At 44.8% G+C, this 121,896-nt stretch overlaps 1 protein-coding gene across 3 annotated transcripts; it reads left to right on the forward strand.

Annotated features, from left to right (window-relative positions):
* Positions 1-23,396: 23,396 nt before the first annotated feature.
* On the forward strand, positions 23,397-115,881 carry MYOCD (myocardin). 3 transcript variants are annotated; one of them, XM_084863911.1, is made up of 14 exons: positions 23,397-23,785; positions 57,738-57,803; positions 67,748-67,803; positions 69,110-69,185; positions 71,399-71,560; positions 85,750-85,925; positions 87,677-87,802; positions 92,531-92,775; positions 94,532-94,685; positions 101,482-102,417; positions 105,277-105,420; positions 106,419-106,547; positions 108,934-108,991; positions 111,934-115,881. In XM_084863911.1, exons 1-14 carry the CDS (start codon positions 23,731-23,733, stop codon positions 112,503-112,505), a joined length of 2,955 nt encoding a protein of 984 aa, XP_084720037.1. In that variant the 5' UTR covers positions 23,397-23,730; the 3' UTR covers positions 112,506-115,881. The 3 variants fall into 3 exon arrangements, with proteins under 3 accessions (XP_084720037.1, XP_084720038.1, XP_084720039.1); XM_084863912.1 differs by lacking the exon at positions 23,397-23,785 and adding an exon at positions 24,326-24,454; XM_084863913.1 differs by lacking the exons at positions 23,397-23,785; positions 57,738-57,803 and adding an exon at positions 62,777-62,818.
* The last annotated feature ends 6,015 nt before the right edge of the window (positions 115,882-121,896 follow it).

Here is a 121,896-nt window from a genome sequence, read left to right on the forward strand (position 1 = left end):
CTCCTGAATGCAGCTAGTTCCCTTAAAAAAGAGACCCCGGAGAGCTCCCTCAGCCCACCCCGTTATGAGGACAAATCTAGGAGATGGGAACTATGAGCCAGGAAGAGGGCCTTCACCAAATACCAACTCTGCTATGCTTTGACACGAGGCTTCCCAGCCCCCAGAACTGTAAGAAACAAAGTCGTGTTGCTTATAAGCTGCCCAGTGTATAATATTCTATCAGAGCAGACCACTGGTTGAAGCCTCCATGGGCTGCCTGTCACAAGTCCATTCAAAGTTCAGCCACCTTATCCTTGCTCTAAACTCCCCACCTCTCTTCTCACACTCATGAGCTCTCGATAAAGCATTTCTGAATGTCCAGCTCAGCCACTCACCTAAGTCTTCTAACCTATGTGTCCCTATCTCCTGTCCCCTGGGACTGACACTCCTGCAGAGGCCAGTTACAATAGTCCAGCGAGTTCTCCAGTCCACTGACCACACCCACTGTTGACTCATTTCTGTTTCTGATCAGTTCATCACTATGGTTTTATTCTGACAGAGCCCCAGGCAGGACACAGCAAGGTGAACATGCCTAAACTTTTATCTCAGGGCCTGAGGTTCAACAGAAACCTACTCTGAGCACACATGGAGAACACTGAGTTAGTTATCAGTGGGGTCTCCGTGGTGCAGTTGTAGGTGGATGCTGAATGGGTTCAGACACTTCTGATCTCATTGCTAGAGAGAACTTTACTTTCAGCTAAGCTGCTAAACTGTGGAGCAGATATTCTAGCCCAGTGGTCGGCAAACCTCGGCTCATGAGTGTGGCCCCTTGAGTGTGGCTCAGCATTAGAACCACTTCTTCAAAATAGACTCGCCCGGGCCAAAAACCAACTTCTGCTCATGGGCCACAAAGTTTCAATCGCACTGTACGTGGTATTTTGTGGAAGAGCCACACTCAAGGGGCCAAAGAGCAGCATGTGGCTCGCAAACCATGATTTGCTAACCACTGTTCTAGCCCAATAGTGGCAACCTGTGCAGAAAACAGCAACACAAAATATTTCCCTGAATAGATGTATGGACCTTTCCAACCTTAACATCTAACTTGAAAAAAATAAAACTATATGGCAAATTTTATTTTGTAGACAATCCAACTTTAAGTAAATGCCTTGCCCTCAGAGTTCTAGTCCAGAGGACCTGGTCCTCAGTGACTTCTGGCTCTCTGTGAGGAGTAAATGAGCTCCTCCAGGTAAAACTCAGAGCAGTGCCTAGCAAACAATAGGTTTGCAGGAGGTGCTATCATCCCTCCCTCCCTTTCACCTTCCTCTTTCCTGGGCCATAACCAGACTGGCATATGCACCAGGGTCTGTCACCGTGAGACCAGAAGCCCTGAGAAAAGGGATGAGACCCTGTTTCACTCCTTTTGCCAAATCAGCCTGGGCGCATCCTTCTACTGAGGAACCAGAGGAATCAACACTCCTTATCGGAAGCTGCTGATACCCTGCCCCACTGCTTCCTGGGAAAAGCTGGACCGTGTGAGGTCTCCCTCCTGGCTGTTTGTAAACATTTGTGATTAGAGACAATCAGGAGCTGCTGGGCCTGCCATCCTTCTCCCTTCAGCCGGGTAGGAAGTCCCCATGGGCCTTTATCACCAGGAGACATCATGTCAGCAGCAGCCCAGGAGCTCCCAGGCTCACTCAGCCCCCACCTTCTCCCCCATTTTATCTGTGCTCCCCGAAGGACCACCGCAGACGCAGACGGTTAGCTTCTTGCTGATAGAGGAAGCTGGCAGCTCATTTTCTCAATGACCAGAACAAGATTCTGAAATAGCAAGGGCGGAGATAGGCATCACGAAGTGTCAAGGAAACCTAAATGGAGGATACAAGAAGCTTCCGACATTCCGGGAGCAAAGAGAATAAACATACACTTGAGAGACAAGCAAAATCCAGAAGCGAGGACTTTTGGCGGGATGAGCCCAGCTCCCCACATGTCGCCTGTCAAAATCCATCGGGGCTCAGGTGACATCTCCGGTGGGAGGCATTCCTGGCTCCTGCACCAGCCTCAGTTTGTCTTCTGCTCTGCAGCCACCCGCCCACAGCTGCTTCCCTCCCTGGAGTTAGAGGGTCCCGGCCCAAGTGCAGGAGGTTTAATGTAAATGTGGGTGTTTCACCAGTTTCACAGCCATCTCCTTCAATACAGAGTAAGGCCCTTTCCGGGCAAAGACAGATCTGGGAAGGTGAGGGACAGAGCAGTTATGAAGTGACCACCACAGAACAAGGTTTTATTCCGTTGAAGCCCCACAGCACCTTGAAATTAAGTGTTACTTATCCCAATGGTCAGCAAACTCATTAGTCAACAGAGCCAAATATCAACAGTACAACAGCTGAAGTTTCTTTGGAGAGCCACATTTTTTAAACTTAAACTTCTTCTAACGCCACTTCTTCAAAATAGACTCGCCCAGGCCTTGAGTTTGGTATTGTGTGGAAGAGCCACACTCAAGGGCCAAAGAGCTGCATATGGCTCGCAAGCCGCAGTTGGCTGACCACTGAGTCTAATCCCATTGTACAGGTGAGCAAACTGAGGCTCAGAGAGGTTAAATAACCTACCCAATGCTACAGAGCTGGGAAGTAGCAGAGCCAGATTTCAGATCTAGATCTTCATGCACCCCACCCCCTCAGTCTGCCAGTTTCCATGGGCAGAATCATGGGAGGGAGGGTGAGGCACTTTCTGGGCAGCACCGGGGTTCGCCTGCAAGTAATTCCTGTTTATCTCAGTGAGGCAGGCTAGTCATGTGCAGATAATCCAAAAATAGTTTCTAATTTTTCTTGGGATAAATATAAATTTTTGGCAACAGACACCCCTTTCAAAGTGTTTTGATTACAATGACACGAAAAGGCATTTTTATTCTCTGAGGATTTGCCAACTAATGAGCAGAAGGTGACGAAGCAGTGTGCCAGCCTGGCCACCTCCTGCCCCGCAGCGGGTCTGTGCACAGCCACAGAGCTGCCAGCGAGACGACCCTGGAGGGAGAGGGACACCTGGGCTCTGCTGAGTCTCACCGCATTTGAACAGGAAACCTCTCAGCCCTCCTCAGTTCTCAGATACAGTTTTAGAAAACTATGATCTGCTTGTGAGTGTCTTCGCCAAGGTCACGAGGCAAGTTAACAGAGAATGGGCATTTGGAATCCTGAGCCCTTAACTTCAGCTCCTTTCAATAGTAACTCTCCTCCCTGATTCTGATGTTGGACTGTTCTATAATAGGTAAAAAAAAAAAAAAAAAAAAGATCTTTGCATAGAATTCAAAGTACAGACCGAAAAGATGAGGGAGAGAAAATGGTGGGTGAGCAATGATCTGTTCTGGGCCCAGAAACGGATTCCATGAATGCCCTAACTCTGCAAACCAACTAGGAGCTTGCAAACAATAGTGAGGCAATCTGAGCAGAATAGACAGACGTGAAGCTTGGAGTCAGGCAGGCCAGAGTGGCTTGGGCACTTGCCCGCTCTTGGCTTTTTCTTAACTGAAGAATTAAGTTACAGTGGGAACTCACAGAAGCATCTGAAACATAGAAAAGAGTCAGTTAATGCAAATGAGTGGTCTTGTTGAGGCTGAAGGGACCCTCCTGGTCTAGTCCTTCCATTGAGTCATCTCTTGTTAAATATATGGACTTAGTGGTTCTCATGTTGGTCTCTTTTCTTTCTTCCAGATGTCTGCAGTCTATGGGAGAGAAATCAATAAATTGCTAGGCAAAAAAAACAAACAAGACCCGTCTTCCCTGCCTCTACGACTCAAACCTATGTTCTCTGTCCCACTGTTAGTTGAAGATGGCAGGAGCTATGGCCCAGCTGGGCAGGGCCATGGGAGGGGGAGAAACAGGAAGTGAAGCAACCGTAGAATATCCTCTTCAGAGTGCTCAGGCTCTGTTAGACCAACGTGACCAAAACTGTCCCGTGCAAACAGGAGTGCCATTGTGGCTGGTAGAGCCAAACCAATGGGTACCCATGTTTCTGTCTTTATGATGGCACCTGAGAAGGCCTGAGAGATAGTTTACCATTAATATGGTCCTTAACTCTCCCTGACTTGTTCTTAGTTGAAAATCAGGAATAACTCAGGAATGATGCCTCAGGAATGGTCAGACAGAATTTAGTAATCCCATTTCACAGGTAAGAACATTGCCTTATCAGGAAACTTAAACGCCTCCTTCAAGCATACACAGTATGTAACCGTAGAGCTGCTATTAGAACCTGTTGCAGTGTGCGGAATTGTTTCTATGCCTTGAAACTGCTTGAGGACAGAGGCTCTATCTCCTTCATCTTTGTGTCTTCGGTGCCTAGCAAACACGAGGGCTTCTTCGGTAAGCATTTGTTGAAGGAATCAATGTCCCATTGCTGTGTATGTATGAGAAGAAGTCTCGGTACTATCATAATGCCTTCTCTTCTCAAACAGGGAACCATGTGACTTTCATGATGGGAAATTGAAACAAGAATTAGTTTGTTTAGAATATTTATTTATGTAGCCATATTAAAGAATCTTTTAGTACAAATGTTTCTGCAAAAATCACAATTCACCAGTTATCTAAAACTCTCCTGCTGCCCTGGTGGGGTAGCTCAATTGGTTGGAGCATCATCCAGTATACCAAGGCTTTGGGTTTGATCCCTGGTCACTGCACATTCAGGAATCAACCAATGAGCCAATGAATGCATAAATAAATGGATCTCTCTCTCTCTTTCCCTCTCTCTCTCTCTCTCTATCTCTCTCTCTCTCTCTCCCTCCTTCCCTCTCTTTCTCAAATCAATCAATAATTTTTTTAAAAAAAGTAAATGCTTTCCCACTTTCTATAAAATCAATAGGACTGAATTATCATTCTTTATAATAGATCGAAGTAGCATCACCCAGTGATCTTTTGGGCTCAGATGACATAAACTTGATGCAATTAGATGGGAATAGGATACGAAGCTGAGACAACCGAGAATGTCTTTAGAATTAAAGATGCCAATTTCAGAATTTCTGTGAGATGCTCTAAGCCCACCATTGCACCTTCCTCTTAAATAATCTATTTTGAAAGAAGTTCCTTTCAGCCAAATAAAACTTCCTTTGTTTTTTAGATTAAAATGAGAGGCCCGATGCACAAATTTGTGCAAGGGTAGGCCTTTGCAGCATTGGCTGTCTTGATCCCTCCCTGGCAGCCACAGGCAGCTGCATGGATCCCAGGGCTGTAGCCCTAGCTTCCACCCGGAAGGATGTCTGGAAGGATGTCTGGTCTAATTAGCATATTATGCTTTCATTATTATAGATAACTGTACCTGTCCCTCATCTTTGACCCCATCACCCTTAATCTTTCACTTGCATTGTCATTTATGTGTCATGTTTTGCACTGCTGCATCCACTCCCTTGCCTGGCTTTCTCTATACACAAAAACTCCTGGGCCGAGTGTAGGAAGTTAAAGGGGAGGGAGAGGCCAGCAGTTTTTCACTATAACAGAGGACCCACCTGACTATTCCTTGGAACTGGAATCTTTAACCCCACCAAGGAAACATGTACACTGGCAGAGAGGAAGCAGCTTCATTCCGGAATTCCATTCTATTGGCTAGGAATCAGAAAGGCCCTGGTTCCACTCTAGTGGGACAAAGGGAAAGGTGGACTATGAGATGGTTGGGATCAGCAGAGAGAGTAGATTATCCTATCAGGGCTGCCACAACAAAATACCACAGACTGGGCTTGAACAACCAAGATTTATTTCTCAGCATCTGGAGGCTGGGAGACCAAGACCCAAATGTCAACAGGGCTGTTTTTTTCTTAAAGACTCTCACTTTGACTTGTGGGTAGCTGTCTAATCTCTGTGTCTCCACTTGGTCTTTCCTCTGTGCATCCCTAATGTCTCCTGTGTGCTCTAATCTCCTCCCCTTGTCAGGACTTCAGTCAGATTGAATTAGGGCCCACTGTAACAGCTTCATTTTTATTTCATCACCTCTTAAAAGGCCGTATCTCCAAAGACAATCACATTCTGAAGTGCTGAGAATGAGGGCTTCAACATATAAATTTTGGGAGGATTCAATTCCGCCTATAACAGGAGGAATGTGTAAAAGCACCCAAATCTACTTTTATCTTCATCACAAATTTTCTTAAGAAAGATTTAGACATTCGGGCCAAGAAAATGAAAAACTAAGTATGTTTACTAAGAGCACTTAGATGAGAAGCTCAGGAGGAATGTTCCAGAAGGTCTAATATTTTTGTAGAACAAGAGTTCCAGAAGAAAGATGAAAGTACTCAAAGATTCAGTGATAAAGCACTGAATTAAAGTAAAATCATTTCTGAACTAAAGAATGTCATGAGTCTTTTCACCATGTGTCACATCTATTAATTGAACTTAGAAACATGTCAAGCTATATTTTGTTTACATTTTTAAAATTCAAGGTTTAGGAAGGAAATCCTTTAAGTACTTAAAGTTTTTTGTTTTGTTTTTTAAGTTATCCACTAAATAAAAAAGTCAATTCTATATCAAACTTCTCCTTTACAACACTAAAAAACAGAAGTCACATCTACATATTTCGGATGAGAAAATATTGTGACAAACAGAAATGCTCTATTACATGCAGACTTTAAAACTACTCTAGCCTACACATTCCTGCAAAATAGATAAGAGGAAAAAAAAATTACAAAAATGAGAATATAAAATGGAAACACAAAATGCAAGCAAATAAAATTAAAAGAGAGAATGCAAAATTGAAGTAGGCAAAGTACAAATGAATGGTGGTGAGTAACAAGAACAGTAATATGTTGACTAGAGTTATGTTTCATGTTTTTGGTTTAAATGGTTTTGAAACTGAATGCAAATGTAAGAATTATTTTTGTCACAAATGCTGTATAATGAAAAAAATAAATTATTTAAATCTAACTATTAAATCTTCTAGATTTAATATTCTTGATCATTTCAACAAAAAATTAGAAAGGGGAGTACAAAGATTAAGTTACACTCTAGTTTGAAAGAATTAAAGAAGGGTCCACAGAAGTATCAATTAAGTTCTGGAAAATGTCTAGGTGATGGGAAGAAGAATATTTTTCCTAATAAAAGGAACATGTAAATGAAAGATCATTACATTAGTAGAAAAATATATGTTCAACTTGTTTTAAAAGAGATAAGGTAACAGGAAAAAACTAAGAATAATATGTAGAGTTTGAATATCACTAAAGGCAAGAAAAATAGAAAGATAAAATTAAGAACTATGTAGCATAGAAAAGCAGAAAACAAGATGAGAGAAGTAATATTAACCAAATAATTTACCACAATAAATGTTAATGGGTTAAATCTCTCCCATTCAAAGACTCTGGAATTGAATCATTTTGAAAATCCAAATTGTATCTTTTTATTAGATAAACTAGAAGCTCAATGCACAAAATGTGTGCAAGGAGCTCAGTCCCCAACACCATGGTACAGCCTCTGCCTCAGTCCCCACCGCCATGGCTTCATCCAGGTCATCCAGTCTAATTAGCATATTATGCTTTTATTAATATAGATAACTAAAACAAAATGACATAAAAATTAACATAAGTTGATGTACAAAGATATAACTTGCAGAAGCAAACAGAAAATACAGGGATATAAATACTAGCATTAAACAAAAAAAGATTGAGGCAAAAGTGTCTAATGACACTTCATTACTGTTACTATTACTGTTTTCTCAGCTAAAAATATAGAAAATAAGAGATAATGAGAAAATAATGGAAAAATAATAAGAAAAAGTTCTGTTTGACTATGAAGTAAGATGATTCTTAAAAGTACCAGCACAATGTTGCCTGATGCATAGAAAGAGTTAAATAAATAATATTTATATAAAATTTAAGAGACATCTTTGACCAGTTCATCTTCTCTCATATCCTGCCTTTCCTTTCCATTCTACAATCCCAGTATGGTCTCTCATTGCGTTTCTGCTAGATTCCAAAGACGATCCCCTAACTGTTCTCCCTGTCTTCAGTTTTACACACTTCAATCCACCGTGCCCAGATTAATCCTCTCAGAACAGTATTTTTAGTATGTTACCCTTTGGCTCAAAATGTATATACAAGATGAAATCCAAATGTCCCCGCTTGTTATTCAAAGCCCCTTACAATATGCCATGGTTCTACTTTTACTTACAGGCTTATGTTGTGCTACTCTCAACTGGAACTTTCCCTCTAGGAAATACCTACCTTTTCAATAGCATTGAAGTGTGTTATAACCACTCTGTCTCTCTCTTTGTTATCCCTTGAAGCCTCCTTCCACCTATTCCCATGTTGACTGTTGACCTTCTGCTCCATCCCTCAGTCCCCAAAATTACTTCCTTTCTCCTCTTTACAAAGTAGGCTAGCTTGTTCCACACACAAAAACTTCCTCTTCTGATGTCCAAGGAATTAGGTGCTATATTCTAAGACTTAAACAAATCCTCCCTTTGTCATTATTTATCATATTCCACCAAATTTGAGTGTTGATGGTAAGATAAAGCATTATTTTATGCACCACTAAGAAAGAAAAATAACTGCCAATTACAGTGTAAGTGATATTCTATTGATTTTTAAGGAGTGTAAGGAGTGTTGCTTTTTGGGTGATAGTAAAAGATGGAAAAATGCCCATTTTAGGATCAATAAAATAGGTGTTTCATACATTCATTCATTCATTCACTCAACAAATGTTTCTTTATCACCAACCATATGCTCAGCACTGTACAGATAGTATCACCAAACAATACCAGTACTGACAGGGCAATTACATTCAAGTTTAAATTCTGTTGCACACATACCTTTTGCAGCCCAGGCCCCTGCCATTCCCCTGCTCCACTTAAAGGATGGTAAGGTCTTTAAGAGTATAAATTAATGTCTCATACTTTACTTCTCATAGGAGGTTGCATTTTTCCTATTTTGCACAGAGTAGGTACTCTAAATATTCAATGACTGAGGGGATAAGGGAAAGAAAGGTGTACATAGTGTGATAAAGTCAGTTCTAAATTCAGACACAAGAGAATATATAGTCTGTTGAAACTGCTTAGATGTCAGCTTCTCAATGTGAATGCCTTTGTGCTACTTCATAAAACATAGGAAATGTTCAAAAAGTGTGGAAGGAGGCCCTCCTGTTGTGTAGATGTGACAGAGAGCTGTCTCAAGTATTCTTTCATTGAAACAAATGAACAGAGGCTCATGATGAATGTATTATTCACACTGCTTTACATAATCACTTCCTTCCCAATTATGTAAAATAGTAAAATTGCACATCTTTGTCTTTTGTTGATTTAAGATTTCTGGTTTTTACGGTTTCTGAGACACCCTAGAATCTACGATGTCTACAAACTTGCCTTTTTCCTGAGAATTCCACCGCTTGGGGATGTTGCCGAGCCAGGAGGGAACAGGTCTGCCACACTGTATTCTGCATCTCAGTCAGCTCTGCCCTTCTCTTCAACATCACTCAGGAAGCTGGGGACTCCAGATTGCACCATTTATCCCTTGAGAATACCCAGGGTCCATTGTGGTCTTGATTAGTGGGGTTCATCACCCTCAGAAGTTCATCCTCTTTGACTCTTTGGAGAACTGAGAGAAGAGGAATACTTAGGTGTGAGCAGTGCTCATTCATTCAATTAACAAGCTTGTAAAGAGATTTACAATGTGCCAGGCTCAGTGCGAGATGTTGCAGCAAATACAAAGTGAGGTACACTCTGAAGTGAATGCAATGCTTCTTTCAATTAAAACAGTCTTTTATAGGACTTTTATACCTTTAATTGCTCTATCTCGTTTCTATTTTGATCTTCACAACCATCCAGTAAAATAATGAAGAATCATATTGGTCCCATTTTATAGGTGGTGAAAGTAAGCCCTAGAAAGACTCAGGACTGTCCATATTCACATGGCTAGTCTCCCAAATTTATATTGTTCCTGATTATAAATCCAATGTTTTTGCAGATTATACATGTAGAGAGTCAGGAATATTAATAAGCTGGGTGGAATTTCAAGTAATTCCACATAAGTCCTGGATGGAATTCCAAAAACTTTACTTGGCTCCCCCTACTCCAAACACAAAAATTAATGAAGCATGCCAAAGTCCAGCCATTATGGCTCAGTGGTTGAGCATTGACCTGTGAACCAGGAGGTCACAGTTTGATATCCGGTCAGGGCACGTGCCTAGGTTGCAGCTCGATCCCAAGTGTGGGGTGTGCAGGAGGCAGCCAGTCAATTATTCTCTCTCATCATTGATGTCTCAATCTCTCTCTCCCTCTCCTTTCCTCTTTAAAATCAATAAAAATATTTTTAATTTATAAAAATAAGCATGCCAAAGACTATTGACTGTATTGAATAGCTAAAGGTCCAAATATAAAAAATATGCAAAAGTGTCTGTGCAGATGGAATTAGCAATGGAAAGTGACAGGGGAATTTTAAATGTCCCTGCATGCTCCACTTAACCCTTTGCTCTTGTCTGTGGTTTGGTCCTGACCAGAGAGCTCCAGATGGAATGAATGAATAGTGTCTGGGGCCAGCCTCAGGGTTGGTTATGACTGCGAGTCGGCATCTCGCCAGCCTGGGCCTTCCCTCTGCCCTCCCCAATGACCCTGGCCCACTTCAGCTGCTGGAATTATTTAAATATTGTACATTACTAGTTAATAGACACAACATATTAAGAGTTTCACAATCAAATATTTATGCTGCTAAAAAAAAACATTTTACATGATCTTTAAACAGCCATGTCATCTATTTATTTTCATCTTCTGATCTTTCTGTTTTGTATCAGAATTGGAGAATTTAGCCTATTTACCCAGGAGTAAATATTATGATGAAAACATTGGGCAGCTCAGAAGTAGACTTAGTAAAGTACAGAAGGGTATTTTTTTTCTCTGTGTCAGTTGCACAACAGCCTTGCATGATAATAAATTAATAAATGTATTTAGGATGTTTGAAGCATGGAAATTAATATTTCATGTCTAGACACTCCCTCTACCTGTCCTTGCTCCCCTTGAAAGACCAGCCTAACCATTCTTTTTGGCCATTAATTCCTTTTCTTAAATGGAAGGAAGCTCTTCTGGGGCAGAGAGTGGGCATTTACAGATGGCTTCCATCCAGGAAATATATTTAATGCTGAACCTTGGGCTCAAGTAAGAATTGACATTTGATGGTATGGATTCTACTGTTTGGCACTCAAGGACCAGCACGATGCCCTCAGCTTGGCCTCCTCTGTTTCCACCAGATCCTCTGAACTTCTGCATGCTTTTCCCTAACTCTGTCCTTCCTGTGTTGCTTCTGTATTAGGCCTCCAAAGCTGGCCTCCATGTTTCAAGCACAACTTATCTCTGCCCTGTGAAAAGTTCAGCCAGTATCTCCTCTTATCACAGAGTCAGAGAGAAAGACCTTCCTGGAGTATCAGGTGCTTTTTCCATGTCATTTCCAAAGAACACTTTAAAGACACAGAGAAGATGCCAGAACATTAAAGAGCAGAAAGCATCACCGTGGAGATAAGCCTGACCGCAGTCTCTGACTGCGGTGCTCAAGATCTAATGCCTGTGCTAGCTTTTACATCGGCTCTTTTGTGCTCTCTATTGCTTGAATTTCATTCCTTCACCCATAGCTAATTTCCCAGACTCTGACCAAACTCCCAATCAGGACCTTACTTCTGACTCACTCACTGTGGAGGCTGAGTAACCTGCAGATCCCTAACTTCACTTTCCAGGAGCCTCTGAGGCCTGTGTTGGAATCTATGCCACCTTTTCCATAGCCTTAGGCACTCTTTGAACCTCCTTGAAGTTCAGCTCCTCCTCTAAAATAAGAGGGAGATATATAGATTACAGAATTCTTTGAGGAATATATAAGCATGTAAAGTTACTCATACTAACCATAATGTTTGGTCTAGAGTGTGTACTCATAAATTAACTGTAGTAAACTACTAATTATGTTACTTCATTATTATTTTTACAATTTGTAGTAAAATTTGTCTTTCCTTTCCCAATTGCTCTCCAATGCTAGCATGGTTTTTTCCAAGTCACTCTCTGAGTCTAAACATTATGCCTTAGTCAGTGGTTCATAGCTATAAGAAGGCATGGGAGAAAAAGAAAGAGAAAATCAAGAGAGATTGGGAGAAATGCAGGTTAGGAAATCCATGCTTTTGAAAAAAATTACTCATTATATTAAAAATACATACCCAATAAATAGACAGTAAGGGAGAGTGGCCCCTTTTTATAAAACAGACATGAGACAAATGAGACAGAAACTTGAAAGCTAAAAAAGACAGCCCTGGGCCACACAACTCTTGATTCAAGTGCCTGTGTGAGGACAAGTTCCTTTTCCACAGATCTCAGCTTCCTGGTCTGTAAAATGAGATGATCCAATGGACTCATTGGTCAAATACTTAGCAACCACTTATTGAACACCTACTATGATAAGGCACAGTTCTAGGCTCTGGGGTAAAGAGGAAGATAGGAGAGGCAAGATCCCACATCCCATTCCAGTCATGGAGGTAAAGAAGAAGAAGAAGAAGAAGAAGAAGAAGAAGAAGAAGAAGAAGAAGAAGGAGGAGGAGGAGGAGGAGGAGGAGGAGGAGGAGGAGGAGGAGGAGGAGGAGGAGGAGATAACTAAATGAGATAAATTATGTTAATGATAAGGGACTTTAAGAAAACAAAACATAAAAATTGATCAAAAGCATTGGGAGGAGTGGGCTACCTAAGCTAAGAACGTCAGAGAAGGTTTTCCTGTGAAGCTCATACTTACGTGAATGGAGACCAGGTGTGCAAAGATCTGAGAGAAGGATGTTCCAGACACAGACAGACAGCGAGCGAGCTGAACATGGGAGATCCGTGTGACTAGAGGACAGTAAGCAAGGAGAGCCTGGGGTAAGCAGGAACCAGGCTCGGGGAACTCTAAGCCCAGCAAGGAGCAGATGGCACATGAAAATTAGGCAAATTGAAATTTTACTAAGAGTAATATTCACAAAGATATGTGAGGTAGGAAAACCACAAAGCAGAGTATAGTAGCCCCAGGATCAGAAACAACAGGTCATCCTGATTGCTTCTAGTGCTGAAGGGGGAGAAGGGAGTGGTCACCAGGACCCACAGGGACAAGGGATGCAGGGAACCTGGGAAACCCATGCCCTGGCCTCACTCTCTCACTTCCCTCTCCTCCATGTCAGAGCTCCCCATTGACTGAACACACCCAAAAGATAGAAGACAAAGAAACCTATTGATGCTGACCTGTTGGTCATCCTCCCCATCACTTCCTACAGCACCACCCCCAAGTGAAGGGCAGGTCAAAAGAAGGAGGAGGAGAAGAAGGAAGCTGTCAGAAGATATCCAGAGGAGCCATGATAAAATGTTTGGCTTAATTCTGAGGGCATTGGGAAGGCACTTGAGAGTTCTGAGCAAGGGAGTACTTTAGACTAATTTATGTTAAAAGGGTTAACCTGGCTTCTGTGTAGAGACATGACTTCAGAAGGACAAGAGTGAAAGTTAGGAGACTATTTAGGAGGTTATTACACCAACTAAGTAAGAAATGCATGCTGCTGTGGTCTAGCATGGTGACTGAAGATACGAAGTGTATATATATATATATATATATATATATATATATATATATATATATGAATTTAAGATATTCATTGGGGAAATATTTAAGTTATATCATTGTCACGAGCCAAAAACTTCCTTCCAGAAATCTAATGTCAATGCTGCCTGCTCTGAGACCTCTGCACCAGAGCCAACTAACCTCGCTTTCACGTTGCGGAGCGCGTGGAGGTAAACTCGCCATCTCTGTGCTGCCTTATTTATAAGCAGGAAAGAGAAAACAAAGAGTTTTTCAAGCCTATCATGTAGAAAAATGATTTGCCCTGTCAACCCGATAAATAACAAATAGTAAAGTCTTCTAGTTTTATTGTTGGCATTATCATAAAGAACATGCCGTGCTTGTTATCTGGTTCAAGGGGTTTCATTCTTTGTGATGTTGAAGTGAGTTACAATCTTTAATAAACAAATAACGTCAGTAATTTTAAAATTCCACAGTCATGAATGTTTGTGGATTGTTGTTGTTTTTCTCCCTCTCTCCCTTTGGTGATGCTTTTGTCAGGCATCAGAAATGTTTTGGTTGTGTTCCCAGATGTGGTATCATTTCCAACTAACAAGTGGAAGGCTATTTCTAAAAATCTACCAATGTCTCTTCAAGGATCAGGCTCCGCCATTGATGAGTGCCTTAAAGGCTGTTACCAACCCTTAGCCATTACTTCAATTCTGGGAAGTTCCAACGCCCCATAAATAAACCTGGGTAGACTATTAAATTTACATTCTTTTCAAAGGTAGGTCTACATGGAAGGTGGTCACAGACCAAACAAAATTATGGAAGAGTTGATTGATCATTCTGCACACACAAAAAATGACAATAAATATTGTTGAGAGAATTGATTTTTTTAAATGTACATACAAGGATAACAACTCCTAGTTATCTTTAAAAAATAAAGAACAAATATGTGAGCACTTCACACACACCAGAGGTCAAGTGACAGCCCTGCCAATTGTCAGATGGATGATCTTGATCAGTTGTTTCACCTCTATAAACAGGGCTGCTTAGACCAAGGGGGTTTGGGAAAATACTTTGCGCAGGACTCCTGTCTATTATAGATACATAATTTGAGTAACTCCAAACCAGCATGTCAGCACTGTGGCAACCCAATAACTCACCGTCAGAGGAAGTAATCAGCTCAGCAGGCTGCCTCCTGGGCCAGCACTACCCATGAGGCTCCAGGACAGCCAACCCATTCAGCTCCACTTCCGGAGCTCCTTTGGGCATCTAGTCGACCCCACCACAGGCTAAAGGGTTAGAGAACAACTGAAAGAGGAGAGATAGAGGTCAGGAAGTGAGTGCCTCCTGATCTGACTTGGGCTCAGAGCACCCAGCGTAGGTGGCACAGCTGATACCACAGGAAGACTTAGGAAATTTCAGGGGAGGCACTCCAAAACACAGAAGTCCCCGCGATGTGGCATCTGGGCAGAACCCTTAGTCTGAGGACAGCCCTTTCCCTGAAGCTCCTTTCCCTATCTGTAAGAGGAGACTACACTTGCCCCTCCTTCCTAAGGCCGTTGTGAGTATTAAACATGAAAATAAAACCACTCAAATCTTTAGCCTAGAGTAAGCATTAACTTAACACCAGCTGATCTTGTTGCATGTACAAATACATACACATTAGTATTTATGTTTTGATGACAGATGTGTGTATCAGCATTTAACACTTGGCCCTATAATGCCTTCAAAATGGCCAATCATCAAATTCAGCATGGCAAAAACAAAAGAGGACACCAAATCTTGGCCATTATTAGTTCTAACTTCACAAAGTTCTGCCCAAGTGGATATTAATTTACAGGGGTTTTTTGTGTGTTTTTTTCTCTCTCTCAAATAGGGCAAAAACAAAGCGTTCACAGTCTAAATGCCTCAAAACCAAATATCACTGTTTCTGCCTGCGGCATCCCTGCGATGGTTCCCCCACCTGCAGCACCACATCCGGCCTCAGGGCACCCGTTTCCCCGAGGACAGCCAGGTTTGGTGCAACTGGAGGCTGTTGAAAGGATGCTGACTCTTTCCAAACCGCTTTGGAATGGCCCTGGCTGTTTCCGCCACAGAAAATAACCATTTCCCAAAGAAGGTGCTATGCAGCATTTGTAGAGCACTTTGAAATATACAAGGTGCTTCTCTGCATTTCAGCTTTGCCTGGTGGAGGGATCATCATTATTGCCATCACCGCCACCATGATCATCATCATCATGGATCTCCTCTGATGGGAACTTCCTAGTTATCAGGCTCTGTCCTCACTGCTTTTCCTGTGCTTATTTACTAACCAAATCCTCCACAGAACTTTTTGAACAGACATCCTCACCTTACAGTAGAGGAGACAGAGGCACAAGAACAGAGAGGGTAAGTAACTTGCCCAGGGTCACACAGGTCATTAGGTGGGGCCAAGGCGTTACACACAGGCATCCAGCTCCAGCACCTCATCCTCTGCCCCACACAGCCAGCCATCCCACAGAGCAGGGTGGGAGGAGGGAGAATCACACCACCAACAGCTCCAGGTTTCCGCCACCTTCTCTCCAGACCCAGCCCATCTGCCGACATGTACATTTTATTGGGTCTTCCAGGATTTCCCTTTGGTCATTTTTAATAGATTTCCTCTCAAACACAGGAGAAGTTACCCCAGCTTCATGTCTTGGAAGCTTTAGACACACAGTTACCATTCTTTGGCTTTGAATAATAATGTAACAAAATCCTGGGTCTGTGGTTTTATTTATTTTTTTATGGCATGGGTCAGTACCAAGGTCAGTTTGTAATAAAGAATTTTCCAGAAGAAAAACAGAAATTGGCAAGGTACCGTAAGAAAATACTGCATGTGCCAAGAAGCAGCGTAGAGATGTTTAAATTCTCCCCTGACATGAATACTGACCACCCAGAGGAGTAAAAAAAAACAAAACACCTGTGTGTCCCAGAGGGGGATGCATGCACAGGCCTCGGGGTCACCTGTCAGTGGAGATGCGGCAAGAAGTCTCAGGAAGGAGAGTCGCATGGAAGCCTGGAGACCCGAGCCCCGGCCGCACCTCTCCCCGGGGACAAGTTCCAGTGAACCAGTGATCCTCGCTCCGACGTCATTTCTTGGGCTGTCGAAAAGCGTCTCAAATACCTCGCAGGGTTGCTATGGGGATTGCGAGGAAAATAGGCACAACAGGATTTAACCAGCTATAAGGACACGTGCGTTGGAGAAAAGACGCGTGATAATAGTGTGACTGTCAAACAAGAAAATCTTGGGAGGGAGGGATGAGTAGGGGAGCACAAAGCGGTTGAGGGCAGTGACAGTGTTCTATATGATTCCATGATGATAAACCCATGTCATTGGACATTTATCCAAACCCGTAGACCGTCCAACGCCAAGAACGAGCCCTGGCGTAACCCCTGATGGAGGGATAATGAAGTATCAGCGCAGGCTCATCAGGTGTAATAAACACATCTCTCTGTGGGAGGTTGACCGGGGGCAGCTGCGCATGTGTGGGGGAAGGATTATAAGGGAACTCTCTGTGCCTTCCTCTGAGTCTAATACAGTACTGGTCTAAAACAAATCTTAATAAAACAAATCTTACGAGAAGGGGCATACCAAAGGTTGCAACCCCTGCCTCAATGTCCCACAGGTTTAAGTCTGAGACGTGCTGGGTCAGTTTCCATAAAGCTGGTATGTCTGTGCAAATCCTATTCAGACAAAGGAATTTCGCTGCAGACCCCATAAGTGGGTCCAACCAGCTCCTGGCCATTTGCTAAACTGAATCACCTTTTGCCAAACACTGGGTTCCAGAGGCAGGGAGAGTATTGTCTGTGAATGAGCTGCCTCCTGCTGTGAGTTTTTCTTCACTGTTATCCTGGCTAGTTTTAATAGCACTTGGAATCCTCCCTTGGAATAGCACTTGGACATTCTCACTCGAAATGTACTAATGTTAATAGCAGGTATCATTTGAGCTAAGCTCGCTAATCCTGAGTGCCTCATGCTCTCCTCAGAGAGCGAGAAACACTTCCCAGATCCTGTGCTCTCCCACTAACAGCTCCTCTCTGACTCAGCCCTGGGGGGCTGGGGCGGGGGCAGGAGGGAAGGTGAAGAGGGGTTCGGGAAGCTCTTGAGCAATGGGGGCCCACTAAGTACTCCGGTTGGCCCTCCCCGCGTCCACCCCCGTTGTGCTGGGGTAGCGCCTCGCCATTCTTTAGCCATAATAGGCGTCCCGGGTTAATGAGACAAGGCACGCATGATTTGTAAGGTCACCTGGAACAGGTCAGTGGTTTATGGGACTCCACTCTGTTTTCTGGGGAGCGGGGCGAGGGCAGGCGTGCTGAGTGGAGGGAGGGGCTGGGATACAGAATGTTACCAGTTAACACACACACACAGATACACACGCTTTAGAGAGAAAGCAAACTCCCACGTCCGCTCACACTTTGTGAACCTGAAGGGGTTTTGTCATCCTCTCTGGAGAGTGTCTAATGCTGTGGCAGGCCCTGAATGGGTGACTCTGGACGCACCGGTCCCTACGCCCAGGCACCATCCCACAGCCCTGCTGCGATTCGTCTTCAGGGGCACCTGTAAGATGCCTTGGGAGATGTAGCCAAAGTCCTCCAGAAATTTGTAATCTATTTGCAGAAGAAAAGATCACAAATAGCCCTGGCTGGGGTGGCTCAGTTGGTTGCGGGTGGTTGGTTGCCTGCGGTTCGGTTCCCTGTGCGGGAAGGTTGCCCGCCCGTTTAATTCCAATCCGGTTGCAGGCCCCATCCCCCACGGGGGCGTGCGGGAGGCAGCCAATTGATGTCACGCTCTCAAGTGGATGTTTCTCTCTTTCTCTCCTCTCCCTTCCATTCTCTCTAAAATTCAATAAAATAAAATTTAAAGATCAAAAACAGGAACACCATTTGATATGTAATAATTTGCACACAAGTATGTCAAAGGGCAGCTTGTTTTATGATGAGTAATACAAAAAAAGTGAGCACAATAGCATTAAGAGGAAAAACAGATGAGTTATTGCCGTAGATGCAAACACAGCTTGTAAATCAGTGAAAGGGTTTTCAGGTTAAAAGGTACTTTGGGCCAAAACCGGTTTGGCTCAGTAGATAGAGCGTCCGCCTGTGGACTGAAAGGTCCCAGGTTTGATACCAGTCGAGGGCATGTACCTTGGTTGCGGACACATCCCAAGTAGGGGGTGTGCAAGAGGCAGCTGATTGATGATTCTCTCTCATTGATGTTTCTAACTCTCTATCCCTCTCCCTTCCTCTCTGTAAAAAATCAATAAAATATATATTTTTTGAAAAGGTCATTTGGAATGCCCCCGACAAAGGTAGTAACGGGAGCACCTGCGAGATAGGAGAGTAGGAAAGCAAGGGGCCTGCGATGACCTCTGCCTGGGGCTGCCTGGGGCGGTTTCCTGAATCAGGTGAATCGGAGTTGGGTTTTGACGTGTCAGTAGGAAGTCTCTAGACAGAGAACGGCAGGAATGAAGCTAGCATGGCTGGGATGATTGATTCAAACGCTGTCAGAATGCATATTCTTTGCTTCTCATCCCCGCTCCTCCCCACTGTAAGGGTGGCAAGGACACAGAGGGAATCTGAGGAGGTAATTAATACATGGACACATGACTTTTTAACAGCAACCCTGCCCTCTGGCAAGTGTGGCCCAACCAGATGGCTTTAAACCATATGAGCCATTGCACTCCCTTCTCCTGAGCAAGAGCAAGCATGGAGAAGGGCAGAGGGAGTAGGCGAAGGGGGGTTGACGGGGGTGGGGGGAGCATGAGGGGCATGTACTAACAAGGGGAGAACCGAAGGGCCTGCGGTTGTGGCCTGTCCCTCTGCTCACCACCCCTGCTCTCTGACCTAGTAGCTGACCTCATGCGGACCCATAGGGAAGTCCATAAGGGGTCAGAGTTCAAGCTGACCACTGAGCTGTGCTACAGACTCCTTTACAGACATCGCGCCCCGGCAGTGGGAGGCCGAGGATCACAGCTGGGGAAGGCAGCATCCTAAAGTGACCCACGGAGCTGCACCTTGTGTAGTCCTGCAGCTGGGAAAGGCTGGCGAGTATGACAAACACTGCAGCGACCAGGCTGCACAATATGGCTGAGGAGGTTCTGCAGGATACTTAGAGATTCTCATTAGTATAAGTTGGAGTCATTCGAAAGGGAGCTAATCCTGGGTGGCTATCACTAGTGGGATGAGTCCTTTAAGAGAGACTCTGGGGGCCCCTGGGAACTCACCGTATGCACATGTGCAGGCAAGGACACAGGAGTGTGACTGGTAAAGGCCCCTTTGCCTCTCCCCTTCCTCCCCCCCCCCCCCATTGCACGAGGGCAGTGACTCAGAAGCATGATGGAAACTGCAGTCATACCCTTATGTACCTGCTTATGCTAATGCAGCATGAGCGTCTCACCCTGGCACCTTTGTTTGAGCAGGTCCATAAGGTGCCACTGACCAGCCAGTGCAGGGCTGCTTTGTTAGTAATAAAGCATGCTGCCACCCATGTGGTCTTCCTATTCCTTGCCTCCAGAGGGGTCCAGTCCCTGGCTGAGCAACCTGCCCCAACAGAGACTTTCCAGGGAGAGATGCACCTGCCAGCCTTGGAGAAGAGTGCCACGAGGCTTCTGCAGTTGCAAGCAGCTGGATTCTGCCAACCAGTGAGCTTGGAAGAGGACACTAGCCCCTGATGGGGCCACTGCCCGCACCACCACTGGCCTGCAGCCTGTGAGATCCTGCGCAGAAGCCTGAGAGGTCAGGCCCGGAACCCTGACCCGGGGAAACGGCCAGAGGAAAAACGTGTGTGCTACTTTGAGCTAGCGGTCTCTAAGGCAGCCAGAGGTAACTGATGGCAAAGGAAAGGAAAGAGACGGTGTCCGCATAGTATGGAGCCAGCAGGAATAGCTGGAAGTGCAAAGAAGGCATAGAGAGGAGTTTAAACACTCCACAAAGAGTTGCTCTGGGCACTCCGCATGCATTGTTTCATTGAAACTTCCCCACGCTTCTGGACGCAGTTCTAAGCCCACTCTCCCTGAAGGTGCGGAATGTCTACAGGACTTGAATAACCCACCCAGGTCACAGGGCAGCTCAGATCCAAATGGCGCTCTTCCTGATGGTGGGAGCTCCCGTGCCTCCTCTGCATCACACCCCGGCTCGCTGGAGGCCTCAGAGAGGAGGGCAGAGGGCAGCGAGGCAGGGAGGAGCAGCTGAGGTGACCGCCCAGGTGACCAACGTGCAGGCCAGAGCCTGGCGCACGCCACTGTATCTGCCCTGCTCCTATAGCACCGCAGGCAAGCTGCCCCTGGGAGCGTCCTTGTCAAGTTCCACGAATGTTTTTCCCACAAAAGCATACTTTCAGAGAGAGAGAGAGAGAGAGAGAGAGAGAGAGAGAGAGAGAGAGAGAGGGAGAGAGAAAAGGATGAGCTCCTGTAGGAGCATATTTATATCCACAGATATTCCCCGCCATCGTGGCATGAGTTCTAGAGGGCCGCCCCACAGCATGATGGGAAAACCAGGGAGGGCTATGGATACGGGCATTCCCAAACATATTCAGGAAAGAAACTATGCCCTCCCCCCTGCCCACCGACACCCGACACCCCTACACACACACACACACACACACACACACACACACGCACACACGCACACACGCACGCGCACACACACACAAGCCTGCAGAGGAAAAACAATTCAGTCCTGTCCGACTCATCCAGGTCATGCAGACCCTTACGTGCAATGCTGGCTTCAGCTGTTTTTATCACAACTTTCACTAAAAAAAAAAGAAACAGGTCTCTGCCAAGTTGCCTTCTTCTCGGCCCCACGATCCTCGGGGTAAAAATCTGCTTGTTTTTCTTTTGTTTTTAAAGTTGCTCAAAATAGTTTTTTTTTTTTTCTTTTCTCAGATAATTTAGCAATGTTCCTTATCCCAGCATCTCTCCCTCCCAGAGTACCCGTCCCCAACCCCGCCAAGGGCATCTCGGAGCTGGCAGGGTTCCTTCAGGCTCCTGTGCCTCCCTTCCCTTCACCAAACCTCCCTCCATTTAACCTGTTTTCACTGGAGACTGGGAGCCTGGGGCTCCACTGAGGACAGAATGCTGATGGCAAGAGGGGCCATGCTGTGGGCAGGCAGAACAAAAACCCCACGTCCCATGTTCACACCCTAACCCCGGGGATCGGTGAGGATGCTCAGATGCATGGCAAAGGGGAGTAAGGTAACAAATGGACGGGATCAAGGTTGACAATCAGCTGACCTTGCACTAGGGTCACACGCAGGGGCCTTCAGTATGTAGCGGGAGAAAGGAGAGAGGTCGAAGCCGGAATGCAGGGTAAGAACTTGACCCACCGCCGGGCTTTGCAGGTGGAGGAAGGGGCCCTGGCTGGTGTGGCTCAGCTGGCTGAGCACTGTCCAGAAGACACAGACGGACACCAGAAGCTGGAAGGCGAGACCATGATTTCCTCCTCCCGAGAAAACCAGCCCTGCGGACACCTGGGTTTCTGCCCGCTGAGACTCAGGTCTGACTTCTGACCCCCAAACTGCACAATAACAGACCCGCGCTGTTTGGAGCCACTGGGCCTGTCAGGGCGGGACTGGGAGCAGTACACTCTGCGTGGGGACGTTGCCTCTGCACAGGCTGCAGGGCCAGGCGAGGGGAAGGGACCTGGGTGGGCTTGTCTGCCTCCCTGGCTTCCTGACTCCTCAGGGCCAGTGTCTCTCCCAGAGGCCTTGTTTATACAAAAGGCGGGCCAGAGCCAGAGTGCACCCGAGAGAGAGCCAGGGAATCCGGGCAGAGGCCCAAACTCGGGGCAGTAAACGTTGTACCAGGAGTTGGCGTGGCCTCGGAGCCTCATCTGTCACCAACTGGCCTGTTGGGGTTCTGGGATCTCCTGAGACACAGGCAGGTACGAGGGTGACAGATGATGGAGGAGGCCCCCTCGTGCACTAAGGTTGCAAATAAATTCAACCCAACTTTATGTGTGTAGACAGTCTGCGGGGTGGGTGTGTTTCTAGTGTGTTTTGTTTGTTTTTTGACTTTTTTTTTTTTTTTTTTTTTTTGAGCAGGGCCTTTGCTTCATTTGTTGATGAGCCTGTTACACCTGGCGGTCTTGGTGTGGAAGGGATTGTGCCCTGAGGAGGGACTCCCTCCGAGGAGAGCCCTTGAGCTTGCCCATGCTCCCAGCCCCAGCTCTGAGGCCCCCTGCTCCAGGTACCTTCCTTCCTGGGACCTCACCCTCCGGAGAGCACAAAAGGGCGTTGCACCCCTGCGCCTCCCCGATGGAGAGCACCGTGTCCCGCGGAGTGAGCAGCCCATGGAGTCCTGTTTGTCCAGAAAGCGCAGATCTCCGAAAAACGAGAGGCTTTTCCTCTTCTCCGTGGACGTGCGTCCAAGTCTGACCCTCGAGCTGCGAGATGTGTCAAGTCTGTGCCTGTAACCCTCCAAGGCGGGGAGGAAGTGGGAGCTTCAGTCTGGTGAGAGCCCTATGTGTCTGCTAGGGGCCCCGCTTATCTGGGAAGCGCCCGGCGCAGCCAGTCCCATAGGCGCGCGTCCCTCCCGGGTGGCTGCCGCCGCTCCCGCCTCCCAGGCGCAGCCCCAGAGCCCGGCGGCGGCGGGAAAGCCCGAGGTTCCCCCCCACCCCGGCCCAGGCCCCCAGGCCCTCAGGCCCTCAGGCCCTCTCCGTGGCCGTGGGTGAGCCCGGGCGCCCCGCTGCCCTCCTTTTTGTGCCCCTTAACTCTGCGCCCCGCCAGGAGGGCTCGGCCGCGCCTCCCTCCGTGCGCCCAGCCCGCTGCAAAGAGTTAAGAGCGGCCCGGGACGCCTCCAGCGGCTCCTGGTCCCCGGTCCCCGCTCGCCGCTCCTGATTGGCCGAGCTCCTGTCAGTAGTAAAAAAGTATCAGATAGCAAACTTGGGACCTTCATAAAGGCGTGGCGTGGTACTCCTCGATGATGATTGCCGGCGGCCTATGACATCAGCCAGGAACGCCTGGGATGCCGCTGCTCCCGGCCCGACGCCGCCGCGGGAGGAGGAGGGTCCCGCCGCCGCCGCCTAGGAGTTAGCCGCCCGCGCAGCGAGGGGGAGCCCCGCCAGGGTTCCGGGGACACTGGTTTCGGTCCCTGGCGGCCTCTGTCCTCCTACCCAGGGGAGCTCCCGGAGGAGAGCTGGATGAATTCTGGGTTGTCAGCTGCGCGCAGCGGGGCTCCCGGGAGCCGGTTCCTGGTGGCACACAGGGGGCGCCTGGCTCGCTGAGACTCAACATGACCCTCCTGGGGGCTGAGCACTCTTTGCTGATTAGGAGCAAGTTCAGATCAGGTAGGGCTGAGGCATCTGACGTGCCTTCCTCAACTTTCCTCTCCTGTGCTTCTCAGCGCTCCACGGCTTTCCAATAAATGTGTCAGAGCCCCTGCGTGCGCCTCTGGCTGCTGCAACCTTGTCCCCAGAAAGCACATTGGGAAGTGACAATGTGATTCGACCTTGGGGGCCTTTAGTGTCTTCCGTTTGAAGTGCTTGGAGTTGCTGAGTGTGGTTTTTTTGTTCGTGAAAAGGACAGTCTTTTCCTTGTATTTATTTATTTATTTTTCTCTGTATCTGTGAATAGAAAATTTGGAAGTCTATCCAAAAAGAAACAAGTTTGAAAAGGAACAAATGAGGGGATCTCGAGTTTGTGGCTGCATAACATTAGTGATAATCGCTGAGAAGATGAACCTGAGGCTGTGTGTTCGATGCCTGGGGTCACTTAAAACGTAGCTAATCCAAACAAATGTATTTCCCAAAAAAGTCACTTGGGGGAAGTAAAAATAGCCAATTTGGAGCACAACAAGTATTTAAAATGACATCACTGTGGAGGGGGGGAAAAAGCCCAGTGCCACAAATATTTTTTCCCAAACCATCCGATATTTATAAATGGAGAGGGTTTTTTTCTCCCCCAAATATCTGTGCTAGTGGCGCAAAGAGGAACTTCTCCCTGGACGCAGAGTCAAGGTGAGTGGGGACGGTGGGAACTCCGCGCTGCTCACAAGGGTTGGTACGGGCACAGGGAAGGTCTGAGTGTGGAATTAACCACAGACACCTGCCTTCTTAAATTCTTTCTCTATAACTCGTGTCGAATATTGGTTTTTTAAAAAAAGCAGTAACAAGCCACTCAACCAATGGCAGGACTTTTGCTTAGAAGATGAATTGTTGTATGAGAGCGCCCATGTGGACAAGCCGCAGAGCAGGTGTTGGGAGGATGCCGGCCTGGTTCGAGGTTTTCCTTCGCCTCTAAGGAGGGCCACTCGGTGTGTCACCTGGGATGGATGTGTCAGCAACGAGAAGCGTGGTTGCTGGGACAGCAGGGTTACCTGTGGCTTCCTCGGAGATGCCTGGCTTTCAGACGTCTGTGCGGTTGGCTGGAGATTTTCTTAGTCTCTGTGCTGTTGAAACGAGATGAAAACTCAGGAGCTCGGCCAACCAAAATGCTCAGTGCCAGGCTTCAGGATATAAACTCATCTGCCAGCCATCCGGTTCAGCAGTAGTTACATCCTTCCTTTCCTTACTTCCCGTGGTGAGGTGAGGTGGTTGATGTGTTAATCCGCTAGAGACACTGGCACTGCTTTGTAATTTGGTCAAAACTGCAAGGCAACACTGCCACCTTTCTGAAGAAAAGAGGATGCAGATTTGTTTTTGCAAAAAGCTACATTCCTTTCCAATGCACCCTTGCCGGTTCCTGTGGGGGGCAGGGGAGGGGTCTGTCCCTCCAAGGGTTTGGTGAGGTTCTGGAGAGGATTGCAAAAGCAGGTTCCTCAGACTCACCCTTCCTTCCTAAAGTGCAGAGGAGGGGGAAGACGGTGTTTGCAGGGCTCCGAATGCCTGCCTCGGTGGAGGCCTGGTGTCTCCCAGGTACCTACCCCCTGGAGCTCCTGAGAACTCCAAGTGCGGACTCGTTTTTTCTTAAAGCTCGCACAGGCTTTTGTGTCCCAGGAAGGGTAGCTTTGGGAAACATGGTATCAAAGCAGACGCGGGCATGCTTAATCCTCCACCTGTGACACACAGGGACGCTGGGGTCTGTATACGGACGGAGTGGGTTCAATATCTGAGATGCAAGGGGTTGATAATCTACAAGACGGAGGAGAAAAACAGGCAGAACGTAAAACTAAGTAAATGTCACGTTGAGGACGGTGACTGTGGATTATGAGGATAGCTGCACCCCCAGAAGCCTGGCCGGCGGCGTGCTTACAAAGGGCCGGCCTCTGCCTCAGAGAACTTGGTTTACTTTGCGGCTAACAACGGATTAGGGAGGCCTCTTTGCTGTTTTGATTTCTCTCCTTCTCCCTCTCTCCCTCTTCTTTTTTTCTCCTTTTCGTTCATGAGCTGCTCAAGATGTAAACTCATAAAATTCTGACTGCTAATGTTTGCTTTGATAGTGGACCCTGCTGTTACGTATTTTGTTAAAAATAGCTCAAAAAATAAATGAAACTGGTTTGCTCTCTGATCGTGGAAGACTCCCGTATTCTGGGACTTGTGTTAAGTGAGAAGATAGCGGCTTTGACTCTGAGGTTGACACGTATGACAACAGCATCCAGCCGGCTTCCTGAGGTGGTATTTGATATTGAGTGACCTTGCTATTCAGCACAGAATCCTGCCAAGGGGAGTAGGCAGTTGTGAGAGTCTCCACGTATGAACATGCCTAATGATACAAACTCATCTTATCTGAGAGGCGCACGGTTTCACGGTCAAGTGTGTGGGCCCGGAACAAACTTGCTGGGACTTGAGCGGGCGCCTTTACTGACCAGCAACCTGGCCTTGAACCTTAGGTAAACTACAGGACTCCTTCTGCCTCCGTTTGCCTCATTTGAATAATGAGAACGATTATAGGGTTGCTGTGATGATTAAATGTGAATCTACAGGTAAACCACTAAGGAAAATGCCTGGCGCTTAGTAAGCCTTCAAAAAATATTGTTCTATTGTCGATGTTGTTTCGGCTGCCGGGTTCTATATGGGTCACTCTCTCTCTCTCTGAATCTTGGCAATTTAGTCTGTAAATGTCAAGGTTGGACCAGATGATTTCTCAGGTAACATTTCGTGGTTCTCTGAGAACACATAAAGATCGGGAACAGGCAAAATTGCGATTGGGCTGTGTGGCATTGGGCATACGGTATATGTAAGCAGGCCTGCAATAAATAGTGTGAGTTTCAGACTAACTGTATTTTTACTGTTTGTAGTATCACTCTTCTTTTGTCAATCAAGATACTGTAATCAGTATCTCTGTCAACAATTTTCCTCAATGCCACAATCTTCGTGTCAACAAAAGACAAGGACTTACGTGTATGTGTGTACACACACACACACACACACACACCTTATGCACAAAGATCAAAAGGAGAGGGAGAGGGCCAGTAATGGATTTTGCTTCTAAAGAGCTTTTGTTTTGCGTTCGTTTCTTTCCCTTTCCCTCCTTCTCCCATTCAAACAGCTCACACAAAGGCAGACTCTGGCATCAGCCATGAGCGTGCCTCTGTCCCCCACAAACTTGGGGCTGTCAAATTTAGCAAATAAAAATACAGAGGCCACTGGGATATGGAGGGCAAGCTTTTATCTGAAGTCCAAATTGAACAGGGCACTCTGTATGTTCTCTGGGAGCCCCACCTGCAATCTGAGCCGTGTTTCACCAGCACGCTCTGCTGCCCCGTCCAACATCTTATCAGGCTCTTGAGATTCTGGGGCCAATAGACCCTCCAAATTGCAAACGTGCATTTTCGGCTCGGGAGCAGAGACTGAAACTCTAAATGAGGAGCAGGTGCCATGAGCTTGAGCTCTGGGTCCTGGGATGCAGCAGCACATGGATCAAGGAGGAATGTGAGAACTTCCCTTCGGCTTTCTGGGAGGAGGAGGAGGAAGAAGAGGAGAAGGAGGAGGAGGAGGAGGAGGAGGAGGAGGAGGAGGAGGAGGAAGAGGAGGAGGAGGAAGTGGAGGAGGAGCCAGCAGACAGGCTGCTCAGGTGCAGGGCTCCGGGACTTGGGGCTGTAGCCGAAAGAAGCCAAGGAGCATGCAGAGCAGGTGCTGAGGAAGCAGAGCGGCCTCAGCTCGGGGCTGTGCGGGGCAGCGCACCAGCTCCACACGCTTCACCGGCCTGAGCGGCCTGCAGAGCCCCCGGCTGCTGTTTGTGTTTCCAGAGACAGCCAGGGACATCTCAGGCCCCCACAGGTCATCCTCTCTGTTTTCTCTGTCCTCCTTCCTCCAGATCACCTGGAAGGGCTGCTTAGTTCTACTTCAAGCTAGATCCTGAACATCTCTGAGACGGAATATTTTCTCTTAAACCGAGGACACTGCCCTAAGAGGCTGGCCCAGAGGTTGTGGACACTATTGAAGAAATTCCCACCACGATCTCAAAGAAGTTCAGCCTCTGGCCCTGCCTGCGTCATTAATTCATCTTAGGACCTAGGACAAATATTTTAACCTAGTGCTGTATTATGGAAAAGACATTCTTCTAGGTTAACTTAATTGTCCTAGGCTCTGAACTACCTGTATAAAGATATAGGTATAGCTATGGGATATATACTTTTTTCTTCACCTCATTTAACTGACCTCCTTAGGCCTCATTTTTGTCATCTACAAAATAGAGGATCTGGGCTGTCTGTCCCTGAAGTTGCTTCCTCTAATGTTTGGCATTTATCCAAGTGAATGGCCCTAAGGATTAGTGTCAAGTTTTGGAGAGTGTAAGCTTTACAAACGTATTCCTGTGAGGTTTCTGCTCTTGTATTCTCGGGGAAATTGGCATAGATTTCTTAGATGGATGAATGAATAATTTACACCTACCATTTTCATAAATAACCTGGTGGTATTCAAGGAAATCATTTCAATTGTCTCACAGGTTCAGTCTTCTTTTCAGCATTTCATTGACAGCTTCTGGGGGTGAAGCCCACGAAAAAACAGATAGCTTAGCGAGTCCCAATTCCATTTTGCTAGTGACATGAGCAGTAAAATATTTCTATAGTTTGGAAAAACTTGTTCCATCAAATTGTCACCATGGGCCTCTGAACAACGTGTTCTTAGCTCAACTCCCCCTTTGCTCACAACCACTAATTCCCTTTTCAGCAACTGCATTAGTTTCCTATTTGTTCCGAGGTCACTTACTGCACCTCAGTGGTGTGGGACAGCACAGACAGGTTATGTCAGTTATGGAGGTCGAGTCTGAAAGGGGCCTCGCTGGTCCAGGTGTGGGCAGGGCTGCGTTCCTTCCGAGACCCTAAGGGAGAGTCTGCTTCCTGGTCTCTCTAGACTGCGGAGGCAGCCCTGTCCTTTGGCTTGGGGCCCCTTCCTCATCTTCTAGATGTCTCTCTGACTGGACTCTTGTGCTCTGTCTTCCACATGGAAGGATTCCCCTGGGCTCATCCAGGGCCATCTCCTGTTTTAAGGTCAGCTGATTAGCACCCCGAAACCCATCTAAGCACTAATCCCCTATGCCACAGGTCTTCATCAGCACTGGCTGCTCTAACAAAATCCCATGGCTGGGGGCAAAACAACAGAGGTGTGTTACCTTGCAGTTCCGGAGGCTGGAAGTCCAGGATGCCAGCAGGCTCACTTCTGGTGAAAGTTCTCTGCCTCGGCCTCCTTCTTGCTATGGCCTCACAGGGCATAGAGAGAGCCAGAGGGGGGAAACTCTCTTCTCATAAGGAGATTAATCCCATCATCAGGGCCACCCTCACACCTCATATAAATCAATCACCTCCCAGAGGCCCATCTCCAACTAGAGTGGGGTTAGGGCTTCAGCATGAATGGTTAGGGGGTAGGACCACAGAAGGTGACATATTCATGGGCCCCGGGATTAAGACATGGGTAACTTTGCAGTGTATGTGGGGAGAGGGGAGGAGAGAAAGAGGGCATTATTCTACTGATGACAGCAACTTCCAATAACTTCCAACCTGGCATTCCCAACTCCCATGCCTCCACAGGGCTCTGCCCTGCGGTCTTTGTTCTGCAGAGCTTTGCTCACACTGTGATTGTCTAGCCACAGTCCCAAGGCTCCCTCCGGGGCCACCGTAGACAAATGCCACCATGTCAACAGCTGTTTAGCAGAAAAGGTTTGAAAAGAGAGAGGCAGAATATCCAAAATATTAAGTGTGTTTTTTAACTTCAGAATTCCTTCAAAGCTTTAATAGTTCTAATACCTACTATGAGCTTCTCAAAGGCAGTGACTTCCAAGTGTGCTATATTTTACTCCCATGGCAGCTCCTCGGGCAGGTCCGGCTAGACAGCCTCATTGTGGGAAATTCTGCTCCAAGCAGAGACGCTCTCCTTCCCACCAGTGATTTATTCAAAGAGGTTGATCTCTAGGTGAATGCTGCCGGCAAGCTCTGCCCCTCACCCAGGTGAGAACTCGATAGTTTTCCTCCTGGCTGCTTATTTCTAACTGGCTCACCCCTCACTCCTCCACCGTATTTATTGGTGTCAGGACCAATACCCCCACCACGGATGGATATTCATCATAGGAGCCTACACCCTGTCCCCAAGGAGCTCACAGACAACCTGAAAATGCTGTAGAGGGTGATATAGTCATTCATTCATTCATTCATTCATTCATTCATTCATTCAAACACATTTCTCTCCTGGTTCCCTTGTAGTGGAGACTGTGCTGGAAGCTGGGGGTACAACTGGGGAGCAGAAAGGACACATTCCTTGTCCTCACCTGGAATTTTAGATGCTTCCTGCAAATCGCCTTCAAGGTCCACACTGGAACACAGCTAGCCTGGCCTTAAAAGATCACTGCATCTTAAGCCTGAGATTTAAGATCTTTTTTAAAAGCCAAAGGAGCCTTCAGGGTGTGACTCAGGCCACCTACTTGAGGACACTATTGTTGCCTCAGGTCCGACTGGGTTGGATTTGCCAAATGCTGTACCGGGTGGTCTTCCCTGGCCACCTTCATTACTCTGCCGGAGCCCCAACCTCCCCCCGTACTTCCCCTGTCTTGTTTTTACCCACAGCACTTGTCATTATTGGGCATACTAGACATTTCACTTGGTTATCTGTTTGTTATTTGTCCCTGAGGGTTAGATTTTGCTTTGTTCGTTGGTTTTTACTGCTTTATTTCCCAGCACCCAGAACAGTGATTGGCAGAGAGAAGGCACCATTGATTATGTGTTGAATTGATGCATTTTATTCTGTGCCCATAGAATATTCATAAACAATAAAAATAAACAACATAACGTTTTTATACCTGTTTAGGCATTAAAGCTATAACAACAAAAAAAGAGATGCATGAATATAAATGCAAATTTCAGGAGAGTAGTTGCCTGTAGAGGGGGAGGGGCAGGTGAGAGATGGCTGTGCCCGAGACGAGAAGAGGGTTTGTGGTGGCCCTCTGGCCAGGCAGTGGTTCCCTGCGTGCTTAGTCTTAGGCACATCAATTACACATTGTTCATTTGTGGGCTAGTGACAAGGTGGACCAGGAATTCTGATTAACCGAATTTCGTGTACTGGGGTACGTTACAAAAGTAAGTGTCTTAAGACCAAAAAGTGTGGCGCTCATCCTCTATCTGCTGCAGTGCATGGCGGACAGTCAGCAAGGTTTTGTCGAGTTGGATGAAAGCAAATGGAATGGATTCCGGCCTGAAGGGGCTACTCTGGGGAAGGACAGAAGTGCAGGGCAGAGGCAGAAGGGCTGAGCCCAGGGCTAGAGTTTTACACACGTCAGGAAGCCAAACTGGAGCAGGAGCTGCGGGAGCCTGAAGTGCACATTCTTCCCACCCTCTGGGCCAGAGTTTCCGGTCAGTCCCCCAGCAGCCCTTTTCCTTGCATCTCTGTCCAGCTCAGAGGGGTGGAGCTCGCAAGTGTATTTGACAAGCTCCTGCCTCCTCAGTTCATGCCAACCTTGAGACTCAGCATGCCCACTCTGACTCCACAACCTTGGGAAGGTCACCTCAGCTCCCTGGGCCTGTGTTGCCATAATGACAGCGTAGTACGTGCCGCTGACGGAAAGACGTTGGTGGAATTACTGAGGGTTTCTTCTACAGAAGGGAGTCCCCGTTCCCCTTGGGAAAGATTATTTGACCGGGTGGCATGTGTGAATTGTGCAAGAGAGAAACACAGAGGAGTTAAAAGGTTTGGATGGACATGAATAGAATTTTAAAAACAACAAAAACCATTAACCGAGTAATAGTTTCGCAGCCTTACATTTTCAACTTCATTAAGCTGGTGGTGATTGCTTATTTTCCTAAGTCAGTAATTTGCACTCATTTCTATTTTGAGATCATCCAGAGTAGCTGGTAAGTCCAGTTAAGGAACCAGACTTCCATCATTATTCTTAGATAAAGTACCAGGGCATCCAAATTCTCTTAAAATAAAATGTATTGTTTATTCTTTGAAATTGAGAATAAATAAGGGTCATTCCTGACTTTTATTGTCTCTGGGCCCAGCAAGGTGCCCTCCAAACCACTGGGAAAACAAACTTCTTTTCTCCTGTTGGTTGAGGGAGTGTGAGTTCTCCCACTCCTTATAGACACCATTGGAGTGGTTCTCTCACCATCTCCGTCACTCCAGTTGATGTTGGCTGCAGCCAGGCTCCTTAGATCATTAGAAAAACAATAGTGAATGAAGCCACTGTAAAATGTATTTATTGGGTTCCCTCATGTATGGCGCTTAGCCATCACTCGGTATGTGTGGCCATGTGAGTGAATACACAGCCTCTCAGATACTTAGTATGTCTTGCTTAGCACCTCTTGTCTGAAACCCCAATTTGAACTACTGTTAGTCAGCTCCCCTCCTTGGCATTTAATTCCCCTCCGCCTCTTAAGTGGTACAAAAATATCATCAGGTTTTTTTCTCTGACAATGTACTCAAGTAGCCCCAGGGTAAAATGACTAGAAAATACCCCCTAAGACTTTCCTATTTCTAGAAACACTCTCCCTTCAGGGGGTCATTCAACTTGGTTCTCCTCTCCACTGGTCCAGCTAGTTTCTCAGCCTGAAGTCAAGTTCCTCCTGGAGTTTTTGGTACTCAAGCTCCAGGCAGGGCAGTATAAAGCTCCAAAACAGGCTAAATCCAGAAAATACTACTCAACATCACTTGAAGGATAATCTCCCCAATGCTTTAAATATCTCTGCTATTTTGTAGAGAAATTTGTCCCCAGATGCATAAATATTTTTACAAAGTTATCTCCGAATGTATGCATAAATTTACAATCAGCCTTTTTTTCAGTCAGTATAAAATCGTAAGTAGTTTTTCAAGCTGCCACATAGCAGCATAATTCTTGTTTCAAAAACTGTATTAAAGTTCACCAAGTGTGTGTATAATAAATTCTAAACCTGTGTTCAGCACACTTGTATTAGAAAATTTAACCCATTATAATTTTTATGTTATAAATAACACTAACATGAAAATGTATATGCACATGACTTTTTTCTTCCCCTTGATTGTTTTTATCAGATGCTCATTGTTTGGAGTAAACATCCAAGTGTGGGGATAGTGAATGTGAGCTTTTCTGATCCATTATGATAGTGTTTCTGGAATACCTACAATGGACCAAGCTTAACCATAATTCTGTTTCCATAGGCAGTGAACACTTGTCCCAATAATAGAACTAGCTCAGAGTTATCTCAGCTGCTTATCCAGTGGTAACCAATGTTCATGAGCTTTTAACATGTTTTCAGTTGAGAATAAAAAGGAAGAGGAGCCACAGTTACCTGATAACTTTGAGAACTTCTGTACCATCTATTTGGGGACCACCTGTTACCAAATAAAACTGATGACTCATCAGAAATGACTCATCAGAGGAGAAGTGAAGGGGACCAGGAGTTATTGAGAATCTATTATCTGTGGCACTTTTATTATCTCATTTAATCCTTTCAAAGGTGCTATGAGAGAGAGATGATTATACCTATTTTATAGATGAAGAAACTGATGCTCAAAGACGTAAGATGTTAAACAACTTGGTCTGAGTCACATAACCAATAAATGGCAGAGACCAGATCGATCCTATTTGTCCCACTGTGTCATGACAACCATCTCTATTACAACCCAAGGATCACTGCTCCCACCCCTCCCTCATTCCTCACCCCTGGCTCACTGGATGTAATATATCTCATTCTGGACTACAACTCCAGATATGCCATTATCTCAATTACCATTATTGGGTGTGATTTTCTAAATAGCTATTAATGAAGACACTTGTTTATAGTACAAATTAGCTTATAAATTATACAAGTTATTCTCCCCTCCCCCCAAATCCTAGGACTTATAATAAAACTTGACTATTTCAATCTCAGTTTATTTGAGAAAAGAAATCAAGATATTTTTGAAAACTAAAAACAGTAAGAATAGACTTGCACTAAGACCCTAAACATAGCTATTCCAGAAATACAGGGTGGGCAAAAGTAGGCTTACAGTTGTGAGTACATGAAACATAGATTATCCTTGTATTATTATTTATTATTATTTATTAGTTACTGTATTATTTCCATTCAAACAGAGAGTTTTCCCCACCCTGTTTCTATTAACAGAGAGTAGAACAGTGGTTGCCCAACCCTGGAGGGTTGGGGAAATAGAGAGAGGTTGATAAAGGGTACAAGCTTTCAATTATAGAATGAATAAGATCTGAGGATCTAATATTTAACATGGATACTATAATTGATAACACCTTTTTGCATAATTAAAATTTGCTAAGATACTGGAACTTGAGTTGTCATCCTCACCCCAAAAAAGTGAACATGTGAGGTGTCGGGTGTGTTAGTTAACTTGATGATGGGTAATCCTTTCACACTGTCTGCCAAATCATCATGCTTACTCTTTTAATATACTGCAACTTTACTTGTTAATCAGACTTCAATAAAGCTGAAAAATAAAATAAGTATCTAGTAATTAGTATTAGGAGTAAGGCAGACAAATATTATAAGTGGGTCAGAATTGTGTATGCATTCATATTTATAGATTCATGTGTGTATATATTAATCTAATCTCCAATTAATTATTAACCTTTAATAATAAATATTATTATTATTACCTATTCAAATAAGCAATAAAATATGTGATGAAAGTTTGTTGAGAAAATTTACTATGCATTTGGAAATAATTGAACTTAGTGATTTTATAATATATCTTAAAATTAATTCCATATGGATTAAAGGGCTAAGGAAATTTATAAAATGTGAGAAGAAATAAGAGGATAATTGTATAACCTTGGAGTAGGACAAACCTTCCCAAGCATGTCACCAAGGTCAGAGTAGAAATAAAAATTGGTATATTTGATCACTTAAAAAATTTTAAATGTTATATGGGAAAAAATCATCAAAAAAATTAAAAGACAAACAGTAGATTGAAAGAAAATACTAATGAGAATGCCAAAGTTATTTAAAGGAATTCTATAAATAATATTAAAAGTACACAACCTAAGAGAAATATAATTCAAGGGGGAAAATAATAAGTCCATGAAATATAGTCAACTCATTAACATTCAAGAAAATGCAAATTAAAAGAGCAAGGTACCATTTAAAAAAACAAAACAAAAACAAATCATGTTATCAAATTTTAACATAATAATAATGTCAAATATTGGCCAAGTGTTTATAAATATTCTGTTGGACAGCATATGGGCAAAAGCTTTAAGGATACAATTTGATAGTCTCTATGGTATTTTAAATGAGCCTCATCAGCAGCCAAGAAATTCAAAGCATCTAATCTAAATAAGCACTTGTCTGTCCAAGGATTTTCATTGCATCATAGTTTATAATGCAAAAACTAAAAGGTGGAAACAGCACAAATATTTATTAATAAGGCATGACTATTTAGATTATAGTACACTCATACTATGCAATAAAATTCAAAGCAAAACAGAAATAACAAAATATTATATGAACCCGCATGGAAAGATCTCCAAGACATACAATTAATGTTTTAAAAAAGCATATTTTGAAACAATCAGGCAAGTATTTATATTTATGTCTTAAAAAATTAGACATAAGTCCATAGGAAAAAACCTTTAAGAATATAAGTCAAATGTTACCAATCATGTTCAGGTAGGAGGAGGACAAGACTTTATCTTTTCTTTAGTATTTTAATCCTCACTCCAGGACATGCTTTTATTGATTTTAGAGAAAAAGGGCAAGAAAGGGCTTTTATTTATTTTAGAGAGAAAGGGAGGAGGAGAGAGTGAGAGCAAGAGAGAGAGAAAGAGAGAGAGAGAGAGAGAGAGAGAGAGAGAGAGAGAGAGAGAGAGAGAGAGAGAGGGACATTGATGTGAGAGTGAAACATTGATCAGTTGCCTCCAGCAAAAGCCTAGATCAGGAATCAAACCCCTGAACTTTTCATCCATTAATTGATATCTAATCACACCAGCCAGGGATATTTGAATCTTTTAAAATAAGAATATTAGTAGAAAACTTCTGTTAGTCTCATCAAGTAGACAAAACTTCAAATGAGGCCCTGGCCAGTATGGCACAGTTGATTGAGTTTAGTCCCATGCACCCAGAGGTCACTAGTTCAATTCCTAATCAGGGAATATGCCCAGGTTTCAGACTTGATCCCCATTAAGGGGCCTGCAAAAGACCACAGATCAACGTTTTTCTCTCCTTGATATTTTTTTCTCTCTCCTTCTCCATTCCTCTCTCTCAAATCAATTTAAAAATATTTTGAAAAATTCAAATGAAGATTTAGATGATATAAATACTAAAATTAATTTGATCAATATTTTAAACCTTTTACATGATGTAGAATTTTGGAAGACAATTTTAAATTTACCACCCTTTCCCAACACACACAGAGAGAGAGAGAGAGAGAGAGAGAGAGAGAGAGAAAGAGAGAGAGAGAGGGAACTGTCAATAAATTTTAAATATCAGGTTTATATCTTGACCAGAAGCAGTAAAAAAAATTAACATTATTTTTAAGATACTATTCCTATATTTCATTCTGTAATTATTTTTTCTCAACAGTATACTTTGTTTTTTGTTTATTTGTTTATTTTGACATTTTATCCAGTGAAGATCTTTCTTTTTACTTTTAAAGGTATTTTAAACTCAACAAGTTAGGCATCAAAACACACCACAAACATAATAAAAGTGTTAAAATATAGAAAGAAAGAAAAAGCCTGGAAAGACCCATTCTCAAAGTGATTATCTCTCAGTAGTGAGATTATGAGTAATTTTTAATTTTTCTTATATTCTTTCTCATCATACTTTATTCTCTTTAAAATATATTTTTATTGGTTTCAGAGAGTAAGGGAGAGAGAGATAGAAACATTATTAATGAGAGAGAATCATTGATTAGCTGCCTCCTGCATGCCCCCTATGGAGATCAAGTCCACAACCTGGGCCTGTGGCCTTGACTGGAATGGAAACTGGGGCCATTCAGTATGCAGGCCAACGCTCTATCCACTGAGCCAAACCATCTGGGGCTCATTACTTTATTCCTTATTTTGATTATTTATTTAGTGTCTCCTATTATCAAAGGAATAACTTTGATAATAAACAAGTTAACAGTGAGCCTCATTTGCTTATTTTTAAAAAAAAAATCAGAATAGAGGATAAAAGACCCCTTAAATGAGGAACAACTAGCCCTGAAGTTGGCTGGCCACCTGGGAGGCTTAAGTGGCTGTTCCGACCAATCTGAGAGCATGCGTATATTCCAACCACAGCATAGAAAACTTGCTCAAAAGCTGAGGTTGAAGCCACAGCCCCTAACACTAATTTATGTTGGAAACTTTACATGTATATATTGTGTTATAAGCTACAGTCCGGCTGACCTGGGTTCAAATCTTGACTCCACCCTTTCTGGTTGTATGAATTTGATCATATCCTTCAAGCTCTCCAACTCCACTTCTCCATTTGCAAATCTAGGAACTACAGTACCTCCCTGTGAAAAAGGGAAAAAACATATAAAAATGCTTGACATAGTACAGGGATATTCTTATGTACTCCGTAAATGGCAGCAATTTTAGTCACAGATGAATACAATGATATATTAACTATTATATTAATATTTATGTCAATATACTATGGAATGCTAATTATAATATTCTATCTAATAAAAGGGTAATATGCAAATTAACTGTATTCCATCACAAATATGGCGGCCCCCATAGTGGCCAGGGCAGGATGCTGGTGGTGTTGCTCCAGCCATGTGAGAAATAAAATGTTCCACGCCCCAGTCATGTGGAGAAAGGGGCCTCTGGACAGAGGCTGGAGTATGAGATGCTGAAATTGCAGTACAAGCTGAGGGACCACGCCCCACCCCTCCACTCCATCCCCCATGCACAATTTTCATGCACCATGCCTCTAGTTTTAAAATAATTTAAATGTTATCATAAAATATCATATTGCTTTTAAATTAACAACAACTAGCCTCTTGTGATTATCCCTTAAGATTTGCTGCTCTGCCGAAACGAGTTTGGCTCAATGGTAGAGCGTCGGTCTGCGGACTGAAAGATCCCGGGTTCGATTCCGGTCAAGGGCATGTACCTTGGTTGCAGGCACATCCCCAGTAGGGGGTGTGCGAGAGGCAGCAGATCGATGTTCATCTCTCATCGATGTCTCTAACTCTCTATCCCTCTCTCTTCCTCTCTGTAAAAAATCAATAAAATATATTTAAAAAAAAAAAAAAAAAGATTCGCTGCTCTTTTCTTTTTTATCCCAGGCTGAGTTTGAGTGATGAATTTAATGATTATCATTATTGAATTTACACTGTATTCACTAAGTGATTTATATACATATTATCACTTATTTTTCTCCCTTTCAAAAAAACTTTTGAGGAAAAAAATTTTACTATCTTCATCCTGGAGAGAGGGGCTGTGGCACAGCTTAGGTTTTTATGGGTTTCTAAGTGAGCCCCAGGCCTTGGCAGGGACCCTGAAGAGGTTGCCGGTGGCTATAATAATCACCACAGGCTCATGGCTATTCCTGTAGCTCTACTGAAATCCCTGAATCCCATATAACCTAATAATAGAGTAATATGCAAATTAACCATCACTCCGCTACACAAGTCATGCCCACCAGCCAATCAGAGCAAGTATGCAAATCAAACCAACAAAGATGGCAGTTAATTTGCATATGTGGAGGGAGGGTGGAGTAAAGACTGAAGACAGCATAGAAGCAAAGGGAGGGAAAGTAGATAGCAAGGCAGCTGCAGCTGCTGGAGTGAAAGCACTGGCAACGTGTGCGGGACTGGGTGGCGCGAAGTGCACAGGGGCGGTCTGTACCACGGGGGGATGGCTGCGGCGGGAGGCAGCGGCGGGCACAGCGGGTCAGGCACGCACAGCGCAGCAGCGTGCATGGCCACGGAGAGGGTGGCAGTGGTGGCCACAGGTGTGTCAGGGCAAATACCCTGGCCTGCCTGCAGAAGCAGGAGAGGTAAGGGAGGTGCGTGAGGTGGGGGTGGTGGGAGGGAAGCCTGCCAGAAGTCTTGCAGGAATATTCCTGCAACTGGTGCCTTATACCTGAAAAATACTGTTCTGACCAAAAGTAAAGCCAATGGAGAAAGCTCTCTCCAGAGGAAACTGAGTTTGGGGATCAGAATGCTAGTGGAGCAGTCTGCTGAATTGTCTCACCTTTTTGTCCTTTATTTTTCTTTGAATAATTTTTAAATTTTCAATTACAGTTGACCTACAATGTTATATTAGTATCAGGTTCCCAACCCAGTGATTAGACATTTATATAACTTGTGAAGTGATCACCCTGATACATCTATTACCCATCTAATACCATATATTATTATTATAATTTATTGACTATATTCCCTATGCTTTTCTTTATATCTCCACGAATATTCTATAACTACCAATTTGTACTTCTTAATCCTTTCACTCATCCCCCAACCCTCCTCCCACCTGGCAACCATCATGACGTTTCTGAATCTGTGAGACTGTGTCTGTTCTGCCTGTTCATTTATTTTGCCTTTTAGATTCCACATATGAGTGAAGTCACATGGCATTTGTCTGTCTCTGTCTGACCCACTCACTCAGCACAGTACCGCTGGGTCCACCCATGTTGCTGCAGATGGCAAGATTTCACTCCTCTTTATGGCTGAGTAATATTCCATTGTGTATGTGCAGCACTTTTCTGTATATTCACCTATTGATGTACACCTAGGTTACTTCTATGTCTTGTTATTGTAAATAATGCTGCAGTAGACATAGGGATGTATATGTCTTTTCAATTTAGTGTTTTGGATTTCTTTGGATAAATACCCAGAAGAATGACTGGGTCCTTCTTTGTCTTTCATTATAGCTTTGTTTTAAAGTCTATTTTACCTGGTATAAATATTGCTACCCCAGCTTATTTTGTTTGTTTGTTTCTATTTTCATAAAGTACCTTTCTCCATACCTTTACTTTCAGTCTGTGTGTATCTTTCAATCTGAAGTGAGTCTCTTGTAGACAGTTTATGTAAGGGTCTTTTGATTGAAGCATTTAATTCATTTGCATGTAAAGGAATTTCTGGTTGATATGTATTTATTGCCATTTTATTATTCATATTTTTATCTTCTTCTTAAAGAAGATACTTTAACATTTCTTGCAACACTGGCTTGCTGGTGATGAATTACCTTAGGTTATTTTTATCTGGGGATCTCTGTTTTTGTCCTTTAATTCTAAATGATAGTTTTGCTGGGTAGAACATTTTGGTAGATCCTTGCTTTTCAAAATGTTGAATATTTCATGTCAATCCCTGCTAACCTGCAAAGTTTCTGTTGAGAAATCAGCTGACATTCTTATGGGAGCTCCCTGGTAGATGCACATCATCTTCCCCTGCTGCTTTTAAGACTCTCTCTTTGTCTTTAACCTTTGGCATTTTAATTATAATGTGTCTTGGTGTGGGCCTCTTCGGGTTCATCTTGTTTGGGACTTTGCATTTCCTGGACTTGAATCTCTATTTTCTTTCACAGGTTAGGGAAGTTTTTTGTTACTACTTTTTTACATAGATTTTCAATTTCTTGCCTTTTGGCATCCTCATAATGAGAATGTTGTATATTTAAAGTTTTCCCAGAGTCTCCTTAAACTATCCTCATTGTTCTTTTTAGATACTTTTTCTTTTTGCTGTTCTATTGGATGTTTTCTGTGTTCTTATCTCTGATATGATCCTCTGTTTCATTTACTCCACTATTGATTCCTTATAACTTAGTCTTCATTTCAGTTATTGTATTCTTCATTTCTGACTGATTCTTTTTCTATGTTTTCTAGTTCCATTTTTATGTTTCCTATTTCTTTATTGAAATTCTCAGTAAGTTTATCTACTATTCCCCTAAGTTCATTGAGCATCCTTATAACCAATGTTTTGAACTTTGCATCTGGTAAATTGCTTATCTCTATTTTGTTTAGTTCTTTTTCTAGAGTTTTGTTTTGTTCTTTAATTGGGGGCATGTTTCTTTGTCTCTTCATCTTGGCTGCTTCCCTGTGTTTGTTTCTCGGTATAGGTAGCACTGCTATATCTCTCAGGCTTAGTAGAGTGGCCAGATATTGTAGGAATCATGTAATCCTCTTTGGCACAGCCTCCCTGGTCTCCCAATCTGAGTTCTCCAGGTATGCCCCTCCCCACCTGTGGGCTGTGTGTATCCTCTTGTTGTTGTTGAGCCTTGATTGCTGTTGGTACTTCAATGAAAAGAATTTATCCCCAGGTCTATTGGCTGAAAGGACTGATTAAGATAATCATGGAGGATCGGCTGTGTATGGATCAACCCTACAGACCAGAACTGGCTTCAGTGGGACTCTGGTGCCTGCTTGAGTGTGTCAGTTGTGAAGGTGATTGAGTGGGTACTTCAGTGTGGTCTAAAGCTGTCCACTGCGTGAGGTGGTTCTGGGGCCTTCTTAGAGGTACAGGCCAAGGTCAGCCACTGCCTATACCTGGGGCTACCTGGCATGAACTATTATACAAAGCAATCTGCAGATGGTTGATACTTGTACTGGGCTTGGAGATGCCCAGACGAAGCCAAGGCTGCCACTTGTACCAGGCCTGGGGCAACTTAGCAAGAGATATGGGACATGCTGAGGCCACGTGCTGCTTGTTTGAGAGATTTTTAGGAAAGCCTGCAGCATTAGCCAAGACAGGCATTTGTATGAAAAGCAACTAGAAGTGGTTTTGATAGACCAGCAAGTTGGGTGGAGTCAGATCTCAGGGAATCACCAATATGAGGTGAACAGTGAAAGCCAGGTTGATGGAGACTCAGATTTGGCCCCCGCCTGCCAGCTCTGTGTGGGAAGGTTCTGCCAACACTTCTGTCTGTAAGAAAGCTATCCCCCCAGCTCTCACCCTGAAAATTCTATTCCTCCCAATATGTTCCTGATGCCTCTGAAACATTTTATTTTTATGGTACATTAAATTTTTCCCACCAAAATAAATACTGTATGTACATTAACTGTTTTCCCAAAATTTAAAATACAGTGAAAGTGTATTAATGAAAGGTATATATAGTATTTTCATATATATATATATATATATATATATATATATATATATATGAAGAATACAGTAACTGAAATGAAGACTAAGTTATAAGGAATCATATATATATGAAATATATTAACACACACATATATATATTATATATCAATATATTTATATATACAAGAGTAGTATATATCAAGTAGAGGCCTGGTGCACAAAATCCATGCATGGGTGAGGTCCCTAGGCCTGGCCAGCAATCAAGAGTTTCCTTCCTGCTGCCAGCTGGGGCCTTCCTGCTGGCTGCTAGCTGCTAGCTGCCAGTTGGGTCCTGCCAGACAGAGGGAGGGACCATAGGAGGTTGGCCTGCTACAGGAGTTTGGCTGTGGGAGCACACTGACCACCAGGGAGCAGCTTCTGCATTGAGCATCTGCCCCCTGGTGGTCAGTGCACATCATAGAGACCAGTCATTCTGGTCATTCCGAGCGTTTTAGTGTTCTGGATGCTTTGGCTTTTATATATATATATATATATATATATATATATATATATGGCAATACAATAGTAGAATATGTGTGAGTGTATAGTGTATCACACAAACACATATATATGTCTATTGTATCTCTCTCTCTCTCTCTCTCTCTCTCTCTCTCTCTCTATATATATATATATATATATATATATATATATATATAAAACAAAGGCTAATATACAAATAGACTAAACAGCAGAACAACTGGATCAACTGAACAACCAGTCACTATGACATGCACTGACCACCAAGGGGACGTGTATGGAACATGGCAGGCGTTGGCCCCCGCAAGATGGTGGTGCAGGTGAGCGGGAGTGCCAGACCAAGGTGGGGCACCAGTTGCTGCCATCTGGGTGAGCCTCTGAAAATTCTTTGCTCCTCCCACCACGGTCCCACTCAGTGCTTGCAGCTGCTGCTGGCACCAGCTACACTCACATCTGCTGCTGGTGCTAGGTGCCAGTCTTGGTTGCTTGGCACCATCCGTGGGTGCAAGCAGCAGCTGCCAGCCCTAATTGCCCTTGAGGGTTTCTCCACTTCCCCCTGCTCCTGAGGGGCAATTAGAACAGCAGCCATTGCTTGCACCCACTGCTGGCACTGGCCCCAATTACTTGGTGGCAGCAGGAGCGGGGCTGCTGGCAGATAGGGGAGCAGGGGCAGCAGTGGGAGGGATTGGGTGGGGGCGCAGAGGATGGGCTGAGACCCACCCCTGTGCCTATGCAGCCTTGCAGCCTACAGTTCCTTTCAAGGTGTATGAATTCGTGCACTGGCCCCTAGTATATCATAAGAAGGATCAAAGAAGTATGTTCTTTGTAGTCTTATATATACTACAAAAAATTGAAGGAAAAACTTAAAATGTTTGAGAAAAGGAGAATGATTACATTGAAAATGGAATATAACATCATGCATGTTAAGTAGTACTTTTAAAGGACATCTTTTGAGGTGTAAATATGTATACAATGCACACAAAAAAAGTCTTCAAAATTACATATATGATACAATCCAAATTCATGAGAAATTGAAGAGTACATCTTTTTATATACATGTAGGTCTTTGTGAATTGGAAGAAAGATGGGAAAGTATTCTCAGGGGTTGGTCATCCCTACAGACTTGAATTACCATTAATATCACTTTCTATCCTGACACTTTGTCCATTTTGCAAATTTTGTATAATGAACATGCATTTGCTTGATAATCAGAAGAGGCAGTATGCACTTTAAACTCTAGCGTGGTATACCACAGGCTCAACTTAGAATCTCAAAAGAACTTCATCTACATTTAAGGACTGCAACAATGTGGAAAGTAGAATGTCCTCTGAACATGGGAATAATTCCTTTCCCTTGCCCTCTAGAATATACCCTTTGTTCCAAGTTCTGCTTCCCCTTTATTTCTGATTCTCGTCCAGTTATTCACTGAGTTGCTACATTAACCTCGTTAATGTTAGTAGAGCAATCTATCACTGCTAAAGGAGTCTTAGTTTGATCTCTGCAATTACCCACTTGGGTATAATGGTGCCTTAAAATGACACCTTTTTTACATGGATTAAAAAAAAAAAAAAAAAAAAAAAAAAAACTGAGCTTCAGAAAGGGCTGAAATTAACCAGGTACACACACACACACACACACACACACACACACAGGCAGAGCAGGACTAGAATCTGGATCTCCTGGCCCTCCATCCGCTGACCTCTCCCAGTGAACAGCTGGACATGAGGAGGCATAAATCAGTCCGTTCCTCAAGGACCGCCCCCCGCCACAGCTTTCAAGGAAAGCGGGTCAGATGGCAGGTTCCTTCCCCGAAGGCTCCTCCCGCCATCGCGGGGCGCGCTGTCTGCTTAATTCACTCGTGGCTCCCCGCCACGGAACAATAAACAAGCGGGGGAGCCTCGCAGAGGAATCTTGATGCCCAAATGGAGCGATTTGTCTTCTGAGATTAGTGTTTGAAACTGTTTATGTCAGTTGCCGAGTTTCTGTTCTGTACTCCAGGGACCTGTTGGAGATGGAAGAAAAAGTCTCCACAGCTCAACAGTTACCCTCCTGGGGCGGTTCTGATGACAGCGTGGCCGGTGGCCTCTTGTCCCCCTGTCCCACCACCACACAAACACACACACACACACACACACACACACACACACACACAGGCGGCCTGGGGAGGGACACCATCGCCCCCAGTACCCTGAGAATTATGTGTGGTTGGGCGCACTTTAAGCTCATAAAATTAATTGAACCCTCACAACAGTCCTGAAGGAAGGTCCTGTAGCCCCTCCCGTCCTAGATGGAGAAACCAAGCATCCAGAGGTGAAGAGAACTTCACGATTAATAAACAGTGCCAAAACCGGTTTGGCTCAGTGGATAGAGTGTGGGCCTATGGACTGAAAGGTCCCAGGTTCGATTCTGGTCAAGGGCATGTACCTTGGTTGTGGGCACATCCCCAGTAGGGAGTGTGCAGGAGGCAGCTGGTCGATGTCTCTCTTTCTCATTGATGTTTCTAGCTCTCTTATCTCTCTCTCTTCCTCTCTGTAAAAAATCAATATATTTTTAACAAAACAGCAAAGTTGGGACTTGAACTCATGAACCTCTGGCTTCAGAGCCCATGTTTTCAATCATCACCCTGAACTGCTTCCCGTGGCACCTAGTTTGGCAGGAGCTGGCTGGAGCCCTCTGACTCACCCCCTGGGCTGTCCTCTCGGGGAGCACGGGCTGTGATTCTGCTCCGTGGTGACCTGGTGAGCCCTGAGGATTTCCCACTTGAGGTCCGCGTGCCTCTTCCTAGTGTCTTGAGATCCTGTAAGAGCAAAGCCTCCAGCTCACAAACCTGGCAGCGTTGTGAGTGAGAGAGAATTCCTTTTGAGGCATGAATTAGTCTTCTTCAGATGTTTTGACAAACGGAGAGTGTGGTGCTTAGGGAAAGAATAGCTTCACAGTGTTTGTGTGAACAGACACTTTTTTAAAACAACGTTGGGCCATGTGTGAAGCTCGGTCATCGAAGGAACTGCCCTGAGGTCATTCTAAGCTAGGGCCTTTGGAATGGAATATTCTGGGTTTCACCCTCCAAATGCTCAGTGCTAGAAGCTGGCTGGAATGAATGCTTCTCAATCTTCTTCAAGGAAGCAGAGTCGGAGCATCTCTTAGGATTAAGAAAAAACAGAGTGGCCCTGACTGGTTTGGCTCAGTGGATAGAGCGTCAGCCTATGGACTGAAGGGTCTCAGATTCGATTTCAGTCAGGGGCATGTACCTTGATTGCAGGCACATTTCCAGTATGTGTAGGAGGCAGATGATTGATGTTTCTCTTATTCATCTTCAGGTTTTTATGTATGTTCTTTCTTTGGTCAAGAATGCCCTTTACCAGCCATATGATTCTCACTTGAAAACTTAAAGATACAGTTCTTCTACTTGATTAAAGGTCCAGTTCTTAATTTAATTTAAAGTCCAGTTCTCCTTCTATGTACTGCATTCCTTAATCACAGATTGCTAACATTTTATCTCACTCAAATGTGTATGTTTTCTCTCCCCCACTAGATTAGTCATACCCTAAATTACTCAGTATCAGCCTCACTATCTAGAGTTGCCTCAGCAAGCAGCAAGGAACAGCTAGATGCTTTTTGAGAGGCTGACCTGGTAAATACATGCATGATCCTGACTGGCCTGGTGACCGTAAACATTCTAAAGATTTCTGAGTCATTCACTAAAGTAGCAGCTTGTCTGGTTCACATTTTCTTCTAGAGGGTCACTTTTGGACCCTACCTTTCACAACGGACTTTTAGAACCTTTGTTGGGCTCCTGCTTTGCAATCTTGTAGACCCTTTCCTGTAGCATTTTGAACACAATAATAAGAAGCATTACAAGAAAGATTGCAATCTCATGGGGAAAACTCTAGAGATGAAGAAACATCTCGGAGGCCTGAGTTTGAGATGTACAAAGAAAGACCTTGGTTAAAAAATGAAGCCAAGTGTCATGGAATGTTAGCACTCCAAGGAGCTCCAAGATGATCAGCTCATCTTTCTTGATTTATGAAGGAGGACACTGAAGTCTGAAAGGGTGAAATGCCTGGACCAAGATCACATAGCTCTCTAGTGAGAAGAGCAAGACCAGGTCTCTCAACCTTGTATAGGCGCATAAGTGTTTTGACTATGTGCAAAGCAGAAATTGAACACAGATGCAGGTTATTTTTAAATATGATTCACTTTGACTTTCAATGAAATTCTGGACTCTCGCATCTTATCATCCATCATTTTAAATTATTAAAAGTTTGCATTTAGACATAGAGCTTAGTGCATAGGCAGAGCATGGAAAAAGTATAAAGCAATGAGAGCACAAGCAGTATTATGGGCCCGATGGAATGACCGGTCTTGTAGTTACCAAGGGCACTGGTTGCTAGGCAGAATACAGAAGATTCCAATAGCAACCGAGAGGCCACTGAAAGAAAGTGCTGCAGGAGCAGTGAAAGCCCACCACCCTCTGCTGCTCTTAAAGGACTGGGTCCTCTGCTGGAATTGGAAACTTTGCTGCACTCTTACAGCTTCACTGTTTCACAAGGGATGCTCAAAGGATCAGGATGAGCTTGGAAAATGGGGCCACATTAGTGCAATGGCACTGTAATCCACCCCAGCCCTTGCTCCTGGATAAAATCACCCCATCTGTTCCTACGCAGTATCTTTAGGAAGTTTGAGATTTTTTCACATTTAAAGCATAAGAATAATATACTTAAGTTGGAAGGGATTTAGGGTCCACCCAACCTAATGATTTTCAAACACCGCTTTGACATTTTATAAGAAGTTCTGCTTTTATCACTCACCCCTTTACTATTGCTTACTCCTTCCATGTAATATTTCAGTTAAAAAAATGTTTCCAGTACCGTTTTTAAAAGTTTGAAAGCACCTAATTCTAACTTAGTCCTCCCCTCGTGGGTAAGGAGGATGGAGGCCAGAGAGGTGAATCCTTGTATTATTACTTTGCGATGTTGTTACAACATGACATTTAGGTTCACTTAGTAGAATCGAGGTGGCTTATTTGCACCTCCCACATCATCAAGGCAGAGCTGTTTCTGGAGGGACTAAAATTCATGGAACCTGAGAAAAAGAGGAGGATGACTCTAGGGGTGGTGAATATATGGTTGGTTACTCTGAGGACACATCATTTATTTTCTTTATCAATGACTACTTTTATATAATTTCATATTCACTTATTCCCCCTAAACATGATTTGCTATATACATATTGAACATAAATTATGACCTGATCAATGTTTCTCTGTCTCTGTGTCTGTTTTTATTCATTAGTTTATGTTGTTCATTAAATTCCACATATGAGTGAGATCATGTGATAGTTATCTTTCTCTGACTGGCTTACTCACTTAGCATAATGCTCTCTAGTTCCATTCATGTTGTTGCAAATGGCAATAGTTCTTTCTTTTTTTTACAGCTTCTTGGTATTCCATTGTGTAGATGTACCACAGCTTTTTTTAATCCATTCATCAGCTGATGGGCACTTAGGCTGTTTTCAAATCTTAGCTATTGAAAATTGTGCTGTTATGAACATAAGGGTGCTGTATTCTTTCTGATGGGTGTTTTGTGAATTCTTGGGATATATTCCTAGAAGTGGAATTACTGGGTCAAATGGCAGTTCCATTTTTAATTTTTTGAGGAAACTATTTTCCACAGTGGTTGCACCAGTCTGCTTTCCCACCAGCAGTGTATGGTTCCCCTTTCTCCACATCTTTGCCAACATTTGTCATTTGTTGATTTGTTGATGGTAGCCATTCTAACAAGTGTGAGATGGTACCTCATTGTCATTTTGATTTATATCTCTCAGATGATTAGTCACTTTGAGCATTTTTTCATGTGTCTCTTGGCCTTTTGTTTATCCATTTTTGGAGATGTGTCTATTTAGGTCCTTTGCCCATTTTTTAATTGGGTTGTTTGTCTCCCTTTTGTTAAGTTGTTTGAGTTCCCTATAAATTCTGGAGGTTAACCTCTTATCAGATGTATCATTGGCAAATATATTCTCTCATGCAGTGGGCTCTCTTGTTATTTTTTTGATGGTTTCTTTTGCTGTGCAAAAGCTTTTTATTTGGTCTTAAGAAGGCAGTGTACTAGTATTTTGGCAACACGGGAGAAGTAATGGGTAAAGATGATGTTCTTAGCAATTATAATTTATTTGGATGAATCCATAGAAGCTTAACACACATATTCCAGTAACTTCTTTGAGATTCTTTCCATGAGAAAACTTTATGGGCCTATGTAGTAGTCTAGATTGAAAAATATAATCAAGAACTAACAATTACCAGAGTCGGGGACCACAAAGATATCTAGTGTTATTGTCTGGGGCAATAGTATCGCTGGGCACATTGAAAAGTCGCCAACAGCAAAGGGAGGGAGGGCAATTACTCTCCACCTTGAGCAGCACTAGGAGGGATTGCTGGGTTTCAGTTGGACCTGCCAGCTTTACCAGCACAGTGCAAACTGAGGTGTGGATGGTCGATAACCAGGCTCATAGAGCAGGACAGAGAGCACAGCTGAGTAGTCCTGCCACCTCTACCCCCTATGCCAAAGCTGCCACTTCCACATTATCTAAACAGCTGACCAAATAGCCAGATTCATTTTGAAATTCTGCGAGCAAGTCTTTCGTGTATAAGTAGGTTTCTTTTATTTTCTCCTCCTTTCTTCCTTCCTTCCTTCCTTCCTTCCTTCCTTCCTTCCTTCCTTCCTTCCTTCCTTCCTTCCTTCCTTCCTCCCTTCCCTCCTTCTTTCCTCCCTCCCTCCCTCCTTCCTTTCTTCCTCTCTCTCTCTCTCTCTCTCTCTCTCTCTCTCTCTCTCTCTCTCTCTCTCTTTCTTTCTTTCTTTCTTTCCTCCTTTCCTCCTTTCCCTCTTTCTTTTTTAGTATTAGAACCACCCCCATGTTGGGCCCAGGAAGACAGCTTATGATGTGGGCCAAAGTGTCACCTTATTAATTCAGAGTTTTGCCAGAACCCTTGACCTATTTCTTGCTTTCCTTCTGGGGCAGGATCTGGAATAATGCATCTTTTCTTTCCTATTAAATACATGAGTTAATAGCCATCTCTGAAGTAGATATTCACACACATACACACTAAGAAAATTAGACTGTTTTTCCTAGTTTAGTTTCCTTCATTCCTCTTTCTACCTCTCTGCGATCCTCTCTCTCGCTCTCTCTCTCTCTCTCTCTCTCTCTCTCTCTCTCTCTCTCTCTCTCTTTCTTTCTCTCTCTCTCTCTATGTGTGTGTGTGTGTTTGAATTCTCACCCAAGGATATGTTTATTGATTTTAGAGAGAGAGGAAGGGAGAGAGAGAAAAACATCAATATGAAAGGAAGAGATCAGTTGCCTCTTGTATGCACTCTGACCAGGGATCGAACCCAAAATCTAGGTTTGTACCCTGACTAGAAATCAAGCCTACTGCCTTCAGTGTATGGGATGATATGGTAACCAACTGAGCCACACTGACCAGGGGAAAGTGTTATCTTAGTTGGACATGTTGCCTCTATTAGATAAAAGCTACTTTTTTGTTCCTTTGAAATTTTGGAATTATTTAGAAATTATCCTGAAGTCTTGGTTTGAGGAGTGTAAACTAAGATTGTGTAACTGAGGGGTTCAGAGAATTTCAAACTAGACTCTCATGTCTTACAAAGTATATATTTAAGTCTAATATCAGCCACTAGATAAAATAAATATTAAGGTCAGAATATAAAGAAAAATTAAAAACAGATTCAAGGTATTTTGAGGACATATTTATGTCATATAATATCTAAAATCTATTTGTTATAGAAATTGTTAGAATAATTAGTTAAGAATTTTAAAAAGCAATGAAAGTATTTTCTAATACTATATGTAAAATTAATTTCAGATGCACTGCAAAGTCAAATGGAGAAACTAAAAACATAAAAGTATAATCAGTACATTTAAATGAATATATAATTTGGGTATGGATAAGATTCTCCCAACTATACACCAAAGATAGAAATAAAAGAATTTTTTAAAGGATTGCACACAATTATGTTAAATGCCAAAAATTCTCACAAACACTGAATGGCAAACTGAATGAGGGGGAATTACAACATAGATGATTGTGTTAAATGTGATTCAATAAAAATAGCTCTCCCAAATCTATACTAAAAAATTCAATGGAAAATTTTTCAAAGCAATGTTCTCAGTTCACAAAAAAAGACAGTGATAATCAATAAATCCATGAAAACATCTTTGATTAATACAGTGAGATATTATTATTACTTATTAAATTAGCAAAGCTTTTTTATTATTTAACAGCATCATCTGGTAACAGGGTAAAGCAAAATGGTATACAGTGGGAATACAAAATGATGCAAGAAATGAAATGTACAGTAAAAGAGGGTTAGTGAGAAAAATGTTGGAACATGATAAAATACTTGGTAGTCATTAAAAATGAGAGTCTGCAAACACACACCCACACAATAAGTAATGATTTATTGCCAATAAAAAAAACAAGGTACAAAGCAGTAGTAAAATGTAGTCTCAGTTCTGCACATTATATTTTTGCCTGTTTCTATTTCTGAAACCTACATTTTCCTCACAATTTCCTGGATGTTTATTAAAATATGTGTTAAATATGCCCTAGATGGGGAGGACTATAGTCCCCAGGAAAGAAACCATATAGTGGTGGTTTTGGGGGGCCCTGATGACTCTCAGGTGAACTGGGAAAACGGATCCAATCAAATCTACTCTCTCCCTTGGGTTTATATTAAAGCTGAGGTCGAGAGATTCTGGACCTGTCTGAAGTAACAGCTATGTCGTAGCAGAGTGGGATCTGGAACTACATGTGCTGTGTTCCCCGTGAGCCATCCCTTTTTTAGAGAACAGAGCTTATTCAGACCAGTAACCTTAAGTTAAATTCCCATCAACCTATCGCTTCGGTTAGACAGGTAACCGAACTTCTCCTCAATGCCAGTGTTTCACATTCAGTAATGATCTTTCTCTGCTGATGGCAAATGGAAAGTTTTCCATTTCCACAGTTCCCTAGCAATGTGACATTTTCAAACAGTAGCACAAACTCTTTAAATAGAAAAGATCCATTTCCACTCGATCGTGACTCAGTAACAGCCACAGGATTCTTCTCAAACTTTCCTAAAAATGTCATCTTTGGGCTGGACTCAAGAGGAACATTTCAGCCAAGGAGACACATTTTCCACTCTGTCAGGAATGAGTGAGCATGGTTTTGGAACATAAAATGTTTTGCAATCCTCAGAAAAGCAATACTTCTCACCAAAACCATGGCAACAGCTCCGTGATGCCGTCAGAGCCTGGGAGCATTCAGGAGTCTCCTCCAGCCCGGATACTCGACTGGGCCTGTAACCTATGTCAGTTACTAACAGCCACCCTCTGCCAGAAAGAGAATGGTACCCTACATGGCTGTTGCTATGGAGACACTGAGGGCAGTGATGCTGAGCAGTGTCCCTTACACTGAGTTACCTATGAGGGAGGTAGCCTGAAATGTTCATCATACTCTGGTGGCTCCTGATTTTTCATGAAAGGGACCCGCACACACTTAAATGTGTTCCTGTCAAACACAAGGTATGACATGACAAAAGTTTCTCTTTCATCATCCACATCCCTTGTGGAATTTGCACCTGGAGGCAAAACTTCAGAGTCCAGGGTCAGGGGGTTGAAATTTGCTTCTAACTCCGTGGCCTTGTGAGCTATTTACATCCTCTGGCCTGATGAGCTGTAATGTGAATAGTAGTTCACACTCTTGGTGGGACCTGTGAGAAGTTTCAGTGAGGTGATTTGCATGAAAACCTCCAACCCAGAGACTGGCACTTTCTTTTTTTTAAAATATTTTTTTATTGATTTTTTACAGAGAGGAAGAGAGAGGGATAGAGAGTTAGAAACATCAATGAGAGAGAATCATTGATCAGCTGCCTCCTGCACACCCCCTACTGGGGATGTGCCCACAACCAAGGTACATGCCCTTATACGGAATCGAACCTGGGACCTTTCAGTCCACAGGCTGAGGCTCTATCCACTGAGCCAAACCGGTTTCGGCAAGACTGACACTTTCAACTCAGTCAATGCCAAAGAGGCCGAGAGAAGAAGTAAAAATGTGAATTGGACATGAAAGACGCCATCCAGGTTCTTCCAATCACTCCCATTTCTATCACCTGACTTTCCTGTCTGCTCTGCATCCAGTGTAACCATGTCACTGGATGGTTACACTGGATGCAGAGCAGTGCCTCTTCCTACGAGATTCCTACAGCTCCCTCCTTCCCATTTTGCACCACTCACTCCCCCCCAGGGACAGAGGTCCTGGCCAAGGCTGATGGTTAAGCCATCACGACTTTTTAAGTTACACTTTGCTACTCCCTCTGCAGCTTAAAACTCCCTTTTCTTCAGATTCTATAACCAGTATCAAACAAATGGGCTCTCTCCCGAAGCAACCATCTATACTAATAAAAAGGTAATATGCTAATTAGACTGAGTCAACCAGACATCTTCCAAACAAAGCCACAGTGGTGGGGGTGGGAGGGAGTGGGGCCCTGAGGCAGAGGCTTAGGGGTGATCAGGCTGGCAGGGGAGCAGTTAGGAGGCAATCAGGCCAGTAGGGGACAAGTTAGGGGGTGACCAAGCCAGCAAGCAGAGGTGGTTAGGTGTGATCAGCCAGGCAGGCAGGTGATCAGTTAGGAGGCAGTAGTTCCAGATTGTGAGAGAGATGCCTGGCAGTCAGACATCCCCTGAGGGGTCTCAGATTGGAGAGGGTGCAGGCTGGGTTGAGGGACACCACCCCACCCCATGCACAAATTTTATGCACCTGGCCTCTAGTTATCAATAGAAAACAGAAAAGGATTTGTTAGCTTTGCATAGTTTAGAAAGTGGGTCCCAATGATCCTATGAAATGGTTACTATGATTTATGATTAATATTAACATTACTCTATACAGATGAGAAGGCTGGGACTATAGACATGGTGACTTGCTAAGGTTACACAGCTTGGAGTCAGAGTTGAGTCTACACTGTCCATTCCCAGCACCCTCGTTTCATTAAGCTGCCTCCCTTCTGTCTCAGGAGGTTCTGCCACTCCCGTGGGTGTCTGGCAGAGGGGCCATCTGTGTGGTAAGAGAAATGGGACAGTTGCCAAAACCAGTTTTGCTCAGTGGATAGAGCATCAGCCTGCGGATTGAAGGGTCCCAGGTTCTATTCCGGTCAAAGGCATGTATCTCGGTTGCGGGTACATCCCCAGTAGGGAGTGTGCAAGAGGCAGCTGATCGATGATTCTCTCTCATCTATGTTTCTAACTCTCTATCCCTCTCTCTTTCTCTCTGTGAAAAAATCAATAAATATATTTTTTTTAAAGAGAGAAATGGGACAGTGTCCATCAATCCTGATATCTGCCCCCTCCTCAAATTGAAACTCTAGAGTAGGGGTGTCGAACTCAATCAGAGAGGGGGCCAAAATCTAAAATCCAGCCTAAATCGCGGGTCGAATGGTTTACTGAACAGTCATAAACTGACAATGTCATAAACTGACAGCGAAGTGCAGTGATGACAGCGCGGTGCGGGCCACATTGCAAGGCCTGGCCGGCCGGATTTGGCCCGCGGGCGTTGTGTTTGACACATGTGCTCTAGAGACTCGCACAGTTGCCCCTGGTACTTCCGGTGACTCGTCCTCTCCTGGGCACCAGCACGTGACACGTTCCAGTTGCAACCCAGTGATATACAGACATTCTAACTCCCATTCTTGAGTTGGGTACCCAGTGCCAGCCCCCACTGCATGCAGGGACCCTGTTCCTGGCCCTTCACTATGGTTGATCCAGAAGTTTCTATATACTCTTTAATAATCATTAAGTGGGGTCTGCTTCTCTGACATAATGGGGTTTACACTTATGATTGTTAAAGGAATGTATTCCCTCTTCTTGTGGAAGGTAGTGCTTGTGGGAGGTAGTGGTGGAGCTTGCTACTCTGGCCCTGAAGTTCTTTTGAGGGGTGGTGCATGGGGGTGGCAGGCTGGAGTAGTCAAGAAGCCTCTATTGAGCCTTAGCCAGTTTGGCTCAGTGGATAGAGCATCGACCTACAGACTGAATGGTCCCTGGTTTGATTCCAGACAAGGGTACATGCCCGGGTTGTGGGCTTGATCCCCAGGTGGGGACGTGCAGGAGGCTGGTGATCAATTATTATCTCTCTTCATTGATGTTTCTTTCTCTCCCTCTCTCTTCCTCTCTGAAATCAATATATATATATTTTTTAAAAAAGAAAAAACAAGAAGCATCTATAGAAAAAGCTAATATGAGATTCTCTACCAGACATGAAAATCTATCATGAGTCTAGAATAACTGAGCTAATGTAGTACTGAGCAAGGGTAGCCAGGCCAATGAGGAAATCGGAACCCCAAGGAAAGAGGCAACTTGAGCGCAAACATATGACTTAAAACTCTGACAAAAGAATGCAAAGATAGATTAGGGGGAAAAGCTTTGGTTCTGGAAGCTAACAAAGATTGACATCCAAATGCCAGGCCCATGAAGGAACATATTGGGGTGACGTGGAAAAGGCACCAAGCACTCACTTTCCTTTCCCGCCCAGAGATGACCAGATGGCCTCAAAGGAAGTGAAGCGAAAACTCCAGGAGCACCTGTCCTTCGTAGGCGGTTAGAACTGGGGTGGGAGGAAGGCTTGGGCCAAAAGCAACCCTCTGCTCCGTTTATTTTTAGCCACAATGGATCAGTGACAGTTTGCCAACAGGGTTGGGGACACAAATGGCCACTGCACTCTGGCCCCTCCCGTAGGCACCCAGCACTGCACTGGCCCTCCCTTAGCCATGCTGCATTGCACTGTCCCCCACTTAGGCACGCAGCACTGCACTGCCCCCCCCCTTAGGCACGCAGCACTGCACTGACCCCACTTAGGCATGCAGCACTGCACTAGCCCCCCCTTAGGCACGCAGCACTGCACTGGCCCCCACTTAGGCACGCAGCACTGCACTGACCCCACTTAGGCACGCAGCACTGCACTGGCCCCCCCTTAGGCACGCAGCACTGCACTGACCCCACTTAGGCACGCAGCACTGCACTGGCCCCCACTTAGGCACGCAGCACTACACTAGCAGCCGAGCCACCAGCTCCAGTGGAGAGCAGTGCAGCAGCCTTCAGGCTATGAGATCAGCAAGGCTGAGGGCAGTGGGCAGCCCAGCCACTTCACAGTGAGAGGAGAATCAGAACAACCTTGAAGAGAGCTGTTTGCCTTCTGACCACAGGCCTTCAATCTGACATTTCAAGTGTGACAATTCCACTTCAAGGAGGGTATCTGTTAGTAGGGTTGAGGATGTGGGCCAAAATTAACCACAAAGAATGTCCACTGCTGTTCTTCATGGTAAAATATTGGAAACAAACTAAATGTCCAATAATGGGCATTTGGTTCAATAATTGTAGAATAACCAAAAAATAAAATAAAATACTAGGAAGCCACCAAAATATTATTTTTGAAAGGTCGTAAATCACATGGGAATATGTCTGTGATATATCCCTAATGGTGGAAAGCAGTAATGAAGGAAAACTTATATGATCCGATAGAAACATATGGAGAAAAGGGCCTTAAGTACACAAATCCCGAGTTAATAATAGTTCTCTCTAGTTCAGCAGTAAGCATTTTTTTCCTGGGAGCTTCTCTGTATTTTGCAGTGTTTCACATTGAGTAGGTATTGATTTTACTTTCTCCCCTTTATTCCTCTGGGTTGCATTCTAAGAGAAAAGTTTAGTTCAAAATTCTGACTTACTAATTCGCTTTTATCTGTATTAATCCTGATATTCAGTCATTCGTCTGAATGTGTTTATTTTCATGAACTAAGTTTTACTTTGATCTCTTTTCGATGTAGTGTCCATCGTAATGTGTGTGTGAAGTGCTTTAGTCTATTTTTAGTGAGTGAATTCTCTTGCCTGTCTTCGAGAAAGGCCTGTTGCATCTGTTTACATTGTAACCTTCAAGTTTGGAGCCTTTCGCGGTGCTGATGTTCCTCCCAGGTTAGGTATTTCTCAGTGGGACCCTGGCCAGGTGCCTTTGTGGATACTTGTTAAACGCGTGGTGCACAGCTGAGCCAGCCTGCAGGGAAAAGACGTGTCCGCTGGCACTGTGGTTGGAACTAATTCCGGGATTGGGCGAGAGACACTGGATGACAATGAAGGGTCCTTACCACTCTCGGTTAGTGCCAGCAGTCTGAAACCTTATTCCTGTGGTGCCCAAGATTCCATATTTTCTGCTCCCACCTGCAGAAACTTTCATACCCCATAGCCAGGTGGGGAGGGCTTGGTAGAGGTTGACCTTTTGCTGTGGTACCACAACCAACAGCCTTGTTAGACTGAGCCTCAGACCCTCTCCTGCTCCTGGGCAAAAAGGTCTCTTGGCACAGCTTTCAATTACTCGCCTGTATAAGTCTTGGGATGTAGTCGTCTAGTCCCATATCCCTTTTATGTCTCACAGATTACTTACAGCTTTGATCCACTGAGGAGTCCCCTTCTTTCACAGTGTAGGCAAAGGTCTGCTCTTTCTATCCTTTCTACTCAGAACAGCTTACAACCAGGAATTAAAATGGCAAACTCAGAATCTCTCTAAGAAAATGGAATGCCCATAAGGGAGAGGATAAATGCTGGAAGATAATATGTGTTTGGGGTAGAGAGGTGAGGGGAAAGAGGGAAAACCACAAACAATACATTTATTCTAGATATACTACTTATATGGATGTAGCTTATGGTATATAATCTATCTGTACTATGGATGGTAACATAAATTTTTATAAAACAGAGTTTGGACAATTTACAATGTTTTATTTTCTCTAAGCAAAGCTTGACACCAAGGCCCTTTTCTGAATTCACAAATGGATTCCAGAATCTCATAATACTCCCATTTATCAATGTTAGTTCTTCTTCCAAGAACTCTGCCAACCAACCTGCATACATTATTTGTTCAAACTTCATAGCAACACCACAAGGTAGGCATCATTCCCACTTGACAATGAGGAAGCAAAGTCAGGGAGGTCTTACCCAGAGCTCCTCACCTGCGCAGGTGTAGAGGTGGAATTTAACCCACATGAGACTCCAAAGCCTATGCTTTCTTTACTGTCCCCTTTTCTTGAAATGAAAGGAGAATTCCCAGAGGAATTGGATGGTATTTGTCTCCCATGTGGCACAGTAGGGCACAGAGGGCACATGGTGCTGTAAAAACAGCATTCACTTCAGAGAGGAGATGAGTGTTCTCACCCGAGGTGGTTACCAACCTACGGGGAGGCCCTGCAGCCCTCTCAGCAGCGCTCGCCCTTCTCTCTGATGTGCCTCCCACACAAGTCTACAACTGTTCTAGAAACAGAGAGATGAGCTATGATGTAAATGCAGGTGATTATGATCACATTTAGCACAACTCACACACTAATGCTTCTTTTCTAAGTTTTGCAGTTACGACTTCAGCAAAGAAGGGCCCAGGAGCAGCTGGCTAGCCAGGGCTTCATACCACGTGAGTATTGGCGTCTCGGGGTTACTGATGTACTTATGCCCAGGGGACCCCGGGATGTGGGAGTGGAAAGCACCTGTGAGGCATTTAGTCTAAGCCCACGGTTCTTCGTAGAATCTGAATCAGCAGAAATCCAGACTTTGGATGCTTTGCCCCAAATGCTACTCACCCACAAGGTGGGTGGTTCCCTAAAGTTCCACGTGGTTTTGCTTTTAGGGCAAACACAATTCACTATGTGCATCCCCCACCCTTTTCTTACTTTTAAATTGGCATATGAACACTACTCTTCCAGAAGCAGTAATTACATCATCTTTTTCTTACCTCTTCGGTTTCACTTCAGTTGGAGATACTTTTATCCACAATTAATTGAATATTGTCAAGAGCTTTCTTTCTGGATTACTGAACAGCAATACCAGTCTAGCACAGATGCTATAACATTGAATTGTTGGCGGTAATTTAGGTCAAAGAAAAAGGATTCTCATATCTCTTCGAAGATATATTTGAAATGTTCTACCAATTTAGCAATTAGAGCCAATTTTAGTTTTCTATAGCAACAGCAGAAAGGGTGCCCTGGATGAAGACAATCACAGTGTAAGCTTCTTTAGGGCATCGTTTCTAACTTCCTCCCCCAACAGAACTTAAAAATTAAGATTTATAATGACCCTTGCAGAAACCCAGGTCCTGGCATGACTAGTACGTCAGAGTTGAGTTGAAAAGAGTGGCCAACAGTTAGTCATGCCAGAGCCCTATGATTGAAGGTCTAACATTTTCAAGCACAATCCTGTGACTCGGAGCCAAAACAGAACGAAGAGTTTCTCAGGCCTTTTCCTTTCAAAAGCGGTTCTCTGTTGATGGCTAAACCTCACCAACAGTAAACAGCAGGTGAGCTTACAGCAGGACAAGGTTGTTAGAAGTGTTCTGAACACAAAAGAAACAGCTCAGCCTGCCACTTAAAAGCTGCTAACACACCGTGCACACCTGTGATGAGAAACTAAAGAGCCAGTCTGAGTGTGGCCTGGGCATCGGCCAGACCGCCTGTGGCCTGCTCAAGACTGGAGAGACGGAAGGCCTGCAGACTTCAAATGGGAGCCATCAAACCCAGCATCACTAAACCAGTGGTCGGCAAACTCATTAGTCAACAGAGCCAAATATCAGCAGTCCAACGATTGAAATTCCTTTTGAGAGCCACATTTTGTAAACTTAAACTAGATAGGTAGGTATATTGTTATTAACTTAATGAAGGTACTCCTAAGCTGGCTTTTGCTAAAAACTCAAGGGGCCAAAGAGCCGCATGTGGCTCGAGAGCAGAAGTTTGCCAACCATTGGATTAGGCCCATCTCTCCAAGAATGCTGCCTTCACAGTATAGAAGCTCATTTGTTTCCCATTACCTTGAAGAATTATTCATATGACTACAGACTGGTGTAGGTCCCCCAGGATCCTTTCAGGGGGCCACAGGTTACATACAGCAGGTGCCCTAAGAGGAGCCACTGATTTGAATCATGTGGAAATAATCTGTGCCCTCCCTGGAGTGGAGAGACCCTGCACCATTGGTCAGCTCCAGCTGTCCACAGTGACTGACAGATCCACCCATGTGCTGAACCCTGAGCCAGGTCTCCAGCTCACATTTGGATGAGAACAAACTCTCTTTTTTTTTTTTTTTTAAGTTAATAGGATGAAATCTCTGAGAATCGATAAAACCCTAAATTGAATTTTTAAATACTTCCTCTATGTAACTTGGGAAGATCAGTAGGGTCCAATGGGGATGGGAGAGAGCATTTTGTCCTCCACGATGTCCAAAGTCAGATAGTGTACAAATTAACGAAATGCCGTGTGACCAAAATGTTGTCTTTTTAATTCAGCAAAATGAGGAAGGTTAATGACACATCATCCGTTTTCCTTAGTCTTCAACCACCTCCTCTCCACCCCGCTTTCCAAGGGTGTGGATTTTCCCTAGGAAATGCCCACACCCCAGCAGGAGCACACTGCAGGCCCAGCCCGGAGAAACGGTCAGCACTTGGGTCTTCTCACAAAGCTACCCCAGGCAGGAGGAATCTTCACCCGCCCAGAGATTAGGGCAGGGAGGAGAGATTAAACCTGCCAGCTAATGCAGAGTGCTCGCTCAGGCACCTCAGAGCAGGTGTGTGAGCCACTCATGGGGCGAGGGAAAGAGGACCCACAGTCCCAGGGGCTTTTCCATCTAGTCAAATTCAACACATTTCTAACCAGAATCGATGCAGGCTGCTGTGCCAGGCACACTGGCCACACCCGGGAGCAAGACGGTCCTCAGGGAAACTCAAGATTTTAGGAGAAAGAGTGATGAGAAATACACATAGTTCAAGGTGGAGCTCCTTCCGTTCACAAGAGGGCTTTTATTTCTTCATTATTTTCTTTGAATTTTTTGAAACAGAACAAAGGTGGAAGGAAGTGGGGAGAATGGAGGGAAGAAGAGCTGATAATCCTTAGAGATCATCTATTTCTGTGATCTTGAATTTTTTTAATTGTGAAAGATGTATTGTGTATGTATGTGCTGGCTGAAACAGTGTGGGGGCCTCTGCTCCAGGTACTCAGCCATCCCCATTCCTTCTAGACACCCCAGTCATCCTCCCCAGAGAGCTGGTTCTCTTCAGAACAGAGCTTAAAACCCCTGGCCTACTCCACACCCCATTGTCTTTAACATTCATAAAACTGGGGTGGAGGAGGCCTAAAAATGTTTCAAATGTCCCAAAGTCCGGTCCCAGAGTGGTTCTAATTTCTGCAGATTTGAATCGTGAGAATTGAAGTGCATGCTCAATAAGATTATTAATAAAAATTTTACTTTATCAGTAAAGTTTTAAATATTTGCAATTATACCCCCCTATTTTAAAACATCATAAATTGCCTAAGTGGAAAGCTGAAATGGCCACATGAATGAATCGTTCTGTGTTGTTATTATATGGCCCTGCAGTGCTCAACAGAAACATCCTCTACCCTTTGGCAGAATGAGTCTTGAGTTTGACATGAGGCTACATCTCAAGGGCTTGTCCATTGGAAGAATGCACCCCTCATATTGTGCACTGTTGCAGAGCTGGGGCCAGACCTGTGTCTTCTGATGCCTACACAGGGCTTTGTTTTCAGCTATTCAAAAGGAATCACTTGAGCTTTTAGAGCATTTAAGTGTCTACTATAAAGCAGTTGCATATTATTTATTAAATTACATTTATTAAAATATATTTCATTTTCAAAACTGAGCTACAGCTGTTAAAGTGTGTATACATTTTGAAGATATATATCTTCAGCTATATATATATATATATATATATATATATATATATATATATATAACAGCTGTAGCTCAATTTTTAAAATGAAATGTATTTTAATAAACACTGCTTTTATAATTATTCAAAGTGTGTGTATACATTTTTTTGGGGGGGGGTGGTATATATGTGACAAGGACAAACCGGTGGTTTTTGAAATGGCTCCAGAGTCTATGGCATCATCTATGCCTCCCCATGACCGAGACAGAGTGAAAAATCCCACTGCCTCAGCTATGGCAGCTCTCACTTCAACTCCGTGCCAAAGTGATGGTTACATTGCAAGGCTTCTCCCATACTGGCTCCAATGAACCAAACCATGTGTCATTGTCAGTTGACGAGAGAAACTAGTCCAAATGGATTTAATTTATGTTTCCCTTGTCCTTGGCCATGCATCCTGCAGGGTTTGAGTCTGCCTATGAGTACAAAGAGTCCACATCAATTAGGAACAAATCCTCTTGTATGATCCCCCTTAATCACTTCGTTAAGCATTTACGTATTTCTTGTGGGCATTATGGGGTTAGGATTTTCCCTTTCAGGTGCTTTCAATGGGTTTAAAGGCATTGCTCCTTGAGTTTCAGGGAAGCAGCACAGGGTTCTGAGGCCAGCACTGAGCCCCTCAAACAACTTTAAACAGTAGGAAAAGGGTTCTCAGGCCGGGAGCCTGGACCCAAGCCAGATTCTAAGATTGCTTTTACATTTAATATTCAGTTGTGGAATTCACACTTTCAAAATAGTCATAACATCTTAGTGAAATAATCTTCTTGAAGTTAACTTAGAAATATCTAAGAATTTGTTGTTTGGATTTATCTCCAAAATCTTATCTCTGCATCTCAAGATGAAGATTCCAAATTGCTGACTTTGTCACTATCAACTAGAACTCACAAGGATGGCTCCACTGCCCCTCCCATTTGGGCCCAAGGCTGTAAGAGGACATCAAGGTTCTCTACTTTTTCTCGGATGTCAGACAGAGTTCCCTCCTTCCCTGGTAGACCTATGGACCTGTTCCTCATCTCTTGTGCACATTGTTTTAGCTACATTTTTTTTTCTTGAGCATTTGCTCTCCTGGGTAGAATCTTAAATGACACAATTTTATTCCAACCATTTTTGAAGCCTTGGTACAGAAGGGTGATCAGCTACATGGATTAGGTGTCTAAAGGATCTAGAAGTTTTCTGAACACAAAAGAAAATATTGTCAGTAAATATTTTGACTATCTGTTGTGGAGCGCGGAAGGGTCAGACATAAGTTGTGTTTCTAAGGGCTTATAATCCAGAAGGGGCCCCAAATCATCCCTCCTTAATTGTCCTCGTTAACAATATTGGACAACATCACGTCACTATGTGGGAGTGGGTCTCTGGGAGGACTGAAAGAAATCAATTATGTTTTCTTTCTCTTTTCCGCTGCTATGAACTTGGAGCTAATCTATATGGATCCAGGGAGAGAGGAGAGAACATTTAGCTTATTGTCCTGGAACACAGAGAGCGAGATTAGAGAACTGAGATGGACTGTGGAGGGCTGGGGCCCAGAACGGCCGTGGCACTCCATGGAGACTCCGAGCAAGCTACCACTGGCCAGAGCAAGATGCCTGGGCGGCTTGGTTCCGTGATCTGATCAATGTCAATGAATGGAAAGATGCGATGAGCTGTCTATGAATGGTGCTGCCTTTATTTGTTTTGCAGACTAATCCAAGCCACAGCAACCACATACTTACTGCCAAGCCTTGGTAAATCCCTGAGTTCTGTGATACTCCTCCTGCATAGCGAGAAGGATGACTGGGCAGCTCCTGTGCCCACGCCACATGCAGCTTCCTGATAGCTCTGAGACGTTGAGTGGGCAAAGCCTTCCTTCCTTTTCTCGGTGCATTCACCTGACTTGGCTTATCCCCACAGCACCTGCCACACACTGTTGGCTGTCTGAGCAGAACACGGCACGAGGGTTTCCATCTGTCTGCCTCTTCCCTTCTTTCTAGCACCTCAGATTCAGAGATAGGAAAAGGCATCCTGGATTTTCGTGACAACCCCATTTGGGTAAACAATCATAAATCCCTTCTCCCCATCCCCCACCCCACCTTTTCCTTCAATTTTCTGGTTTCTTGATCCTTAGAAATAAGTAAATCTGTAGTCACTGGCATACTTTGAATTTGTCTTTGTACCCTTCTTCTGACAAATTCCAAAATGTTCACCTATGTTCCATCAACGTGTCCAAGTGCTTAAGCCACGTCTTAAGAATAGCAAAGCTGCACTGGGAAGACGCCTAAGACTGCCCTTTGGGTACTGAATGGGTGATACTGCCAACCTAAAGAGAGACTGTAATTTCCAAAGTGTTATCATTTATGCATGGCATGGTGACAACACACAGCTACTTGAAATAAAAATACTCATGATCCAATTTGTCTTTAAAAGCGAGGCAAGAAGAGGACTAGCATTACTAAACCCATTTTATAAATGGGAAACTGAGGACACAAGAAGACCATAAACATGTTCAAAGCTATACCAAACATGGACACAAAGCCATGGATGGTTCCCGGTAATTCGATCATCCAAAACTTCTTTCAGTACACCTATCCCTGCCATAGGTCAAATGTTTGAATTCATTTCATCTTCCTCCCAAAGAACTCTACATACACGAATGATTAACCTTATGTCTGTCTTTGATTAGTTACTGTCACATACACTTACCAACCAGTGATTTACATGAGGACACCCGTTACTGAACCCAGTTGCTGTGAGCTTAGGCAGCAGCAGTGAAAAGTGACAGCTCCGTGTGCCTAAAGCAGCCTCTTCCTTTGGGCAACATGCCCTTCTCCAGCTTTCTGAAATACTGACCATCACCCCTAGAAACCATCACTCCCTTCTGAACTCCCTAGATCAGGACCACTGCCTTGTAAGTGCCAGAGCAGCCATTCTCAAACGTGTGCATCAGAATCACCTACGGGGCTACACTGGGACACAGCCCCCTAGCTCCCACACCCCCACAGTTTAGGGTCCTGAGTTCTCAGCTCAGGCCAAGGATTAGCACTCTTGCAAGTTTCCAGGTGATGCTGATGATGCCGGCCTGGGGGCCACACTTTGAGAACCACTTGGAGTTCAATTACTGCCCCAGGACTCTGGCTCTTTGATTCTGACTCTTGATCTTCTTCTTCTTTTTTTTTTTTTTTTTTTAATATATTTTATTGATTTTTTTACAGAGAGGAAGAGAGAGAGATAGAGAGCTAGAAACATCAATGAGAGAGAAACATCCATCAGCTGCTTCCTGCACAACCCCCACTGGGGATCTGCCCACAACCAAGGTACATGCCCTGAAACTGAATTGAACCCGGGACCCTTCAGTCTACAGGCTGACGCTCTATCCACTGAGCCAAACCGGTTTCGGCCTGACTCTTGATCTTTATCAGAAATACCCAAGGAGCTGGGTTCTCTCCCAGCTAGCCTGGGAGTGAGCAGCCGATGACAGAAGGCAGGTCCTGCCTCAGGCACAGCTGTCAGAGCTGCCACCAACACCTGGCCCCTCCCCTGTGCTGGCCCCTCTCCTCAATGGATTAAAGTGCCCCGAGATCTATTTTCTGCTTTCACTGTGCCCCCGATGAAGACATGAGGTCAGAGTGCAGAGCAGGGCTCCAGGAGGCCTGGCCTCCTCTTGGGATCTTTTCCTGAGAAAGCAGGGTTTATGCACCCAGCTGACCCAGGCTAGTTGTAACCGACTCAGAGGTGAGAATGTGAATTCCCTGTGAGAAATGATTATCTTCCTCTAGGGGGGGAATATGATACAAGGCTGAGTAAATTTACAAAGAATTTTAATTTGCCTTATTTTTTTTTAATTTAGAAATTAAAATTCCTTGTCCATCTTAAATGTCAATGTCCCTTGGATACACAGTGTTGCTGTTTGATGCTCCCAGGATTGGCAGCATTAGAGGTCCTCTGTCTTTTCAAACAACTGAACTTGGGGTGGAGGGTGCATTATGGCCTCTGCTGGCCTCGGGAGGAGGCTAAACCCACATTCTCCGGAGCCCAGAAAAGGCCAGTGTCTGTGGCAGGGCCACGGCAGGATGGCTGTCCACAGTGCAAATGCAGTGTGTCCATCCCTTTGGCTTCCTCCTGAGCCCTTGCTAAACGGACTTAGCTTCTCCCACCCTGTGCTAGAAGGTTCCAGAAGACTTTTGTGCCCCTGGCAACGGAGCTGGGCTGTATGAATCATTTCTCGGGGGAGCTGTTAACACCAAGAAGTGATGAATTATAGCTTGACAAGCTGAGATACAGGAAATGCAATGTTTCTTAGAACAATGAGTAAACTCCCTTAGAAAATGAAGAGCTGGGAACAGGAGAACCTGATAAATTCCTCCCAAGCCTGAAGTCCAATTACAACCAATTGAGTTTGCAATGTAAGCAATATCACAAGATGCCTTCGTACCATTCCCTGAGGGGTGCTTCCTAAGGAAAAGGAGGTGCTATTCTTTTCAGCCACTTAACCAGGCCACACTGAGATCCATTCCTCTTCTGGGTCAGAAGTGACTAAGCCACAGCAGTACATACTACCTACTTCACCAGCGTGTAGGACACAGGTGAAGACCTGCCAGTTCAGACTGTGAGATCTACCACGGCCTACTGGACTCCACGCAGCTATGTAGGATCTGGTTGCTAGGGAAATGGGAGTTGCTTTCAGAACTCCATCAATATGAATCACAGCTGTGATCAAATGCAGGAAAAGGCGAGCCTTCTTTCTAAGGATGGCGACCAGACCCAAATGGGAGAAAACACATGAGCATCGCAGTGGAAACACACGTTTCTCCAGACGATGTCTCAGAGCCACTGAGTGGGGACAAAAGGAGGGATGGGCAGGGGCCATTTGACATGGCAGGCTTTGCAAAAAAGCCCATTGGAAGGGTGAAAGCAGCCAAGAGAGACTGGTGTTAGAGCAATAGGAAAAGTGATATTCAAGCAGCACATTTAATTCTTTTCCATGAGAAGGGAAGCCTCTTATTCTGCTCAAAGCATGAGAAGGGGCTAGTCCAGTATGCTTGGCACAAGTCCCAGCTATTTAAATAGAACAAGGGACTATTCTGCATGTTCATTCGGAAAGCTCTGTCAATGCTGAGGCAAGACTGGGGGCTTAGAGAGAGTGTACTTAGTACCTTCCAAGCAGGTTCCTCAATAGAGGGTGACATTGTCCACCAGCCAACAGGACTCCGAAGGAGATGGCTTACTGTCCCTTTTGAAATTGCTCAAATTTAGTATGAGCTTCAGTTCTGAATAAGGGACATGCACACACACACACACACACACACACACACACACACGGCCCCAAGTGCCAATCTGGCCAGAAACCCAGTTTTTTTCTGGCCAAAATTTGGGAGACCATTTCATTGCCTGCAGCTTAATGGTGGACACCTGTGGGAGGAACATTAGAACTGGAGGTCCTGTCACTCACCCACTTGCTGAGACTTACACACAAAGATACTCAGGGCAATTCTGTAATCTCTGACCAACCTCATCGCTTATCATGAAAAGTGATGTGGGTAGCTCCTGGTGGAGATTGTTTCAGGGGATCAGAAAAACTAATAAAAAATGGAGAATTCTGCCGAAACCCATTTGGCTCAGTGGTAGAGCGTCAGTCTGCAGACTGAAAGGTCCCGGGTTCGATTCCAGTCAAGGGCATGTACCTTGGTTGCGGGCACATCCCCAGTGTGGGGTGTGCAGAAGGCAGCTGGTTGATGTTTCTCTCTCATCGACGTTTCAGCTCTCTATCCCTCTCTCTTCCTCTCTGTAAAAAATCAATAAAATATATTTTTAAAGAAGTGGAGAATTCTGCTGAACGATGGCCTACTTCTGTGCTGAGTCAGGAGGCCTGGGGATAGGATCAGGAGGGGGAGCTGTGAGGTCGCTGGGAAGCCAGGGCAAGGAGGAGAGGTGGAGGCTAGCGTCCCGTCAGGTTGTCAGGAGCAGCCCTGTGCGGGGCCTGGCCGGTGCCTATGCTCCTCCTTGTTAATTAATATCTTGGACACACACATTGCAAAAAGCCAGGTTGTCAGAGGGCCTAAGCTTCCAGCCCAGACTGTGTGACCCAGGGCAAGTCAACCCATTTCTGTGGGCCTCAGTTTCCCCATTCAGGGTTGGAGTTGTGTTTCATTATCTCCAAGGTCCCTTCCAGCCCTCGAAGTCTGATTCCCTGTTTCTCAAACCAACACTTTCAGTTGCATGTTTCTACCAGCGAGCCACACACCACACCCAGGGTTCCCACCCCTTCTTCGATACGGAACCCCTTCCCACAGACCACAGCTTCCACCCAGTCTCCTGCACTCAAGGGCAGAGCAAAGTCAAAGAGGGTGTTATGTACCCCAAGCTCCCCTTGCCCCTCAAACCAGAGCTTCCCACAGGCCTCTGTACTTCCTCAGGACCCCGAATGCCCTGTCGCCACCATGTCTCTTCCTGTCGCCTCTGCCTCTGATGCTCCTCTTGTTTTAGGCTGAAGTCCCTCCTTCCTCTGTGACCTGCGGCTTCAGGGAAAGCTGAGTCCTCCAGGCCTTTCCTCTCCATTGCTTGTGGCCTGTAAGGCGCCCACAGCCGTACTGTGCACAGCTCGGCCCGCGCACCAGCCAACGCTGAGAACTGCTCAGAGCCCCAAGCCCCCCACTCACGTCTGTGTCTTTCTATTTCAGCGCTGAGAGGTCCCACTGTGTTCCATGAGCAAAGAAAGCATCCGGCTGGTGACCAGGTAACTGCCTGCAAACTGCCCTCTCCCTGAACTTACCCCCCCAGGGGTGGGTCTCCGGTTGCTCGCCTTCGCCTATAACAGGTAGAATGTCTCCAAGAAACTCAGCCCGCTAGCCGGCTCCCTGCCTGCATGCCGAATGGCATCTTCCTGTTAGAAACAGGAAACTGGAAATGGGGACCGCTACATCAGCTATAAAAAACGCCCGGTCTTTCTGATGTGGGTCACTGCAGGCTGCAGCAGAAGTCAGAGACTTCACAGGAGCCGGAGTTGGTTCGCGGCTGTGCCTGTCATTACAGCCCTTTCTCGGCAACTATCAGGTGTTCCTAAGGTGACTTGGTGGTGAGGTCTGGCTGTGGGTACAGGCCTTATTTGCAGTGACTTAAGGCAAAGGGCACTGAGTTTATGACTGTTTCTGGGTTTTTGTGGCAATTGGGGGGAAAGTTTGTATATATTCTTCATAGCACATCTCTGCCACCTGAACTTATGCATACTATAAATGCACTGTAGCAAGCGCCAGCGCTCTGCAGGGGAGGAACTGCCGGGAGGTGTCTCCTGGGGTCTCTGTCTGAGCCCCAGCCTGGCTACTGGTCTGGGAGAGAGGAGCCAACCTGTGACCCCTCAAAAGTGGTCCCCACTCTCTGGAGAGGAACCAGGCTTTGTTTTTGTTTAAAGTCAGAACTGGAGGTGTCTCCAGGCACCTCTCAGGGCCAGATAGGAGGGATCCAATGTAGTGGGGTTAACAACTCAGAGCTGGAAGTCAGACCCAAGCCAGTGTGGCCCTGCCCAGCCGCCCCACCCCATCCACAGCCCGCCACCACAGAGGCAAGAACACGCAGCAAATAGTCTGTTTCCAAGTGTCCTTCCAACTTGGACAGGCCTCACAGAGAAGCCTGACAGGAGGAGGGCGTCTGTCGTCATGGGGAGGGACTCAGGTTAGGGACCGCCTCTAACCCTGGTGAATGTGTGGCCGGTTATGAGGCAGTGGAGTGCAGGGTTCACTATAACACAAGCAGCATGGCTTCGTTCCTATTTATTAGCATGTACCTGCCTGGCCTTTCACTAGAAACCCGAGCTTTTTACCTCTTCGTCTTTCATCCTGAAATCCATTCAAGAGACTTTTGTAAGTGTTTCTGAGTGAAAACATAGGCCCTGGGTATTTGCATGTTCCGTGTGTCATAAAGAGACTGCTCTCCCCTGTGAGGAAGCCCAGGTTGCTTCGGCAGTTGGAACCAGGCAGATAAGCAAAGACTGATGTACAGCGGGGGGGCCTGTGTGGTGGTGACATGTGTTCTGCTTGTGCCCGCAGACAGAGGATACCCTGCAGCGCAAGGTCAGAAGCAGGCCCGACCGCGCCCACTCGGCGACTATGCACATACTCCAGGGTAAGGCTGCGCGAAGCACAGGCCAGAGGCCCGCTCAGGCTGGGCCATTCCACTACAGCCCCTGGTCTCTGCACAGTCGCTTAAGACTTCATAGAAAGTGTCCCCTAACATTGGAAATTGGTACTTTTGAGAAGTCACATAGTCATTCTCGGCCAGTGGTTGGCAAACTCATTGGTCAACAGAGCCAAATATCAACAATACAAGGGTAGAAATTTCTTTTGAGAGCCAAATTTTTTAAACTTAAACTTCTTCTAATGCCACTTCTTTAAAATAGACTCACCCAGGCTGTGGTATTCTATGGAAGAGCCACACTCAATGGACCAAAGAGTCTCATGTGGCTCCCGAGCTGCAGTTTGCCTACCACGGCTCTAGGCCATTTAGACAATCAAATTGGGAAGCCATACAATGGCTAGGAAGGTCTCACATTTGTGTTCTAGTCTTAGCTGTGCCACTTCTGAGTACATAGGCAATGTCCATACACATCACCTTCCTTCACAGTGTGCCTGCCCTCTAGCCCAGTAGGAAGTGTCTAATACAGGCACACCTCAGCGCTATTTCAGGTTGGGGTCCAGACCACCGTAATCAAGCATGCACCACAATAAAATAAGAGAGTTGTAAGCTTTTTGGTGGTGGAAGGTCTTTTCTTCAGTTTTTAAAAATTCAACCTCTGGGAAGTGCAATAAGCAAAGCACAATAAAATGTATATGCCTGTATTTTATCCAGAGAAAATCACTGGATAAGCAAAGATTGATGTACAATGATGTTCACTATAGAATTACTTCAGATAGTGAGACTTGGCAAACGGCGAACTGTCTACCAATGAAGGTGCCCAGAGTAAATTATGCATCAGCCATATGATTTAATCCCACCAGGCCACCACAAAGAGGGCTTTAAAAGGATAATGATTTAATGAGAAATGGTTTACAAGATGACCTTTAGTGAAAAACCAAAACTACATTTGTAATCAAATTCAGGGAAGAAAAACCATATACATGAGCTGTGTTTACAGTCAGATTCTGTGGTGGGGAAATACAGCCCTAACAATAAATATAAGGAATTAAAAATGACACCCACTTGTTAATCTAAGATTGTAAGTGGGGTTTTCCAGTTGCTTCCATCTCACATCAGGGGCTTTGCAGGTAGAGCTTCGAGGAGCCTGGCCTGCTGCCACAATGAGACATCCCTGGCCCTCTGCTGGGGGAAGCTTGCTAGAACAGACACTGCCTGGCCTCGTAGCATGGAAATAACAGGATAGTGGGCTTGAGGCTTGTCCGTGAATATCTCACCTTCTAAATGTGCCAGGTTGAGAGTAAAGCTAGAAAGTCTTAAGGAATTGTAGCTTACAGTTCGGCATTATAGCAACACCTGGCTGGCTAGATTCTCTGCCAAGTTCGTTCACAGAAGTAAGTCAGGCCTAACTGACAAGGGAACATGGGGTAGCTTAGGGCTCTGTTAGTAACCGTTCTCACCCTCCAAATGATCATAAGCTGCTTGTTAGATAAATTCTATTGTCAAGATCTCTCTGTTTAATTAGATAACTGTTTCAAATGAATCTTTTTTCTTTAACAGCTGACCTGGACATTTAAATTAACATCACACTGATAAGTAGAAAAGCCTTAAGAACATACAGTATAATTATAAGAATTAGTAATGACCTGGCTGGCGTGGCTCCGTGGTTGAATGTCAACCTATAAACCAGGAGGTCACAGTTCAATTCCTGGTCAGGGCACATGCCCTGATCCCCAGTGTGGGGTATGCAGGAGGCAGCCAATCCATGATTCTCATCACTGAGAGAGAAAATATATATATATATATTTTTTAAGAATAGATAACATTTTCTGCAGGCTTAGTCTGTACCGGGGAGCATATACGTAGGATGTGCATTCAAAGGTTGTAGCTTAGGGTCAGCAAGCAATGTAGTAGATTCTGTGTACTACTTGCTTACAGAATCACCAAACTGCACTTTTTTTTTCTTCTCAAAAATCCTCACAAAGCAAGTTTGTCTAACTTTTCTGTGTGCCCGACTCACTATTTGTCTTTGTTTGGAAGTGGCTAGTCTTTGTTGCTAATCCATGAGAAATAATGACAATTGCATTAAAGACTTTTCAGGATGGTAGAGCACCAGGTGACACAATACTTGGTTACAAATGCAACAAATCAAAAATAGCATGGCATTGTAGGGCTGATCCTGTTCCTTCCCCTCCCCCGCTCAGCCTCCACGGCAGAGAGGTCCATTCCCGCTGCTCAGATGAAGCTGAAAAGAGCCAGACTTGCAGACGATCTCAATGAAAAAATTGCTCTCCGGCCAGGGCCGCTGGAGCTAGTGGAGAAGAACATACTCCCTGTGGATTCTGCTGTGAAAGAGGCCATTAAAGGTAGTAGAACAGCATGCTTCTCCCTGTGCCCTGGGATCTGGGGAAGCCATGCATAACCTTGACATGCTGGGCCCAGGGGTGAGGGCCATGGGATGCTGTCCCAAAATGTTCCCCATAACCAGAGGTGCTGAGAGTGGGGAACAAATTCCCATGGACACACCCTCCAAGGTCAGGTAGACATAGACGAATGCTGTTCTAGGTGAACAGGTTGGGAACCTGACATGATGTAATCTTCAAAGACATCTTCTCTACAAGGTTCCATCATGGCCATCTTTGGCCTCCTCTTGTAGAGGAAAGTGGATGGTAGAGTGGGAAGGGCACTGGACCCCAATGAGAAGGCCTGGATTCTGAGCCCAGTTCGCCTGCTGTGTGTTGGGGTTTCCCCAAGTTACCTCACCTCTCTCATATGAAAACCACAGTTCCTGCCCCACTCTTAGGCCCTTGGAGCAAAGTGCAGGTCACATAAGCATGTGAAAACTCTTTGACAACCCTCACATGTGCAAAAAAAATTGAAGTGCAAATACTTAAGAGACACAAATACTAATTCTATCATTAACTATATAAAATCATTTTGTAGATTTTCTTTTTGAACCATTTAGAGCAAATGGACCCAAACAGCCTGAACATACTTAACCCATTTATAGAGGTGTTGTGGTGAAACTTGGGAAAACTAGAAGGAAGAAAGGAACACTTACAGAGAAAAGTTAGAGAAACTTATTTTCTTCCAATTATGTCTACAAAGAGCTCTAAAGATTAAGTGTTTAATAAGCAGTTCACATTTAAATGTTTCTATACTTTGTCAAAAGTGTGTATAAAGACATTTTATCAGATACAAAGCCTATTATTAAACTTACTAGAGGCCCGGTGCACAGGATTCGTGCACTGGTGGGAGGCATGGCTGTGCAATCAGCCCACTGTGGGAGCACCACTCATCCAGGTCAGCTGAGTGGCTGTGGATCCGCCCTCTGAGCAGCTGCTCCCTGGCCCAGCATCTTCTGTGGAGCCAGAGCACTCGTCTCTCCAGGGGACCTGGTCAGGGCCCGGCCCAGAGACAATAGCACTGAGAGGTGGCAGGGTCAGCTCTGTGAGCCTGGTGGTGATGCTGTGTGGCCTGTGGGCATCCAGAGGAGGTGGCAGGGAACAATGAGGAGGAGCCTAGGCTGAGGAGGCTATGATTGCAGTCCGGAGTTCACAGCGGGAGCAACCACTCATCCTGGTCAGCTGAGAGGTGTGGTAGCTCACTGACCACCAGGGAAAGCTCCTGCATTGAGCATCTGCCCCCAGGTGGTCAGTGTGTGTCATAGTGACTGGTCAACCAGTCATTCTGGCCATTCCACCGTTTAGTCGCTGGGCTTTTATTATATAGGATCATTAAGTATGTTATCCACATTCTAAAATCTTGCTCTCACCCAGCCATTCAAAGGCCACATGAATTTTGTATTTGGAACCTGTAAATATGAAAATGTCAACTCTGGGAGAGAGAATATGCAAACCTGTCAGTGCCCCTACACACGTCATTGTGGTTTACCATCGTCTACACTCGCTCCCTTCGTGCTAATTGTCCTGTGCCTTTGAATTTGGACTAGCCCACTCGGCCACACACTCTCTCCACCTTTACTCTGAAACGGACTAAGACAGGAAATGTTCTCCAAAAGAGAACATTTCTTTGAACATTTCTTATCATTTCTTTGAATATTCTATTCCATGCATGTAAACTTATTATTGATTTTTATATGAGAGGCAAAAGATTTCATTTTAATTTGCACTCTTTGATTTATGGCGAGATTTTATTTTTCTATGTGATTTTGTGTCATTGTCAATTCATGGTTACTCCTCTTTTTTTCTACCAGGCATTTTCTTTCCTTACTGCTTTGTCAAAGCTATTTATGTAGTAGGGGGAAATGCTAATTCTCCATCTGTCATAGGTATTGCACATTCTTTACCTGTGTGTCCTTGGGGTGTGTGTGTGTGTGTGTGTGTGTGTGTGTGTGTTACTGATAGCAATTTTCAATTTCTACACAGTTAGATTTATTAATCTTTTCCTTTATGGTTTCTGAATATATTTATTGAAAACATTTTAGCTCAAGAATGTAGTTATTGTCTTCTAACATTTGTATACTTTATTTTTATATTTCAATCCTTAGTGCATTTGAAATTATTTTAAGTGCATGGCTTAAGAGAAAGATCTAACTTTGTTTTACACAGTTTTATTGATATATTTTACAATATGTTTTAGTACCTGTCTTCACAAGTGTCTGTACATTGATCTGATCTTTCTCATTTTTCTTGGCTACTCTCACAAATATATGCTGAGTGCAATTTACAATCAGTTTGTCACATGCCAACTTCAGTCTTATTAGAATTCTGATGGGACTACAATAAATTAATAGATTAATTTATGGTGAATTCATATGTTTAAAATATATTAATTCTGAAGCAAATTCTTTAAATAAAGTCAATTATTTCTAACATATGAGAAATCTATTGATTTTATATATTTATTTTATAATAGAAGATTTTAGTAATAGTTTAAATAATTTACTTTAGATTGTCTAATACACAATCACATTTTTTTCTGCCTTGATGCGCTGGTTGATACTTGAAAAGCAACATTATGGTTTTATTAATATATTATATACTTAATAGAATTATTAAAATTATGTACAGAATATTTATAATATAAATTATATGTTATAAATTTGTAAGTTATATATAAATTTATAAACTATATATAAATTTAAGTTGCCCTCTTAGCGCAGTAGGCAGCGCGTCAGTCTCATAAACTATATATAAATTTATAAATTACAAATTTTGTGTAAATTTTATGTTATAAAGTATAATATTCTATAGTTAAATGCATTTTATTATATATAAAATAGTTACATCATATATAGATGCATATCATATGTAAAATTATATGTTCATATAAAGCACAGAGAACTTATATGACTATATTGTATAAAATATGTTATTATATAATTTAATAATTAATATAGTATAGTAAAAATTATTACTTCTGCATTGCCAGTGCTTCAATAGCAGTATTACATTACACTGTTACATATATGTTTTTATTATGTTGCTGATAACATTTTACTTTGTTTCTATCATAAATGGGAATGTCTCTAGTCATCTGCCTCTATCTGTGATATTAGCTTTGCTATGGGTAGATATTCTAAGAGTTTCCCTCCTGTTCCACTAAGAGTCATTTGTAAGATGAACGTGGCTTTTAAAATGCTTTCAGTATGCATGCAAAGATGATCCTGTGGATTTTCTTTCTAGACCTAGTAATGTGCAATTTCTCTTTCTTAATTATCCACATTTCTGGGGGAAATCTTACATAGGTCCTTTCTTCTAGAAATTGCTAGTGTTTTATTAGAGATTTTGCTCTTCTATTATTAGTTGGAATAATGGTAGCTCCAAACAAACCATAAAATCTCAGCAATAGAAGTGGATCTTGTTTATAAACAATCCAGAAAGAGCTTTTCTCACTGGCAGGTCTTTCAGGCCAACAGGCTCCTTCAGTCCTCCTGATCCACCAAACTTTCCTTTAAAGGGTCAGGTGATACATAAGCTAGGCTATCTAAGCTGTTTGTGGCAACTTCTCCACTCAGCTGTTGTAGCATGAAAGGCACCAGAGCAACAAGTAAGAACATGAGCAAGCCTATGTTTTAATAAAACTTTATCCATGAGAACAGAGCAGGTTTCCAGGCCATAATTTGCCAACTGTGCCCCAGAGCTCCTCAGTCCTTTGGGAAAGAAAGAATGAAAAGGCCCCCACACACACGTTTAAAAAGCCTCGACCTGGAAATGAATGCCTGGCTTCCACTCACATCTGTTTATGAAGTAGTAGGTGTAGCTGGGATTTGTTTCCTAGGTGAAGGAGATTTCCCAGCAGTCTGTTTATACCATAGATGGGATCTCACCGTGCCTCAGTTTCTTCTCTCTGCTACAATGTTCATAAATAATATTGGTCTCTATTATTGTTGTTTTTCTATTTCTCAGGTTTAAATGTCAAAGCTACACGTGCCTCACAAAACATTGTCATTACCTGTGCATATTTTCCCATGTTTGGGAAATAAATAGGATCTCAGTGGTCAGTTGCTTGAAGACATTGCCTATTAAGATATCAGAAGTTCGGGGCTTGTCTTAGGAGTGGTTCTTTGGTAGCCTTTCTTCAGTTTTGCTCATAGTTCTCTTTCGCATTCAAATTTTCTCCTTAAGGCAATTTGTACAATTTAATTTTTCTAAAAATTTCATTATCCCCCTGAATTTCAGTCATTAGCCTAAAGGTGTATAACTTTACAATGGTATTGGTTTCCAAGTATTCTGAGCTTCTCTAAACCACAATTAGGCTCCATTTTTCATCACAAATATGTATTTCCCCTTCCCTTTTCCCTTTTTCATTACACTTGCTGAAGGTCTCTTTTCATTGATTATTATTACAAAGAAGCAGCTGCAGTTCATGCATTTGTTCATAAACTTTGTTAGCTTCTTGTCTCTCCTTGAATTCAGTTGTCATTGCTTTAAGTCAAGGATGTGGAACAGGACAATCTCTATGAGGGGAGCCGAGGGTCTCACATATTAATTGGCTTCGTGTGCAGGAGAGAGAATGGAGGCAGAGGATGGTTAAAAACGATGCACATTCAGGAAGAAGTCAGGAGGGCCTGAGCAGGAGCCATGGTCAAGGTCAATGAAAATGCATAGAAGGCAACAAATATGAGGACTGTTAATAATAATAATAATAATAATAATAATAATAATAATATGTAGGACACATCCTGAAGACAGAAAAGCAGGAGTCTAGTTTTCAAAGCTGGACTCTGTAACCTGGGCCACATAGCCACTGAGTTTTTAATCTCATCGTGCCTCAGTTTCTCCTCTCTGAAACTCTAACAATAATAATGCCTATCTCATGGGTGGATTCAATTTAAAAATGTTTGTAAAGAATTAATTATAGGTGCTGGTGACATGTTAGTGAATTCATTTCATTTCTGACGTCCAGGACTTCCCACTTCAGCTAGAAAAGAGGCATAAAGGAGAAAATGATCTTTCCTTGTGAGCACTGCTATGAAGGGAATAGACAGAAGTCACATGGAATGTGTGTGTGCCTGACCAGGGCTCCTGGGGACAGGACTTCTTAGATGGACCTGGAAGGATCGGGCAGAAAGGAGGAGGAAGGACCGAGAGGTAGCGCTGGTCAGGGTATAAGGACATTTTAAATTGTTTCTTAGAAGCACATGAGAGATTTGAACTTCTCTCATCACTTCAGGGAACATATATAAGCACTCCTAATTACCCAGTGAGGGGGGGCACATAACTGTGATTACTAATACTGAGCAGTGAAGAGCCATTGGAGGGTTTCTAGTGGGAATCGGAGCTGAGCTTTGTGTGTGAACAGGCGGCGGTTTGGCACGGAGAAGGATCGTGCTGGCTGCAGGTGAAGGGGCCTTGGCAGAAGTGAAAAGGAGTGAAAGAGCTCCATTAAAAGGCTGTTTGGTTTGCTTGACGGGAGTTGGGGGCTTGAACAAGAGTCGTAGCTGCAGGTGTGGAAGAGGGAGTCTGAGAGGTCACTGATTTTGCATGGTTAGACGGTCAGTAGAAGATACCAATTTGGACAAAGGAATGAGTCAAAGATGACACCCAGGCTTCTCTTTTAGGCAATTGGGTAACTGGCAGCCATTTATCAAGATGGAGACCATGAGTGGAAGAGCAGGTGTGAAGTAGCATGAAGAATTCTTGGGTTTAAAAGGCTTGGGAGAGCTCCATAGGCAGGAATTGTGTAAGCAGTGGGAGCTATCAAACTAGGATTCAGAAGAAAATTGGTCTAGAACTATGGACTTGAGAGACTTTAGTGTATATGGTAATTTGAACAGATGGATTAGATAAGATTGCTTTTTATTCACTTATTTCTTAATATTTATGGAGCACCTTCTATTTGTCAGACACAGTCCTAAGTGCTTGGGACATCTCAGTAAACAAAACATATAAAAACTTCTGCCCTAACAGCTTACAGTCTAGAGGGCGAGACATAGACAATAAACAAAAACAAGAAATAGTTATATAACATAATAAAAGATGATAAATGCTGTAAAAAAAAATAGAAGTATTGCAGGGTACAAAGAATTAAGAGCCGAAATCGGTTTGGCTCAGTAGATAGAGCGTCAGCCTGCGGACTGAAAGGTCCCAGGTTCGATTCCGGTCAAGGGCATGTACCTGGGTTGTGGGCACATCCCCAGTAGGAGGTGTGCAAGAGGCAACTGATCAATGATTCTCTCTTCATTGATGTTTCTAACTCTCTATCCCTCTCCTTTCCTCTCTGTAAAAAGTCAATAAAAAATATAAAAAATTAAAAAATTAAAAATTAAAAAAAAAGAATTAAGAGTGCCCAGTAAATGGTAGTTGGGGGGATGGAGGGTGTATGAAACAAGAAAAGGGCTAAGGTGAGGTCCTGGTGCAATATTTGGGGTAGAGGAAGTGATTCTCTGATGAATAAAGAGAGGAATGGCTACAGAAAGAGGTGGAGGATATAGGGTGACCTAATCTAAGGGAAGTGATGGAGACTGAGCACCTGTTATCAACCAGGCATCAGCCTAGTTAGTGGTACCTTTCAATGCATTTGTGAGCAAGTGATGTCATCAGTTGAAATGTCATAAAGAAAGGGAGTTGCTCTAAGACCAGCTGTAGCTAAGGGATGTTCCTGTCACATGAAGAAAATACTCAGATGACTAGAGAGAGAATTAACAAGCTTGGTGATGATGGTCCAGCACTTGGAATAGTGCTTCTCATGGTGATGATGGTCCAGCCCACCCACCTTTCTGTCACTTCTCGCGATCAGATCATCTCCCCTGAGAAAGCCGTGCCATGATTCAGGGTGGAGGTTGACTGGATATCATTCTCCTGGTGTCTGTGTCCCCACTGCCCCCATCCACGTGCCTTTCCAGATGTGTTTACATTTTCCAGCTTTCTCTGCAGCTGTGTTTCTGTGTTTCTGCCAAGCTCTGAGCAGAATGCTCGGTCACTGTCTGGCTCCCTCCCGGTTTTGTTAAAGGCCAACTATTCTCCAACCCTGAGATAAAATCATCTAGAACCTTTCCCACCAGAGAACCCGTTCTCGTTCTGGGATCTTCCTTCCCACTCCCAGTTTCCAACCCCTCTTGCTATAGCTGAATGACGGCAGCCAGTCTTTCCCGCTTTCCTCTGCTTAATGGAGCCAGCTAGCAGCCCCACTTCCAGCCTGTGGGTGTGCCTTCTGAGCCGGGTGGAATTTCACAGGTTCACGATGGAGGAAAGGTGGGCTTGCCTGATAAGAATGGCATGATGAGGAGGAATAGGAAGCTTGCTGATGTGACTTCCTCAGCAGGAGGGGCCCCATCTCAAAGCATATACCTGACCCCCTGCTTTTCTTTCAGAGAAAACCACGAACAGCCACCCTCTCTCCGGCCAGAATACTGAATATCACAAATATGATGTTACGTAGAGGTGATGGTTTCCGAGGACAGAAACTATATGCTGGGTTTTAGCATGGTCTTGTTTAGCGTATGCGTGGTCATTGTTACTCAGGGATCCCTCAGTCCTGGGGGTGGAGGGTGGGCGGGAGGGGAGGCTTACTCCAAGCTTGTTAATTCTCTCTCTAGTCATCTGAGTATTTTCTTCACGTGACAGGAACATCCCTTAGCTACCAAGAAAGCTGTTGGTTGCCCAGAGGCCTGGTTCCTGCTTGAGTAAAATGGAAGCCCAGCTGGCTTTCCCAGCTCTTGCAAGGACAGAAGGGTCCCCTTGTTCTGCTCCAATAGACAGACGCCTCCTCCCAAAGGGCTCTCACCTTGTCCTTGAACCAAGCCAGCCTTCCCACCTGAATGCCTGGTCAGCTTTTCAGCTACTTCAAAAAGCAAACCCGTGATTCAGAATATACAGCTTCATCATCCAAGGTTGATGAGTTTTTGTTTTTTGGGTGTTTTTTTTTTTATCCTTTTAACACAGGAAGCAACATGCTGGTCTACAGGGCTGGTCCAGAAGTCACCCATTCACACTGACACGTACATTTCTAAAGGACCCTACACTAGTCTTCACTCACCCGTGTCCCCAAGGCTCAGACTTCACAGTAAAACAAAATGAAAAAATCATATTTTCTAAGTTTCCAGTTATCTGAGACTCTGGAAGTCTTGACACTTTCTTATCATTCACTTTTAAGGCAAATAGACCATAAGATAGATAGTCATTTGCTTTGGCATAAGAAGAAAATGTTTGTTTTAGGATATCTTTCTCATGGGGAAACTCTATCATTCCATAATGAGAAATAATTTTTAAAGGGCAACTGATTTGCAGGATATTAGGATGGTGGAAGAAACACACTGAGCCCAGCCAGTGTGGCTCAATGGTTGTTGACCTATGAACCAGGAGGCCACAGTTCCATTCCTGGTTATCCACAGAGTCTGTCTCTTTCATCATTGATGTTTCTATCCCTCTCTCCCTCTCCCTTCCTCTCTCTGAAATCAATTAAAAAAACATATTTTAAAAAGAGAAAAAAGAAAGAAATACACTGAGACACACATGAAAAAGACTCTTCCGAGGAAGATTCTGGAAAAAGTGTGGGAAGGGAGAACCAGGGGACCAGTAGCTATGGCAGGGGGGTTGGGGTGGGAGTGGCAAAAAGGACAGTTAGCTGGTACTGAGAGAAGGCGGCTGTCCTGGTGTTGGCCTTTGCTGCCCACCGAAATGACCACAGGCCTCCTTGAGAGTGGGCAGGGCAAGCAAGTCCAGATGGGCCTGCACTGGGGGGAGGTTTCTAGACACCGATACGGAGGTGTGAAAGAATGGGGTCCTGAGCAGGGGAAGGAGAGACAATGCTAACCTATCTCTATACTCCTGGTGATCTCAGTATCTAGAGAATTAGTCCTGAGAGCTAAGTCAAATGCTTGAAAGCAAGTTAACTTTTGTCCTAATCCTTATAGCCCTGTGGTCCTTGTATATCTGGAGACCTAACGGCAAATTTGTAGCCAGGCATCTGAGGGAAGAAACCCTTATTCCTTCAATCATCCACTGACTCTATTCCCATAGCCAAGGCACCGATCCCCTCCCAGAGCGAGAGGTGGTCTGTCTTTGCTGGGCCGTGTACTGTACTCCGTCTTCTGCAGACGCAGTATCTCCAGTATGGAAATAGCTCAGCCAAGAGCCACACTGAAACCCTATCTACCTCCACGTCCTAGCCTCCTCCCTGGGGAAATGGACTTGGCTGGAACCCCTTTCAGGAGGAGGTTAGGAGATGGCCTGCCCGGGAATTAAAATAGCTCCGGCAGTGCCCGAGATAAGAAGCTGGGCCCATTTTCACATTCCACTGAGTGGTCTCAGCCCTCCTGTGGGCCCAGCAGAAAGGTAACTCAGACTCCAATTATCTCCCTCTAATCTTGGAATTTTAAATGTTTATGCGAAGGAAAGTACAACTGACTCATTCATCTAATCACTTCCAAGAGGGGGAGGAAGAGCTAAGAGCCACCAGGCCAAGATCCCTAGGGGCCAGCGCCCAGAGCCAGCCCCAGGGCATAGCTAGGGGGTGATATCAGGGCTTCCCAAAGCAGGTCCTTGTCATCGCGGCCCCCAGCGTGTCCAGGGACAATAGCCAGTGCACAGCCCTCCGGAGCCGGGCAGCGGAGGCCCAGGGTAGCAACAGGACGCTGATAGACCTGGTTGTTCCTGAGGCAGCCAGATAAGCCGACCTCGGTACTGCTCCACAGGAATCTGGCCTGTGACACCCCTTCCTGCGACACCCTGCTTCGGGGAAGGCCTGGCTCTGCCTTCCCAGCATGACTGTCCCACTGGGACACACCGCTCTCCCTGGAGCTGTGCTGACCCTTGCAAAGCTGGCCGCAGGGACACTGCCTCCTGGGTGGTCTCTTGTTTGGATGATAGTAAAATTGAGACGAGAGAGAGAGACGCCTAACAAAAACAACACCAACAACAACAGCAGCTGCAAACCACTGAGCACTTGCGGGGACGATGCAAATAATGCACAACGTGTCATTTTCACCCTCAAACCCTGAAAGATAGCTGTTGTTATTATTCCCATCTTATAGATGGGGAAGCAGAAGCTCCGCCGGGTCAAATAACTGCCAACCGTCACTTTGCCACTGCAGTGGTGGAGCCGAGAAGCAAATGGAGTCTGTTTGACTGCAGAGCCCCACTGCCTACTGACCACACCGAGCCCCTCATGCACTGTCTCGGGGGGCAGTCAGCCCTGTGTTCATGACCCCTCCACTGTGGAGGTTTTCTCCATCCACAGAGCCTGAGCTGAGGGTGTAGTGGGGGGAGGGGGGGGTTTCTGTGCCCTTTCTCTCATGGTCTGCCCTGGCATCACAACTTCATCTACTTGAGGGGGGGCGGGGAGGGGGGTGATGAGCAGGGGCCAATGGAGATCTCTTGACCTGGACAGCCCCTGAGTGGTCCTCACATGTCTGGCGGCATATTCTGAGCCTGCACATGCTGCTCTTTAGATACCAGACAGGAGCCATGCTTGGGGCCTTGCCTTCACTCTGGTTTTTCATTGGGGTGTACCTGCCTGTGGTTGCGGTGAATTCACCTGTAAGCGGAGGGACCTTTTCAGTGATCATGGTCACTTGGTGAAGCAGACATGTAGAAGCCATTCCTCTCCAGGGACTGGTCACCAGATAAACCTCTCCCCCGGCTGGGAGCATGTCTGGATTCTGGATTCTGCTAATCACCACCTGTCACTTCCCCCCCTGTTATGGCCTGTCCACAGCTGACAGTCACTCAGGCTCAGCTGAGTCCTGCCTCCTCCAGGAGACCCGACTGCTCCTTCCCTCCTTCTTCTGTCCACCATGTTCCCCAGTCTGGTCCCTGACATTGTCCACTGTGTCCATGGCAATGCAAGAATAACCTCCTCAGCGTGCCTCTTCTCTCTACCTACCGTGTCTGAGTGTGCTCCTCTTTCTCCCCATTTCTCCTGAGGTGGGAAGGCTGGAAAAGAAGAGAGTAACTGAGGAATTGGGGAAACGGGACAGTTACTGACTCCTTTATTCCAGATGCTTGACTTCTAGACTTTTCCATGTCATTCTAGTGCCTCAGCCTTAGGTCACCGAATGTACATATTAGAATGCAAAGGGCATGCTGATTGACTGGTAGCAACCAGCCCTCTGGCCCTTTTGGAGACAAGACCCAATGGAACCCTCATGAGCACCTTCCCAGATACTGGAGGCTTTTTGCTCTCACAATCAAGAAGTCACATTGGCCCCTCAAATCACAAAAGCTCAAGTAAAACATGTTGTGGAATGTGGGGATGTCCTCAGGACAGTTGTGCAGAGAGAGGAGAGACGTGGGCTGGGCCCACAGTCAGCAGGTCTCTAAACACTGGGATGGCCTGCCCTAGCCAGGCCCTCCGAAGAGAGATGAGAAAATGCGCCCCTGCTCTGACTTACTGCCCGCCACACGGCCTCATGAAAGCTGATTGTTTTGCCATGGCTGCGCTACCTAGGGAATGACTGATACAAACTCCTCCTCTTACCATCTGCTATCCCTCCATTTGGAAAGCAAGGTTGATGGAAGCTAAAAAGGGAAACCGTTCTTTCCTCCTCTTTTCTCAAAACATTTCTACCCTTGGGGGACACTACTTGGACAACTTTACAATGTGGCTTAATTCCATCTAATCTCTACACATTGGCAATGTGATACGGTAGATGTGGGTGAGCTGACAGGGGCGGAGGTGGGCAGAGTCTGTCATCTGAAGTACCAAACTGCACACAGAAGATCCGTATTCCTGCAGGCTGAGGGAGTGGGATGGAGAGAAGGTAAAGCTCTCAGAAGGGGCCCTGGTGGGCGCAGCCTCAGGAGGCTTCTCTAAGGGTGGGGATGGTGTTGGCTGGTGGGGGGAGGAAGGGAGAAGGGGGAAAGGAGGAAGGGAGGGGGGAAGGAGAGGTGCCAGGTAGATCCCAGTGAAATTCTGTGGTTTCTGGGGTGGGAAGGCTTAACACCCACCCGCCCTCTGCCTCCCAGGCCCACCTGGCCTCAACCATACATGTAACTTTTATAATGGGGACAAAGTCTCTAATTCCACGTGTGTTAGAAGGTATTTGCAATTCCCAAGAAAACATAGCTTCTAAAGTGAAGACATGTATAGAAGCTGATTCCCGAGGCAACTGGCAGGGCCTTCCTGGGAAGCTCTCAGGCTGAGGGCCCCTTGAGAAAGGAGTGGAGACATTTTCTCACACCCCACGAAAATGACAAACACAGCCTCCTGTGAGGAGTGCGGGGTTTGCTGTGAGAGGCCAGGACCGGAAGGCTGGGAGCTACTTCCGGGCTCTTAGAAGAGAGAGGGGGCGTTTGAGACCAGAGTTCTACAGGGGGCAGTGGCCCCTGAGCACCAAGAATGCCCCTGGGAGAACTCTGCTACAAACACGAGAAAATGAAAGCGTGTATTTATATCAGGTGACACCTGCAGGTGTTTTCTATTACTCTCTGTGCTTGTCCATTATTTCAAATGTTTTGTAGTTTTAAAAAAGTGCACTTTTGAAAATAAAAGGTGAAAAATCAAAGTTCCCGTGAATACAATGGGATACTGTGCAGCCGATACAAAATGTGATTTTTAATGAGGAAGACCTCGATACTCACAGGGAAGGGTCTTCAGGACACATGTAGAAGGGGGGAGGGGGGGCGCGGAACAAGTTTCTGAGCAGATGGTTCTCCCAGGCAGGTCTGGGTGACATGCGTTTTACATGTGTGCCTACACGTCCTGCTGTGCGTATAGATTTAAATCTAGACATGGAGATGAGTTCTTTGTAGGAAGAAGGATTGGTGTGGCCATTTCCTGCGGTGTGAATGTTAAGGATGAATAGAGGTTCCTTCTATAACCAAATAGAAAAGCAATAATGACCCCTGAAGGCTCCCCGGAGCAGCAGTACAGGCCCCACGCCGTGCCAGGCAGGGAGGCGGGCGGCCCCACGGACGGGCCAGCGGCTGGGCTGCCACCTGCCCTGTCCCAGTCTGGCCTCTTTCCTGACTTGACCCTGGGACATCTGAGTGAGGGGCCGTGACAGATGCCAGCAGTGGTGGCGATGACAGGCCCCCAGCCGCATTTGTTCCATTACTTCCAGCTCCCCGCTGCCTTTCCCCGTCTGCAGTGAGAGCGCCTCTCCCTTATCTGCGCAGAGCAGGAGTCAAAAGTTCTCGGCAGCGTGATTGCAGAAGGCCGGCCTGGCAACTTCCTGATAAACCGAATTCCTTCGGGAGAGCTGGCCTGGGCCCGGGTCAGATGAGCGAGGTGGCCCCGGCACATTTGGGACTATGCCATTGGATAGTAAGACAGATGAAACTGAGCTATTAGGAAGCATAAGGGACATGTAAGGATGTCGCTGTAGTGCCGCTGGTTTGATAAACCCTCTTCCCAAGTGAATGCGCCTGTGCCCGTAGAGGTGTGTGGGCAGCAGAGGAGGCATCTCTGCCTATGTGAGCCCGTGAGATTTTCCCAAATAGACCCAGAGGTAGAAGGAGTCAAAAAAAAAAAAATCCAAAATCATAAACAAGTAAGGATCACTTGTTTCAACATTTCTGAGACACATTGATGCTTCTGTAAACAGACATGCACTGGTGGGATGGGACACCCCGGGACATGGGCTGCTTCTGACATTTGGACTTGAACCTCAGTAGCTCTCCTAGCTCGGCCTGTGAGGAAGTTTGCTAAACATCGGTGCTGTGTTGTGTGTTACATGCAAAGAGGATGCAGATGGCCCACTGTTGTCTCGGTCATGTCTCTCATTGTGAGACAGGGAGGTGGCCTTCTCTCCCAGCTCGCCTCAGTGGCCTCCTGCTGCGTCTGGCCGGGGGGGTTGGGAGGAAGAGGGAACTGGGGGGGGCTTTTCTTTTCTTCAGAACTCCCCAATTCCATTTCAAAAGATCAGGGGTTCCCACAGAAAATGTTCAGAAATGGACAAACCTGAAAATAAGGTTTAACCAATAATGCAAGTCATTCTTCCCTGCCCAACGTCTGGCTTTTATAAACACAAGTTCCCATTTGAGTCAATAGATGGAAATGAAACCACTTAGAAAGGACCTTCACCGTTACCCTGAGCTGCACACAGTCCTAAAGGGGTGGCGCTGTCCTAATGGGTGGCACTGAGCAGGTGCAGCAAGCCCTGTGAAGTGCTCGGGCCTCTGACCGGTGTTGGATTTCCTGGCCCCAGGGAACCAGGTGAGCTTCTCCAAACCAGCAGATGCCTTCGCCTTCGACGAGGACAGCAGCAGCGATGGGCTTTCTCCAGATCACACGCGAAGCGAAGACCCCCAGGGCCCAGCGAGGTCCCCCCCAGACACCAAAGCCTCGGAGACTTCTTTGGCAGGTCCTCCAGGGACAATCCAGGTAACAAACACTTCTCAGCCTGTCATCTCTTCACGGTCCGGAAATGACTCTGCCAGGCTGGGGTCCCACTCCGAGGTTCACAGACACGTCTGCATGGCGTGTCACCCCCAGGTCCAGGGCTCTGTGTGGTGGCGAAACCTCCAGAACACCTGGAGGAGAACCCGAGGTCTGTACCTGGGACATACTTTTTAAGCATCTACTCTGCCAAGTAGACACCTTCCATCCCTGGTTTTACAAAGTGAAAGTGAGGTTCTCTGCCATTAGATGATCCCCCACAGACACCTGGACAGAATGTGCCAGAGCAGGACTTTCAACGTCGCCCTTCTGTGCACTGAGCAGCCACGAGGGGGCGCTGTGCTTACAAAACAGAGCGGCATGTGGGTTCTACCTGAGCAGATTTCTACCTGCAGAACCCCTGCAAGGCCACTTCCAGCCCCAGACCAAGCACAGCAATCACCTCTGGACAAATCCACAAACCCTTAGTGAAGCATGTAAAGCATGTATATTGCAAATATTGCTCAAAGCACGTTTGTAAAGAATAATGATGATTATTAGCAACAGCCGCTGCATTCTATTAAGCACTCATTACGCCAGGGCGCTCCAGCCACTTCCTGAGCATAGCCTGTTAGGGAGCACCGCCCCCCAGGCAGGAGCATTGATACTGATCCTACAGGGGAGGAGCTGAGGGTCTGAGGCTGAGCAGTGTGTGGTCTCCAGGACATTGCAACCCCCAGCCCCTCAGCTGCCACCCCTAGGAGCCACCAGGCTTAGTGCGATTTTCCTCAGCTGCCCAGCACATCTACATGTACACATGCACACAAATACACATAAACACACATATGTACCCACAGAAACACTCACACCAAGGGTACATAAGCATACAGACAATCACAGACACATACACACATGTACATTAAATATACATACACAGAACACATCTACATAGATACATATACAAGCATATACACTCATATACCTATGTGTACACAAAATATACACAGAGACACACACAGCTGTACAAAGAACACATACACATATGCACACATACACACAGAGATAAATATACACACATATACATACATGCATGCCCACTTTTCCTCCATCTGCTGACACCCTGTCGTCTTGTTCATGTCCTACCCCTCCCACAGTTGCTACACCCGCTCCTCTCTCTCCCTATTTCAATCCCATTATCAAGTCCAACTCGTGGACTTTGTCACAGGCAGGAGGAACCCACACCCTGACCAGAGATCCCAGTTTGCCAAGACTAGGCTGGTTCTATACCTCTCTTGTGGAATAATTCTTAATAATGACCCTTTTCTCCCTCAAAATGTCCTCAATTGGTTGACAGTATATACACATTCTTCTCCTGGAGGAAGTAGTCTTATATGTACTTGGACATAAAGCTAGGGTTAAAATATCAGAGCTAGCCCTTACTGGGTGGCTCAGTTATTTGGAGCATCGTTCTGTACACCAAATGGTTGTGGGTTTGATTCCTGGTCAAGACGCATATCTAGGTTGGGTACAGGAGGCAACTGATTGATGTTTCTCTTACATAAGATGTTTCTTGCTATCTCTCTTTCCCTTCCTCTCTCTCTAAAATCAATAAAAACAAATCCTCAGGTGAGGATTGAAAAAACACACAGCAGAGCTATGTGTGTGTTTTTGTGGGGGGAAGGAGGGGGCTCTACTTTAATACTTCTATGTCACCGTTTTGACCTTACATCCTAGTAATGCTACAATTTGGATTTCAGGATCTAACTTCGGGCTCAGAAAATGACAGGAATGACTCGGTCTCCCAGTCCAGCAACCAGTCAGACCCAGGGAAGCAGGGGCTCGGCCCACTCAGCTCTGCCAACCCCGGGCACGCTGCTGTGAAGGTACGATGGGCCCCCCTACACGCCCCCGCCTGACTTCCGGCTCACAGGGCAGCGCTGAGCAGAGCTTTCTGAGCTAGGCTGCGAAGACGAGAGCCACGCAGACTCTGTTACAGGTTTAGTCCAATAGGAACACGCATGACAGCGTGAGCAGTGAGCAGTGGGTACGTGGACCAAGATCCTGCTTTCCACGCAGCACAGCGTGGGACTTGACTTCCCTGCAGGGGAAGCCCATGCCTTTGCATCTCTTTGGGCTCAGCGCCCACTAGTTTGTTCCTGACTTAAAAGCCATAGACACAGCTGGCCGTAACACACATAGAATTGTAAGTGCCATCAAACCAGCAGAGGGGAGTTGAACTTCATGCAAGGGAAGCAGACCAGAAGGCCTTGGACAAGTCAGACCTCCCTGGGTCCATCCAGGCTCCATATGAAGTCCAGATAAAGGGGATGTTCTTTGAGGTAAACAGACCAAGAACAATACAGCATTTAGCATATCGCTGGTTCGTTTCTCAGCATTGTAGCTCATCGTTCTGGAGTGGGATCCCCTGGCTTAGGTGCCTGGGAGGCATCTAGCCTTCCTCGCAGTGTATGCCATGCAACTCCTAGTTGCTTTGGGAGCATGTCTCTCACCTCTCAGACTGCCACTTAACGAATATTGAGATGACCCGTAGGAACTATTTTGTTAGTGGTTGTAGACTGAGTCAGAGTCAGTGTTAAAGTAACAGCCCAGGGTCCCCGCCACTGCTCACACAGAAGTGGCCAGCAGGCATTTCGGCCGCCCAGTAAGCGCCCCCACCCAACTGCAGTGGCTTAAAGCTCGCTTCCAGTTCACTCAGCTAGGCAGCTTTGAAATCATGTGACTGCTGCTGAGTTTGTTCACCGCAGGTGGAAGGAGGCGATGATTCACATTATTTCCAATGTTGTGCACAAAGAAATTGTATGAGCATTTCCACCAACATGTCTTACATTTCATAGTTCAGATTAGCGAAGCTTCAGGCCCCTGCACTCTGCGAATGTTGCCCTAGGAGGAGGGGTCCATTTTCATAAAGAGCAGGACTGAGCGGTGGTTTACCTTTACATAAGAGCCCACATTCCTGCTGATTGGTCAATGCCTGTGACTGCTCGCTGTTGAATATTCATCATTTCTAAATTAAGAGGATCCTAGAGGACTCTCAAAAGAGGCAACCAGGCTGGGAATCCCTCTAGAGGCCCTGCTGACGGTGAGAGGTTCCTGTGAGGCCAATGTGAATGCACAGCGGTGCTGGACGTGGAAAGTCTCCTAGGAGAGGAAGGCATTCTCCACGCAGTGGAGAGGGGGCTGGAGGTAAGAGGGGAGGCGCCCATCCTATGGTCCCTGCCCTCAAGGCACCTGCTGGGTATAACAGCGCTGCTAACTTAGTGCTTTGAGCAAGTACGGAAAATGTGCCTCTAAGGACTTGACTAGCCATTTCTCCAAAGATAAGGAAATTGCCAATAATCACATTAAAAGGTGTTGCATGTCATCAGAAAAATGCAAACCCAAAAAATGCAAACAAAATACGCAGCACACCCACCAGAATGCTATAGTAAAAAATGGGGAAAGGCGAGTGCTGGTGAGGATGTGGAGACGGGCACTCTCAAATGTTGCCAGAGGAAGAGTGTAATGTAAAATGGTTTCCATCTACTATGGAAAACAGCCGTGGCCCCTCAATAAGTTCAGGGCTGAATTACTGTATGACCCCGTAATTCCGCTGCTAGGTATTTGCCCAAGAGAACTGAAAGCAAATGTTCAAACCAAACCTTGGAAACAAATATGCATAGCACACTACCCACAGGCCCATCAATTGAAGAACGGATATGCATGTGGCATATCCACACAATGGGATATTATTCGGCCATAAGGAGAAATGAGTGCTGCTACACAATATACCAGGAATGAACCTTGAAAGTGCTATGCTGAGTGAAAAGTCCAGCACAAAAGACTACATATTGTATGATTCCATTTCTCCGAAACACCCTGAACAGCCAAGCCATAGAGACAGAAAGCAGAGGTGGCTCCTGGGGGGCAGCAGGAAGGAGGGAAGGTTGGGAGTGACTGCTTAGTGGTACGAATGGCTTTCTTTTGGGGGCGATGGAAATGTTCCAGAGCTAGATAGTGATGACACACACAGTATTGTGAATATATTAAGTGCTACTACATTGTGTATTTTCAAATGATGACTATGGTGATTTTGTGTTACTTGTATCTTATCACAATATTAGAGGCCCGCTGCACAAAGAGATTCGTGCAATAGGCCTTCCTTCCAGCATCTGTTTTCTTCTGGCACCTGGGACCCAGGCCTTTGCTCTGGCCGGAGTCTGCCTTCTTTGTCTTTGCTGCAGACTCCAGCCAGAGTCTGCTGTCTTTTCTGCTGACTCAGGTTGGAGTCTGCCATCCTTGTCTTCGCTGTTTCGCTGCAGACTCTGGCCAAAGTCTGCCATCTTCGTCTTTGCTGTGGGGCCAGAGTGCCGCACCTATAGATCCCCTTACCCCCCTCCCCACCCACCCTCTCATAGCAGGCATCCTACCCTCCCTGGCAACTTCAAGCCTGGAGTAGCTGGGTGGCCGCCATCTTTATCCTTCTAATTTACATATTCCCTCCTGATTGGCTGGTGGGCATAGTGGAGGTACAGTCAATTTACATGTTTGTATATTATTAGGTAAGATAAGCAGAGGTTCCCCCTCCCAGGCAGCCATAGCCCCGCCTCAGGACCAATAGCCTCCAAAGCAGAGTGAGGGCTGGATTTCAGTCCCCTCCCCTCAGCAGGGGTGTGGCCATGCCATGTGAGATTCACAGACAGGAGACATGGCTGTGAGTTAGGAAAAGCTTCCCTGGTGAGTTGAGCTTTGAGCTGGACTCAGAGGATGAGCTGGAGTCATACAACAAGTGGAGGAGGGAGTTCCCAAACAGCAGAAAATTACAAGGGAAGGAGGGGTGAGCTGCTGGAGAGGGTAGGGCTAGGCATTTTGGCACCAGCCTGTTTTGGCTGACGAGTTTGACTTCATCTCGCAGGCAGGAGCTGCTGTGTTGTGCGGCAGCCCCACTGTGTGTGCAGGCTGAGTGAGGAAGTGTCAGGCATGGGGCACACTGTTCCCTATCGCATTACACTCACCTTCGTGCCTGGGTCTTAAGCCCCTGGGCATTAGATGCACTGCTGCCTTAGATTGTCCTCTCACCTGGGAGGAAACAGCATCACAAATCCACAGCTTGAATAGCTTCTGGTCTCAGAAAAAGTGTGAAACGGCACCGGTCCCTGAATTCAGAGCTCCACCTGCGCAGTAGTCATTGCCCTCACTGTGCAGAGAAAATGGCTTGGTTTTAGGACCTTCTGGATGGCTCATTCCCTATGCTAACTAAGTAAGGTAGCATGGAGAGAAAATCTTTAGGAAGACTTGGGGCTGAAGCTCCCGGGATAAGGCAAGTCCCAGTTGAGGTGGGAACAGATGCAGCCAAGCAGCGCAGAGCTGACTGCGGGCCGGAGAAGTCCTCCAAGTGAGAGACTGACTCCTTAACTGGAGTGCTAAGTGATTAAGGAGCAGGGAAAGACATGTGCTCGTAATTCATTAGTCTCCCAGAAGCCTCCTTGAGAAAACACAAAGAGGCTTCGGTGGTGGGATGCACTGGTTAGAGGAAGGCAAGTGGGCAGCTCCCCTGGGTAGGTCACCTTCAGATATGTGTTTTGTGGTTAAAATGGGGCCACTGCCCTTCAGAACGGGCCTGCCAGCTATGCAGGAGCCCCCTCTTCTGGCCACTTCTGGTACCACATGTTCCCTCCACCTTTTCCCCAAATTCTCAAGAATCTTCCTACATGATATCCATGTTCTTCATTTCAACCTTCTGGAAAAAGTCAAGGTTTGAACTTTATATTTTTCAACTGATCACAGTATGAACCTATTGCTTCCTAAAGTAGGGAGGCCTTTGATTTTAGATTATAGATCTAATCACACTCTCCTCTGAGACCTGTTGTTATTTCAATACTGTCTTCCATCACCCTTACGTTGGTTACTGAGATAGGAAGTAGAGACTATTTTCCCCAACTCTCAGGTGAGTAACTAAGATGTAGTAAGGTGCTTGTACCACCTTCAGAAATTTCTCTTCACTCCCTAGCCCATACACTTAACTTCTTTCCATGTGTCCAAACCACGCTCTACAAAGGGTAAATCCCCAGGGCGTGGCTAACCCTCCTCATAGTAAGTACAGTATTCCAACGGTACCACTTCCTGATTTTATATCAGGATTAGGGATGGTGGTGGGAGGAAGACTCTATATTACTTTGCAGCCTGAAGCAGCAAAACTTCACATTTTCAAAGTCAAGGTTAATTTCATCTAAATGTATGGCATCACTACATCAATTGGCTAAGTGCTTAAGCAGCAGTGATTCCACGTATACACATGGGAGTACTTTCCTACGAATCAACCCCAAAATCAGAATGTGTTCGACGGCAGTTGGTTTGAGGTGAGGAAAGTGTCCTCACTCTACTCTGGGAGGAAAAAGCTCCAGGAGCCACTTGTAAGGTCCAAGACTCCCAGCTGAGGGGTGTGCTTCCGGTTCATTAGACATCGCAGTGTCCCAGGGTCTCCTTGCACACCGTGCTTTGCTGTATGTCTGTCCGAGATTCGAGAACATCTATCGGACAGAACACCCTTGCACGTTCCCATGACGCCAGTTCTCTCCATCACCTAAAGCCATGTTATCTCCATCCTCTTGCAGGCCAAGTCCTTGAGCGACAGTAAGAACCGCCACAAGAAGCCCAAGGACCCCAAGCCAAAGGTGAAGAAGCTCAAGTACCACCAGTACATCCCCCCGGACCAGAAGGCGGAGAAGTCGCCGCCGCCCATGGACTCGGCCTACGCGCGGCTGCTGCAGCAGCAGCAGCTGTTCCTGCAGCTGCAGATCCTCAGCCAGCAGCAGCAGCAGCGCTTCGGCTACACCAGCGTCCACCCCGCTCAGCTCAAGTGAGTCCCAGAGCACGGGCTGCACGCAGGGTGGTGGCTCCTCTCTTCCCGGGCACCGGGCCAGCCCCTGCGGCCAAGTCCCATGCTGTCATGTTTGGAAACTGGGCACACCTTTTCAGAAACATAGGCCAGGAGGGAGCAAGGAAATCAGTGCCCCTGATAAGAGGCCTCCCTGGGAAAAGGGAGGGGTGACCACGTTGAGGCCCCAAGTGAAACAGAGAGGTTCCAGCTATCTCCCTGTTCAGCCTTGGGTGACACCGGCGATTATGCTGCGTACAGCCAAGCTCCGCAGGCTTGCCACTGCTCCACAAATGGAGCTGCACCTGCTAAATGATGCATGGATATGCCCACCCATATGCCAAAGTCTCCATCAAACTCTTCTTCAGCACCACTCCCTCCGGTCTCCCCCAGACTCAGCCTGAGTGTGACTTGTCACTTTCCAGCTAGCCTGCTGTGGTTTTCCTCCCTGTGCCTGGTCCTTTTAGACAATTAACTTGTGATCTCATCTTCTATAATAAAGAGCTAATATGCTTATTAGACCGGATGGTGGAACGACCTTTCGGAATGACCCCTGGGTGGGGGTGGGGCTGCAGGGCCATGGGCTGCAAGGCAGCCAGGACTGTGAAGGCCTACCCTTGCATGAATTTCATGCATCAGGCCTCTAATATAAATATAAGTCACCCCCTAAGGGTTCTAGTCACCCAATTCCAATATGTAGGGGATGTTTTCCCCACATCACCAAGCGATTCCCCAACACCAGCAGATTGTCCAACAATTTAACCTTATTCTGACACTAGCTACCCGGAAATAGCGTCAGATTCCACAGGTAAGGGCTCAGTCCCTATGACTGGTGCTCTCACCTTCTGAAGATGCCAGAGGTTGTCCAGAAGTTGTTACATGGGCTTCTGGTCAACCAATTACAGATTGGGTTCCCACAACTTACTCCTTTGGTTTTGATTAATGTGCTAGAGCGGCTCATGGAATGCAGAGAAACATTTTATTTACTGGGTCACTGGTTTATTATGAAAGAATACAACTGAGGAACAGCCAGATGGAAGAGATGCATAGGGCAGGGTGTGGGGAGGGGCACAGAGCATCCAGCCCTGGCCAGGGAGGCTACTCTGCCAGCACCTCCACGTGGTCACCAACTCAGAAACTTTATGGCCCCCAGTCTTTTGGGTTTTTATGGAAGCTTCATGGCAAAGCCAGGACTGGTTGCATCATTGGCCATTGGTGAATTCAATCTCCAATCCCTCACCCTGCCTGGAGGCCAGGGAAGGTGGTGGAACCAAAAGTTTCTACCCTCTAATGCACATGTGTCAAACACAAGGCCCACGGGCCAAATCCAGCCCGCCAGGCCTTGCAATGTGGCCCGCACCGCGCTGTCATCACTGCACTCCGCTGTCAGTTTATGACATTGTCAGTTTATGACTGTTCAGTAAACCATTCGGCCCGCAATTTAGGCTGGATTTTAGATTTTGGCCCCTTCTCTGATTGAGTTCAACACCCCTACTAATGATTAGAGTCTAATTACAGGATGGATTCTCCTGGCAGCCAGCATTGCTCCTTAGGTAGTCCAAAAGCCACCTCATTAACATAACAAGATACGCCTTTGTCACTCTCCTCACTTGGCAAATCCCAAGAGTTTTAACCGTGAGCCAGAAACTGTATGAACACCAAGTATATATTTCTTATTGTATATCACAATATATAGATCTGGCTGTATTTTAAGTCCCTCCTTTTTCTCTGTTTTCAGGGAACCAAATGAACAGATGGTCAGAAATCCAAACTCTTCTTCAGCACCACTGAGCAGTACCCCTCTGTCTCCTGTCAAAAACAGTTTTTCTGGTCAAACTGGTGTCTCTTCTCTCAAGCCAGGCCCACTCCCATCAAACCTGGATGATCTGAAGGTATAGGATTCGGCATGATTTTTTTTTTCCTTTTTTTAAACAAATACATCAGTACCTTTTAAATAACATTTTCACCAACTGATTTCTTGTATAGAACATGATGCAGAAGAATGTGGGAGAGACTCAGTAGGTGACAGAATATTAACTGCTATGGTTAAATACACAAGCTTGACCGGCTGTGCAACCTTGGGTTAGTTTCTTAATTTTTAGCATCTCAGATTCCTCATTTGCATAAATGGTTTGTTATGAAAATCAATTGGAATCATATATACATGATAGAGCATAGCACAGAGTACTAAGGGATTGATATGAGCTCCGAGCCAGTGGTCAATCCCATGATGACCTCTTACCAATCTCTGGTAAAATGAGGAAAATAAAAACCATATAAGGGCTTTTTTTAACTCTAAATATGTTCCACAGATCTAATATTTATTCAAAGTACTTATTTTCTCCCAATATTTTGAATGCTGAAAGATATTTTCCAGTAGGAAATGATGATAATAGATGAAAGCTGAGTGTTTCTGAGAAAGTTTTGTTTCCTTTTATTAAAAGAAACTATATATATGCATGACTGAACTACCGGTTGACCAGTCGCTATGATATTCACTGACCACCAGGGGCAGACGCTCAATCCACAGGATCGGGCTCCCTCCTGTCTGGATCAGGCCTGCGGGGATCAGGCTGAAACTGGCTATCCAATATCCCCCAAGGGGTCCCTGATTGCGAGAGGGTACAGGCCAGGCCGAGGGACCCCGTGCACCGGGTTTCTAGTTATTAAGTAAGGATACTAGTCCTTATTTAACAAAATAAAATCTTGGTAACTCTATCTCCATTATATAATTTAAAGCAATGTACTAGTCTATGAAATCCAGTCAGGGACCTTCTGAAATGTAACAGCAACTAGCGACATGCTATGTATGTGCTAGCAGTTTACTCTAGTCACTGACCACAGACCCTCAGTTACTGAGATGCCCTGAGCTTTGAGCTGAGCCTGGTGTGGTTTGGCGGGACCCTCAGGCAGTGCATGCACTCGCCCAGGACTCACACAGAACTGAAAAGGGTAAGCGCAGTGCCTTGCTGCTCTACTGTGTGAGCACACCACTGTCTGTAGTGCCTCCTCACTCTCAATGCTGACACCTGCTTACCCACAAAGCATGTTTCCCAAAAGACTAAATTTATACAAGTCCCCTAGTCTTCACTGGGCCAGCCACAGCCCTGTCTCAGTCCTCATGGCCACCCTCATTCCCACGTTCAGTACTTGGTCATTATCTTCTTTGAAGGGAGGTAGGATTGGGATTATTTCAAATTTAAGAAAATTCCATGGCTGCCACGTGCCAACACCAATGAATAATGTGTATCTAGGGTCCTACTATCAAAGGTTTCTCTGTTCCTCCCACTTGGAATACAAGTGCTCAGGTTTGAACTTGGCATCCATAAACCTAGACGGGGATGCCAAGCGCATGCAATGCTCTCCAGAGCCGTAGGGTACCCTCCACTCCCCAGATCCTAAACCCATCCAGATCAACAGGCTCTCTCACCTAGAAAACATTACACCATGAAATAAGCCAGACACAGAGACGGATATTGTATGAGTCCACATATATCTCACATAGTCAACTTCATAGAGACAGAAAGTAGATGCAGGTTACCATGGGCTGGAGGAGGTGATAATGGGGAGTTAGTGTTTCATGGGGACAGAAGGTTCAATTTGAGATCCCGAAAAGGTTCTGGAGATGATCATGCTGATATTTGCACAACATTGTCGATGTACTGGAGCCACTGAAGAATGATTAAATGGGGAGATTTATGTGACATGTCTTCTACCACAACAACATGCACTGGGACATTAGTTGAGGAGCTGATGTGAGGGGACATTGGCAAGTTCATTCAGTCTGGGAAAGCTGAATCTCAGTTACCAGCAGGTTCTGTTAGATAAATACCAAGTTGGTTGGCCTCAGCTGTGTTGTTGGGCATAGGGACAGAAATTTGGGGATTGTTTTCACAGTGGGGAAGGTTGAGACTTTAGAAGAGTGAATGGAAGGAGAGCAAAATGGAAAGAGTGGAGAGGAGGTTGGAACAGAGAGAAAGGAAGGAGAGAAGAGGAATAAGGGAAGCAAATGATGTAATCACATTTTGGGAAAGGAAGAGATAAGAGGAATTAATGAAGGTGACCCTCCAAAAAAGTAATCGGAATCTGGCTAGTGTGGCTCAGTTGGTTGAGTGTTGTCCTGTGCACAGAAAGGTCACTGGTTTGATTCTTGGTCAGGGCACTTACCTAGGTTGCAGGTTTGGTGCCCAGTCAGGACGTACTGGAGGCAATCAGTTGATGTTTCTCTCTCACATTGATGTTTCTCTCTCTTTTCCTCTCCCTACCTCTCCTCTCTAAAACCAATACACACACACACACACACACACACACACACACACACACACACCGTATTTTCCGGCGTATAAGACAACCCCCTAATTTTACAGTTAAAACATAGGTTTAGGCCTATATTCGCTGTATAAGACTATCCCCCACTTCTGAGGCAACACCAGTTCTTTTTTTAATAGACCGCCTCTCTGACTCTGGCCAATCTGAGCAGGCTTTTTACTAGAACACAGTGTAGCTTCGGGTACAGAACATGTATAATTTGCATGCATAAAAAGCCTGCTCAGATTGGCCAGAGTCAGAGAGGCGGTCTATTAAAAAAAGAACTGGTGTTGCCTTGGAAGTGGGGGGTAGTCTTATACAGCGAATATAGACCTAAACCTATGTTTTAACTGTGAGATTAGGGGGTCGTCTTATACGCCGGAAAATACGGTATATTAATAACCAGAAAGGTAAGGCAATGAGGTGATATTTTCCATAAATGCTCATGTTTTGCTACGTAGAAATTAAAAGTGGAAAATACTGAGAATAGAGTTTAGTTTCTCATTAAAAACTTACAAGCAATAATATCACAATCCATTTTTTGTGTTTGTTTTATATCCAGTTTCTAACAAACTGGTGGTAGAGAGAGAGAATAAGAATGTGGAGGTGAATGTGAAATTTTAAAACTAGGCAATATTTGATAGAGCCTAAGAAATAATGGTTCATATATTTTTAGATGTGATGATGGTATTATATCTGTGTGTTTTTTAAAAGTATTTATCTTTTAGAGATAGATACCAACTTTTTACAGATTAAATTACATGATTTCCTGGAACAGAATTCAGAAAATGTTGGGGAAGAAGTGGTTTAGGTATAAATGAAACAAGATTGGGCATCAGTTGATAATTATTGAAAGTGGTTGGTGGTTATATGGGGTTCATTATATTTTTCTCACTACTTTAATGTATGCTTGAAATTTTCCATAATAAATGGTTTACCTTATCAATAATTGAAACACCAATGAGTGTAGGAAGGATGTATATACAAAACTTTGTCCCAAGCATGCCCACACAGCGTAATATTCTGAAATGGAAGGTAAACTGAATTCAACCAGCATTCAGTTTACTTTAGAATATAAGCTGCACTATTTGATAATGTACTTTAAATTATTCAGTGCCAGAACAGATTCCAAAAATAAATGCAGAACTCATTAATTGTAAGTAATTCAAAATTAAAACAATGAGTTGGCACTTTGCACTTTTTCCAACCAGCAAATCTAAAAGAAAATCTAAAATAAAAGCAATGCTAGCAAGACCGGGGGGAGGGGAGGGGAGCATATGTATTTCTTGGGGTGGTGTAAATTGTCCTAATCCTTGTAAAATACCTTTTAGCTGAGTGTGAAATAATATTACTCACTATTGAAATACATTTGTGTAGAGAGAAGTAAAGAGTATTTTAAAAGGCAGTTGACTCACATAACAGATTCTATTTCCTTCTAGTCTTGAAATGCATATGGACATATTTTGCTTTAGAATAATTATGTGAGCATAAATTTCTGACATGCATTTTTGTTTAACAAATGAACATTTTTTATAACTCTTAATAGTCAAAAATCTTTTAATTTTTAATAGCAGCATATTACTTCACCACCTAGTTAACATTCCTCTGTTGGACATTTAACTTGCTTCCAAATGTTTACTGTTAAAAATACAATTTGTACATACATTTATTAATTTATCTAAATATCTCCCCAGGCTAAACACATAGGAATGGAATTTCTGAACCAAAACATATTGCCATTTTTAGAAGTTCTTGCTACATATTGCCCACTTTCTGTCCCGAACATTGTGCCTCGCTAGTCCCAGAAGCAGTATTAGCACTTCTCAGACAGGGGTGTGCACATGAGCTACAGGGGCTCTGGGTAAAATGCAGCTTTCAATTCAGTAGGTCTGGGAGGGGCCTGAGATTCCGTATTTCTAACAGGCTCCCCGAAGCTGCCAGTGCTGCTGGTCCACAGACCACACTCAGAATAGCCTAGTATCTATAATAATAAAAGCATAATATGCTAATTAGTCTGTACAGCCGAAGGACCTTCTGGAAGTCATTCCAGATGTCCTTCCGGACAAAGCCATGGCAGTGGGGGCCAAGGCAGAAGCAGTTAGGGACAATCAGGCAGCCAGGCGAGCAGTTAGGGGTGATCAAGCAGGCAGGCAGAGTAGTTAGGGACGATAAGCAGGCAAACAAGTGGTTAGGGTGATCAGGCAGGCAGGCATAGGCCGTTAGGGGTGATCAAGCAGACAGTGGTTAGGGGCATCAGGCAGGCAGGCAAGTGGTTAAGAGCCAATGGTCCTGGACTGTGAGATGGTTCAGGCTGGGCTGAGGATCCCTTCTCCTGTGCACAAATTTTGTGCACTGGCATCTAGTTAAGTATAAAAGAGATTGAAAACAAAACAAACAAACACAAATAAAAAGCATTTTTAGCCTTGGCCAGTGTGGCTCAGTTGGTGGTGGGTTCAATTCCTGGTCAGGGCACATCCCAAGTTGTGGGTTCAGTCCCCAGTCAGGAGGTCACCTATTGATTGCTTCTAATCCTCTCTCTCTCTTTCTCTCTCTCTCTCTCTCTCATTCTCTCTTTCTCTTTCACTAATTTAAATTTTTTTATTCATTTATTTTTGCTGCTATTTAAGTAACACAAAGTGCTATTGCAAATTTCTTTGTCAATTAGATGAATACAAAATATGTATATTTTTGTTTGCAAATATTGGACTACTAATGATGGTATACATACATTATTGGTCATTTAAAAATGTTTTCTTTTGTGAAAAATTGGATGATGTCCATTGTCCATTTGTAGTTGGGTGTCCATCTTTATCTTCGGGGTTTTTAAACACACTTGGCCCATTGAGCATACTAATACTTTATTATTTTTCCTGCAACTATTTTTCCTTAAAATTCTATTTGCCTTTGGATCTTCATTTTGTGACTGATAGGAATTTTCAAATATTTTTGTCAACTTTTTATGATTAGCTTCTTTGCTTTTCTGCTCAAAAGGTCTTCCCCTACAGAATATCAGAAGGATATTTTTGTATATATTCTTTTAGCTGTTTCATAGAATTATTGACATTTAGGTATTTAATATGGCTCCTGTTTTAATTATAAAAGTAATATGCTTATGGGAACTACTTAGGAAATACAGATAAGGAGAACCATCATTAACATTTTAGCACATCTTTATCCAGATATTATAATCTGCAAGCCCAGACTTAAATATATATTCATATTACTATATATTTTTTTCTTATAAAATAAAATAAAGTTATTGAAACCTTTTAAATGTAATACTATACCATAAATAATTATTTTTATGTCAACAAATATTTATACCATCAGTTTTAATAGACCTAAAGTATTCCATCATTTGTATGCATTATTATTTACTTAGTTTCTATTTTTTTAGATATCTAATGGTTAAAATTCATGAACATGAAAAAGTGCAGGGGTGAGATAATTTCATGTGCTTCAACATAACAGTAACAGCCCCTACATGCACTGATCATATGCAAAGTACTCTTCCCAGTGCTTTCCACTGTGTAAACTGCTTTAATCCTCACAAGGTGGTAGGATTGCCTCCGTGTGCAGAAGCAGAGCTGGGGCACAGGCTGACACTGAACTAGGGAGAGCAGGGCCAGCATTGGAATTGAGGGTCTTATTGCCACACATCTCTCTCTCAGGAGAGCACCGCTATCCGCCAGCTGTTAAACCCGGGACAGGGTGTTAATGTACAGCTGCTGTTCTCCAACGCTGGGCTGGGACCACGGCATCAGCACCCCTGGGAGCTTGTCAGAAAGGCACCTCTCAGCCCCCACCCCTGCCCCGGGGAGCCAGAAACTGGTGTGGGGCCCAGCTACCTGTGTAAGAACCCCATCCCCTCCCCCCCCCCCACCCACTTGTGTAACAACCTGCAGGCCTGGGTTCCAGCACCTGCTCAGGTTTGAGAATCACCCACCAGGAGGACTGGCCGGGAAGGTAGGAGGCAGTATCTCAGAGTGTTAGCACGCTGCAGGATGGCTGGTTGCCAGCTGATGCCTGAACTTAGGCAGGTATCAGTCTTCTCATCTGTGATATGAGGACAGGACCAAGATGGGATTGGCAGGCAGCACAGAGGTGCCTCTGTGGTCCGTGTGGTCTCACCATTTCTAGGATATATCTATGATCCTGGAGCCATGAAAACATGGCCTATGACACATTTTAAGAACATTATTAAAATTGTGCAAAACTGACATACTGGATGCTGAGGGGGGGGGGCGGGAAGGCAATGATAAAGAGAAGCGAACACTGTGAAACTGCACTTGTGATCTTTTAAAGTCAATGTAATACTAATAATTATGCACGTTTAAAGCATCGTCCTTGACAGAACAGTAACGTGCATGCTTGTTTCAGGTTTCCGAGTTACGACAGCAGCTCCGGCTCCGCGGCCTGCCGGTGTCCGGCACCAAGACGGCGCTCATGGACCGGCTGCGGCCCTTCCAGGACTGCTCGGGGAGCCCCGTGCCCAGCTTCGGGGACATCACCACGGTCACCTTCCCCGTCACGCCCACCAGTGCCCTGCCTCACTATCAGTCCTCCCCGTCTGCCCTGCCCAAGGGCTTCTACCACTTCGGCAGCACCAGCTCCAGCCCGCCCATCTCGCCCGCCTCCTCCGACCTGTCCCTGGCGGGGTCCCTGCCGGACGCCTTCCAAGATGCATCGCCCTCCTTCGGCCTGCACCTGTCCCCAGGCCGCCTGGGCCCCGACGACAGCCTGGCCAGCAGCCTGCACGGTGGCAGCGCCCCTGCAGAGCTGGACGCGGGGCTGGACTCTGAGAAGGACAAGATGCTGGTGGAGAAGCAGAAGGTCATCAACGAGCTCACGTGGAAGCTGCAGCAGGAGCAGCGGCACGTGGAGGAGCTGCGCCTGCAGCTGCAGCAGCAGAAGCGGAGCAAGGGCGCCGCCGCCTCTGAGCGGGAGCCACCGCCGCCCTTCCTGGGGGCGCCCATCAAGCAGGAGGACGCGGCCCCCAGCTGCCCCTTCGCGGCCTCCCGGCGGGTCTGCTCCACGCACAGACCACCGGACGGCCAGGCGGCCCCGCTCCTGCTGCCCCAGGGCAGCGGGCACGGCCTGGAGGCCGCGGGGCAGGCCCACGCTCTGCCCTCCACGTTCCTCAGCCCGCAGTGCTCTCCGCAGCACTCGCCGCTGGGGGCCGTGAAGAGCCCTCAGCACATCAGCTTGCCCCCATCCCCCAACAACCATTACTTCCTCCCTTCCTCGTCAGCAGGTGCCCAGGGAGAGGGGCACGGGGTCTCCTCACCTGCCAGCGCCCAGGTGTGCACTGCACAGGTAAGAGCGCCTCGCGCACCCCCGCTGCACCCCCCGCCTCCCTTCCTGGAAGTGGGGTGTGGAGTTGCAGAGCTTAAGAGCTGGTGTTGGAACTTGCAGAGTCCAGCAGCACCTCCTGGACACACAGGGAGATGCTGGGGCCTTCAGAACAGACACGGGCTCGCTTCTCTGGAGCGGGGATTGGCAGCCGGGTTCTGTAACAAGCTGAATAGGAAATACATTTGGCGTTCGGGGCGTTGTGGTCTCTGTCACAAGGACTCAACCCTCCTCCCCTGCAGCATGCAAACAGCTGCAGACAGCCTATAAACAAGTGCACGTGGCTGCGTGCCAATAAAGCTTTATGTGCACAAACAGGTTTGGCTCCCAGGCCTGGAGATTGCCAAACTCTGTTGTATTCCTTGGCGCCAAGCCTCAGCAAAGGCCCGACCAGTTCATTCCAAGAGCCAAAGGGGAAGTTAAGTGGTCTCTGGGTGGTGGTATGCAGCGTGCACAGATTTACTAAGCACCTACTGTGTGCCAGCCCAGACCCCCTTCCAGTCTCTGGGGACTAGTGCTGAACTAACAAAAACAACAACAACAACGAAAATCCCTATCCTCATGGGGAGGCAGACAGTAAATTAAAAAAATAAAATAAAATATGTAATGTATTAGAAGATGATACATCTTGCCAAAACCGGTTTGGCTCAATGGATAGAGCATCAGCTTGGAGACTGAATGGTCCCAGGTTCGATTCCGGTCAAGGGCATGTACCTTGGTTTCGGGCATATCCCCAGTAGGGGGTATGCAAGAGGCAGCTGATCGATAACTCTCTCTCATCGATGTTTCTAACTCTATCTCTCTCCCTTCCTCTCTGTACAAAATCAATAAAATATATTAAAAAAAAAAAAAAAGAAGATGATGATACATCTTATAGAGAGAAAGCAGAGAAGGGGAGGGAGGGGTGAGGAGATTAGGAAATTTGCAACCTTAAGTAATAGGGCCAGGGACATTTGATCAAAGCTTTCAAGAAGTAAAGGAGAAAGCCTTATGAATATTTGGGTGTAGGCACTCTAGGCAAAGGAGGAACAGCAAGTGCCCTTAGGAGGGACCGTGCATGGTGGAAAGAAGGTGTGTCTGGGGTAGGATGAAAGCGGAATTGTAGGAGCCGGCTCAGAAGAGTAACTGTTTCAAAGATTAGACCAAGGTGATCATCAAGACTCAAGATGTTACTTTGTCTATGAAGCCAAAGAATTATTAAGAGCATTTCTTTAAGTCTACCTAAGGAAAGGTTATATCAAGCATGTCAAACTCGCAACCCACCAGCGCGAGTCTGACATGCTTGGATTGCATCATGAAAAGAGTCTGAGTTCTATGGCATTAGAAAGATAGTAGGGAGAAAACTGGCATTAATCTCACTCCTGTCATGTACATGTATATGTATATGAGTAATCTTGTTCATTGTCACAACAATCTTTTGGGCTCTGATTCATTATTCTTTTTTTTTTTTTTTTTTTTTAAGGTATGGGGTTTCTTTCTTTCTTTTTTTAAAATATATTTTATTGATATTTTACAGAGAGAAAGGGAGAGGGACAGAAAGCTAGAAACATCGATGAAAGAGAATCATCAACCAGCTGCCTCCTGCACACCCCCCACCAGGAATGTGCCCACAACCAATGTACATGCCCTTGACTGGAATCAAACCTGGGACCCCTCAGTCCGCGCAGGCCGACACTCTATCCACTGAATCAAAAACGGTTTTGGCTCATTATTCTTTATTTCCCGCTGAGGAATGTGTGGCTCAGGGAAGTGAAACTGGGATTATCTGATTCTAAAGTACATGCTCCCTTCACACTGCCTATTCTCTGCCCTGGGCGTAGAGGTGTGGCCATAGGTCATGAGAAGACATTTTTGCAAACCCAGTGGAGCAGTGCATTCAAATGAATGATGCCCACCCATTTGGGAGGAGTTGGGATTGAAATGCATTTTCATCGTCATTGACAACATTGACTGAATGCATAGTGTCCTGGGCAACAGAGGTCAACACAGCTTTTTTTTTACAAAGCTCTGCACATTCAGTTCTAATGATATTGATACTCTCCAGAAAAACCAACATTCGTACAGTGATTTACAGTTTACAAAGCACCCTTTGAAGACATAAGTGATTGCTTGATAAAAATATATTGAGCAATCCAGGATAACATTACTGACACTTGTCTATGACATTGTGGTGAGGGTAGGGGTGGCAGATGGATCATGAAGGGCTAGAAAAGTCCGGTAAGGCTTGGAGAAGAGGGTAGACTTAAAAGGAAGTGTAGAGTTCAAAAAGGGGAGTCAGGCTGAAACCGGTTTGGCTCAGTGGATAGAGCATTGGCCTGTGGACTGAAAGGTCCCAGGTTGGATTCCGGTCAAGGGCATGTATCGATACCTTGGTTGTGGGCACATCCCCAGTGGGAGGTGTTCAGAGGCAGCTGATTGATGTTTCTAACTCTCTATTGCTCTCCCTTCTTCTTTGTAAAAAAAATCAATAAAATATATATATTTTTTAAAGGGGGTGGGGAGTCAGGAAAAGGGCATTCCATGAGGGAAAAAACCTGATAGGAAGGTAGCATGTACAGGGCATGCTGAGGGAAGCTCACAGAGGGATTCATGGAACTTGAACTTGCAGAAGGAGCTAGTGCTTGACTAACATCTTGAACACTGATGTTGGGGGGAAGAAGTGGAACCCCGTGCTTTGGACATGTAAGAGCCCCTGAGTATTTCGAGCAGTAGGTGACACATAAAAACAAGAACTGGGACTTTGGTCATGGAATTGACCAGGGCCAGTTGTTTCAACAAAGGCTACTCTAAAGTCGCTTAGCTTGGGCTACTTTCTCTCTACAGAACTCAGGGGCACAAGAGGGCCATCCTGCGAGCTTCTCCCCGCAGCCTGCCAGCCTCCACCCCCCTTTCTCTGGAGCCCAGGCAGACAGCAGTCATGGTGCTATGGGCAATCCTTGTCCCCCAAGCCCAAGTGTACAGCAAAAGGTAGGCATCTGGAGAAGGGTTTAAACTTGAGATTGACTTTGCCTCTTCTTTCTTCTGTGGGTCCTTTTTATCCCAATGATGAGGTTCGATGGCAGAAATAAATGACATTGTAGACAGAAACAGGCCTGAAATGGATGTACCAATATAAGCTATCGGAGGTACTTCAAGAAGTCATTTCCCAGCGTTATTCTAGAAATGATGTGAATAACATGACCCTGGTGTGTTTGTGAGACACTGTGACGAACAAACCGGTTTCCGTGAAGCTGAAATAGAGCAGCATGAGACGTACTTCTGGAGAAAGTGAAATACAGGGATCTGTGGAAAGGATCAGAGGGATCCAGAACATTGGGGTCACAGTGCAATATCTCTCTCTCTAAAAAAAAAAAGGAAGAGATGATGCATTTCAGCAGGTGGAAGAGTTAGGGGCATGAAGGACCCAGTATGTGGGGAGCATGGGCAAGGGTCAGGTGATAAGGAGCAAGCATGATGGCCAATACATAAGTGCTGCATACTGCCTGCTGGGGCCAGGGTCCTGGAGACAGAGACCCCGGAGTGGCCTATCCACAGGGCACACTAATTGCACGAGGCTGGTCTCCAAGAGATTCCCCCAGCCATGCCTGTTGCTCTCTGCAAATGCACCAGCCCCGAATGGAACAGCTGGCGGATGAATTACTATGGAAACTCCTGGGGTGGTGGAGTTTCTTTGGATTGGACTAGACTCTTTTACTTCATTTCCTGTTCTCACCTTGCTTCCTCCTCACAGAAGAGGGTGCAACATGGAGCGAGAAATGAATCTGTGAGGTTCTCATTCTAAGATGCCTCCAGCAATAAGTCCATAGTGATAGATACTATTGTTAATCTACTGGGTTTGTTTTCCTAGCCCTCGCTCTCTTTTTCCCCTTAAATCTATTTTCCCAAAATTGAGCCCGTAGTTTCCATTACAGAATCAGTACCACATCTGACACGTGAATTGTCTGTTTCTGCTTTGACTCACACAGATGGCTGGTTTGCACTCTTCTGATAAAGCAGGACCAAAGTTTTCAATTCCATCCCCAACTTTTCCTAAGTCAACATCAATAGTTCCAGAGATAACACAGCCTCCATCCTATGAAGATGCAGTAAAACAGGTAAACTCATGATTTGCTCTTTATTGAAGAATAGGTTGGCTGAATTGGACTATGTTTTACATGGGTTCATGCATGTGGATTCTGGTATTGAGGGCATCTGGTGCCTCCCACCATAATGGATGGTGTCTAGATGCTAACTATAGAAAGGTGCTGATGTGTATGTAAGCTGTGTGAGGCCAAGAGAAAGAAGGGGTTTGTCTGGGTACCCAAATGACTGGACTTAGTGCCAGCTCAGCCACATGACAGCTGCACTCCCACTAAGGCTGGGCAAGTACTCAATTTATCTTATATGAAACAGGGCCAATATCTCCTTTGTAATGATCCCAAATGATATAATACTTAACTCTACCATTCTAATACCAAATGTCCAGGCACCAGATAGGTACTCAAATATATGAGAGCAATGTGCAGTGTGATTCTTTCTGGGGTTCTTTTTAGCTTCAAATTTCACTGTTCCTGGCAATATGTTGATGGTTATGGAGCTGGATAATAATAGAGGTTCTTTTTTTTAATGCTGTTGCAAATGGTAAGATTTTGTTCTTTTTTTAAAATATATTTTATTGATTTTTTTACAGAGAGGAAGAGAGAGGAATAGAGAGTTAGAAACATCGATGAGAGAGAATCATCAATCAGCTGCCTCTTGCACACCCCCTACTGGGGATGTGCCCACAACCAAGGTTCATGCCCTTGACAGGAATCGAACCCGAGACCTTTCAGTCTGCAGGCTGACGCTCTATTCACTGAGCCAAACCAGTTTTGGCCAGAGGTTCATTTATGTTCGAAATTTTTCAAAAGAAAAGGTACAAAAAGAAAAGCAATTAATCATCTTATTTTCCAAATGGCTTGAGTTTGGATAAAGTATCAGCTAACCCTTCATATGTGCTCAATCCAGAAAAGGATACTGGTATTCCACAGATCACATCAGCCTGCAGTTAGGTTTTACTTGGCTTAGAGAATATTTTAAATATGTAGGAGATTTTATGCAAAAATTAGGCTTTCTCGTTTCAGAAAAATTAGGGGATATGTCTACATGGAGGCAACATTTTTTTAGAAAACAGTCACCTGAGGCAGTGTATCCACTGCTTTCTTGAACCACAGCATAGGTTCAGCACTCCACCCTTCTCTCCTGTTCTGCATTGGGACCATTTGCATTGCCTGCCAGACCCTGCAGGCATAAGATGCTTTCCGGACTGGTGAATGACTCATTCTTGGAACAGTGCTCCCATCTGTATTGATTATTGACACCTGTGTTTATTGGGACTGGACTCTCAGAGGAGTGAGATCAATATGTGTCTTAGTTCTCCGCATTTTCTTCCGTTGGTATCTGTAAATATCAACCTGTTATCTGTAAATATCAGTTTCAAAAGAAAATAAAAAGGCCAAGCAAAGCGAATTTCCATAAATAAGACTCTACTTAATGCCGGTGAGCCAGAGGGGCGGGGTCCAGTCCCTACAAGTATTGACTTGTTCCACAAACTACTGCAATGAAGAAGTAGGGAAATATGAGCCACATTCTTGGGAAATATGAGCCACATTCTTGGGCCATATTCACTTCAAAATGAGATAAGGGGCCAAAAAGGAGTTACGCCCATGTTTATAGTAGCCTTATTCACAAAAGTCAAAAGGTGTAAACAAACCCATGTCCATCAATGGATGAATGGATAAACAAAATGTGATATATACATACAATGAATATTATTCATCTTTAATGAGGAAGGAAATTCTGGCATGGATGAACCTTGAAGACATTATGCTAAGTGAAATAAGCCAGTCACAAAAGGAAAAATACTATATATGAATCCACTATTTAAGATATCTAGAGCCCTAACTGGGTCAGTGGATAGAGCGTCAACATGTGGACTCAAGGGTTCTAGGTTCGATTCCAGTCAAGGGCATGTACGTTGGTTGCGGGCACATACCCAGTAGGGAGTGTGCAGGGGGCATCTGATCAATGTTTCTCTCTCATCCATGTTTTTAACTCTCTATCCCTCTCTGTAAAAAGTCAATAATATATATATATTTTTAAAAAGGAATCTAGAGTAGTCAGATTCATAGGGACAGAAAGTAGAATGGTGGTTGCCAGGGCTTGGGAGGAGAATGGAATGGGGAGTTATTGATTAATGGGGACAGAGTTTCACTTTTGCAAGATGAGAAAAGTTCTGGAGATGGGGAGTGGTGATAGTTGCACACCAATATGAATTTATTTAATAGCACTGAACTGTACACTTAGGAATGGTTAAGATGATAATTTTTATGTTTTGTGTATTTTACCACAATTAAAGTCAAACCTAGTTTAAAAAATATGTGGTGCTGCTTCGAATGATTTCCTATCGAAGAGGAAGCCACCTTCTGACTTCTCTGTCCTCCTTTGGTTAATTCATTATAGCAAATGACTCGCAGTCAGCAGATGGATGAACTCCTGGATGTCCTTATTGAAAGTGGAGGTAAGACTGCCTGTGTTCTGCCCATCAGAATACTCTGCACCTGCATGTATTCTAGGGAGTAAACCCAACTGCTCACTGTAAATGAGACTGAAAGTCTGTGGGCACAGTGGGCACTCTATCTGAGCTTTCTGTCCACTTTGGAGCAGACAAAGGAAGGCATTGTAGATGACTCCTCTCCGCCATTGTCCCTTTGTCCTTGGGACATTTCCACCAATCATTTTAACAGTTTTCATGCTCCAACTGTTTCCTAACCTTTCTCTTTTTATACTATTTCTCTCTGCCATTCTAATCCCAGTGTCCCTATTTTTTCATTGTGAGAAGAAAGGAGAAGAAAAAACAAGTTTTGCGCTACCTACGCAAAATGATATTCAATTACTAATCTCCCATTAGATGGTCCATTCATGCTTAAATGTCTTTCAAACTAGCAATAACAATTATCAACACATTCTTTTTGCCCCTTTTAAGTCATGTATTTATTTTTAAATTATATAATATGTACTTAGAATTTGAAACCATATAAATGAATAAGGTCACACAGGAGAAAGTGTAGGTAGAAAGAAAAACAAAACAAAAAAAAACAAAAAAAAAATCACCAAACAAACAAAAAAAAACCCCTCAGGTAACAACACTTAAAGTTTCGGAGAAAGAGGGTCCAGGCTAAAGGCTGTACTGGACCAAGTCCCTACCTTTGGGCAGTTTGCATTCTGGTGAGGGAGATTGGTAACAAGCAAGTGAACAGGCAATTCCTCCATTGTAACAAGAGAGAAGAAGGAAAAGATGGGCACAGATGTATGCATCTTTATAATTTTTATGATGGAAAGATGAGAAGGTTCTTTTCAGATACCTTTATATTTTAAATAAAATACTACTATGTGGCAAAGTCAGCAGGGAGTCAGTGTGCAGAAGGGGAGCACAGGAGATTCAAGGAAAGAAGAGAAGTTATTGATCAATCATGAATAAATTGAGTTTTCTAGAGAAACACAGTAGGATTGCTAGGCAATATTAAATGCCAATTGTAGTCTTGACATGAATTTAAATGAAACTGGTCAGTTTCATTGTGTAATTATTCTCTTACAATGTCCAGCTAATCCAGGGCTCAGAAAATATAGATGGTAAGATTTACCCAAGTGTGGAGTTTTTCCATGGGAGAATATTGGAAGGAGAAGAGAGAAAAGATATTGAGGGTATTTATAAGAGAAGTAGGGGCCCAATGCACAAATTCATGCACCTTGAAAAAAACCATGGGCCATGAGGCTGTGGTGGGCACAAGGGTGGGTCTCGGTTCATCCTCCATGTTCCCTCCCACCATGGCCCCCTGTCCCCTCTCTGCTGGCAGCCAAACTCCCGCTCCCACTGCTCCCACATGCTGATGGCACTAGCCCCACTTGCACCCACTGATGGTGCAAAGTGAATGGGGCCAGTACCAGCAGCTGATGCAAGTAGGGCCAGCACCGTCAGCAGGTATGAGGGGTGGCTGCTGCCTTGATTGCCCCTAAGGAGCAGGGGGAGGTAAAGAAGCCCTCAGGGGAGATTGAGACTGGTGCCAGACACCAGCTCCTGTACCAGCTGTGGGTATGAGCAGTACCAGCACTGGCAGTGGGTACAAGTGGTGGCTCCAGTGCCAACAGCAGGTGCGAGAGGCAGCTGCCAGCCCCAATCACCCCTCAGGAGCAGGGGGAAGTGGAGAAGTCCTGGGGGGTGATCAGGGCTGGCAGCCGCCACTCTCACCCACTGACAGTGCTGACCAATTAGGGCCAGTGCCAGGTGCTGACAGTGGGTGCAAATGCAATAGATATCCAGCAGCAGGTTTGAGTGGTGGCTCTGGCAGCAGGTGTGAGCAGAGCCAGCGCCAACAGCAGGTGGGAGTAAAGAATTTTCAGTAACCACCAGAGGCTTGCCCCAATGACAGTGACTGGCACCCCATCTTGGTCTGGCACCCCAACTCACCTGCTCCATCATCCCGCCACTGCAGATACTCACCATGTTCTGCATGCACCCCCTGATGGTCAGCACACATTATAGTGACTGGTTGTTCGGTTGTTCAGTTGTTCTACCATTTGGTCTATGTGCATATTAGCGTTATATATATTTATAATGGTGGACCAGATAATATAGATTGGAAATAAAAGAAGTGAAAACCAGAAAGGGTGGATGAATGATGATAAAATAGTGGTGTCTGTAGATTAGAGTGACTCCTTGTGGCTGAGAAATTATTGATGTAGGGTAAGTTAGATGACTAGGAGGGCATGCACTGAGAGTGAGAAATTTTTCTTGATATTGAGCTTTCAGAGGGATAAAGTATTTGGAAATGATAAGGTCCAGGGTGTGTCCAGCAGAGCGAAAATGAAGGAATCACTGAAGTTGAGGGTGATGGGGGTGTCAAGGAACTGAGAGGCCAGCTGGGCAATGGGTGACTTCTGAGGATGCTGAAATCACAGAAAATTACAAGAGTTGAAGTGGGAGAAAGGCAATGAACTGGGAATAGAGTTTTCAGTGGATGAGGAGGCCTGTGTGGGGTAGAATTGTGAGGAGAGCGGCATGATCTTGAAAACCAGGAGTTATAAACTGGGGGAGTAATAGGCAGAGAGTGGCAGCAGGAAGACTCACCTTCTACTTTAAAGTATAGGAGCCCACACTGAGGGTGTAATGAGGATGCATTGTCCTCAGGGGACAGACAGGTGTCAGTGATGAGCAGGTAAAGGAGCCTGCTTTGAGAATTTGATAAACACTAAGTGAAATTTCCAGAAAGAAACGATGTGAGGAGAAAGCAGGCGGGGTCAGGGGGATAGGAATGTATAGAGCAGTCTGGAGATGAAAGACGGTAGTGAGCAGTGATCAGAGAAACATAGCCATCTCCTGCATCTGAGTGTAACTCATTCATCCCAAAGATTCATGCTCTGTTTGAAGTGATTTGACAATTCCCATTGTTGTTTTACCAACAGAAATGCCAGCTGATGCCAGAGAGGATCATTCGTGTCTTCAAAAAGTCCCAAAGATGCCTAGGTCTTCCCGAAGCCCTACTGATGCCCTCCCCAAGCCTTCTGCTCCCTTTGAACCAGCATCTTCAGGAGGCCAGCTCTCATTTGATCACTACGGCACAGACAGTGATGAGCACCTGGAAGTCTTATTAAATTCCCAGAGCCCCTTGGGGAAGGTGAGCGATGTTGCCCTTCTAAAAATTGGGAGTGAGGAGCCTTCTTTCGATGGCATAATGGATGGATTCTCTGGGAAGGCTGCAGAAGACCTCTTCAATTCACACGAGATCTTGCCAGGTCCCCTCTCCCCGATACACACTCAGTTTTCACCTTCTTCTGTGGACAGCAGTGGGCTGCAGTTAAGCTTCACAGAATCTCCCTGGGAAACCATGGAGTGGCTGGACCTCACGCCACCAAGTTCCACACCGAGCTTCAGCTCACTCACCACCAGTGGCCCTAGCATCTTCAACATTGATTTTCTGGATGTCACAGATCTTAATTTGAATTCCCCCATGGACCTTCACTTACAGCAGTGGTAGAATGCCTGACACAAAAATGCTAAGGAAGGCCAATAGGAATTCTATGACCACAAATATTTGTATTATCCAAAAGGAGGAGCAGGAGGAGGGGAAGGAAGAGGAGGAGGAAATTTAAAAGAAGCAATGGAGATTTCTGTGACAAAAACACAAATAGAGTATATATATATATATACTCTATTTGTGCTGTCATATTTACCAACATTCAATGACTGTTGCTGAATTTAACAATGCACTTAAAATGTGCTTTCTCAGATCAAGAATGCAAAACAAAAAAAAATCTTTCACTACCTTTTCAAACACCAACATATTTTCTAACCCATATTTATAAAGACATTGTTGGGGCATAATCTCACCTTGTAAGCTGTTCTCATGAATTTATTGGAAAAACTGTGGAAAGAAAATGTAAACTTGGGAGTCCAGGGAAGTCAATCCATCAAAGGTTATAGAAGACACACTTGTGATGGAGGCTGATTCTCATAGCTCCATTACCTGTCTTTCAAAATACAAATAAGGCCCAGTTTCAGTTACAGAGTTCTTGAGGCAGAATAGAGGGACAGAACCAATTCATTACAAGAGAAGAAAAATCAACTCAGTGTCCCTTGGCCACATAGCGACCCCATTGGAATGGTTTCCAATCTCCTACCCAGGAGTCTGTGTGATCCCCGATAAACAGTGACCCAAGATTGTTGCAGAGAACCCTTCCTGGAACTTCCCTTTTTCTTAACCAGTTAGCCGAATCCCTCCCACCCTCCCTGTGGTGGGAAGCATTGTGAAACAGGCAAGAAATTCTTGCCATGGGAGGTTCTTCAACACAACCCTCCTTAGTTCCAAAGACTAGTGCTGACCACCTAGGCAGACAAAGGACCGCTCTAGCCTCAGGGAGCCTTATCAGGGATCACTCAGACCACACTAGAGAACGCTGTTTCACATACCATGGAGATAAATACCATAGGCTGCTGTAACAGGACTGTGTGTGGAGGCCCAACTTCTTTTTCTGGAATGGGCATGGTCTTGTTTCTTTTTTCCCCCGCTCAACTTTTCTTTCAAGAAACCAACCCTTTCTTGCTCCTCTTTCATATATCTTTATTTTTCTGCCCCAAAATTGGGAGAAGGCTTCTTAGATCTATCTAACAAGCTGCCATACTCCTAAGAAAGCCATTTCAAAAAGCTAGAATTCTAGGTTTTCCAGAAAAACTCATTCTCCATATACATAATTTGCTGCAGAAGGATGGTGAAAGAATGTCCTTAGGAAGAAGCTGGTGACTGGGCCCCTCAGTCACCACGCTCATTCTCCCCTCCTTTGATTTACAGCAATCATTGATTTGGGAAATTGGAAATCATTATATTGTAGAGATACATTCACAAGGAGAGAGTGTTTAGGTATGGAATTCTGAAAGAAAACACAATTGTGCATTGAAAACAGTGGAAGAAAAGACAATGGTGTCTTGTGCATTCCTCATTACCTCTCAAGCTTGTGCTGGGGGTTGAAAAACTCAGCTGTGGGGACAGTCTCCCCAAGGTGCACTGTGACTTCACCGTTTTCATAGTGTTGCATGCTGTAGAAAGTAGCTGTTGTTGTTGTTGTTTTAATTTAAATCACTAAGGCACTGTTTTCTTATTTTGTAAAAAAATGTTGTTCACTGTGCACTTATGGAGAAAATAACCAAAAATGTTGTGGTTTTAGAAGTTCTTTTTTTTTTTTTTTTTTGCTAAACCAAAGATTTAGAAATCATTCCATTTGTTAACTTGTAAAACTTGTGTGAACAGAGTTTTTGGTGACTGCTACTCTGAAAGCTACCAGAGCTTATTAGGGGTGGGGGATATATATATATATATATATATATATATATATATATATATATTCACACACATGCATATGTGTATGGGATATATATAGGTGTGTGTATGTGTCTATGTCTGTACACAGATAGACATACATGTGTATAGATACATACACATGTGTGTATGAATCTTGTAAAGCAGTGTCACAGAGATCTATACCAAAAACCTTTAAGCCTCAATCTGCTGTGAAATGATACTTGGTCTTTCTCACGACGAGTTTGTAATTAACCAACCAGACTACACATTGCCTCTCTGTGTGTGACTGAGGGTTCCAGCCGATAACTCACAGCCACTTGCTTACTGTGAACAAGCTCATCCTGACAATGGACATGGATGTGAAGGACAGAACAGCTTCACCATTAGCAGCTGGAAATGGCTATCCAGTCTCTCCTGGAGAGCATAAAAGGAACACTAACATCCTTTTACATTCCTTGATCTGCATTGTGCTTTAAAAGATCCACATGGTAAATTTTGCTTTTATGTCGGTCATCAGAACCAAAAATCCAGGGGAGCGTGGAGGGGATGACCAACATTTTCTTTGAAGACGAAGCATGGGGAAGAAACCCTTATGAACACATTCCTCACATTTGTTTATTCCCCAGATGTTGAAATTCTGTTTGGATCTTAACAAAGCTTGCTGGTCAGTACATTCTCCATGTGTTACGTTGTGTGATTTGTACGTTATCCTCCTCACCCTTTACTTCCTTTGGAAAACAAACTCATAGTGTCTTTCCTCTGAGGCTGTGGCTTGAGTGTTAATTATTTTTTTCTTCCTTTGGGTAGTCCCATCTGAAGAAATAGACTTGGTTAGGCGGCCTCTGCACTTTGCAAGTTTCTGCATCTTTAGGGGTCTTTTTAGGTTTTTACCTTGTACTGATATACACACCTCACAGTTGACAAAAGATGGATCCTACTTGCTGCTACAAACCAACACACTTAACACAGATCAGACCCTGGGTTATTGATCTCAGCCTCCTTCCACAGTCTCTACACAGCATACTCACTCTGTCTCTTCATAGCTCAGATGGTGTATTTGTGGGATAAAACCGGGGGTAATTGGGAAAAATTTGATGAAGTTGGCCTCTCCCCATGGATCAGTTCATTCATGTTAATTCATCTGTCTTTCTATTGGGGATTTTTAAGTTCTTTTAAGCTCTTAGTTGTGTCCTCTGTTTTGGTGACAAATTGGGCCTGATAAAAAGATGTACAGAGACTTATAAGGATGAAAGCATTCATGTTTCTTAATTATCTTAGTCCTGAAAATAACTACCTGTGGTTTTCTTAATACTCTTGGCACCCCATGAGGCAGCAGACCTGCAGACATTTGAATGCTGATGTAGTCGCTTAGGTTCAGACTTTCCAAAGGAGTAGAAAATTCATTTGTGCAACTGCTGTCATTAAGCCAGTGCTTATTAGTTGTAGCCCTGCTTCTAACGATGTTGTTGATATGACACATATATAATATTATGAGGGAGACAGAGGAAAGGGGGGAGGGAAGGATAAGAGAAGGAAAGAAGGAAGGAAGGAAGGAAGGAAGGAAGGAAGGAAGGAAGGAAGGAAGGAAGGAAGGAAGGAAGGAAGGAAGAAAGAAAGGGAAAAAAAGAAGAGGAGGGAGGGAGATCGGGGAGAAGAAAGGACCCAACTTCCTGATCTCTGAACCTCCCAGTTCACCTAAGACATTGCATGTTGAGAAGTGAACCACACGTTTTTAGATGAGAAGTCATCCTTTAGAAACGCAATGATTGCACCATAAATGAGGAAACCAAGAGAGTCTCCACCTATCTAGTCACGGGTCTGAGAACTGAAGACCTTGCCTTTCAAAGCATTCATTTCCAATATGAACAAAAAGAACGAATTAAAAACAAGCATCTGAGGCAGTCCTTTTCAAAAATTATTTAAATTCTGTCAGCTCTCCTAAAAACAGATCATGGTGTGGCTGAAAACTCCCGCATCAAATTTACTCATCCAATAGATGATTACTTGATATCTAACCTGTGCAAATCACACAAATCCTCAGATATCCAATTCCACACTAAGTACTGGTTCGGAATTTGAGTGGCTGGGGAGCTGCAGCTGCTATAAGAAAGAACACTGAGAATTTCCCAGTCCTCAAACCAGAAACCTTTAGCCATGATAAAAAGGCTGTCCCCATTTTTCCAGAAGAGAAAACAGAGGGCTCTTTTTAGCTAAGAGATATCACCCACACTAACATTCTTTTCTTGTCCCTTTCTCTCTTTTTTTTTTAATATATTTTATTGATTTTGTACAGAAAGGAAGGGAGAGATATATAGAGCTAGAAACATCGATGAGAGAGCGTCATCGATCAGCTGCCTCTTGCACACCCCCTACTGGGGATATGCCCGCAACCAAGGTACATGCCCTTGACCGGAATCGAACCCGGGTCCCTTCAGTCCCCAAGCCGATGCTCTATCCATTGAGCCAAACCGGTCTTGGCTCTTGTCCCTTTCTCAATGACCAAGCAGCAGTAGTACATCACTTGGAGATCTTTCAATATCTCCCACCATGTGAAACATGTGCGAGCATCTTAGGGCTTATTTTTATCTCCAGATACAGAAACCCATGAAAATTGGGGATGGAGAAGAAAACATCTTGCCCTACCACTGATCCTCGATCTCCAGAGCAAGCTCTCTGGACAACAAGGACACTTACTGCAGGGGCGGGGTGTCCAAGCTGAGCCTCCATCCTTAGCAGAAAAGCTGTGCAATGTGAAGGCACTGTCTTCCGCCTTGGGTTTTGCTGCATTCCTCACAGTGGGAAGCTCACCCAAGCTGGCACACTGCTTGCTATCAGAGAGAGGGAACTTGGCATAGTAAAAGGGTCTGAGCTCTTTGCTTTCCTATCAATCCAGCATAACTCCTCGGGGTGGTGCAGAGGCTGACATTGCTAGTGCCTTATTAGAAAGACGGTATTAATAAACCCTGAATCCGGACCCTGGGAAAAGACAAGCCTCTGGTGCTGAGAGTGGCTCCGGTGTGTTCAGGAGCTGGGTTCAATTGGAGAATCCACATTTTCCAGAGGACCCCAGGCTAGGTTGAGACTATGCATGGAGATATAAGTTTAAGACAAGAAAAAATCTTGGAAGAATTTTGCTAGCATCTGCCAGGGAACTCATAAGAGGACTCATTGAGCTCAGTAATGTGCCAGTAAGTTCCTTCGGATTCTAGGATTTGGCAGTTCCCCCTGGGAATTAAGACAAACTCCTGAAAGTCTCTTATGCTTCTTGTAACCACCTGCTGGCGATATGAGTTTCCCACAAAGGGCTTAACAGCTCCTGGGTGTTCACCGAAAGGGAGCATAACCATGGGGATTCTGGATGCTATTCTGGTATTTTCCAAAGGAAGGGAAGCCACATGCCCCCAGGGTTCCTCTCCAGGATGGAAAGAGGGCAGTGCTCGCTGGGTGCTTAAAACCCTCCTTGCTGAAACACAACGAGGTGCTTTGTAAAGAAATAAAAAGACCAAGAATACATTTTCTGTGGGGACCCCGTGAGGTGTTGTTTCATGTTGGTCCCCTTGGCTCAGCTATACAGAACCAGAAAGAAATGTGGGTTGCCAGGAAGAGAAAAGTAGCAATGGCTAAAATACCAAAGTTGGCATGTGTTCTTTTTAAATATATATATATATTTTTAAATAAAATGTCTATTTTAAAAAGAGATGTAAGCTCCTTTCTTGACCCTATGATGTACCAAGCACTGTGCATAGCCCTTCAGGTGTGTGATTTCATTTAGCCCTCACCACAGCGCCAGGAAGCGACCTGTTACTGTCCGTATTTTACATGTGAGGAAACTGAGGTTCCAATAAGCTAAGTTGATTAAGGCTACACAACGAAACAATGCCAAAAGCCAGTAGACAAACTTCCCTCATCGTCAAAGCCCTCAATCCTCAACATTCGCCTGCTCTTAATCTGGTCATATTAGTAAATTGAGGACTTGTGTGAAAAGAACTGACTCTCAAGGTACATATCTGCCTATGAAAATACATACACACACAGCTTAGCCAACCCAACGTTGCCATCAGTTTGGCAACTAATCAAACTGAATAATATAGAATTTGGCTTCCAGGTGACCTATACGTATATATTCCCTAAGTAAGATGCTGTTGTTTGTTTGTTTTTTTTATCTGCTTTCCTCTCCTAAATATATTCCTGCCATTTTCTTGTCCATGATTATTATAAAACACATTGAAGAACTGAGCTATTGTGAGGAGATCCCTAGTTTAGGCTAAAATTAGTCATATTCCATGCCATGGCTCTGCCTTCTTGCTGTGGCTTTATTTTCTAGTGAACTGTCCCCACGTAGAAGCAAGAAGGTAACAGGTTGCAGCAGCCAGACTAGCAATTCCAACAAAGGAGAGCCTCTCCTTCCTGCATCCCCACAGGAATCTCATAGTGGCTTTCAGTGGTCTGGGAAGGGGGCAGGGAGAATATCCTTGTGGCTGTGAGAATGAGACAAACATTCATTCATGAGGCCTAGATTCCCTCTTCAGCCCTGAGCCAGGAAGTGGGGTCATTTGAATCTCATGGACTGAAGGCGGGGAAGGGAAAATCAGGGTGCAACTGCCAAAAAGGGCCACGGACATGGAAAAGACACAAGCAGTGGACTTCTACTACACAAACCCTGCTTCCAGTTTTGTCATCTAGTGACTGAGGCAAACAGGAGTGACACACAGTCTGATCACGGAAGCAAGTGCCGGTGAAAATCGTGTTCTTTCACAGGCTCCCAAGGAAAGCATTGCAAGAGACCCTTGCGTGGGAGGTTGTGGCATGATACGATTTATTTGGATGGAAATAGAAGGCTGTGCCCAGGTTTCCAATATCTCATCTCCATCTGTCCCTCTGCAGAAAAAGTCCAATCTTATCTTCATCAGGCCCAGAAATAGGGCCAGTGTCCAGACATTTTGCACCATTGATTCAGTCCATGTCTCTGTCCCCATCTGGCTAGCTTACTCTGCTCCCAACCAGCACTGTGCTCAGGCCCATACAGTCTGCTGTGGGCCCCAGCCAGCTGTTAGGGCCAAATGGTTGCTAATGAGAGAACACACCCAAGAACAAACAAGATGAGCGCATGTTAGCTGGGGAGAGAGAGAGAGAGAGAGAGAGAGAGAGAGAGAGAGAGAGAGAGAGAGATGTCCTTGTCTTTGTATTATCACAGGTTTGGGAAGGACCAGGCACTTCTTTAAACTAATCAATCAAATTCCCAAGCTTTAGCAGGCTAGCACTGAATCCATCCTCTAACCAATCTATTTCCTAGCCGATCCTTTTCCAACCCGATCCTTTTCTCAGACTAGACTAGGGGTGTCGAACTCAATCAGAGAAGGGGCCAAAATCTAAAATCCAGCCTAAATCGAGGGCCGAATGGTTTACTGAACAGTCATAAACTGACAATGTCATAAACTGACAGCGGAGTGCAGTGCAGTGATGACAGCGCGGTGCGGGCCACATTGCAAGGCCTGGCGGGCTGGATTTGGCCCGTGGGCCTTGTGTTTGACACATGTGGACTAGACTGACACGCCTCTATGGATGCCATCTTGGCTCCTATTATGCAGGTACTTACAGCCCTGTGCTCTCCTGACAATCCAAAGTAGAAAGCAGCCTGAGAGCAGGCTGCTTTCTACTTGGGAAGGGAAGAGTGTTAATCCCCTTGCGAGGGCAATGCTGTTATCCCCTGGAGTGTATGAATCTGTAGCTCCCTGGTGATGGAAGTAGGCTTATACTCCTTAATTTATTATGCTTAATAGTGTCTGATTTCCTTTGTTCTCTTATTTTATTAATATCTAGCTACCTATGCTAACATAAGAAGGGCATGTAATAAACCATGCATAGGGAGGATGGCCCAGAAGGACTCTCCAAAGGAGACCACTAAGTCACAATATTAATGCCACAGGAGTTAGCCAAGCAAAGGCTGAAGAAAAGAGCATTCCAAGCAGAGGGAATGCCTGTGCAAAGGCCTAGAGATGAGAATTTACCATGTTGAGGGGGATGTAAGAAGTTCAGAATGGCTAGAGGTTATAAGAAGAAGACAGAAGGAGTTGAGGGTGGAGATGTGGGAAATGTAAGAGAAGTTGGAAGCTGTATTAGTTTGCTAGAGCTGCTGTAACAAAGTACCACAAACCAGGTGGCTTAAACAAAGGAAATTCATTGTCTTATGCTAGAAGCCCAAAGTCAACGTGTTGGCAGTGTTGGTTCCTTCTGAGCGCTGTGAGGATGTTTCCAGAAGAGATTACATTTGAATCAGTAGATTCAGTAATGAAGACCCTCATAGATGGCTGTCTTATATTCACATGGCACTGTCCCTCTATCTTCTTAAATGTGTTTCTGTCCAAATTTATTTTTTTCCTAAGGATATCAGTCATATTAAATGAAGGTCCACCCTAATTTCATTTTAACTTGATTACTTCTGTATAAAACAAATAAGGTGACATTCTCCCGGGATAAGAACTTTAATATATGAATTTGGAGATAGGGGCCATAGGTCAACCCACAATAAGCAGGAGCTCCCTAACTCATGAAAGGTCGGTCTCATTGAACACATTAAGGAATATGAACTTATCGTTAAACCAGTAGGCCATCACTGAAGAGCTTTAAGCAAGAAAACACTATAATAATCTTTACACTTTAGAAAGGTAACTCTGACTACACTGTGGAAATGGGTTGGAATGACAAAAATAAGGAAAGGGCAGTCCAGTAAATTGTTGTGATCTGATAAATCATTGATGCACTCTTTATCTATAGACAAAAAAACTTAAAAGGAAATGATGAGCAACCCAACACAGCAGATTTAATACATGAAGATTGATAGGATAGGGTGGGAGTTAGAGTGAACCTAGTGACTTAAGAACCTGTTGCAATAAATCAGCCAAGAGGCAAATTATAGTCCTACTAATTAGATTAGATTGGTGGTAGGAATAGAGAGAGGAAGGTAAATTTGAAAAATGTTAATGGAAGGGAAAGTATGGACTTGACCATTGGATGTGGATAGTGATAGAGAAAACAGGTTTGGTTTAGGGGAGGGATAGTTGGATGTTGAATATATGTTTACTTCATTCAAAGAGGCAAAAGGCCAGAATGAGGAATAGTTACCTGCCAGGGCTGACCCACAGACCTCAAGCAATTGATGAGTGATTACTCTGACACACGTTTCTGCTGTGAAAGAGAGGCTACGGGACTGCTTGGCTTGAGAAACCTAACAGTCCCATTAGCCTGTCTCCTTAGGCTTTTATTGTAACAACAGCTTGAAATAAAATTAACTATTAGATACCATCAGTAGATTAAGCATCCTTTAGAAGACACATGCATCTGTAGTGTCCTTTAAGCCAGGGCGTCTAAAGACTAGACATAAAGATTCCAGTAAAACACCTAGGGGCTCAGACTTGTTTGGAAAAGTCAAGGCAGGGGTAGCCACCTTCAGCCAGCCTCCTTGGAGGTTCTAAACTTTCAGAGATTCCTCCTTACAAACTTTCCAACCAAGTCCCATGCTTTCCCACAATTACTTAATAGGAAAAATTACAAATTTAATTTTTAAGGATATAGT

The sequence above is a fragment of the Pipistrellus hanaki genome (genome assembly GCF_964339955.1).
Source record: "Pipistrellus hanaki genome assembly, chromosome: 16".
In the NCBI taxonomy this organism is placed as follows: domain Eukaryota; kingdom Metazoa; phylum Chordata; class Mammalia; order Chiroptera; family Vespertilionidae; genus Pipistrellus; species Pipistrellus hanaki.

Bases quoted from the DNA above. Each gene is read 5' to 3' on its own strand.
- MYOCD (XM_084863911.1), top strand. From the start codon at position 23,731: ATGACCCTCCTGGGGGCTGAGCACTCTTTGCTGATTAGGAGCAAGTTC. The intron at 57,804-67,747 runs GTGAGTATTGGC...TTTCTATTTCAG, and splicing joins TAGCCAGGGCTTCATACCAC to CGCTGAGAGGTCCCACTGTG. The intron at 67,804-69,109 runs GTAACTGCCTGC...TTGTGCCCGCAG, and splicing joins AGCATCCGGCTGGTGACCAG to ACAGAGGATACCCTGCAGCG.